Consider the following 143607-nt stretch of genomic DNA (forward strand, 5'->3'; position numbering starts at 1 on the left):
AGAGAAATGACAGTCCATCATTACTTTAAGACATGAAGGTCAGTCAACACAAAAAATGTCAAGAACTTTGAAAGTTTCTTCAAGTGCAGTCGCAAAAACCATCAAGCGCTATGATGAAACTGGCTCTCAAGAGGACCACCACAGGAAAGGAAGACCCAGAGTTATCTCTGCTGCAGAGGATAAGTTCTTTAGATTTACCATCCTCAGAAATTGCAGCACAAATAAATGGTTTATACAGTTCAAGTAACAAACACATCTCAACATCAACTGTTCAGAGGAGACTGTGAATCAGGCCTTCATGGTCGAATTGCTGCAAAGAAACCACCACTAAAGGAAACTAAGAAGAAGAAGAGACTTGCTTGGGCCAAGAAACACGAGCAATGGACGTTAGACCAGTGGAAATTTGTCCTTTGGTCTGATGAGTCCAAATTGGAGATCTTTGGTTCCAACCACTGTATCTTTGTGAGACTCAATGGGGGTGAACGGATGATCTCTGCATGTGTATTTCCCACAGTAAAGCATAGAGGAGGAGGTGTTATGGTGTGGGGGTGCTTTGCTGGTGACACTGTGTCATTTATTTAGAATTCAAGGCACACTTAACCAGCATGGCTACCACAGAATTCTGCAGCGATACGCCATCCCATCTGGTTTGGGCTTAATGGGACTATCATTTGTTTTTCGACAGAACCCAACATACCTCCAGGCTGTGTAAGGGCTATTTTACTCAGAAGGAGAATGATGAGGGCTGCATCAGATGACCTGGCCTCCACAATCCCCTGCCCTCAACCAATTGAGATTGTTTGGGATGAGTCTGACCACAGAGTGAAGGAAAAGCAGCCAACAAGTGCTCAGGATATGTGGGAACTCTTTCAAGACTGTTGTAAAAGCATTCCAGATGAATCTGGTTGAGAGAATGCTAAGAGTGTGCAAAGCTGTCATCAATACATAGGGTTGCTATTTGAAGAATCTTGATTTTGAACAAATTTTGATTTGTTTAACACTTTTTTGGTTACTACATGATTCCATATGTGTTATTTCATAGTTCTGATGCCTTCACTATTATTCTACAATGTAGAAAATAGTAAAAATAAAGAAAAACCCTTGAATAAGTAGGTGTTCTAAAACTTTTGACCGGTAGTGTACATAGTGCCATAAAAAAAACAATCCAGTAAAATAATACCTCACAATAAAATAATGCTACAATGTACATTGAATTCCATCTCAGTTCCATCTCAATTGATCTGGAATATTTGATCAAATACTAATATACTACTTTAGCTAGTATTAGGGTAGCTAGGGTTAGCTGGAAACAAACATGATCCTCTATTTTACCCCCAGTGACATAGTTATAAACGTGGCATTCAGTACGTGACACTATAGGACTGGCTTGCACAACAATATAGAATGATGACTCATGGAGTTCTAGAACAATAAATATGGAGATGTGAATGCGGTCCAAGGTATAAAAGGGACAGGAGGTTGATGGTCCAGCATTCCATCTGAAATTGGATAAGAGATTGGATCACCATCACCATGACCATGGGCAAGGTAAGTGCCACTGCAAGTCTTCCTCCATGCCCATCTCTCTGGGTCTATCCAAGCAGCCATGCATCCAAAGAAGACTGTCGGATCGGAAACACAAGGCGTTGCTAATCAAATGAGCATCAGTGCACTAATGTCAACATATCGAGCACTAACTGTGTGATTGTCTGTGTAGATCATCTTCTACGAGGACAAGAACTTCCAGGGTCGTTCCTATGAGACCAGCAACGACTGCGCTGAGGTCACCTCCTACCTGAGCAGGTGCAACTCCTGCCGGGTGGAGAGCGGCTGCTTCATGGTCTATGAGCGCCCCAACTTCATGGGTCACCAGATGATGGTTAGGAGAGGAGAGTACCCCGACAACCAGCGCCTGATGGGTATGACCATGAGCGACTGCATCAGGTCCTGTCGTAACATCCCCAGTGTAAGTAATGGAGTGTGTAGCTGCTTCTTAGCTGATGCAGATAGTTTCAACAGCAAGGGTCGTGAACTCATATCATCAACAAGATTTGACATTTAAATGTATGAGTCCACCGGTTGGATCTACAGTAGTTCCATATCTGTCTGACCTGTTGCTTTTATCAACAGTATAGGGGCCAGTTCAGAATGAGGATGTATGAGAGAGAGAACTTCGGAGGCCAGATGCACGAGCTGATGGACGACTGTGACTCCATCCAGGATCGTTACCGCATGTCCGACTGCCAGTCCTGCAACGTGATGGAGGGCCACTGGCTCATGTATGAGCAGCCCCACTTCAGAGGCAGGCAGATGTACGTGAGGCCTGGAGAGTACAGGAACCTCAGAGAGATGGGAAACAGCTCCATGAATAGATTCATGTCGGTTAGACGTATCACTGATTCCTGTTAAAATCACAACTTTTTAGTTTAACTTAATAAAGTGTTAAATTTCTAATTATTCCTGATGTGTCCTAGTTCATTAAAACAGAGCATAACAACCATCTCATCAATCAAAAGGAACCAATTAGTAAGACAAGTGCATAAGGTCTGGTGTCTGCCATGAGCCAATAGGCTTGGAAAGTGGACATGTCACAGAGGGAAATGGAACCATTAGTGAATACCCCTTATCAGTTCTGGGGGTAACATTACACTTGACAGCAAAGAACGGGAGACAGCTAACTAGCTGTAAATAAGTGAATTGTTTTGGCCTGCAGATTAGCGATGTTAGTTAGCCAGCTAGGCCAAGTTATTTACAGATCGTTAACAGAAACTCCTAAACTCTTTTACTAGCTACTGTACGACTGTTGTGTCAAGAACATGCCTCCAAAAATGACAAGGAGTTGTGTTTGTGTTTACATTTCAGGAGTTAAGGAGTTGTGTTTACATTTGACAGACTGTGATATAATCCACTTTCTAAGTGAATGGTGCTGGTTATAGTTTTAGAAGGCCACAGCACTAACCTGTAAACATGTACTGTACATGCTAAACCCCTCCATTTTAATCAGGCATGCTAACTTGACAAAGGGACACGGTGTCACCGCCATTCAAAATGTTAAGAATCTGTCATTAGATTCAATGACAAAGAATTGAAGCTGAATCCATAAATAAGTTCAGTAAATATAATGCAATATGTTTAGAAAGGGGATAGATCACAAATATAAGCATTATTGCAGCCACCTTCTGTGAGTTCTATGAGTTTTGGATGCAGCGTTATGTTAGCTAGCAAAGAGCGATGCAGGAGCTACCTAACTAAAAAAGCTTAATTGTTTCACCCCAGGTACCAAAGTTAGTGAGCTGGCTAGCAAAAGTTACATACACTTAGTTAGTACCCTCTCCTTCACTCTCTTGCTTCAGTAGCTATCCTAGGAAAAATGGTAGGCTGGCCTGATTTATTAAATTCAACAAAGTTTCAACTTAGATTCCTTTGTTTGTGTAACTCATAATAATCAAGTAAATTCAAAATAAGTTAAAGGCTTAGACAACATGATGGCCAAATTATATTTTGTTAGTTATTTTTTACAGTAGGTTGCATACTCTACCCCTCAAATGGTACTTTCAGTAGTTTGACCAGCAGATTCCACGTTGGAAGAGCTGACTTTGCCGGTTATTAGAATTACTGACCATTTGCTACTGTAAGAACGAAGGGCATTAAGTTCAATAACCCAAGATGTACGAAATTCACGATGAGCCAAATTACCCACAATCCCCAAAACATAGAGCAACACCGCAAGTGAATATTGTGGCCCTGTACATAATGAAGTTGTCTGTACAATGTACCTTTTTTATTTTCAAATGTTCCTTTTTAGATCAATTTACTCAATTGCATTACCTAAGTTCAACTCAAGATGATGTCACGGACACATACCGTATATGAGTTTCTATCATTCATATGGCCTATCCATTATTCTGGTGCCTGGTGGGCTTCAGAATAATGTCTAGATGTAAACATGGTTATAATCATCAGAGCTGTGTTTGAATCTGTATCGGGGTAGTAAGGTGGCAGCGTGCACCTAAGTTGGCTCTGATATAAACATATACAGTATATGCAATATTAGTTGTTTCAGAAATAAGCATGGTGTATATTTTAGGACTACAATATAAACAAGTCTCCTAAACCAAAAGCATTTTTCATTAATTGACACTAAAGGAAATATAGTGCCTTCAGAAAGTATTCACACCCCTTCCCTTCTCCACGTTTTGTCGTGTTACAGATTCAATTTCAAATTGATTAAATTGAGATTTTTTTTGATCACTGGCCTACACATAATACCCCATAATGTCAACGTGGAATTATGTTTTTCTAAATTGTTAGAGATTTATTAAAAATTAAAAGCTGAAATGTCTTGAGTCAATAAGTATTCAACCCCTTTGTTATGGAAAGCCTAAATAAGTTCAGGAGTAAAACATGTTGCTTAACAAGTCACACAATAAGTTGCAAGGACTCACTGTATCCAATAATAGTGTTTAACATGATTTTTCAATGACTACCTCATCTCTGTATCTTGTAGGAGAGGAAGGAAACCACTCAAGGATATCTGCATGAGGCCAATGATGACTTTAAAACAGTTAGAGTTTCATGGCTGTGATTGGATAAAACTGAGGATGGATCAACAACATTGTACTTACTCCACAATACTAACTAATTAACAGCCTTTACAGAATAAAAAATATACCAAAATATGCATCCTGTTTGCAACAAAGCACTAAAGTAATACAAAATTAACTTTATATCCTGAATACAAAGTGGTATGTTTGGGGCAAATCCAATACAACACATTACTGAGTACCACACTCCATATTTTCAAGCATAGTGGTCCCTGCATCATGTTATGGGTATGCTTGTCATCGTTAAGGACTGGGGAGTTTTTCAGGATAAAAAAAAAACAGAATGGAGCTAAGCACAGTCAAAATCCTAGAAGAAAACCTGGTTCAGTCTACTTTCCACCAGACACTGGGAGATTAATTCCCCTTTCAGCAGGACAATAACCTCAAACACAAGGCCAAATCTACACTGGAGTTGCTTACCAAGAAGACAATGAATGTTCCTGAGTGGTCGAGTTACAGTATTGACTTAAATCTACTTGGAAATATATGGCAAGACCTGAAAATGGTTGTCTAGCAGTAATAAACAACCAATTTCACAGAGCTTGAAGAATTTTGAAAAAAATAATGTTGCACAATCCACTTTTGGAAAGCTCTTAGAGACTTACCCAGAAGGACACACAGCTGTAATCGCTGCCAAAGGTGTTTATACAAAGTATTGAATACTTATATAAATGGGACATTTCTGTATTTAATTTGCAATAAATGTGCAAAAATATCTAAAAACATATTTTCGCTTTGTTGTTACAGGGTATTGTTTGTAGATGGGGGAGATTTTTATAATTTTTTATTATTCAGCCTGTGACACAACAAAGTGTGGAATAAGTTAAGGGGTACGAATACTTTCTGAAGGCACTAGAGACAAAATATTATCATTCACTTGTACTAGAATGATCATTAAAGTTTAGGTAAGTAATACATAGACAATGAAACATGCATTTCAATTATCCAATATTTATTTTGAATGCCAGAAAAATAAGAATCTCAGACTTCAATGATGCTGGCTCTCGCAGGAATCCAGGACACGTTTCATGGAGGTGTATCTGTTCACGGAGCTGTTGCCCATCTCTCTGAGGTTCCTGTACTCTCCAGGCCTCACGTACATCTGCCTGCCTCTGAAGTGGGGCTGCTCGTACATGAGCCAGTGGCCCTCCATCACGTTGCAGGACTGGCAGTCGGACATGCGGTAACGCTCCTGGATGGAGTCACAGTCGTCCATCATCTCGTGCATCTGACCCCCAAAGTTCTCTCTCTCATAGACCTGCATCCTGAACTGTCCTTTGTGCTGTAAAGTTAATAAGGACACATATTTAAAGTAAGAACATGATCAAAGTAATTAAATAGGAATCTGATCAGTTTACAATCAAAAACTTACATTTTTTGATACATTGTATTAAGCTATATATACACTATACATATGACACTATAAATGCATCATATATAAGTTGTTTTCCAATAGAGCCATCTTACCATGGGGATGTTACGGCAGGAGCGAACGGAGTCAGACATGCCCATACGCTGGTAGTCACCATACTCTCCTCTCCTCACAAAGTACTGGTTTCCCTGGAAGTTGGAGCGGTCGTACACCATGAAGCAGCCGCTCTCCACCCTGCAGGAGTTGCACCTGCTCAGGTAGGAGGTCAACTCAGGGCAGTCTGAGCTGGTCTCATAGGAACGACCCTGGAAGTTCCTGTCCTCGTAGAAGATGATCTGGAGCAACCAACGAAAAAGGCATCAATCACAACACAGAGAGGAAAAGGATATGCCTCAAATCAAAAGTAATTTTTATCAACTAAATAATTAAATATTGAAATGTAAACAATTTGTTCTGTAAGAAGAACGACTGGTAATGAATTTAGTAAATCAACAATGAAATGGTCAAGATGTAGAAATGAGGCCCACAAACTCAGCCATGAAGAACAGCTCTTCAAATGTAATTGAACATTACTGAACATAAAAAAAGCTTTTAACATCAAAACTGTAACTTAACAATTCTAAAATAAATAAATAAAATAAAGTAAATTGCTAATGTATCAGGCAGGAAATCCAGCTATACAGCACTGTACCTTGGCCATGGTGTTTGTTTGCTGCGGCTCTGGGATGTTGTCCAATAGGCCATGTTCACTCAAGCTTTTATACCTTATACCATTTCAAATGGCTTTTTGTTATTCAAATTCCCCATCCTGATGAATAAGCAGGATGCTTCTTGCTGTTGATTTTGTGCAGCTGTGTCCTTGGCTGGCACAAGCAGAGAGACAGTGGGCACGAATACTGTATTAGAATTATCATGTGATCATAGGTATTTAAAACATGTAGCTGGTTTTATCATATTTTACCAAGAGTATTTACAAACACTTTTTACATGTATTGGATTGTGTTTTACAAAAGACCAACACTTTTCACCATCATTATAATTGGTTTGGAGTATGAAATATATGGTGCAATAATTGTTTACTTCATTTTTTTAGGCTGTGAAGATGGATCTTAATGATTTGTGTATTGTATTTAACATACACATTTTAGAGGGGGGGGGGGGGGTGAGAATGTGTCTATCACCATGACAACTGTTTTGAGAGGTGGATGTCAACAGTCCTGGGAGCAGATGGGGTCACGAGGTCATGCTCGGTTAATCCTGCAGTGACTCAGCCTATAGGGGGACAGAGGCTAGGGGAACTGAGAGTAAGGAGACCAACCCAGCAGTTTACTTATCATTATTTAACGCCCACACCATTAGAAATTCACTTTTTACAGCTAAAAGATGATGGCCACAGCTTACCTACGACGTTTCACAACAATGTAAGTCACTATGTCATCATTTTAGTCAAAGTATGATATATTTGGCCTTGAAGTGCCAAATCCGAATGTGTGACTTCGGATGTTTCCGTGAGTCTTCCGTATCTTTTCCTATTAGATGATGTGCAAATTATTTTCAGCCTACGATTAGTTTCAGGGCTGGGTTTTCTCTAAACGTTACCACTCACCAGCATGGCAATGTTTTTTTTATTCCGCTGCAAAGTTCTTCCTATTCGCAAATCGACTGAGAGCCAAACAGCTTTTCTCAATAGTCTACATGTGGGTTTCTACTAGATAAAAACAGCCAAAGTCAGACGTGGCTATATCATACAAATTCATGAAAACAAAAATGTGCTTTTTGGTCTTAATTTAAGGTTAGGCTAAGGTTAGCGGTGTTGTTAAGGTTAGGGTTAAAGTGAGAGTTAGGCTTAAAATCCTGTTTTATGACTTTGTGGCTGTGTTAACTAGTGACGAATCTACACTTCACAGCTAATTATCATAATCCATTTGATCATGTCAGATTTCACTTATTTTTAAATAGTCTACATAGATGATTTTATAAATGGTCAAATTGTGTGATATGATTGTATTTTAGAACACCACTACACTGATTGAGGTGGATTAAAAAATAAATAATTGTACCTTTAACTAGGCAAGTCAGTTAAGAACAAAATCTTATTTACAATGACGGATTTAACAAGTGACATCAATAAGGGGTCATAGCTTTTACCTGGATTCACCTGGTCAGTCTGTGTCATGGAAAGAGCAGGTGTTCTTAATGATATGTATACTCATTGTATAGCTAGCTAGCTTGCTGAAAGAACAAAGAATATAGCTATTTGATTATGTTCTTGTGCACGTCTAAATATTAATGACGTCTGGAAGCCGACAGTTTCACTGGAATGATCAAAAACTGAAAGAGTCAGACAAATGTCAGCCCTCAACATCTCAACAACTGGTATTGGCACAGTTTAGCTGAGGCTCATCTCTTGACAGGTAGGCTGGTAGTTAGTTTCTGAAATAATTATTTTCACCTGACCTAAAGTACGCCTGTCTTAGTTTAAATTGTACTCATATAACGTTCATTAGCTAGCTAAGGTTAGCATGCTAGCTAGTTACAGTGACCGCTGTCAATCAGGGTTGTTATTTCTCTGCTACGCGTGGGAATCACCACAACGTTCCCATCCCCAATTCCATAATATGTTTTAGGAGTCTTAAGTCAGTCTGAGGTGGAATCTAAACAAGAACAACAGTTTCTGCTCTACGACATGAATTACTCTAAATACTTCCTCGGAGGTGGGCCTTTATAAGCATACAAGTAATGCAACCAATTATGAAACGATGAATGCTTGACTTTACTGATGGATGATAGAGGGCCATTAAGAGTTTCTTTACATTCAAAGATGTTGGCTCTGATGACTAAATATGGAAAAGCTGCATGCAGTACTTGCGGTAATGATAGGCCTACATAATTATATAGAAATGCAGCCTGGTCTCAGACTAGACCTAACATAGAAAATGTATGATAACTATTTGTTCAGTATGGTTACATAAGACAGTTTGAAATCTAAGGCAACCCAAAGGATGAAAGTTCAAACCTCATCACGGACAACTTTAGCATTTTAGCTACTTACTACTTTTTAGCTACTTTGCAACTACTTAGCTAAACCATTCCCTTAACCTTAATCCTTTTAGCTAACCCACATTCCCAAACCATAACACTTCCCCTAACCTTAATCCTTTTAGCTAACCCTACCCATTTAACCTAACTTTTACACTTAAACCTAACCTTAAACCTAACCTTAAACCTAACCTTAAACCTAACCTTAAACCTAACCTTAAACCTAACCTTAAACTTAACCTTAAACCTAACCTTAAACCTAACCTTAAACCTAACCTTAAACCTAAACTTAAACCTAACCTTAAACCTAATCTTAAACCTAACCTTAAACCTAACCTTAAACCTAACCTTAAACTTAACCTTAAACCTAACCTTAAACCTAACCTTAAACCTAACCTTAAACCTAACCTTAAACTTAACCTTAAACCTAACCTTAAACCTAACCTTAAACCTAATCTTAAACCTAACCTTAAACCTAAACTTAAACCTAACCTTAAACCTAACCTTAAACCTAACCTTAAACCTAACCTTAAACCTAACCTAGAGTTTTTAAATGTATTTGTACATTTTTTATTGAACCTGTATTTAACTAGGCAAGTCAGTTAAGAACAATTTCTTATTTACAATGACGGCCCACCCCACCTAGCTAATGTTAGCCACCTAGCTAGAATTTGTAACATATCATACGTTTTGTCAATTCATAACATACTGTATGTTTTGCAAATTCGTAACATATAATAGGAATTGTAATTCGTAACTTATCATACTAAAATTGGTGATGGAGATCCACAAATGAATACATACCATACGAAACATTAGATATCATACTAAATGAAGTGTCTCGAATTTACGTACAGAATAATACAAAATGCTCCGAGACCAGTTTGAGAAAGGATCCAAGATTGAGAAATATGCTAAGTTTAGCTGAAAGGTTGTTTTTCCAGTATTTTCATTATCAAGGTTAGCAGTTAAATTAGCTCTCATTGACATTTCATTGAGTATCCATAGTTGCTTTCAGTATACATCCACTTCAATTTCTACAATGGAATGATTTGACCTCAAATCAGTATCAAGTAACTGTCAGAAAATCTGTTCACAGAGAGTGGTAGCGAGGCAAATATCTTGCCAATATCAACACCTGCTTATCAACACCCTGCTTATCAATTAAAAATAGGCTATGTGTTTGTAATTTCAAAAATCACAACTAAAGTAATTATTGAAAAACATAAGATACTGTATTTCAAGGCCAAGTAGCAATTTAAATGTTCGTATCATTTGAAAATGTAGTACAATACAGCAGTTAGATGGTTTTTTTAAAACAAGTACAAATCTCACATAAACATGCAGATCATCTTTGATATCAGATGAAGAAGAAACTTGATCCAAGTCCATTTTCCTCAACAAGAGTAGTGGAATAGGAAACACACTCAGTATATCCTAGATGTAAACCCCAACAGAAAAATAAATGATCATAAAGTAGTCAGAGCAGAATTTTGTGACTTAGGCCTTTATAACATTCATTTCACTGTTCCAGCAATCGTTTGTTACAGAATCATTAGACTGGAACAAAGAGAAATGAAACATGACCAAATCATTTTTGCTGATATGCAAATCGGCCTCATTTGGATATCAAAGGCTTTCCACACTCTGCACATTTTGTTTATACATAAATACTTTGACGGTGCGGCAGCTAAGAAAGTAGTAGACTGTGCTGCAAAATGGTGAAGGTAAGGTGACGCATTAAAAAACAAATCTGTATTTATCAGTGATGATAGTAACTTCAATGCATATACCTTGCATTTGGGTTCATATGTTTATTCATTCATGTGCAGCCAACACTCTTCATACTCTTCATATTCCTGCAAACACAAAAAGTTAACTTGATAATAGTTTGAAGATATGGCTTTGCCATTTTTATATGACTTTATGTCTGAATAAAGTGTTAATGTAATATGTGATCCTGTAGTAATATGATATTTGTTTTCCTCCGTAACTCACCGCAGAGTATTCTCTGCTTCCCATCCTTCCTTAGATCACATTCTACGAGGAAAATCATTTCCAGGGCCGCTGCTATGAGTGCAGCACCGACTGTGCCGACCTGCACTCCTACTTCAGCCGCTGCAACTCGGCGAGGGTGGAGAGCGGGGCCTGGGTGCTTTATGAGAAACCCAACTACAAGGGCTACCAATACATCCTGAGCCCAGGGGAGTACACAGACAACCAGCAATGGATGGGATTCAACGATAGTGTCAAGTCCTGCCGCGCCATCAAAAACGTAAGATGATTCCTTGCATATCCATATTTCATATCATAATTCTCTCCTCCCTCCCTCCATACTCTCTCTCCCTCTTCTGTATGCCTTTAAAAAAAAATCTTAGTCCCATAGTTCCCAGCAGTTAATGTGTCTCTTTCATCGCAGAAACTTGTAACACAAACCATATGCATTTCAAATTTGCTCTGAAAAATGTGTAAAAAAAAACAACTAGGAGGTAAGCTAATCCTCCCTCTTGACTAATATTGTATAAAAGTGTATAAAAGTCTGTTACAGAATGGGACTGAGATAGTGTTTCATACAGGGTTAAGTGGACCTCAGGCCCAGAATGCATCAGGGAATAACACACTGCTCTATAATCCAGCAGACAATACAAGCAGACAAAAGCAGACATTTTTGGCAGCATTTTACCCCCACGCCCATCACTTTAAGAGGAAATATGCCAAGAAACCTTTAAAGGGGCATTTTCCGTTAATAGTTCATGCCCTTCGAACACGAAAAGAGACTAACAAATCCACGTTAAACATGCTACAACGGCATTTAAATTTGAATGAGTTGTTCTATATTTAAATAATTTATTGACCAACATAAGTGAAGATGATATCTTACATGTAGTTTATTATATTTAACATGAATGTACGGCAGCTATAGCTAATATGATATCCAACTGAATTTCAGAAGCCTCTGAAACACCCAATAAATTATATTACAGTAGATTTGGTACAAAACAAAATCCTAACTAACCCTTCACAATGTTTGTCTTTCTCTCCCTCTGTTCCTGCCAGGTGTATGGCAACGTGTGGAAGCTGAGGCTGTACGAGAGGCCAGACTTCGGCGGTCAGATGGTGGAGTGGGCCGAGGACTGCCCCTCGGTCTACGAGGCCTTTAAGTTCCGCGAGGTGTACTCGTGCATGGTGACCCACGGCGCCTGGGCCTTCTACGAGCTGCCGAACTACAGGGGACACCAGTACTTCCTGGAACGCCGGGAGTACCCCCGCCACACAGACTGGAGCGCCGCCACTGCCGCTGTGGGCTCCTTCCGCAGGATCACTGAGTTCTAAGGCTCTGTGACCTTTGAGCGTGGGATCGAGTTGTTCTCTGGTCTTATTGAGTCTGTGTGACATGATCCAATAAAAAATGAACTATTTGCAAATGTCTGAAACTCGTTTTGTGATCTGTTGAGGTGAGATACAAACATGTGCAAAAGATAAAAGGTTCCATGAGTTTGGTGGTAGGACACTATGATCCTACCACAATGCTAAACTTTTCTGACAAGTCAATTTCATAAGCGACCTTCTGAGTATTCTGAATGTCAATTAACAAACTGCCAAGCAAACTGAGAACATTCCCAGAGCATTAGGTAACCGTCCCAAGTTCTAGTTAGGGTTTGAGCTAACTTTAGGATGATAACGTCCCACAAACATTCAAAGAATATAACATTATTATCATGGGCAAACTTAAAGATAATGGACATAATTAAACTTTATTAGGGTATTGTCCAAACATACACTACATGACCAAAAGTATCTGCTCATCGAACATCTCGTTTCAAAATCATGGGCATTAATATGGAGTTTGTTCCCCTCCTTTGCTGCTATAACAACCTCCACTCTTCTGGGAAGGCTTTCGACTAGATGTTGGAACATTGCTGCGGGGACTTGCTTCCATTCAGCCACAAGAACATTAGTGAGTTTGGACACTGATGTTGGCCAATTAGGCCTGGCTCGCAGTCGGCATTCCAATGAATCCCAAAGGGGTTCAGGTCAGGGCTCTGTGCAGGTCAGTCAAGTTCTTCCACACCGATCTCAACAAACCATTTCTGTATGGACCTCAGTTTGTGCACAGGGGCATTGTCATGCTGAAACAGGAAAGAGCCTTCCCCAAACTGTTAACACAAAGTTGGAAGCACAGAATCATCTAGAATGTCATTGTATGCTGTAGCGTTAAGATTTCCCTTCACTGGAACTAAGGGGTCTAGACTGAACCATGAAAAACAGCCCCAGACCATTATTCCTCCTCCACCAAACTTTACAGTTGACACTATGCATTCGGGCAGGTAGCGTTCTCCTGGCATCTGCCAAACTCAGATTCGTCCGTCAGTCTGTAAGATAGTGAAATGTGATTCATCACTCCAGAGAACACATTTTCCAGTGTCCGATGGCGGTGAGCTTTTCATCACTCCAGCCGACGCTTGGCATTGCGCATTGTGATTTTAGGCTTGCTTCCAGAAGCAGTTTTGAACTCAGTGGTGAATGTTGCAACCAAGGACAGATGATTTTGACGCGCTTCAGCACTCGGCGGTCCCGTTCTGTGGTCTACCACTGTGTGGCTGAGCCATTGTTGCTCCCAGATGTTTCCACTTCACAATAACAGCACTTACAGTTGACTACAGCAGCTCTAGCAGGGCAGACATTTGACAAACTGACTTGTTGGAAAGGTGGCATCCTATGACCGTGTCACATTGAAAGTAACTGAGCTCTTCAGTAAGGCCATTCTACTGCCAATGTTTGTCTAAGGAGATTGCATGGCTGTGTGCTCGATTTTATACGCCTGTCAGCAACGGGTGTGGCTGAAATAGCTGATTCCACTCATTTGAAGGGGTGTCCACATACTTTTGTATATATAGTGTATGTATAGCTTTTTTAAAGGATTTAAACCTGCGATCTTCAAGCTCTGTACACTACTTAGTCTGCTGCACCACCAGGATCCTAATGTTTCTATTGGATTTCCCTTTGTACCTCAATCCTTAAATTATGATCCATAATATGTCTTAGTAGATACGCACACCTATGTACAACCCACCGCAATCTGCCAACCAATAATAAAACATCATTTCATCATGTATGTGTATATGTATGCAAGAGTGTATGGATATATATATTTACCCATAAAATATGGGGGATTGGAAATGATGCAGACAATTACATTGGAAGCAACATCCTCTCTGCAATATTAAGCTGATCCACCCCTTAATTTAAAAAATAAATAAAAAATAAAAATTCTGAAATCAAGTTTGTAGGGAAAGTAAGTCAAAACATCCCAACCTTACAGTATATAAAGATGTAGAATAGGAAATAATAGAGGATCCTTACTTTCTAGATGTAGTTATCCTCTCTTTACAAAGACCCCAGCCTTGAAGTCAGAGTAAAGCTGTACACAGGCTAGTCATTACACTCAATAATATATCTATGGTTACATGCCCCCTCCCTGCATACACACAACTTAAAACAACTTGTAATAAGTGTCATTTAATGACATGTATTCAAATCATTTGACAATGTGTGTTTACAGGCAGTAGGATCTGTCATCATTCACTATGAACTGGACTGTGTGTTTACAGGCAGTAGGACCTGTCATCATTCACTATGAACTGGACTCTGTTTACAGGCAGTAGGATCTGTCATCATTCACTATGAACTGGACTGTGTGTTTACAGGCAGTAGGACCTGTCATCATTCACTATGAACTGGACTGTGTTTACAGGCAGTAGGACCTGTCATCATTCACTATGAACTGGACTGTGTGTTTACAGGCAGTAGGACCTGTCATCATTCACTATGAACTGGACTGTGTGTTTACAGGCAGTAGGACCTGTCATCATTCACTATGAACTGGACTCTGTTTACAGGCAGTAGGACCTGTCATCATTCACTATGAACTGGACTGTGTGTTTACAGGCAGTAGGACCTGTCATCATTCACTATGAACTGGACTGTGTTTACAGGCAGTAGGACCTGTCATCATTCACTATGAACTGGACTGTGTGTTTACAGGCAGTAGGACCTGTCATCATTCACTATGAACTGGACTGTGTTTACAGGCAGTAGGACCTGTCATCATTCACTATGAACTGGACTGTGTGTTTACAGGCAGTAGGACCTGTCATCATTCACTATGAACTGGACTGTGTGTTTACAGGCAGTAGGGCCTGTCATCATTCACTATGAACTGGACTGTGTGTTTACAGGCAGTAGGACCTGTCATCATTCACTATGAACTGGACTGTGTGTTTACAGGCAGTAGGACCTGTCATCATTCACTATGAACTGGACTGTGTGTTTACAGGCAGTAGGACCTGTCATCATTCACTATGAACTGGACTGTGTTTACAGGCAGTAGGGCCTGTCATCATTCACTATGAACTGGACTGTGTGTTTACAGGCAGTAGGACCTGTCATCATTCACTATGAACTGGACTGTGTGTTTACAGGCAGTAGGACCTGTCATCATTCACTATGAACTGGACTGTGTGTTTACAGGCAGTAGGGCCTGTCATCATTCACTATGAACTGGACTGTGTGTTTACAGGCAGTAGGACCTGTCATCATTCACTATGAACTGGACTGTGTTTACAGGCAGTAGGACCTGTCATCATTCACTATGAACTGGACTGTGTGTTTACAGGCAGTAGGACCTGTCATCCTTCACTATGAACTGGACTGTGTGTTTACAGGCAGTAGGACCTGTCATCATTCACTATGAACTGGACTGTGTGTTTACAGGCAGTAGGACCTGTCATCATTCACTATGAACTGGACTGTGTGTTTACAGGCAGTAGGACCTGTCATCATTCACTATGAACTGGACTGTGTGTTTACAGGCAGTAGGACCTGTCATCATTCACTATGAACTGGACTGTGTGTTTACAGGCAGTAGGACCTGTCATCATTCACTATGAACTGGACTGTGTGTTTACAGGCAGTAGGACCTGTCATCATTCACTATGAACTGGACTGTGTGTTTACAGGCAGTAGGACCTGTCATCATTCACTATGAACTGGACTGTGTTTACAGGCAGTAGGACCTGTCATCATTCACTATGAACTGGACTGTGTTTACAGGCAGTAGGACCTGTCATCATTCACTATGAACTGGACTGTGTGTTTACAGGCAGTAGGACCTGTCATCATTCACTATGAACTGGACTGTGTGTTTACAGGCAGTAGGGCCTGTCATCATTCACTATGAACTGGACTGTGTGTTTACAGGCAGTAGGACCTGTCATCATTCACTATGAACTGGACTGTGTTTACAGGCAGTAGGACCTGTCATCATTCACTATGAACTGGACTGTGTGTTTACAGGCAGTAGGACCTGTCATCATTCACTATGAACTGGACTATGTGTTTACAGGCAGTAGGACCTGTCATCATTCACTATGAACTGGACTGTGTGTTTACAGGCAGTAGGACCTGTCATCATTCACTATGAACTGGACTGTGTGTTTACAGGCAGTAGGACCTGTCATCATTCACTATGAACTGGACTGTGTGTTTACAGGCAGTAGGACCTGTCATCATTCACTATGAACTGGACTGTGTGTTTACAGGCAGTAGGACCTGTCATCATTCACTATGAACTGGACTGTGTGTTTACAGGCAGTAGGGCCTGTCATCATTCACTATGAACTGGACTGTGTTTACAGGCAGTAGGACCGGTCATCAGTTGCACAGCGCAACTTCAGACCATTAGAAAGCATTTGCCAAAAGCCACAAAATACACCTGAATGGATTCCTGCAAATATGTAAACACCACAGGAGTCCTCTTACATTTAGGAACTTTACAGTCCTATTGATCAAACAACTATGAAAATGTAGGCTCTCTCTCCCTCAGTTATGCACATCAACAACAACGTCAACAACTAATGTTAGCCAGAGCAAGATTAACAAAAATCTAACAAAGGAACATTAGATAAACCCTCTCAAACGTTTTCAGATAGTTGGCAGTTAAAGTTCCACTGATAAACGATGGGGAATTGTAGCCTCCTAGTCCTTCTGCTGCTTGCCTGCCAATGCATGTTTGTCCCAACCAAGCACCCAAGCAAACTAGCTCAAATTGGATAGCTACTTCCAAACACGAATTACCAGTTTACTTGCCGTAGCAGAGCTGGTTAGGCTGTTTACATATTATCTTGAGCGTTCTTGACTAACTATTACTTTTTTTTGCCCCTACGTTTACTGACACCAGTCATATTCAGCAGTTCAGCAATTCATCAGTTATTCTGCGCTCTGACACACTCAGACGGAGAGTGCTCTGAAATCGGAGTAGTTAGCCAGAGGGAATTTGCGAACGTAAGATCTATGCTAACTGTATAACAGTCGTTAAAGTTTTTGTTAGCTAACCAAATGACTGCATCTTTAGCTGTGTATAGCCACTGAAAAACGATGAGGGGAAATACACAGTCACTCACCCACTCCTCCAATGACATGACATCCTCCTAGCAGCTAGCTAGCTAAAGTTAGGCTCTGTGTTTTTAGCTTGCAACATAAATAGATGTGCTAGCCTATTAGCCAGGTTATGACTGACTTGTGATCACTTCCCTTGCTAGTTTAATTGCATTGACATTCCCATTATATTAATCATGCATTGAACTGCATCCATCTATTCTGCCAACAATGCCTTAGTGTACATTATGGAACCTATATAACCTATTTTTTAAACCTCTTGCTGCCTGTAGATGATCATCTGGTGAAACTAGCATGTGAATATATTTCACATGTTTTGCACATGATTTCTCTATTGTACTACTAGTAGTGTAGTGGAGGAGTACACTACTTTGATACGCATCAGTAGGGATTAAGAAGTGAGTATAAATAATGCCCAATAAAAGAAAAGTGGGTATACGGTTTATACCTGTGTGTATCCTCCACTACCACCACTGGCTCTTTGTGTTTTACAAAAATGACACTCTCCTACATCAGTGTGATAGTATTACGGTTGTGGTCCTTCCAGAATCACCAACCTGTCACATACTGAAGGCCTATAGCGGTTTAATGTGCTGACTGAATGGAAGCTGATAATTAGGAGTTTTATGTGCTGACTGAATGGAAGCTGATAATTAGGAGTTTTATGTGCTGACTGAATGGAAGCTGATAATTAGGAGTTTTATGTGCTGACTGAATGGAAGCTGATAATTAGGAGTTTTATGTGCTGACTGTATCCCCGACACTGAGACAAGACTGAGACACTCAACATGTGGTCTTAAGCCCTCTCGAGTACTACAAGACTGATATCTGGTGTGTTACATTGTCTCACATTAGTTTGGGGCGAGACTTTTTTTTTAACAGGTAGTGACAGTGGCTGGGTAAACAACCCAAAGCATGTACTGCAGTCTCTCCTTCTCCTTGTTCATAACCTGATTTCAGGGTACCACAACACATTTGTAATTTTGAAATGTGTTGGTGAACTATCCCTTTAAGAGGGGTTATAGACATCATAAGCACCATCAGCAGTGTCAAAAAGATGCACATGAATAGTCCTGTTGTGCAGACCAGACCTGTTGTCCTGTTATGGAGACTAGACCTCTTGTCCTGTTGTGGAGACTAGACCTCTTGTCCTGTTGTGGAGACCAGACCTCTTGTCCTGTTGTGGAGACCAGACCTCTTGCAGGTTCTTTGACAAATGAAAAAGGATGGGCCCTGACCCAAAACATTTGATATCAAACCAATGTCCTCTAGTGCCCTTGTTTTGGTCAGCATGGTGTACGGTATAAAGAAACCAATGTCCTCTAGTGCCCTTGTTTTGGTCAGCATGGTGTACGGTATAAAGAAACCAATGTCCTCTAGTGCCCTTGTTTTGGTCAGCATGGTGTACGGTATAAAGAAACCAATGTCCTCTAGTGCCCTTGTTTTGGTCAGCATGGTGTACGGTATAAAGAAACCAATGTCCTCTAGTGCCCTTGTTTTGGTCAGCATGGTGTACGGTATAAAGTGCATTTGGGATGGTTTGCACTTTCCATTTGTCTTTGTTTGTAGATCGGGGCATCAGTGCTTCTGAACAATGTGATGAGTCTGGATTTGAATTACTGATTGAATTATATCCAATTCAAACAGTGCTAAGTAACCATGTGCTTGCGTTTGTTGTCCTGGCTGCATATAAAGAGAATATTGGTGGAGCTTGGTGGTTTAATGTATCACGCCTGGCCTACTGATAATTAACCATGGAAAAGGTTGATTAATTATTAATATTGATTAAGCGATCACATGAAGTTATTGATGAAGCTATCACATGAAGTTATTTATTAAGCGATCACATGAAGTTATTGATTAAGCTATCACATGAAGTTATTGATAAGGCTATCACATTAAATTATTGATAAAGTTACCACATTCAGTTATTGATAAAGCTGTCACAAAGTTATCCAAGTTATCATACAGTATAACTCTATAGTAAGTTATATACAAACTGCATATGTCATTGAAGTTGCAGAGAAACTCATAATATGTATTATACAACGGGTGGGTCTAATCCTGAATGCTGATTGGTTAAAACCGCATACCAGCTGGTGTCTATTCTACAAGTTACCACAGGCTTCTCAGGAATTATCACTTAATTATATGATGTTTGGTGTCAGATCACCTTCTACGAGGACCGGAACTACCAGGGACGGTACTATGAGTGTGACAGTGACTCCAGCGACCTGCACACCTTCTTCAGCCGCTGTAACTCAGTCAGGGTGGAGGGGGGATTCTGGGTGGTGTACGAGAGGCCCAACTACATGGGCTTCCAGTACGTGCTGACCCCTGGAGAGTACCCTGACTACCAGCGCTGGATGGGATTTAATGACACCGTCAGGTCCTGTCGCATCATTAGGAATGTGAGTAGAGTGGATGGATGGACAATATGAGACTTTTTGAAAGAGTTCATACGGAATAGAGAAGTATAACCAACCTGTAATCATTATACCCAGGTTAGCACCACACTTACAGAGCTTGTTCCTAACAAGACCTTACCACCCTACTGTAAATGTATTTTACATGTCTGACTGTGCAGCAGTTATTGTTCAGCCATAAAGGGGCAGGTCAAGATATCATTTTTTTTATTTAGATGGTCATATCTTCCCTAAAAAAACAAATGCTTTAACATTTAGTTCTTGTTGTGATTCTGTTTCCTGACTCCAGGTGGGCAACTCGTGGAGAATGAAGCTGTGGGAGAAACCTAACTTTGAGGGCCAGAGCATGGAGGTGGCAGACAACATGCCCTCCTTCCAGGAGCGCTGGCACAGCCGCGAGGTGAACTCCTGCAAGGTGTTCGAAGGTGCCTGGGTTTTCTTTGAGCATCCCAACTACAGGGGGCGCCAGTACCTGCTGGAGAGGGGAGAGTACAGACGCCACACCGAGTGGGGGGGCATGCAGGCCAACGTGGGCTCCATCCGCTGTGTCAAGTAGTACGGCACGTCACCACCAAGGGTTGAGGATGTGCATCATTGTGTGTAAGAAGTACAAATAAAGTTGTGTTGAAAATCTAAAAAAACTTCTTCTTCACAATATGAGCACAATATTCAGGCTTGAGTGATAGATATGGGCTGAATCTCATTCCTTTATTTTGGTCCTGACCATAGATTTTCGTGACAGTTGTAGTCCGAATTCAAAACCTGGGCTGCATGAGGTAACACTTTACTTAACAGCGATAGGTGTAATGCTTTGTGATGCAGTTCCAATGCATAGTAAGATGTGTCATAGGCTCATTATGACACCCGTGGGTCTTCATATAACGATCCTGTGAAAATAACAGCTATTATCAGCTCAAAATCTCGCGGAGAAACAACATGTAGATGCTACTTAAAAAGCATTGGTTGTTAGTTGTCACCCAAATTGGTTGTCACCCAGAAGGGTTAAAGACATTTTTAAAAGTTTTAACCAAAACAATGGTCAGAGGTTACCAAGCATTACAGTTGAGCTAGGTCCCTGTTCCAGGATCATGGGACTGTAGATGCACCACCACTAAAGAAAGAATATGTAAATACAGGGCCTTCGGAAAGTATTCAGACCCCTTGACTTTTTACAGTCTATTATGTTACAGTCTTATTCTAAAATTGATTACATTTATTATTATTTTTCAATCTACAACCAATACCCCATAATAACAAAGCGAAAACAGTTATTTTTTGTTTACATTTTTGCAGATGTACCTTTTTACATAAGTATTCAGACCCTTTGCTATGAGACTCGAAATTGAGCTCAGGTGCATCCTGTTTCCATTGATCATCCTTGAGATGTTTCTACAACTTGATTGGAATCCACCTGTGGTAAATTCAATTGATTGGACATGATTTAGGAAAGGCACACACCTGTCTATATAAGGTCCCACTGTTGACAGTGCATGTCAGAGCAAAAACCAAGCCATGAATGAATTGTCCGTAGAGCTCGGAAGCAGGATTGTGTCGAGGCACAGATCTGGGGAAGGGTACCAAAAAATGTCTGCAGCATTGAAGGTCCTCAAGAACACAGTGGCCTCCATCATTCTTAAATAGGAGAAGTTTGGAATCACCAAGACGCCAAAGGTGCTTTAACAACGTACTGAGTAAAGGGTCTGAATACTTATGAATAAGAATTAGCAAACATTTCTAAAAACATGTTTTTGCTTTGTCATTATGGGGTATTGTGTGTGGATTGATTAGGAAAGCATTTTTTAAAATACATTTTAGAATAAGTGTCACGGATTCCCCCCGTACTGCTGCTCATTCCGTTCACCAGTTCCAGAGGTCTATGTCACCGGCCTTCTAGGCGTCACTGAACTGTCTGTGATTTATTTAGAATTGAAGGCATACTTAACCAGCATGGCTACCACAGCATTCTGCAGTGCTATGCAATCCCATCTGGTTTGGGCTTAGTGGGACTATCATTTGGGACATTGACCCAACACACCTCCAGGCTGTGTAAGCGCTAGAGGAGAGAGAGAGATGGAGTGCTGCATCAGATGACCTGGCCTCCACAATTACCCGACCTCATCCCAATTGAGATGGTTTGGGATGAGTTGGACCCCAGAGTAAAGGAAAAGCAGCCAACAAGTGTTCAGTATATGTGGGAACTCCTTCAAGTCTTTTGAAAAAGCATTCCTGGTGAAGCTGGATGAGGGAATGGCAAGAGTGTGTAAAGATGTCTTCAAGGCAAAGGGTGGCTACTTTGACGAGTCTAAAATCGAAAATATACTTTTTTTGGTTACTACATGATTCCATATGTGTTCTTTTATAGTTTTAATGTCTTCACTATTATTCTACAATGTAGAAAATAGTAAAAATAAAGAAAAACCCTTGAATGAGCAGGTGTGTCCAAACTAATGACTGGTACTATATATAATATATTATATACAGTACCAATAATATATATATTATATATAGTACCAATAATATATATATTATATATAGTACCAATAATATATATATTATATATAGTACCAATAATATATATATTATATATAGTACCAATAATATATATATTATATATAGTACCAATAATATATATATTATATATAGTACCAATAATATATATATTATATATAGTACCAATAATATATATATTATATATAGTACCAATAATATATATATTATATATAGTACCAATAATATATATATTATATATAGTACCAATAATATATATATTATATATAGTACCAATAATATATATATTATATAGTACCAATAATATATATATTATATATAGTACCAATAATATATATATTATATATAGTACCAATAATATATATATTATATATAGTACCAATAATATATATTATATATAGTACCAATAATATATATATTATATATAGTACCAATAATATATATATTATATATAGTACCAATAATATATATATTATATATAGTACCAATAATATATATATTATATATAGTACCAATAATATATATATATATATAGTACCAATAATATATATATTATATATAGTACCAATAATATATATATTATATATAGTACCAATAATATATATATTATATATAGTACCAATAATATATATATTATATATAGTACCAATAATATATATATTATATATAGTACCAATAATATATATATTATATATAGTACCAATAATATATATATTATATATAGTACCAATAATATATATATTATATATAGTACCAATAATATATATATTATATATAGTACCAATAATATATATATTATATATAGTACCAATAATATATATATTATATATAGTACCAATAATATATATATTATATATAGTACCAATAATATATATATTATATATAGTACCAATAATATATATATTATATATAGTACCAATAATATATATATTATATATAGTACCAATAATATATATATTATATATAGTACCAATAATATATATATTATATACAGTACCAATAATATATATATTATATATAGTACCAATAATATATATATTATATATAGTACCAATAATATATATATTATATATAGTACCAATAATATATATATTATATATAGTACCAATAATATATATATTATATATATATATATATATATACAGGACATTTATAAAAACATATATGGAGTGAATTTCACAACACACAATCCTACGGTTTTACCTCACCGACCTAAAGACGTGCAGAAATAAAACTGCAATTTGTGGTTGTATAAGTCAATATAAACATAAGGCTATGCACTTTTATACCTATCTAGGATTTGTAATGCTTCTACACCTGCATTGCCTGCTGTTTGGGGTTTTAGGCTGGGTTTCTGTACAGCACTTTGAGATATCAGCTGATGTACGAAGGGCTATATAAATACATTTGATTTGATGATCTGTAGAAAGACTGTATGCTGGTTGTTGGTCAGAGTGCACCTACCGATTCAACAGAAAGGTAAAGCATGGCGGTGTATGCTTTATAACTTGTCATAAGCATGTACTGGATATGAGCTGTTATAATATCTTTGACAAGGCTTATAATATGTTGTGTTTCTCTATGTATCAACATTTTAGCTGACTCAAAATTACTGGTATTTGGTGAGGGTCATAATGAGATGATTATTAAGGGATCATACATGCTCAGACAAGTCTTACAATGCATTATAACTACATCATAAGGCATTATAGCAGCTGGCTTTAGGTAAAGTGTTACAGACAGGAATTAGCAAACTGGACCTATCAGAGACTACAGTGTATTCAGACTAATACCTTTGTTCTAGGAACTGCTGCTCACCGCTGGCAACAATTTGATTGGATAAATTAAAAAGGTTCTGGAATCAGACGCCGTGGGATCAAAAGGTCAGCGTCGACACAACAGATCATTAAACTTGGCATGAAGCCGTGGTGTTGTAAAACAAACACAGCATCAGCTGTTGTGCCCTAGTTAATAGTGGTGCGCATTTGAATGACAATGATTCCACCGGCCATGCATTTCCATGTCATACATATATAAAACTCCCCCAGGGCAGTGTCCTTACATTACCGTATATGTCTAGGGGGATATTTTGGATTGTGTGTAGAACAGTATTAAAAAGAATCATCCAAACATGGACCGCATGCAGGGGAAGGTACTGTAGGTGGCTGTGTATGTGTGTGTGTGTGTGTGTGTGTGTGTGTGTGTGTGTGTGTGTGTGTGTGTGTGTGTGTGTGTGTGTGTGTGTGTGTGTGTGTGTGTGTGTGTGTGTGTGTGTGTGCATGCGTGCGTGTGTGTGTGTTCCTTCCTCTTTTTTTTTTAAGTAACAGTTTTTAAAAGACAACCATCCTTTGTGCAGATCTTCTTCTACGAGGACCGGAACTTCCAGGGCCTCCACTATGAGTGCAGCGGCGACTGCCCCGAACTGAGCTCTCATTTCAGCCGCTGCAACTCCATCAGGGTGGAGAGTGGTGCCTGGGTGGTCTATGAGAGACCCAACTACATGGGCTCTCAGTACATCCTGACCAGGGGAGAGTACCCCGACTACCAGCGCTGGATGGGCTACAACGACACTATCAGGTCCTGCCGGACTATCAGACATGTAAGTCAAGCCACTGTGAGATGATTTGTGCGGGGTAATAGTACATGTTGATTACTCATTCAGGGATCTACACAGACATGCAGGAACACACGCAAACACGCATCCGTGCACACATGCAAAACACACACACACACACACACACACACACACACACACACACACACCAAATGTAATTAGTGCATCCATTTCCATTCTAACACCACAGTGGTCTTTTGATCTGTTGAAACCTGATGTTGGTGTCCCGTATGAGGACACTGATATCCCAGGTATAATGACACAGCTGATTGATCCCTAGGGGTATTGTTCAGATGAAGTTTGGAACTGTGCTCCACTGTGTTGTAGACCACTGGCATGCACAGGATCCGCGTGTACGAGCGCCCTGACTTTGCCGGTCAGATGATTGAGTTCAGTGAGGACAGCCCCAACCTGTCTGAGCGTTTCCGCCACCGCGAGGTGCACTCTGCCAATGTGCTGGACGGCGCCTGGGTCTTCTACGAGCACCCCAACTACAGGGGGCGCCAGCACCTGCTGGAGAGGGGCGAGTACAGACGCCACACCGAGTGGGGGGGCATGCAGGCCAACGTGGGCTCCCTCCGCCGCGTCCAGGACTTTTAGACCATCCTTGTCATACAGATGTAGGATCTTAATTTGAGCCAGCTTGCTACAGCAGGAAAATGATCCTGCAGCAACAGGAAATGTTCATTATTATGTGGATTATAATTTTTGTAAGGGAAAATCAAGTGGAAATTACAAACTTCAGAAGCCTTTTTTAAAACTCAAATACACTACAGGTTTTTAATTTCCTGCAACAGGGTGATCAAATAAAGACATTGTTATGCTCAACAGCCAATCAGAGGCATCTGACTTTTTACTTCCTCTCTTTTCCTCTCTACTTCCTTTTCTCTTGATATGTCTTGATTGCATGTGGGGCTCTGTAGGGCCATCAATGGTACCGGTCCATATAAATGGTACCATATAGCACACTGTAGATGGTATCATATAACACACTGTAGATGGTACCATATAACACACTGTAGATGGATGGTACCATATAACACACTATAGATGGTACCATATAGCACACTGTAGATGGATGGTACCATATAACACACTGTAGATGGATGGTACCATATAACACACTATAGATGGTATCATATAACACACTGTAGATGGTACCATATAACACACTGTAGATGGATGGTACCATATAACACACTGTAGATGGTACCATATAGCACACTGTAGATGGTACCATATAACACACTGTAGATGGTATCATATAACACACTGTAGATGGTACCATATAACACACTGTAGATGGATGGTACCATATAACACACTATAGATGGTACCATATAGCACACTGTAGATGGATGGTACCATATAACACACTGTAGATGGATGGTACCATATAACACACTATAGATGGTATCATATAACACACTGTAGATGGTACCATATAACACACTGTAGATGGATGGTACCATATAACACACTGTAGATGGTACCATATAACACACTGTAGATGGTACCATATAACACACTGTAGATGGTATCATATAACACACTGTAGATGGTACCATATAACACACTGTAGATGGTATCATATAACACACTGTAGATGGTACCATATAACACACTGTAGATGGAACCATATAACACACTGTAGATGGATGGTACCATATAACACACTATAGATGGTACCATATAGCACACTGTAGATGGATGGTACCATATAACACACTGTAGATGGATGGTACCATATAACACACTATAGATGGTACCATATAGCACACTGTAGATGGATGGTACCATATAACACACTGTAGATGGATGGTACCATATAACACACTGTAGATGGTACCATATAGCACACTGTAGATGGATGGTACCATATAACACACTGTAGATGGTACCATATAGCACACTGTAGATGGATGGTACCATATAGCACACTGTAGATGGTACCATATAGCACACTGTAGATGGATGGTACCATATAGCACACTGTAGATGGTACCATATAGCACACTGTAGATGGTACCATATAGCACACTGTAGATGGATGGTACCATATAACACACTGTAGATGGTACCATATAGCACACTGTAGATGGTACCATATAACACACTGTAGATGGTACCATATAGCACACTGTAGATGGATGGTACCATATAACACACTGTAGATGGTACCATATAGCACACTGTAGATGGTTGGTACCATATAGCACACTGTAGATGGTACCATATAACACACTGTAGATACATTTTCCCCATTGTGTGACATCATCATAGCGCTTGAGGTAAGTTCCCACAGTAGAAGAGTGTTCCAGCAAGCCTTTTGGGGACACATTGCCTGTCCCATCGTATCTACTCAATAGAGTCTCAACACTTACAAATCCAGCATGGATTATAATTTGGTAAGCTGCATTGTTTAGACTAGAAGGAGTGTACCCCCCCCCAAATTAGACTAGAAGGAGTGTACCCCCCCCCCCCCCCCCCCCCCCCCCAAATTAGACTAGAAGGAGTGCACCCCCCCCCCCCCCCCCCCACAAAAAAAAAACTTGAATAGAATATAAATTAAAGAAATTGATCAGGACCTCATTAGAAAATAACAATGTCAAATAATAGATTATTGGGGAAAATATTATAAAGTCAAATACAAACACGGTATTTGCAACCTGGTCTCAGAGCATTTTATATTATGCTGTATGTAAATCTGAGACATCTGATATGTTATGTTTCGTATGGTATGTATTAATTTGTGGATGTCCATCAGTAATAAGTATGATATGTTACATATTAAAATTTGTATTATATGCAACAAATTTGCTAAACATACAATAGGTTACAAATTTGCAAAATGTACAATATGTTGTGAGTTTTCAAAGCGTATTATATATTACAACTTCTAGCTAAGTAGCTAGGTGGCTAATATTAGGTATGCTAGGGGTTAGGGTTAAGGATAAGAGTTAGGTTAAATGTGTTTATTTAACTGGGCAAATCAGTTAAGAACAAATTCTTATTTTCAATGACAGCTAGGAACAGTGGGTTAATTGCCTTGTTCAGGGGGAGAATGACAGATTTTTACCTTGTCAGCTCAGAGATTCGATCTTGCAGCCTTTCGGTTGCTAGTCCAATGCTCTAACCACTAGGCTACCTTCAAGCCTTCAAACTGCATACTGGACCCTATTCCAACTAAACTACTGAAAGAGCTGCTTCCTGTGCTTGGCCCTCCTATGTTGAACATAATAAACGGCTCTCTATCCACTGGATGTGTACCAAACTCACTAAAAGTGGCAGTAATAAAGCCTCTCTTGAAAAAGCCAAACCTTGACCCAGAAAATATAAAAAACTATCGGCCTATATCGAATCTTCCATTCCTCTCAAAAATTTTAGAGAAGGCTGTTGCGCAGCAACTCACTGCCTTCCTGAAGACAAACAATGTATACGAAATGCTTCAGTCTGGTTTTAGACCCCATCATAGCACTGAGACGGCACTTGTGAAGGTGGTAAATGACATTTTAATGGCATCGGACCGAGGCTCTGCATCTGTCCTCGTGCTCCTAGACCTTAGTGCTGCTTTTGATACCATCGATCACCACATTCTTTTGGAGAGATTGGAAACCCAAATTGGTCTACACGGACATGTTCTGGCCTGGTTTAGATCTTATCTGTCGGAAAGATATCAGTTTGTCTCTGTGAATGGTTTGTCCTCTGACAAATCAACTGTAAATTTCGGTGTTCCTCAAGGTTCCGTTTTAGGACCACTATTGTTTTCACTATATATTTTACCTCTTGGGGATGTTATTCGAAAACATAATGTAAACTTTCACTGCTATGCGGATGACACACAGCTGTACATTTCAATGAAACATGGTGAAGCCCCAAAATTGCCCTCGCTAGAAGCATGTGTTTCAGACATAAGGAAGTGGATGGCTGCAAACTTTCTACTATTAAACTCGGACAAAACAGAGATGCTTGTTCTAGGTCCCAAGAAACAAAGAGATCTTCTGTTGAATCTGACAATTAATCTTAATGGTTGTACAGTCGTCTCAAATAAAACTGTGAAGGACCTCGGCGTTACTCTGGACCCTGATCTCTCTTTTGAAGAACATATCAAGACCATTTCGAGGACAGCTTTTTTCCATCTACGTAACATTGCAAAAATCAGAAACTTTCTGTCCAAAAATGATGCAGAAAAATTAATCCATGCTTTTGTCACTTCTAGGTTAGACTACTGCAATGCTCTATTTTCCGGCTACCCGGATAAAGCACTAAATAAACTTCAGTTAGTGCTAAATACGGCTGCTAGAATCCTGACTAGAACCAAAAAATTGGATCATATTACTCCAGTGCTAGCCTCTCTACACTGGCTTCCTGTCAAAGCAAGGGCTGATTGCAAGGTTTTACTGCTAACCTACAAAGCATTACATGGGCTTGCTCCTACCTATCTCTCTGATTTGGTCCTGCCGTACATACCTACACGTACACAAGACGCAGGCCTCCTAATTGTCCCTAGAATTTCTAAGCAAACAGCTGGAGGCAGGGCTTTCTCCTATAGAGCTCCATTTTTATGGAAAGGTCTGCCTACCCATGTCAGAGACGCAAACTCGGTCTCAACCTTTAAGTCTTTACTGAAGACTCATCTCTTCAGTGGGTCATATGATTGAGTGTAGTCTGGCCCAGGAGTGGGAAGGTGAACGGAAAGGCTCTGGAGCAACGAACCGCCCTTGCTGTCTCTGCCTGGCCGGGTCCCCTCTTTCCACTGGGATTCTCTGCCTCTAACCCTATTACAGGGGCTGAGTCACTGGCTTGCTGGGGCTCTCTCATGCCGTCCCTGGAGGGGGTGCGTCACCTGAGTGGGTTGATTCACTGTTGTGGTCATCCTGTCTGGGTTGGCGCCCCCCCCCTTGGGTTGTGCCGTGGCGGAGATCTTTGTGGGCTATACTCAGCCTTGTCTCAGGATGGTAAGTTGGTGGTTGAAGATATCCCTCTAGTGGTGTGGGGGCTGTGCTTTGGCAAAGTGGGTGGGGTTATATCCTTCCTGTTTGGCCCTGTCCGGGGGTGTCCTCGGATGGGGCCACAGTGTCTCCTGACCCCTCCTGTCTCAGCCTCCAGTATTTATGCTGCAGTAGTTTGTGTCGGGGGGCTGGGATCAGTTTGTTATATCTGGAGTACTTCTCCTGTCCTATTCGGTGTCCTGTGTGAATCTAAGTGTGCGTTCTCTAATTCTCTCCTTCTCTCTTTCTTTCTCTCTCTCGGAGGACCTGAGCCCTAGGACCATGCCCCAGGACTACCTGACATGATGACTCCTTGCTGTCCCCAGTCCACCTGGCCATGCTGCTGTTCCAGTTTCAACTGACCTGAGCCCTAGGACCATGCCCCAGGACTACCTGACATGATGACTCCTTGCTGTCCCCAGTCCACCTGGCCATGCTGCTGCTCCAGTTTCAACTTCCACCTGACTGTGCTGCTGCTCCAGTTTAAACTGTTCTGCCTTATTATTATTCGACCATGCTGGTCATTTATGAACATTTGAACATCTTGGCCATGTTCTGTTATAATCTCCACCCGGCACAGCCAGAAGAGGACTGGCCACCCCACATAGCCTGGTTCCTCTCTAGGTTTCTTCCTAGGTATTGGCCTTTCTAGGGAGTTTTTCCTAGCCACCGTGCTTCTACACCTGCATTGCTTGCTGTTTGGGGTTTTAGGCTGGGTTTCTGTACAGCACTTTGAGATATCAGCTGATGTACGAAGGGCTATATAAATAAATTTGATTTGATTTGATTTACCTGCCGCCCCAGGTTAGGGTTAGGGGAAGGGTTAGCTAAAAGTATTAAGGTAAAGTTCCAATGTAGTTGCAATGTGAGTTATACACCGATCCAACCACTCTACTTTTGTTTTTGCCTTAACTAACCATGTCTTAAGTCACCATACCAAACTTAACATATCATTCATTATAGTGTCCTGGATTTGCATTTACTATCTTACGTCTAGTCTATGAGACCAGGCTGGTATTTGGTGAGATGTTTTTGAGAACAACCAGACTGTGTAATACAGTAAGTGTGTAGCCATGGTGACATCCCTCGGTCATATGAGGTCAACTGCATCTTGTGTACAGTGTTTGTGTCCTGATGTGCCCTCGTGTGACCACACGCGACCAATTGAAATTCGACCCTGCCGCTGTTCGCCCACCAGCCAACTCTTACGAGGAACATTCAGGAAGAGATACAACAATAATACCGTTTCACTCTTTTGTATTTTGTCATGAAGCCACCCGATGATTCCTAACATCAATACACAGAGGTTATTTGGATTGGGAGGCAGGGGGGAGCTGGGGAGTCTGTTTGGGGTGGGGTAAGAGGTGGGTGCAGGTGGTGGTCAATGGGCATGTGGGCTGAAAAGTCTGAACAATGGGTCAGTAAACCCCAGTGATGATTCAGGGGGATTTGCCAATAAGGATCCACAGCAATGTCAGTGGAGGGTATTGTGCTGAGGTGGCAGCCTGATGAGCCTGTGCCAGCAGCCTGGTCTCATAGACTAGACGTAACATAGTAAATGTAAATCTGGACCGTTAGTATGATATGTTACGTTTGGTATGGTTACATAATACAGATGGTTACTTAATTTAATGCCGTGGGCGACATCTGGGTCATACAGACTGTTTCTTGGTCGTCTTAAACAAATCGACTTTGAAGCAAAAGTATCCACTTCACACACATGGTTATGGACTTAAAAAAAGAAGACACCTGTACCATGTCACATATAGAGTTGAAATGTATTACATTTTAGGTTTAAGTTCCAATATTACACTTTATATACACCACAGAAGACTGAAATAATAATAATAATGTTTGACATAGAAACATAGAAACACAGGATCTTTGTCTATTCATTAATTATGAAAAATGTTAATAACATTCCACCCCTGAGACAACTGGGTCATTTGACTGCAGGAAAGGGCTACGGCAAAAACGAAAGTAGCATGCGTGGTTGGTTGGGGTGTACAGATAGGCGTATAACATGAACATCTAGCAACCCAAAGGTTGTGAGTTCAAATCTCCTCATGGATAGCTAACCTGAACTCTAACCCTTAAACCTAACATTAACCCTTAACCCTGACCACTAACCTAGCTAATGTTAGCCACCTTGCTAGAATTCGTAACATATTATACATTTAGCAAATTTGTAACATATTGTACATTTTGAGAATTCGTAACATATTCTACGTTCTGCACATTTGTAACATCTAATACGAATTGTAATTCATAACACATCACACGAAATGAATGATGGACATCCATAAATGAATACATACCATACAAAACATAACATATCACACTAAATGGAGCGTCTCGGATTTACATACAGAATAATACAAAATGCTCTGAGACCAGGTTGGTGCCAGGGATGGCTGAAATCACACAGTGTTTTATACACAGAGGTGGCTGACAATGCAAAAACCAGGCATGGGTCTGGTGGGCCTGGGCCTGCACAGCCCAATGTATTGTACCACATCCCAGCTCTGACACTACTACCACTACCCAGCCTGCATAGGGCCTGCTACCCAGCATGCAATGCACAGTACCGTATCCAGCATCATAATATGACAGGAATGGTACAATGGATTCCTGCAAGTAGCTACTTTATAGAAGTGTTTTTAGACATCTATAAATAGTATATAGAAGCATTGATTCTCACCCCATCTTCTAGTCCACACCAACATACCAATGGTGAGTCACTGTTATTTAGGGGACCTGTAGGTCATGGATAGATGATTGTCTGTGATGTGTAAGTGTTGATCATGTCTGGGATTTTCTGCGTTGTTTCATATCCCTACGTGCACCATAAATGCATTTGTAGCTATTTATTTGTTTTCTGTAGTCTTTGTGTATTCAGAGTGACAATAACAACAACAACAGTTTCATGAAAGGATTCCCTACATCTTACTTCAGTCTAATTGACCTGTATTATAAACCTATAGGTGTTCATTTCATTGTTTTCCTTGTAAGTGCATCCTCTCACTCAATCCCTTTAAAACTCTTTCATAAATCTCTTTGTATACTTGTACAGTATGGGTACCCTCCAGCAGAGGGAATCATTCTCAAGTGTCATAGGGTCGGATTCATGCACACCTGCCATAGCAAAGTCTTTGCAATGTCTTTGCACATAACTAATACCTTGTGCCGTGCTAAAAGCATTCGTCTGTGATCCTTGCTATTTTTACTCTACCCAAAGCCATTCAATTGTATCTAACTTGATGGAAAAGGTATATGCAACAGAAATGGACAAATACCAATATTTATGAAATCAAAAAAGATTAGGTACTTGTATTATTATTATTATTGTTGTTGAAATCAAATGTGCTGAATTGACCATTAAATCTGATAAGGACTGCAGTTACCGACATCGACCAGCAGAGGGGAGTGTCACTTTCATGTCTGTCTAGCAGTCAGACATGGACCACGGTGTGGGTGTTACATTTGGCAGCTGCAGAGAGAGGATAAAAGAGTTAGTGCCACCATGAATCCTCTCTGTGAGTCACAAACTGTTGCCCTATTCCATACATAGTGCACTACTTTTGACCAGAGCTCTATGGGCCCTGGTTAAAAGTAGTGCACCACATAGGAAAAAGGGTGGCATTTGGGAAGCACACTCTCTGTTCTTTGCTGTCTCCTCTCAGATTAAAGGCCCTTTGAGTCTTGCTCTGAAGTACCTGTACCTGGCCCTGTGAACCCACTGCAGTACAGCTTCAAAAGCATATTCATCACTCTTTTCTAGCTACACTGAGTGTACAACATTAGGAACACCTTCCTAATATTGAGTTGCACCCCCTTTTGCCCTCAGAAGAAGCCTCAATTCATCAGGGCATGGAGTCTACAATGTGTCAAAAGCATTCCACAGTGATGCTGGCCCATGTTAAATCCAACGCTTCCCACAGTTGTGCCAAGTTGGCTGGATGTCCTTAGGGTGGTGGACCATTCTTGATACACACGGGAAACAGTTGAGCATGAAAAACCCAGAAGCGTTGCAATTCTTGACACATTCAAACCGGAGAGCCTTGCACCTACTACCATACCCAAAGGCACCTACTACCATACCCAAAGGCACCTACTACCGTACCCAAAGGCACCTACTACCATACCCAAAGGCACCTACTACCGTACCCAAAGGCACCTACTACCATACCCAAAGGCACCTACTACCATACCCAAAGGCACCTACTACCATACCCAAAGGCACCTACTACCATACCCAAAGGCACCTACTACCGTACCCAAAGGCACCTACTACCGTACCCAAAGGCACCTACTACCATACCCAAAGGCACCTACTACCATACCCAAAGGCACCTACTACCGTACCCAAAGGCACCTACTACCGTACCCAAAGGCACCTACTACCGTACCCAAAGGCACCTACTACCATACCCAAAGGCACCTACTACCATACCCAAAGGCACCTACTACCATACCCAAAGGCACCTACTACCGTACCCAAAGGCACCTACTACCGTACCCAAAGGCACCTACTACCATACCCAAAGGCACCTACTACCATACCCAAAGGCACCTACCACCATACCCAAAGGCACCTACTACCATACCCAAAGGCACCTACTACCATTCAAAGGCACTTAAATCCTCTGTCATACACATGTCTCAATTGTCTCAAGGCTTAAAAATCTTTCTTTAACCTGTCTCCTCCACTTCATCTACACTGAGAGAGATTTAACAAGTGACATCAAAAGGATCATAGCTTTCACCTGGATTCACCTGATCAGTCTATGTCATGGAAAGAGTAGGTTTTCCTAATGTTTTGTACACTTAGTGTATGTGGGTTCTATGACGAATTCTCTAAACCAATATGTAAAGTCTCAGTACCATTTCAGGCACAATATCTGGTACAAAATGTAGAGGGAATGGTACGATGTTAGGGTAAAATCATTAGGACACATGGAGGTTTACAATGCTGTAATGACCTCTGACAGATTACAGTGAAAAGATCAATTATTATTTTGTCCCGGGAAGACATGAGAAGTGCGTTGAGTAGTAGAAGTGTGTTGAGTAGTAGTAGAAGTGTGTTGAGTAGTAGAAGTGTGTTGAGTAGTAGAAGTGTGCTGAGTAGTAGTAGAAGTGTGTTGAGTAGTAGAAGTGTGTTGAGTAGTAGTAGAAGTGTGTTGAGTAGTAGAAGTGTGTTGAGTAGTAGAAGTGTGTTGAGTAGAAGTGTGTTGAGTAGTAGTAGAAGTGTGTTGAGTAGGAGAAGTGTGTTGAGTAGTAGAAGTATGTTGAGTAGTAGTAGAAGTGTGTTGAGTAGTAGTAGAAGTGTGTTGAGTAGAAGAAGTGTGTTGAGTAGAAGAAGTGTGTTGAGTAGTAGAAGTGTGTTGAGTAGAAGAAGTGTGTTGAGTAGTAGTAGAAGTGTGTTGAGTAGAAGAAGTGTGTTGAGTAGAAGAAGTGTGTTGAGTAGAAGAAGTGTGTTGAGTAGAAGAAGTGTGTTGAGTAGTAGAAGTGTGTTGAGTAGAAGAAGTGTGTTGAGTAGAAGAAGTGTGTTGAGTAGTAGAAGTGTGTTGAGTAGTAGAAGTGTGTTGAGTAGAAGAAGTGTGTTGAGTAGAAGAAGTGTGTTGAGTAGTAGAAGTGTGTTGAGTAGAAGAAGTGTGTTGAGTAGAAGAAGTGTGTTGAGTAGTAGAAGTATGTTGAGTAGAAGAAGTGTGTTGAGTAGTAGTAGAAGTGTGTTGAGTAGGAGAAGTGTGTTGAGTAGTAGAAGTATGTTGAGTAGTAGTAGAAGTGTGTTGAGTAGTAGTAGAAGTATGTTGAGTAGAAGAAGTGTGTTGAGTAGTAGTAGAAGTGTGTTGAGTAGTAGTAGAAGTGTGTTGAGTAGAAGAAGTATGTTGAGTAGTAGAAGTGTGTTGAGTAGTAGTAGAAGTGTGTTGAGTAGTAGTAGAAGTGTGTTGAGTAGTAGTAGAAGTGTGTTGAGTAGTAGTAGAAGTGTGTTGAGTAGTAGTAGAAGTGTGTTGAGTAGAAGAAGTATGTTGAGTAGTAGAAGTGTGTTAAGTAGTGGAAGTGTGTTGAGTAGTAGTAGAAGTGTGTTGAGTAGGAGAAGAAGTGTGAGTAGGAGAAGAAGTGTGTTGAGTAGTAGAAGTGTGTTGAGTCGTAGAAGAGGTGTGTTGAGTAGTAGTAGAAATGTGTTGAGTCATAGAAGAAGTGTGTTGAGTAGTAGAAGAAGTGTGTTGAGTCGTAGAGGCATGGATATTGGCTACAATTGGGTTTTCTAACATCATACTCGTCTCATCTTAAATAGGCAGTCAGCAGTTGAACCAATAACAAAGCATTCAGTAAACAACTAAAGGGACGGGGCTGGAGAAATGGAACCACTCTCAAATTCATAGACAGAGTTATGGATGCAGAGACTGACTATCCATCATATCAAAATGCTAGTTTTAACCATGTTGAGGCTATATAGTGTTTGTTTACATTTACTTTGCTTCCAAACGTTGGAGTAAAATAAGCTTCTATTCTGGGTTCTGATGGGGTACGACTATTGAGCTGAGCTCATGAGGCATTTCTAAGTTATATTCATCAAGAATCAATGGGTACATATCATTCATTTATGATTCCAAGAATGGATGTAGCAACTGCAAATCAAATCAAATCAAAGTTTATTTATCACGTGCACCGAATATAACAGGTGTAGACCTTACAGTGAAATGTTTACTTACAGGCTCTAACCAATAGTGCTAAAAAGGTGTTAGGTGAACAATAGGTAAGTAAAGAAATAAAACAACAGTAAAAATACAGGCTATATACAGTAGAGAGGCTATAAAAGTAGTGAGGCTACATACAGACACCGGTTAGTCAGGCTGATTGCGGTAGTATGTACATGTAGATATGGTTAAAGTGACTATGCATATATGATAAACAGAGGGTTTGTGGGGGGGCTCACAATGCAAATAGTCCGGGTAGCCATTTGGTTACCTGTTCAGGAGTCTTATGGCTTGGAGCACAATTGGTTGTGCGCCCGTAAAACTGCTGCCATTTCTTCCCGGCGCCACTTTATACCCCAGATTTCCCCGTTAATGTTTATTATCACCGAAGACGTGTAAGATGTTCAGAAGTCTGACTCTGGTCTGAGCTCATTTCAAGCTTTAATGAAAATAGGTGATTACGAGACAGAGCAGCGTATGGGGTTTCTCTTTTCTTTCAACTTATCTCTTCACTGGTGAAAATAACGTGGTCTTTTGGGTCTCAGTGCTCATATTCACCGACAGGCATTGTAGGAAGGCCCAAAATACATCTGATGTTTTATATAAGTAGGACAGTATGATTGGAGCTTGTCCTGAGGGAGGCAGAAACAGAGAAGCTTTAGCAGCATGGATCCTCATACATGAAGCCTAGTGACGACTCTGTTATATAAAACCTTCCTCCCACTCCATCTGAGACTGGACTGACACACACTCCAGTGCTGCTGCTGTTAATGTTGTGTAATCCTGTGAGAAACATAGAGCAGGCAAACTATATGTTGTGTATTATGTCATAGCTATAGTGTTGTTAGCCTGGTTACCTCACGTTTTGTCATCTTGCACTTTTGGCGTCATTTTACACAACAGGGTTTGGGTCAATTATGTTCCCAATTCACGAAGTGGATTGAAATCCAATGCATGAATTGAAAAATCCCCATAGAAAACAACGGTAAATGTTCAATTCACCCGACTGAAGCCATGTTGCGCAATATCACTTCATGTCCTCATGTTATGTTTGTGGTGTGGGAATGCTACTTTGTTGTGATACTGTTAGCTAATTAGACTAGTGGCAGAGAGAGAGAGGGGCAGAGGGAGAGAGAGAGGGGCAGAGGGAGAGAGAGAGGGGCAGAGGGAGAGAGAGGGGGGGAAGAGGGGGTAGAGACAGAAGGAGGGAGAGAGACAGAGGAGGGGGGCAGAGGGAGAGAGAGGGGGGGACAGAGGGGGTAGAGACAGAAGGAGGGAGAGACAGAGGAGGGGGGCAGAGGGAGAGAGAGAGACAGAGGGAGAGAGGGGCAGAGGGAGAGAGGGGCAGAGGGAGAGAGAGGGGGGGACAGAGGGGGTAGAGACAGAAGGAGGGAGAGACAGAGGAGGGGGGCAGAGGGAGAGAGAGAGACAGAGGGAGAGAGGGGCAGAGGGAGAGAGAGGGGGGGAAGAGGGGGTAGAGACAGAAGGAGGGAGAGAGACAGAGGGAGAGAGGGGCAGAGGGAGAGAGAGGGGGGGAAGAGGGGGTAGAGACAGAAGGAGGGAGAGACAGAGGAGGGGGGCAGAGGGAGAGAGAGAGACAGAGGGAGAGAGAGGGGGGAAGAGGGGGTAGAGACAGAAGGAGGGAGAGACAGAGGAGGGGGGCAGAGGGAGAGAGAGGGGGGGAAGAGGGGGTAGAGACAGAAGGAGGGAGAGACAGAGGAGGGGGCAGAGGGAGAGAGAGAGACAGAGGGAGAGAGAGGGGGGGAAGAGGGGGTAGAGACAGAAGGAGGGAGAGACAGAGGAGGGGGGCAGAGGGAGAGAGAGGGGGGGAAGAGGGGGTAGAGACAGAGGAGGGGGGCAGAGGGAGAGAGAGAGACAGAGGGAGAGAGAGGAGGGGAAGAGGGGGTAGAGACAGAAGGAGGGAGAGAGACAGAGGAGGGGGGCAGAGGGAGAGAGAGAGACAGAGGGAGAGAGAGGGGGGGAGATGGAGGGAGGGAGAGAGAGAGAGAGAAACAGAGAGAGCGAGAGAGGTGGGGGCAGAGGGAGAGAGAGAAAGAAAGAGGGTGTAGAGACAGGGAGAGAGAGGGGGGAGAGAGAGAGAGAGGGGGGGGGGGGGGGGGAGAGAGAGAGAGAGAGGGGGGGGGGGAGAGAGAGAGAGAGAGAGCGAGAGAGAGAGAGGGGGGAGGGAGGGGGGGACAGAGTGAGTGAGTGAGTGAGTGAGTGAGTGAGTGAGTGAGTGAGTGAGTGAGTGAGTGAGTGAGTGAGTGAGTGAGTGAGTGAGTGAGTGGAGTAAGGGAGGGCTGCATGGGGAGGCATCTGAGGAACAATGATCCTCTGTACTGTAGCCACTACAGCAGTGTTACAGAGAGAGTCAATGTCATAAGACAAGTTCTGTTGTTGTTCTACTGGACGTTTTTCGTCCACTTCTGCCCCTGTGGCACTCTGCCAGTCCTCTGTTCATCTGTCTGTTACACCATGTTGTTCCTTGATAGAGAGGAACACTCTGCCAAACACACTTTAATCAGTCCTCTGTTCATCTATCTTTTACACCATGTTTTTCATTGATAGAGAGTTAGAGATTCATCAGAGAAGATAAAAAACATTGATATTTCTAGTCCTCCTTGACAATGTCACTCCAATGAGCTGGACTCACATAGTATTTGTTTTCTTTAAAGTGTTTGGTTGAACGTTTGATTGAGCCTGCCCTGGGTGCCAGAGGAGTGGGTTTTGCACTTTGGGGATTATTCTATTATTCTGTTGTGCTTTGTGTGAGTGTGTGTTTGTGTGTGTGTGTGTGTGTGTTCAAGCGCTTGCGTATGTGCATCCGTTCTCGTGCATGTGTGTGTGTGTGTAGCCCAGATGTAAACAAGAGCATTGGGTAATCAATGACAGAGAGATCTAACAATGCTGAGCTCAGCGGACAGTACGGAAATATTCCGTTAGTTTTATCTCTGTTATCTCACAGACCTAAGCTAATCAAGCACGTACTGCATGCTCTGCCTATAAACTGCAGTCTATAACTCAGTGATACAGTACCTGAATGAATGGTCCTTGTGCAGAGCAGAACATGCTAGTTAGCAACATGCTGGATCAGGAAACATACCAGCAAGGACTTGTCTTTTGGACTGGATTTCTTCAGCTATAACCAACAGTGTGATCTATCCCTCAATCAAGGCTAAGGGGATGCATTGAGGCTTAGTCTGATTCTGTATCTATGCTGGCACTTTTGGTTACCGATATAGCTCGTAAATTACTTCCAGGTGTCTTGGGGCGGCAGCGTAGTCTAGTGGTTAGAGCGTTGGACTAGTAACCGGAAGGTTGCGAGTTCAAACCCCCGAGCTGACAAGGTACAAATCTGTTGTTCTGCCCCTGAACAGGCAGTTAACCCACTGTTCCCAGGCCGTCATTGAAAATAAGAATTTGTTCTTAACTGACTTGCCTGGTTAAATAAAGGTAAAATAAAAAAATTAAAGAGGTGATCACATTATTCTGACTGAGGACAAAGCAGCTAGGGCACCACACACCGTTCTCCATGGCCAATACGATTTCTGAGCTCCTTTCCTTGACCAATCAGAAGTCCTGTGAGGGTAGTGAGAGAGGCCAGAGGGAGTAATGATCTGGAGATGAGACTCAAGGTCACAGGGAGGTCACAGGGAGGATACTGGGAGGTGTCTGTGATAGAGCTACTGAGACAGCTCAGACATGTTAGTCTCAATAGCAACTAACTGGGGAGCTACACTGGGGCGTGGAGAAAACAGTAGCTGTTATAGTGGGGTGTGGAGAAAACAGTAGCTGTTACAATGGGGTGTGGAGAAAACAGTAGCTGTTACACTGGGGTGTGGAGAAAACAGTAGCTGTTACACTGGGGCGTGGAGAAAACAGTAGCTGTTACACTGGGGCGTGGAGAACACAGTAGCTGTTACAATGGGCGTGGAGAAAACAGTAGCTGTTACAATGGGGCGTGGAGAAAACAGTAGGTTTTTAGCTGTTACAGTGGGGTGTGGAGAAAACAGTAGCTGTTACAATGGGGAGTGGAGAAAACAGAAGGTTTTTAGCTGTTACAGTGGGGCGTGGAGAAAACAGCAGCTGTTACAATGGGGAGTGGAGAAAACAGTAGCTGTTACAATGGGGCGTGGAGAAAACAGTAGCTGTTACAATGGGGCGTGGAGAAAACAGTAGGTTTTTAGCTGTTACAGTGGGGAATGGAGAAAACAGTAGCTGTTACAGTGGGGAGTGGAGAAAACAGTAGGTTTTAGCTGTTACAGTGGGGAATGGAGAAAACAGAAGGTTTTTAGCTGTTACAGTGGGGCGTGGAGAAAACAGTAGGGTTTTAGCTGTTACAGTGGGGCGTGGAGAAAACAGTAGCTGTTACAGTGGGGCGTGGAGAAAACAGTAGGTTTTTAGCTGTTACAGTGGGGCATGGAGAAAACAGTAGGTTTTTAGCTGTTACAGTGGATGAGTAACTTTTGCCTGCATGATCCAGTTGTGAGACACTTTATGAAATGTTCTTGGGTGTGAGTCGCAATTTTAAGTTGAGCAGCGACAGACTCTCACTGAGCAGCACTGCTTGAGCCCAGGTTTCATTGGAATTAATAGGAAAGTCTGACGCACGGCAAAGGTCACTATAGTGACTCACACCTGGATAGTCTTATCGACAGAACATAACATAGAAAACGTGGCTTTATACAGTTTGTGGTCATTTACATGAAGTACTATATGAGTGAAATACGACTCTGTTTATTAGTTATTCGATACACAAACTCCACCTGAACACTGCTTTCAGTGTGGCACAACAGTTCTAAAAGAGGTCTGCAATCCACCGCCATTCCCAGATGGGTCCTAATGCATTATGAGTTTGGTTGTGATGTTCTCCCATCGTTACAGTGCACTCTCCATTGGTGGTGTCTAACTTCTGTAGGAAGAAGAGGACAATGGGTTCAGTCATACAAAAGAATAAGAACAACTTTTTTGACATTTTCCAGTCAACATATTTATAACAAAATCGTTGCATAGAACTGCGAGTGGATCACATACCCCCCCCCCCCCCCTCTATGATGGAGTTGTTGTACTCATTGGAACTTTTAACATGTGCGAGAGAAATAAACAATTGACCTCCAAATGTTACCTCCCCACCAGGTGAACCTGAGTGAGAGGGCCAAAGAGGAGGAAAAGGCTTTTTGAGTGGTGGTGACAAACTCTTCTATAAAGTTCTTCTCTCTTCAACCTGGTCTCAGAGCATTTTGTATTCTTCTGCACATAAATCCGAAACACTCCTTTTAGTATGATATGTTACGTTTCGTATGGTATGTATTAATTTGTGGATGTCCATTTCTTATGAGATGTTATGAATTACAATGTGTGATATGTAAAACATTTGCTAATCGTATAACATGTTACGAATTTGAAAAAACATACAATATGTTACGTTTTTCAAAATGTACGATATGTTACGAATTCTAGCTAGGTGGCTAACATTAGCTAGCTCGCTATTGTTAGCTAGGCTAGGGGTTAGGGTTAAATTTAAAGGGTTAAGGTTAGGGTTAAGGGAAGGGTTAGCTAAAAGGATTAAGGGTAGGGTTAGCTAAAAGTGTTAAGATTAGGGGAAGAGTTAGTTAACATGCTAAGCATTTGCAAAGTACCTAAAAAGTAGTAAGTACTTGAAAAGTTGCAAATTAACTCAAATGCTAAAGTTGTCTGTGATTAGATTCGAATTCGCAACCTTTGGGTTGCTAGACATTTGTGTTATATACCCACCCATCCACCTCCCTTTTGTTTTTCATTAAGTAGCCATCTGTCTTACAATGTATGTAACCGTACCAAACGTAACATATCATTCTAAATGGAGAGGCTCTGATTTACGTACAGAATAATATGAAATGCTCAGAGACAAGGTTGCTCTGTTGCAATGTCAGTGCCTTATCTTTGCAGCTACAATGAGGTCTGCGACAAGAGTCACATTTCACAGGTCAAAAGTTATGCAAAGGGTCATGAAGCCATCATACAGAGTACAAAGCAACCCCTTGAGCTAAACTGTAGATATCCAAAGTAATCCATTTAAAATAAATCTATTATTAAGGTCATTATCCACAGTGGTTTTTCTCTACTGGCCCATCCATCCTCTAAAACAGGCCTGCTGTATGTGTAGTGGTGTGTCTGTGTATTATGTATGCAGTGCAATGAATGGCCTCATCGAGAACTTGAAAGATTTTCTGATCTAATCTATTTGAATCTCCATTGATTTCTTCACTGTGTTGCGGGAGGGATAGGAGACAAGTGCAGGGGAGAGGAGGGGGTTGAGCTCTGTGCAGTGGGCACCATCACGCCCCAGTTAGCGCCACTCTCACCATGCATGCGGGAAGAGCGATCGCTGGGCACATCTCTCTGGCAGCTGGCCTATTTTAAGAGCAGCGTCTCGCCCCATCGACCAGCGTTAAGGCTGGGACACTGAACACGGGAGCCGGGGTGCGAATCCCAGATACCACCACAAAAACATGTCCGTAACAGTTAGCTAACAGTAGTAGTAGTAGGACACATTCTTAAAGTGAAAACACTCCAAAGTTGATCCACTCCTGAGTAGATCCAATCCAGAGTAGATCCACTCCTGAGTAGATCCAATCCAGAGTAGATCCACTCCTGAGTAGATCCAATCCAGAGTAGATCCACTCCAGAGTAGATCCAATCCAGAGTAGATCCACTCCAGAGTAGATCCACTCCTGAGTAGATCCACTAAAGAGTAGATCCACTCCAGAGTAGATCCACTCCAGAGTAGATCCAATCCACAGTACATCCACTCCTGAGTAGATCCACTCCTGAGTAGATCCACTAAAGAGTAGATCCACTAAAGAGTAGATCCACTCCAGAGTAGATCCACTCCAGAGTAGATCCACTCCAGAGTAGATCCAATCCACAGTAAATCCACTCCAGAGTAAATCCACTCCAGAGTAGATCCAATCCACAGTAGATCCACTCCTGAATAGATCCAATCTTGAGTAGATCCAATCCACAGTAGATCCAGAGTTAGATATGATTCTCATACTATCAGCCAGGTCACCTGTGATACAAGTCAGTATTGGACGTCCATCCATGTCTGAGGACGTTGGGAGATGACGTGGAAACCGGCCACTAGGGGCAACAGTGAGCCTGTTACTTTGAAGTAGATTTCGGTTTTGCCAGGACATGTGGACGGGGATGGGTGTAAGCATCTGACTCTATTTCCAAAGGTTGCAAGTTTGAATCCAGCGATAGAAAGTTGTTTTTGATATTTTGGTTTTAAGCCTATCCCAGACCTTAACCATTACCTTAACCATTCAGAGTTAATGTCTAAGCTTCACCATTCAGAGTTAATGCCTTACCTTAACCATTCAGAGTTAATGCCTCACCGTAACCATTCAGAGTTAATGTCTAACCCTCACCATTCAGAGTTAATGGCTTACCTTAACCATTCAGAGTTAATGGCTTACCTTAACCATTCAGAGTTAATGGCTTACCTTAACCATTCAGAGTTAATGCCTAACCTTAACCATTCAGAGTTAATGCCTAACCTTAATCATTCAGAGTTATGCCTAACCTTAACCATTCAGAGTTAATGCCTTACCTTAACCATTCAGAGTTAATGCCTAACCTTAACCATTCAGAGTTATGCCTAACCTTAACCATTCAGAGTTAATGCCTAACCTTAACCATTCAGAGTTCATGCCTGAACTTAATCTTAAACAGTTCGACATTTGATGATTGGAACAACTTATAAATTTGACATTAAAGAAACATGGATGAACATCTAATTGTAACGTGAGATTCTGAGAGTGGGTAGCATACCATAGCCCATATTCCAGTCCATCACGTGGATCATCACAGAAGAGTGAAGTTCTCAATAGTTTTCCCAGGCCCCACTTTTTGAGCCTTCTAGCTCTTCTAGAATCCTGTCCAGATTCTAGAACTACAAATGGCAGCAACCTCCTCTCTTTGCAAAGAGGACAGTGAGATCTTACTATTATGCATAGTTGTTGCCTTTTGCTGAAATGACTGTTGAAAACATGTGCCTTAGCTTTTAGAACGTTCTCACATGGAACGTACGTATTGTATAGAGTCCAAGTAGGTCATCAAAGGAGTGCCTACGCACACACACACACACACACACACACACAATAGGCATGGGCATGTGACAGGGTCGCTATAGTCTACACACACACACACACACACAATAGGCATGGGCATGTGACAGGGTCGCTATAGTCTACACACACACACATACACACACACATTCTTATGAGTACTACATGTACTAACCTGTCTAACTCGGCGGCTCAGCAGCTATGACTGAAAATAGAAATATATACAACTGTGAACAGCGAGCAGAAAACGATAAGCCTAGAAGCCTGAAGGCCTATAAATACAGGGACGCTAATTGAGTACAGTTTGATCCCTGACTCCAACTGAGGAAGATCAGTCAGAGTGTGAGTCAGGCTGAAACACAGTGCACGGTACTGTAACGCTTTCATTATATGACCTGAAGACATGCTCACAGAGTTCAGGCTTTCATTATATGACCTGAAGACATGCTCACAGAGTTCAGGCTTTCATTATATGACCTGAAGACATGCTCACAGAGTTCAGGCTTTCATTATATGACCTGAAGACATGCTCACAGAGTTCAGGCTTTCATTATATGACCTGAAGACATGCTCACAGAGTTCAGGCTTTCATTATATGACCTGAAGACATGCTCACAGAGTTCAGGCTTTCATTATATAACCTGAAGACATGCTCACAGAGTTCAGGCTTTCATTATATGACCTGAAGACATGCTCACAGAGTTCAGGCTTTCATTATATGACCTGAAGACATGCTCACAGAGTTCAGGCTTTCATTATATGACCTGAAGACATGCTCACAGAGTTCAGGCTTTCATTATATGACCTGAAGACATGCTCACAGAGTTCAGGCTTTCATTATATGACCTGAAGACATGCTCACAGAGTTCAGGCTTTCATTATATGACCTGAAGACATGCTCACAGAGTTCAGGCTTTCATTATATGACCTGAAGACATGCTCACAGAGTTCAGGCTTTCATTATATGACCTGAAGACATGCTCACAGAGTTCAGGCTTTCATTATATGACCTGAAGACATGCTCACAGAGTTCAGGTTTTCATTAAATATCCTGAAGACATGCTCACAGAGTTCAGGCTTTCATTATATAACCTGAAGACATGCTCACAGAGTTCAGGCTTTCATTATATGACCTGAAGACATGCTCACAGAGTTCAGGCTTTCATTATATGACCTGAAGACATGCTCACAGAGTTCAGGCTTTCATTATATGACCTGAAGACATGCTCACAGAGTTCAGGCTTTCATTATATGACCTGAAAACATGCTCACAGAGTTCAGGCTTTCATTATATGACCTGAAGACATGCTCACAGAGTTCAGGCTTTCATTATATGACCTGAAGACATGCTCACAGAGTTCAGGCTTTCATTATATGACCTGAAGACATGCTCACAGAGTTCAGGCTTTCATTATATGACCTGAAGACATGCTCACAGAGTTCAGGCTTTCATTATATGACCTGAAGACATGCTCACAGAGTTCAGGCTTTCATTATATGACCTGAAGACATGCTCACAGAGTTCAGGCTTTCATTATATAACCTGAAGACATGCTCACAGAGTTCAGGCTTTCATTATATGACCTGAAGACATGCTCACAGAGTTCAGGCTTTCATTATATGACCTGAAGACATGCTCACAGAGTTCAGGCTTTCATTATATGACCTGAAGACATGCTCACAGAGTTCAGGCTTTCATTATATGACCTGAAGACATGCTCACAGAGTTCAGGCTTTCATTATATGACCTGAAGACATGCTCACAGAGTTCAGGCTTTCATTATATGACCTGAAGACATGCTCACAGAGTTCAGGCTTTCATTATATGACCTGAAGACATGCTCACAGAGTTCAGGCTTTCATTATATGACCTGAAGACATGCTCACAGAGTTCAGGCTTTCATTATATGACCTGAAGACATGCTCACAGAGTTCAGGTTTTCATTAAATATCCTGAAGACATGCTCACAGAGTTCAGGCTTTCATTATATAACCTGAAGACATGCTCACAGAGTTCAGGCTTTCATTATATGACCTGAAGACATGCTCACAGAGTTCAGGCTTTCATTATATGACCTGAAGACATGCTCACAGAGTTCAGGCTTTCATTATATGACCTGAAGACATGCTCACAGAGTTCAGGCTTTCATTATATGACCTGAAAACATGCTCACAGAGTTCAGGCTTTCATTATATGACCTGAAGACATGCTCACAGAGTTCAGGCTTTCATTATATGACCTGAAGACATGCTCACAGAGTTCAGGCTTTCATTATATAACCTGAAGACATGCTCACAGAGTTCAGGTTTTTATTATATGACCTGAAGACATGCTCACAGAGTTCAGGTTTTCATTATATGACCTGAAGACATGCTCACAGAGTTCAGGTTTTCATTATATGACCTGAAGACATGCTCACAGAGTTCAGGCTTTCATTATATGACCTGAAGACATGCTCACAGAGTTCAGGCTTTCATTATATGACCTGAAGACATGCTCACAGAGTACAGGCTTTCATTATATAACCTGAAGACATGCTCACAGAGTTCAGGCTTTCATTATATGACCTGAAGACATGCTCACAGAGTTCAGGCTTTCATTATATGACCTGAAGACATGTTCACAGAGTACAGGCTTTAATTTTCACTGTAAGGTGAGTCATACATTGTTAGTCCTCAGAGATTCCACACACTGGGAGAATGAACGTCAATGGCCTGTTGTTGAAGGTTTCATTTACTTTACCTATATGACCTGAAGACATGCTGTTGTTGAAGGTTTCATTTACTTTACCTATATGACCTGAAGACATGCTGTTGTTGAAGGTTTCATTTACTTTACCTATATGACCTGAAGACATGCTGTTGTTGAAGGTTTCATTTACTTTACCTATATGACCTGAAGACATGCTGTTGTTGAAGGTTTCATTTACTTTACCTATATGACCTGAAGACATGCTGTTGTTGAAGGTTTCATTTACTTTACCTATATGACCTGAAGACATGCTGTTGTTGAAGGTTTCATTTACTTTACCTGAGTCACCAGGGTTTCTTTGTTTGTGTGTACCTTCCTCCTCCTTCACCCTCCTCTCTTTCTACATCTCTCTCCCTTATCCGTCTGTTGCAACAGTATTTCATTTGTTTGGGATCCCCCAAGGCACAGTGCTCAGCTCCGTTTCTTCCTAAAAAGTGATTGTCATACTTGTTTCTGCCCCAATACAACAACGGAACTAATAGGAGAGTAGCTTTTACATAAAGGGGATGAGAGGAAACATCTCGGTGTTGTCCTAACAAATGCCAAGGGGAAACGGAGACAACCAAGAGAAATCCAACACCAGCTGCAGAAGAGAGCTGAACACAGATAGGTAGCTAAGGCTGCAGTGGGTTATTTTGGCTCCATGCCTGCAGCTTCATGTTTTATATAAGAGCAAATCAGACATGGTGCTGTGCATATGGAGAATGTACAATGAATCTGACTCAGAAACCTGGGTTGTATTCCCTCAGCAGGGGAGGGACTAGCTGAACTTGTCCAATAAGAAACTATTGTTTTTGTTTTCTGTTGCAAAACCTTTTTGCTTCGTTTTGCACTAACGAATATGACCCTACTGCACACTGCTCTTGAATATCATACATCATTATAACAATGTAAACGGCTCAACTCACAGTGTTCTTCAAGCATAGTGCATGATCCTCTGTTATGTCAAAAGGTAAAAGCCTATGTCTGGGGGGGCAGTTGTGGTATTACTAAAGTAGGAAACATTTGGTTTGGTTCTGGGTATGTTTTAAACAATAGACAATATTTCCTCATGGATAGAAACATATGCTTTTTCAGACTGTCTTTCCTATCTTGTTGGATATTTCTTGTTTACCTTAATTTGGCATTAGTTTTCTTTAACTTTTTATTTGATGGTTAGTGATAATCCCAACAGCCAGCCTCAAAATAGTCACTGGCCCAGGTAATAATGGTCTTCAGCTGATTGGTTCAACTGACAGGTTGTCACATGGGTTCTAGCAGTAACTGTATACTTATGGCAGGAGTTGCACTCCTTTGCATAGAGAAGGGAGAGGATCTTATAGATTTGATTCATGATGATCAACACTAATCAACAGCTATTGTACCCAAGAAACATCTCATTTTGCCTTTTGCTGAAACAACTTTTTTTGTTTTGTTAAATGAACATAATGTAGAGAGAAGTGGGTCATTGACGTTGCTGCTATAACCTAATCAGTAACCCAATTTCAGCATTTAGGAATGGATTCATTCTAATCGGCACAATCATACGTCTTCCTTTCCCTTACTCTCTAATGGACAGTTCTGTCTGTCGCTCCACCTACAATATCAGTCAGCCAGTCAGCAAGTCAGCCAGTCATTCAGTCAGTAGCCAGCCAGTCAGCAAGTCAGTCAGTCAGTCATTCAGTAAGATACTCAGTCATTCAGTCTGTCAGTCAGTCATTCAGTCACTCAGCCAGTCAGTCATTCAGCCAGTCAGTCAGTCAAACATCAGGGCCTTTGTTATACCAAAATATACCCACAATTGAAAACATACCTGAATATACAAAGCTACCTTAAACATGACAGTAAACCCACATATGATCAGTAACTCCATCCACACACAGGCTGCTTGCCTTTCTTCACTGTTGTTTATATTACAATGACAAGATGAAATGATACTGTGTATGAGTTGATGCAATCACTGTGTCACAATGGATATAGGATATAAGAGGCTGGAGGAATACAATGGATAGAGGATGAAGTAGGACAACACAGGACATTATCCCTGATAGGTTTATAAGTGGATGTGATGTGTCCCTGATAGATTTACAAGTGGATGTGTCCCTGATAGGTTTATAAGTGGATGTGATGTGTCCCTGATAAGTTAATAAGTGGATGTGATGTGTCCCTGATAGGTTAATAAGTGGATGTGATGTGTCCCTGATAGGTTAATTAGTGGATGTGATGTGTCCCTGATAGGTTAATAAGTGGATGTGATGTGTCCCTGATAGATTAATAAGTGGATGTGATGTGTCCCTGATAGGTTAATAAGTGGATGTGATGTGTCCCTGATAGACTAATAAGTGGATGTGATGTGTCCCTGATAGGTTTATAAGTGGATGTGATGTGTCCCTGATAGATTAATAAGTGGATGTGATGTGTCCCTGATAGATTAATAAGTGGATGTGATGTGTCCCTGATAGGTTTATAAGTGGATGTGATGTGTCCCTGATAGGTTAATAAGTGGATGTGATGTGTCCCTGATAGGTTAATAAGTGGATGTGATGTGTCCCTGAAAGGTTAATAAGTGGATGTGATGTGTCCCTGATAGGTTAATAAGTGGATGTGATGTGTCCCTGATAGGTTAATTAGTGGATGTGATGTGTCCCTGATAGGTTAATAAGTGGATGTGATGTGTCCCTGATAGGTTAATTAGTGGATGTGATGTGTCCCTGATAGGTTAATTAGTGGATGTAATGTGTCCCTGATAGGTTAATAAGTGGATGTGATGTGTCCCTGATAGGTTAATAAGTGGATGTGATGTGTCCCTGATAGGTTAATTAGTGGATGTGATGTGTCCCTGATAGGTTAATTAGTGGATGTGATGTGTCCCTGATAGGTTAATAAGTGGATGTGATGTGTCCCTGATAGGTTAATAAGTGGATGTGATGTGTCCCTGATAGGTTAATTAGTGGATGTGATGTGTCCCTGATAGGTTAATTAGTGGATGTGATGTGTCCCTGATAGGTTAATTAGTGGATGTGATGTGTCCCTGATAGGTTAATTAGTGGATGTAATGTGTCCCTGATAGGTTAATTAGTGGATGTAATGTGTCCCTGATAGGTTAATAAGTGGATGTGATGTGTCCCTGATAGGTTTATAAGTGCAGTGCAATTTCTGAACGTAATACAAACTTCTGTGAAAACCAACAATAAAGTACCATCTAATCCTGGGGTTTTAAACTTTTTCAGCTCGAGACCCAAATGAGAAATTGACCGTCCTCCCGTGACCCAAACCGTCCTCCAACAACCCAAATGTGAAGAAATACTGTACTATTATAGAAGTCTTCTCAAAACGTGCAACCCACCTCTCACCAGCCCAGGGCCCACTTTGGGTCCCGACCCATAGTTTAAGAAACCCTGATCTAATCTAATCTCCCCAGTCTACACATACAGTAAGTGCTTGTATCTGGCAGCGTTGTACTGTAAGTCATATGGCTCATTACATGATCAAGCTCTCGAACACACATCACTTTAATTCATTGGTTCACCCCCCCCCCCCCCCTCCCCTCCCCTATAACTATTCCCCAAGTCGTTGCTGTAACTGAGAATTTGCTTTCAGTCAAGTTACCTGATAAAATTAGGGTTAAATAAAACCGATATAGTAGTTTCCCTTCCCACAATCCTCTATTCTCTTTAATTTTGTCACAGCCACTTGTATTTCCACATTAGCTAAATCATTACACCCTGTTTTCCTGCTTTCCTCAACACACAAAAGAAGCAGTGCAAGCCCAAGCAGCTATCCACACACTGGTGGGTCATTTATCATGCAATGACTTCTACGGTATAACTTGAAGAAACAGTCCTGCAGTGAGAGAGTACATTTGTATGCAACAAGCAGCACTCACACACATACATATAGCAGCAGTGGAATACGTGTCCTCAGGGATACTTCCCAGAGCCTGGCTGAATGGAGGATGATGCTTCCGACGATGGTGACGTGGAACCCACTACAAAGCCAAGAACTACATACTGTGTTTCAGATCCTCTAATAAAAAAAACGACCCCCTGTCATTATGCAGGACAACATCCAACCACCCAGGGCTCTTCCTCTTTGACTTATGATTGGTTTAACTCATTTAAAACTCTTTCTTTCTCAGTCATCCTATCTTACCTGATGCGGTGCATTTAAAAGGGGAGGGGAGCAAGCCTGGACATGATCTGTTTGGCAGCCATCCTCCCTCACTAGAGCAAATAGCGAGAGATCATTTGTCTCGTGTGTGAGAGCAGGAGAGAGAGAGAGAGAACAAGAGAAAGAGAACAAGGGAAAGCGAGAGAAAGAGAACAAGAGAAGGTGTGGGTGAGAGAGAGAGAGAGAGAACCAGAGAAAGAGAGAGAACAAGAGAGAGTGAGAGAGAGAGAGAGAGAGAGAGAGAGAGAGAGAGAGAGAGAGAGAGAGAACAAGAGAGAGAACAAGAGAAAGAGAGAGAACAAGAGAGAGAGAGAGAGAGAGAACAAGAGAAAGAGAGAGAGAGAGAGAGTGAGAGAGAGAGAGAGAGAGAGAGAGAGAGCGCTGGAGAGAAAGGGAGAGAGATGACCAGCATCAGCATCAGCAGCAACAGGAATCTCTCTTGAAGCACTGAGCAGTCTCATGTAAGAGGCCATTTGGAGATGATTTTAGGTATATCCTCCCTGAGAAAGAAACGTGTGGCAAAGATCAAACCAGAGAAACCCTTCTCTCTGAACAACTAGCAGGCTCTGTGGTGAATATAATTAGGTTGATGGTTAAAATGCTTAGGTATAGGGATGGAATGGCCCTTTCAAATTGGCTGCTTTGCTTGTTAGTTGGAGAAAAATCTAGGCCTAGCACATGATGCAACATGAAGGAATCAGGAAGATGATAGAGACTCCATAATACATTTTTACAATGGTTGGTTGGTTGGGATTATAAAGACAACTTAATAAGATATTCAGACATGTGTATTCCATGTGTTCAGCTATAAGAGGGTAAACAAGTGGGCTAATTTGTGCATTTTCAAGTAGAGTGGAGTAGAGCAGATCACTAGTGATACAGCAGCGCACTAGTGATACAGCAGAGCACTAGTGATACAGTAGAGTAGAGCACTAGTGGTACAGTAGAGTAGAGCAATAGTGATACAGAAGAGTAGACCACTAGTGATACAGTAGAGTAGAGCACTAGTGATACAGTAGAGTAGAGCAATAGTGATACAGTAGAGTAGAGCACTAGTGATACAGTAGAGTAGATCACTAGTGATACAGTAGAGTAGATCACTAGTGGTAGAGTAGAGCAATAGTGATACAGTAGAGTAGAGCACTAGTGATACAGTAGAGTAGATCACTAGTGATACAGTAGAGTAGAGCAGTAGTGATACAGTAGAGAAGAGTCAAATCAAATCACATTTATTTATATATCCCTTTGTACATCAGCTGATTTGTCAAAGTGCTGTACAGAAACCCAGCCTAAAACCCCAAACAGCAAGCAATGCAGGTGTAGAAGCACTAGCACTAGTGATACAGCAGAGCAGAGTAGATCACTGGTGATACAGCAGAGTAGAGTAGATCACTAGTGATACAGCAGAGTAGAGGAGAGAACTACTGATACAGTAGAGTAGAGCACTAGTGATACAGTAGAGTAGAGCACTAGTGATACAGTAGAGTAGCGCACTACTGATACAGTAGAGTAGAGCACTAGTGATACAGTAGAGTGGAGCACTAGTGATACAGTAGAGTAGATCACTAGTGATAAAGTAGAGTAGAGCACTAGTGATACAGTAGAGTAGAGTAGTAGTGATACAGTAGAGTATATCAGGGAACTAGTGATACAGTAGATCACTAGTGATACAGTAGAGTAGAGCACTAGTGATACAGTAGAGTAGAGCACTAGTGATACAGTAGAGTAGAGCAGTAGTGATACAGTAGAGTAGATTAGAGCACTAGTGATACAGTAGAGTAGAGCACTAGTGATACAGTAGAGTAGAGCAGTAGTGATACAGTAGAGTAGATCACTAGTGATACAGTAGAGTAGAGCACTAGTGATACAGTAGAGTAGAGTAGTAGTGATACAGTAGAGTATATCAGAGAACTAGTGATACAGTAGAGCACTAGTGATACAGTAGAGTAGAGCACTAGTGATACAGTAGAGTAGAGCAGTAGTGATACAGTAGAGTAGATCACTAGTGATACAGTAGAGTAGAGCACTAGTGATACAGTAGAGTAGAGCAGTAGTGATACAGTAGAGTAGATCACTAGTGATACAGTAGAGTAGATCACTAGTGATACAGTAGAGTAGAGCACTAATGATACAGTAGAGTAGAGCACTAGTGATACAGTAGAGTAGAGCACTAGTGATACAGTAGAGTAGAGCATTAGTGATACAGTAGAGTAGAGCACTAGTGATACAGTAGAGTAGAGCACTAGTGATACAGTAGAGTAGAGCACTAGTGATACAGTAGAGTAGAGCATTAGTGATACAGTAGAGTAGAGCACTAGTGATACAGTAGAGTAGAGCACTAGTGATACAGTAGAGTAGATCACTAGTGATACAGTAGAGTAGAGCACTAGTGATACAGTAGAGTGGAGCACTAGTGATACAGTAGAGTAGAGCACTAGTGATACAGTAGAGTAGCGCACTACTGATACAGTAGAGTAGAGCACTAGTGATACAGTAGAGTGGAGCACTAGTGATACAGTAGAGTAGATCACTAGTGATAAAGTAGAGTAGAGCACTAGTGATACAGTAGAGTAGAGTAGTAGTGATACAGTAGAGTATATCAGAGAACTAGTGATACAGTAGATCACTAGTGATACAGTAGAGTAGAGCACTAGTGATACAGTAGAGTAGAGCACTAGTGATACAGTAGAGTAGAGCAGTAGTGATACAGTAGAGTAGATTAGAGCACTAGTGATACAGTAGAGTAGAGCACTAGTGATACAGTAGAGTAGAGCAGTAGTGATACAGTAGAGTAGATCACTAGTGATACAGTAGAGTAGAGCACTAGTGATACAGTAGAGTAGAGCACTAGTGATACAGTAGAGTAGAGTAGTAGTGATACAGTAGAGTATATCAGAGAACTAGTGATACAGTAGAACAGTAGTGATACAGTAGAGTAGAGCAGTAGTGATACAGTAGAGTAGATTAGAGCACTAGTGATACAGTAGAGTAGAGCACTAGTGATACAGTAGAGTAGAGCAGTAGTGATACAGTAGAGTAGATCACTAGTGATACAGTAGAGTAGATCACTAGTGATACAGTAGAGTAGAGCACTAATGATACAGTAGAGTAGAGCACTAGTGATACAGTAGAGTAGAGCACTAGTGATACAGTAGAGTAGAGCATTAGTGATACAGTAGAGTAGAGCACTAGTGATACAGTAGAGTAGAGCACTAGTGATACAGTAGAGTAGAGCACTAGTGATACAGTAGAGTAGAGCATTAGTGATACAGTAGAGTAGAGCACTAGTGATACAGTAGAGTAGAGCACTAGTGATACAGTAGAGTAGATCACTAGTTATACAGTAGAGTAGAGCACTAGTGATACAGTAGAGTAGAGCACTAGTGATACAGTAGAGTAGAGCACTAGTGATACAGTAGAGTAGAGCACTAGTGATACAGTAGAGTAGAGCATTAGTGATACAGTAGAGTAGAGCACTAGTGATACAGTAGAGTAGAGCAGTAGTGATACAGTAGAGTAGATCACTAGTGGTAGAGTAGAGCACTAGTGATACAGTAGAGTAGAGTACTAGTGATACAGTAGAGTAGATCACTAGTGATACAGTAGAGTAGATCACTAGTGATACAGTAGAGTAGATCACTAGTGATACAGTAGAGTAGAGCACTAGTGATACAGTAGAGTAGAGCACTAGTGATACAGTAGAGTAGAGCATTAGTGATACAGTCGAGTAGAGCACTAGTGATACAGTAGAGTAGAGCACTAGTGATACAGTAGAGTAGAGTACTAGTGATACAGTAGAGTAGATCACTAGTGATACAGTAGAGTAGATCACTAGAGATACAGTAGAGTAGAGCATTAGTGATACAGTAGAGTAGATCACTAGTGATACAGTAGAGTAGAGCACTAGTGATACAGTAGAGTAGAGCACTAGTGATACAGTAGAGTAGAGCATTAGTGATACAGTAGAGTAGAGCACTAGTGATACTGTGCAGTACAGCAGGGCCCCCTGCCAGCATTGGGGAACATCTCACACCACATGTATTTCCATGGGCACAAGCACTGTTCATGACATCAACTGTTCACACCCTTCTTGTTGGTGGAGAGAATGTTGCAGGTTTAAAGCTAATTTCCTGCAATTCTACACATTTTGTCATGGGGTGTGAAGAAAGCATTGCAGTTTTAAAGCTATTTTTTTTGCAATTCTATACATTTTGCCATGTTTAATGTGTATTCATGTGATATTTAAGTGGCAAAAAAAATACAACAATATCTATGGGCTAATAAACCTAAATAAAAACACATGATCTGACATGGGCTAGTTGATCTGGACATTTCTGACAAGTTATAAATATCTCTCTAAGGTCTGCAATGACTGACATGACAAGAGGAACTGATGATGCAATACCTAATATAGAAATGACACCTTGTTCATTCTACTATTACAACTTTCAAGAGTAAGTTTAATGCCGGACTGAGTTCCTCTAAAAAATAATAATGTATATGTAATAATAAATATATTTATTTATTTTGTTTGGGGGGGGGGCACAGTTTGGGAACCACTGCAGTACAGTAGTGAGCAGTCAATTTCCTCACGTTTTAACCAGGAGTTATAGGGTGTACATAACCAATAACATTAATATACTGTACTTCACCCTACATGAAGTGGCAGCATAATCCCACCACATAGCCTAGTAGTTCAGAGAGACAGAAAGAGAGGCATTGCGCTATGATGATGGTGGGTGAGAGAGGTGACCTATGATAATGGTGGGTGAGAGAGGTGACCTATGATAATGGTGGGTGAGAGAGGTGGGCTATGATAATGGTGGGTGAGAGAGGTGGGCTATGATAATGGTGGGTGAGAGAGGTGGGCTATGATAATGGTGGGTAAGAGAGCTGGGCTATGATAATGGTGGGTGAGAGAGCAGTGAGCTATGATAATGGTGGGTGAGAGAGGTGAGCTATGATAGTGGTGGGTGAGAGAGCGGTGAGCTTCATGGTCTAGATCCCTCTGCTTAGGAACAATGGGAAGGGTAATGAACTAGAATTAGTTCAAAGGGGAATTGGAGAGGAATCTGCTGCTCCTAGCTGGACAGACATACTGCTTGAAATGTGGGAGACGGGAGGGGGGAGAGATGAAGAGTCTTTGAAGCATACAGTCATGATACTGCATGGTAAATACTATCAAAGAGCCACGAGAACTGTTACCAAACTGTGTGCTTGTGCCAAATGGTACCCTATTCCCTATGTAGTGCACTACTTTTGACAGGGCTCTGATCAAAAGTAGTGCACTACGTAAGGAATAGGGTGCCATTTCAGACGCAACCTGTACAGATGTCTGCAGGCTTCAGAGGGAGGAGGCTAGGAGACCTGGAGGGGGATCTGGGAACACAGCCAATGAGGACAAAGGGAGCTGTATTCGATCACAGGACTGTGTGAATTTGGGGGTCTTGTGAATGTGCACTCTGGGCTGGTGTTGGTGCATACCTGTACCAAGGGTACCAACGTAGGGTGAGAAGGGGTCAGTAGGCCAGTGGGTTGGGTACAAATACTCCAAAGATAGACCGCACAGGGTGGTGGAAAGACCCTTTGAAGACCTGGGTCGTGTTCATTAGGCACTAAAAGGAAGAAACCTGACTGAAACAGGGAGTGACTACCTGGACTTGTCCAACTCATTTTGTTTTCCGTTGCAATACATTTTGCTAGGGTGTGCACTACTGAATAACGTCCCTGGTGTGAATAATAGATGTGCAGAGACACCACTAACACCAGGCCTCTGATCCAGTCCTACGGACAGAGACACCACTAACACCAGGCCTCTGATCCAGTCCTACGAACAGAGAGACACCACTAACACCAGGCCTCTGATCCAGTCCTACGAACAGAGAGACACCACTAACACCAGGCCTCTGATCCAGTCCTATGAACAGAGAGACACCACTAACACCAGGCCTCTGATCCAGTCCTATGAACAGAGAGACACCACTAACACCAGGCCTCTGATCCAGTCCTATGAACAGAGAGACACCACTAACACCAGGCCTCTGATCCAGTCCTACGAACAGAGAGACACCACTAACACCAGGCCTCTGATCCAGTCCTATGAACAGAGAGACACCACTAACACCAGGCCTCTGCAATCCACACAGCAGAGATGGAACAGAGAGACACCACTAACACCAGGCCTCTGATCCAGTCCTACTGCAATCCACACAGCAGAGATGGAACAGAGAGACACCACTAACACCAGGCCTCTGATCCAGTCCTACTGCAATCCACACAGCAGAGATGGAACAGAGAGACACCACTAACACCAGGCCTCTGATCCAGTCCTACTGCAATCCACACAGCAGAGATGGAACAGGGAGACAATGTATTATGGAAGGGGTGAGCATGGAGAAAGCCAACACAAAGGGAACTGCAATGCTCCTAGCGTGGTGATTGGTCAACAACGACAGTGTAAATTGTGGTCATTGGTAAATAACGACAGGGTAAAATGTGGTGATTTGTCAATAATGACAGTGTAAAGTGTGGTGATTGGTCAATAAGGCCTTGGTTTGCCAAGTAAGTGGATAACACCACAGGAGGTTGGTGGCACCTTAATTGGTGAGGAAGGGCTCGTAGTAATGACTGGAGTGGAATCAGTGGAATGGTATGAAATACATCAAACACATGGTTTCTATGTGCTTGATACCATTCCATTCGCTCCGTTCCAGACATTATTATGAGCCGTCCTCCTCTCAGCAGCCTCCACTGGATAACACTTTCATCGATCAAATTCATTTTTAGATACCTGTCCTGTTTGCAATTCCTTCATAACGTGTAAAGTATGAAACATCCACAACCATAAAATACATTGGAATAGACATGCCCATATATAAACAGCAAATACAAGTCCCAGGGGAATAGAACCAATGTGAAAGATAGGATGTGTTACACCGTAGAGTTACACTGACTGGACGAAACATTAAGGACAACTGCTCTTTCCATGATATAGACTGACCAGGTGAAAGCTATGATCCCTTATTGATGTCACTTGTTAAATCCACTTCAATCAGTGTAGATGAAGGGTAAAAGAAGGATGTTTAAGCCTTGAGACAATTGAGACATGGATTGTTTATGTGCCATTCAGAGGGGTGAATGGGCCAGACAACATATTGAAGTGCCTTTGAACGGGGTCTGGTAGTGCAGTGCACTCGGGAAGTATTCAGACCCTTTGACTTCTTCCACATGTTATTACGTTACAGCCTTATTCTAAAAATGGAATCAATCTTTTTTCCCTCATCGATCTACACACAATACCCCCATAATGACAAAGCAAAAATAGGTTTTAGACATTTCTGCTCATTTATTTTAAATAAAAAACTGAAATATCACATTTTCAGACACTTTACTTAGTATTTTGTTGAAGCACCTTTGGCAGCGATTGCAGCCTTGAGTCTTCTTGGGTATGATGCTGCAAGCTTGGCACACCTACTATATTTGGGGAGTTTCTCCCATTCTTCTCTGCAGATCTTCTCAAGCTCTGTCAGGTTGGATGGGGAGTGTTGCTGCACAGCTATTTTCAGGTCTCTCCAGAGATGCTGTATCGGGTTCAAGTCCGGGCTCTGGCTGGGCCACTCAAGGACATTCAGAGACTTGTCCCAAAGCCACTCTTGCGTTGTCTTAGCTGTGTGCTTCCACTGAAAAACACCCCCACAGCATGATGCTGCCACACCGTGCTTCACTGTAGGGATAGTGCCAGACATGAAGCTTGGCATTCAGGCCAAGCTTGGCATTCAGGCCAAGAGTTCAATCTTGGTTTCATTAGACCAGATAATCTTGTTTCTCATAGTCTGAGTCCTTTAGGTGTCTTTGGCAAATCATATGCTTTTTACTGAGGAGTGGCTTCCGTCTGGCCACTCTACCGTAAAGGTCTGATTAGTGGAGTGCAGCAGAGATGGTTGTCCTTCTGGAAGGTTCTCCCATCTTCACAGAGGAACTCTGGAGCTCTGTCGGAGTGACCATCGGGCCTTGGTCACCTCCCTGACCAAGGCCCTTCTCCACCGATTGCTCAATTTGGCTGGGCAGCCAGCTCTAGGAAGAGTCTAGGTGGTTCCAAACTTCTTCCATTTAAGAATGATGGAGGCGACTGAGTTCTTGGGGACCTTCAATGCTGTGTAAATGTTTTGGTACCCTTCCCCAGATTTGTGCCTCGACACAATCCTGTCTCGGAGCTCTACGGACAATTCGTTCGACCTCATGGCTTGGTTTTTGATCTGACATGCACTGTCAACTGTGGGACCTTATATAGACAGGTGTGTGATTGATTATTTAAATAAGGTATTTCAGTTTAGCATTTTTTTTATAAATTAGTAAAAAATTCTAAAATTCACTTTGTCATTATGGAGTATTAGAATTATTATGTGTAAAAATGTCCACTAGTGATCTAAAATGATTTAATCCATTTTAGAATAAGGCTGTAACGTAACAAAATTTGGAAAAAGTCAAGGGGTCTTAATACTTTCCGAATGCACTGTAGGAGCCGGGTTCATCTGTTTGTGCCAAGAACTGCAACACTACTGGGTTTTTCACGCTCAGAAGTTTCTCCTGTGTTCAACTCAATATTAGGTCTCTCCCGAGCCCGTACGGGAGTTGTAGCGATGAGACAAGATAGTAGCTACTAAACAATTGGAAACCATGAAATTGGGGAGAAAAAGGGGTAAAACTATATTTTAAAGGAAGGTGTTTCCTAATGTTTGGTATACTCAGAGTATATCTCTGTAATACCATAGTTCCATCTGTTTAATACGATAGAGTCTGTGCAGACAATGGAGCATTCCTCTGTATCACCATAACAAGGTAGTATGAGGTCATAATGGGAGCTATAATTACCCTGCAAGTCAGATCATGTTTGGCATTTAATCGACTGTAACAATTTTAGCCCTTTCTTATCTGACTGCAGTTCAAGCCTGGGCAGAATAGTGTGTGTGTGGCGTGTATGCGTGCGTGTGTGTGAGCTTGCGTGCATGTAGCGTGCATGTGTGTCTGTCTGTGTGTGCATACATACAGTACATGCGTGTGTGTTTGTGTGATGACTTGTGTCCAGACTCCCTACAGCCAGCTCTGTCCTGAGAATATCACAACAACTTACCCAACTCCAAGCAGTTAATCAATGCCAGAAGAAAAAACTAAAAAACATGTGAAAATGGAAACTGCATATCCTGCTGTTTTCCTACACAAGGCAGCTTTTCTAAACTGAAAATGGAAAATATGTAGCAAGATTTTGTAATAGCAATGTAGCATGATGCTATAATAACTATGTAACAACTTTGTAGCAAAACATTGTATCTGGTTGTTGTATGAATGTACTCGAGTTATCAAGATGTCAGTATCTGTTTCTACTGTACATTTTTCGTTTCCACCCGGTGTCTGGCCGTCAGACGTGAATGAAAAGCAGTCATTCATAAAAACAAGACAATCTCGCTTACCATTGGTCACTGGGGTCCAAAGAGCTCTCTGAACGTCAATTGGCCAGTCACTTGAATGGCATTGTGTAATAACCAATTGGCGTGTATTATGGAGTCCTCTATTTTGGCTTCAGGGAAAACCAGACGATTCCATTCAGAAATCCACAGTCAAGCTTTGTGTGAGAAGAGCATAGACGACAACCCTGAAAGAACGTTTGCAACAGCGTGGAGTGAAACAGAACTTATTTTCAACATTGCAAAGGAATTAAATCTTCGCAAATGTGAGTTTAACATCAAACTATCAACCGCAACAAAAAAGATGCGTATAAGGTGTTTGCGTTAGTTTATTTCTAGCGCCTGTAATAATGCATTTACTTTGACCGACTAGTATCCGTAGAATGCGAGCTCTCTGCCAAGCATTTTCTAGCTGTCTGGTGAGGGGGGGGGGGGGGGGGGTAGAAATGTGAACGCCATTTTATATGTATCTTAATTTGGGAACCATTTTCTTATTTGTAGTCAAATGTTTTTACAGTACTTTGACGTGAGAATGTTTATGTTGCAGTATTTTGACTTGCTACGGCGCATGCAGCATCTTCATAGACGGTTCTAACATTTATGAATGGAAGGTTCGAACCCCCCCTTAGCTCAGGGATCAAATTTCACTTCATTGAGAAAAACAAGCTGAGGCCATGAGAGGGGGAATAGGAAACGGTAGAGGGAGGAGGGTCTGGGGGGGGGGAGTTTAGCTACTTCTTGAACTGGCTCAGATTTTCTTTGCTGAGATTAACCCTCTGCTGCCCTGAATAAATAACTTTATCCAATACTTGTCAAATAATGCTGAAATTTGATCTCTAAATGTTTTATTCAGATTCTTGCATGTATACGTGTTATATGTTCCATTATGAAGATAGTTTATCCAATGTTTAGATATCAAGGACTACTTAACTCAATACCCTGATTTGCATCCTATTTTTGAACACTTATTCAAAACAGCTCCCTCCTAGTCCTTCTACTTATTGTAATGTCAACAGTCTCATCTCCAAATAGCTTACTGTGCCTTGCTGCCTTGCTTATGTAAGAACTTAGTCCCCAGCGTATTGAGAACATGCTCACTGGCATAGTGTACAGCCCGCCAGCACTACGATGCAGGGAGGATTACGCAAACAAACAACACAAAACAAACACCCAAGACAGAGGAAAGGAACAACTGTCTTATCCTGAAGGCCGGCTGGCACTATGCCCTAGTGACTACTTTAGACCAGGAAACATAGGGCACTACTTTAGACCAGGACCCATAGTGCACTACTTTAGACCAGGACCCATAGTGCACTACTTTAAACCAGGACCCATAGGGAATAGGGCACTACTTTAAATCAGGACCCATAGTGCACTACTTTAGACCGGGGCCCATAGGACATAGTACACTACTTTAGACCAGGACCCATAGGACATAGTGCACTACTTTAGACCAGGACCCATAGGACATAGTGCACTACTTTAGACCAGGACCCATAGGGCATAGTGCACTACTTTAGACCAGGACCCATAGGGCATAGTGCACTACTTTAGACCAGGACCCATAGGGCATAGTGCACTACTTTAGACCAGGACTCGTAGGGCATAGTGCACTACTTTAGACCAAGGCCCATAGGATATAGTGCACTATACAGGGAATAGGTTAGGTTGCCATTTGGGAAACGTCCTATGTCTGTGTTGACGTTATATGACAGGTGATTTGGGTATAAGCTACTGACCAGGGGGCACACTTTTCTCTGCTCTCCACAGAAAGAACAGACAGACGAACGAGCGTCTCCTGCTGCTACCGTCAGCCCCTCCTCCCCCTCCACCCCTCCAACACCAACTTCAGTCCCGAGGGCGTGAAGATTTTCAGGCAACATGGATGGATTTTATGACCAGCAAGTCCCTTTCATGGCCCCCTCCAGGGTGAGTGTTTGGATGACTCTCTGGATGTTTTCTCTGATAGTTTTTCAAGATAGGATTTTGATCAAAGCACTAATCTGAAACTTTTCATAGTGGATTAAGATAACAATGACTTTTTAGCATACATGGATGCTTAGGGATTTGTTCACACCAATGCAATCACTAATGTTGTAGGTGTTTTAAACATTGTACTAGCAGAATTGTCACGTGGAAGAACCAGCGAACACGCCATTTAACGACCGGAAGAGAAAGTTTGTTGACACTGAGCTCGCCCAGGACACAGAAGATCTCTTTCAGGACCTCATGCAACTTCAAGAGACATGGATTGCAGAAGGTGAGTTCTGATCTTGTATTTAAGAAGGTTTTCAATCTTGCATCATACTCATTGTTTTTAGTAACATCAGGGGTTTACGCGAGGCTATTGAATCAGGAAAAACTGGAAAATAGGTTGTTATAAGAACTTTATACGACTTCCTCTTTTTGACAAGTGTATCATAAATATTTACTGTATTTTTGACTGTCCTGCATCATAAATATTTACTGTATTTTTGACTACTGTATCATAAATATTACTGTATTTTTAACTACTGTATCATAAATATTACTGTATTTTTAACTGTACTGTATCAAGTGCATTATATTTGTTCTATGAAGCATATTAAAGTGACTCAGCCACGTGGCATTGCCTTCCACAAGTTAGTCGTTTAACTCTCTCTGTCCCCTCTTTCAGCTCAGGTGCCTGATGACGAACAGTTTGTTAGTCATTTAACTCTCTCTGTCCCCTCTTTCAGCTCAGGTGCCTGATGACGAACAGTTTGTCCCAGATTTCCAGTCGGATAACCGTAAGTACCAACCAATGAAATATGTCCGTACGTGTATGTGTGTTACAGAGGGGAATCAACAGCGTCTGCTCCTGCATTTCCTAATGTATCCTTTAATTCCCAGACATGGTCTTTGACACAACATACAAGCACAACAAGGAGATGTACTGGTTTTCCAATACCAGTCTTATCCAGTTGGCATATTAACTCAGTGCGTCACAGTGAGTGTGTTTTTATGGGTATGTGGTTAGGGCTTTCGGGTTGCCTGTGTAGGCTGAGGGCTAACATTATCGACAGATTTGCCTCGTCGAAAGCAGAAATCCAATTGATGTCATTGAGCCCTGATTTAACCAACCTCCACTCACCCTGCAGTGGACCTACTTCTGCCCTGTTGCCAATCAGTGTCCTTAATGCACACCTTGCCTTTTTGTTACTTAAAAAAAAAAGAAGTGTGTATTTTATAACAACCTGCATTGTTGGTTAAGGACTTGTAAGTAAGCATTTCACTGTAAGGTCTACAGCTGTTGTATTCGGCGCATGTGACAAATACAATTTGATTTGATTATTGGATTGTAGGGATTTGTGTTCCAACGAAGGCGCAGGAATAATAGGGCTACCTCCAGAATAAGACGTTACTCACTTGGTGAAAATCAAGAATCTTGTGGTTTTATACCAGAAATCCCTCAGCTCTCCTCTTTGATCGTCAACCCGGATGAGAACAATCCTATTCTCTGATCTCTGCCCAAATCTACCACATTAACATCAGAGGAAATAAAGAGAGAACGGTTTGAAACGGGGAGATTTTCTGTTGCATTAGTTTTGCTACGGTGGGCCTTACTTAACATGACCCAGGTGCACCATAGCAGCCTGGGATGGCCTTCCATGGAGTCCCAACCTACTAACCACAGCTCTTGGCTGCTAGGATGGGCTACGTTCCAATCCAAGCCCACAGAACCCTCATGCTGTTTGCTTTATACTCATCTCCTCTCTCCTTTCTCTGTCTAGAATAATATATGCATGAGGTTTGAATGGAAGCCTTTGATTGTGGGCTCCAGACGGAGCTGTAAGCCTGGTGTAGTTGCAGGCCTGGGTTTCAAGATGTGAATGATCCTGTGGAGGAAGAAAGAGTGTTTTTAGAGGCCCGGTATCGCCTTGTTTCCCTGTAACGTTGTATTTCATTGTTGCGGATGCAGCTAGTGACATGTTTAATGCAGTGTATACACACTGAGTGAATTGTGCCGTGGCACAGCCGGGCGATTGTTGTGTTTGCTGAAGAGTCTGAGTGTGTGTGTGCGGCGACGGGGTTGGCATGACGCTCCCTAGTTTGGCACGCTGCAAGTTGGTCTCACAGACCCTGCATTCAGCAGTCCTCTCTCTCTCGTGTGTGTGTGTGTGTGCGTGGACTCTGCAGCTGGGCAAAGGGGCAGTGTCCATAGCGATCAAATGGCATTATGCCATCATCTCCTTACTCCTTAATTTAGCAATGAACTTGGCTGAGAAGTGAGAACACACTCTTATTAACTACCAGTTAGTGATTTAAAGAAACGCTGCAAGATTTGCCATGGCAAATGATTTGAAACCTGAGATTTAAATGTCTTCTGGCCGCGCTTGAGAGTTGCACTGTGTTTCATTCATAGATGCTAGGTGTTCAAAACTTAATCTTATAATGGAGGTCACTATGGACACTGAGAGGCCTAACCCCATAACGTGAATGTGTTTTGACTGCTGGCCCGTGGCTGCGGAAGCTGAATGATGGCCGTTCTGTGGCACAACAGGAAATGGAGAGTTGATGTAGGCACAGACCCAGCCTCTGACAGACCCAGCCTCTGCACAGACCCAGCCTCTGCACAGACCCAGCCTCTGACAGACCCAGCCTCTGCACAGACCCAGCCTCTGCACAGACCCAGCCTCTGCACAGACCCAGCCTCTGCACAGACCCAGCCTCTGACAGACCCAGCCTCTGACAGACCCAGCCTCTGACAGACCCAGCCTCTGCACAGACCCAGCCTCTGCACAGACCCAGCCTCTGACAGACCCAGCCTCTGCACAGACCCAGCCTCTGCACAGACCCAGCCTCTGCACAGACCCAGCCTCTGACAGACCCAGCCTCTGACAGACCCAGCCTCTGACAGACCCAGCCTCTGCACAGACCCGGCCTCTGCACAGACCCGGCCTCTGCACAGACCCGGCCTCTGCACAGACCCGGCCTCTGCACAGACCCGGCCTCTGACAGACCCGGCCTCTGCACAGACCCGGCCTCTGCACAGACCCGGCCTCTGCACAGACCCGGCCTCTGGACAGACCCGGCCTCTGGACAGACCCGGCCTCTGCACAGACCCGGCCTCTGCACAGACCCGGCCTCTGCACAGACCCGGCCTCTGCACAGACCCGGCCTCTGCACAGACCCGGCCTCTGACAGACCCGGCCTCTGCACAGACCCGGCCTCTGCACAGACCCGGCCTCTGCACAGACCCGGCCTCTGGACAGACCCGGCCTCTGACAGACCCGGCCTCTGACAGACCCGGCCTCTGACAGACCCGGCCTCTGATGCCAACACAGCACCCAGTTAAAGTCCTACTGTATGTACAGACACACAATGGTTGCCTAAGTTACTAACTGGTGGTGGAAGTCGGAGCAGACTGTTCTGGTCTGTGTAATTTAATACAAAGGCATCTTTGTTACTGGTCTGATTGTTGCCTTGGAAACAATACAAAAAAAATAGTGAAAGTACACTGTTTGTCTTTCAGTGCTGGGTTTATAGTTTTCCCTCCCAAATGGAAGGACAGATTTACAACCTCACCAATTCACTAAACAACAAACATTTGGGAAGTTGGAATTAAAGACAAATCCCAGCATAGGAGACACATTTGATCCTTTGATAGAAAACTATTTAGCTTGTTATTCCTTAGTGAAGCACACAAAACAAGAATACTGAGTAAATATATTCAAACGTAGTGATTATTTTGTGAATCTTTGGCATATATTATATATTTCAGTTTTTTAAATGTTTTCTCCTTTCTTCAAAGTAATGTTCCATGGACCTCCAGCCAATAAAGTGAAGCGAGAGTCCAGCGCCTCCAGAGATCTGTCCCCCTGCAGTCAGGAACAACAGAGACTCTACACAGACAAGTGCCTTTACAGCTACAGGTACGTTACAGTACACACTGAGACGGACCAGGTTTTGACACCCCACACAAATTGTACTCTCAGTAGCAAGATGTATTTTCAGTTACAACCAATAAAAGATCATAAAAGAGGGTAAGGCATAATAAAGTTCACTACTAAGACAATGCTTAATTAGATATACCTACATCAAGTTGATAAGGCCTGGGGGGGTGTGTCATATGGCCCATATACCCCGACTAAGGGCTGTTCTTACGAGTGCCCAGATACAGCCCTTAGCTGTGGTATATTGGCCATATACCACAAACCCCCAAGGTGCCTTAGTGCTATTATAAATCTAATTTTATTTGTCACATGCGCCGAATACAACAGGTGTACAGCCATGCTCTACAGGCCCAAGTTAACCCCTTCCATCCCCCTCCTCCCTCCACAGTGCCTACAACAGGAAGCCACTTGGCATCAATACTTTAACCCCACCCTCCACACCCGCCTCACCCTGCAGCCCCGCCCCCACCCCGGGGACACACCCCCTACAGAGGCAGATCACGTCCCCTGTCCAGGCAACACACCCCGGCCACAGTCGTCTAACTCACGGGCACAGCCCCTCCCACCACCGGACACTCCCGCCACACCCGAGCCAAAGCCAGCCTTTCGCTGTGCCCCGCCTACCTGTCAATCACTCCGATGCCTCCTACAGCTCAGAACACAGGTGAGTTGGCACCATGTGTTGGCTCAGGTTGGCACCATGTGTTGACACCATGCACTGTTTGACCCCATAGCTTGTATATCTTGGTTGTAAAGCCATGATTGGAACTACTGTAGGCTGGGACTCAGCATGCATGTTCAGTGCTACAGTTGAAATCCCATTGTTGTATGATTCTCTGGTTTAAGACCCTAATTGACTCTCTCTGTCTCTCTCTCTGTCTCTCTCTCTCTCTGTCTCTCTGCAGGTTCCAGCGGCAGCTCTCTGAGCCATGTCTGCCTTTCCCTCCGCCTGACGGTGCCGCCTGTACCCCTTACCCCCCTCAGCCCAATCACCCCCACCGGGCCCCCCTGTCCCGGGATGGCCGCCCCATCTACCAGCGGCACCTGTCAGAGCCCTTGGTCCTCCTCCCTGCTCAGGGCTTCAAGCAGGAGCTGGTGGACCTCCGTTACACCGAGCAGGGGGTCCCCACCATGGGCCCTCCCCGCACCCCGTTCCAGGGCCTCTCTATAAAGCAGGAGCCCCGGGATTTCTGCTTTGACCAAGGTGAGCCCTGGGGAATCGCTGGATGGCAACAGTCTTTGAGGCTCAGTTTCACACTCATAGATTAGACCCAGTCCTGGAGTTTAAAAAAAACATGTTGGAGGGAGAATCTCAATAGGAAGTGTTTCTCCTTCCATGCCTAGGCTTAATCTGAGTCCAGACTGGAAGGCCCTAAGGGTTTGGAGGTAGTCCAGCTTCCTTTGAGAGTCTACTGTACACGGCTAATAGTGCAGCGATGGGGATAAAACAGTAAGCATGTTTCAGACTGATGTGGACACTAGTATTAGCAGTAGTGGTTGGGTATGTAGCAGTGTAGCATTCTAAGACTCTACTAAGCTAAGATGACCTCATTTCACTCTCCATGTCTGGGCCACTTTCTGTCAGTGATGTAACAGTCAAATCCTCTTAATAAAGTCCCAGCTAAGAAACCCCAGGGGATTGTTAAGAGACCGCTGGCTTGTGTGAGAATGTATGTCCGTCTTCTACTGGGTATTATGTCATTAGGCTAATGGCTACTTTAAAAATATAGGGTTGGGAAATTAAGTTAGTAGTAAGAATCTATTCAAAGAAACACCTATTAGTGTTTGTATCTTTCTGGTTTGAAGAGCATGTTAAGGAAAAATATGTCTATTTTCTCTTTTCCCTTGTGTCTTACAGAAATGCAGAACTGCCAGTCTTCTTTCAGGAAGTCCGGTAACTTCTACCAAAACAATGATGGGTTGATCTACGACGGAGAGCCTCATCTGTACAACGACGACACATGTGTGGTTCCAGAGAGACTAGAAGGTGAGACATTCTTCCATAAATTGCTATGAAAAACAAGGGCTTGCCCGGCACAATGGAACCCCTGGAATTGTCCCAAAAGTGCAAACCCCATCCATCCAGAATCAAACACTGAAAGTATTTAAAAAGACACAGATACTATTTGAACCTCTGACTGGTTTGACACAGGGCTTTAGGTTAAAATGGCAGCAGGTAGTGAATCCTGGTATCTGACATCTTCTCGTTATGTCATGGCAGTGTGGATGCCAGAGTAGACCCACAGGGCCTTGGACAGAGAGCCTGTGTGACATGAGCAGAGCCTCTTATTGTATCCCCACGCTCAGACTGCCAATCACTGGAGTCTTTCACCTGACTGTGACCACGTCACTCACTCCCTCTTTCCCTCTCTCCTTCTGTCCATCCAGGTAAGATCAAGCAGGAGGCCGGAGTGTTCCGTGACGGACCGCCCTACCAGCGCCGAGGTTCTCTGCAGCTCTGGCAGTTCCTGGTCACTCTGCTGGACGACCCGGCCAATGGTCACTTCATCTCCTGGACCGGCCGCGGCATGGAGTTCAAACTCATCGAGCCCGAAGAGGTCAGTTGGTCAGCAGGCAGAGCTGTGGTCCTAGTGAGTTTAGAGACTTCAGGGCTTCTTGGAGTTTTTCATCATTATGTCTCTGAGTTTAAAGTAGAAGAGTGTTTCAACAAGTCATGATAATAGTTGTTACGCTGTGCTTCCAGGAATAACCACACTGTATTACTACGGCACTAGAAGTGACACACCAGAAACTAACCCCAGAAGAGCTTGGTGTATGTATCTACAGGTTGATCAGAAGAGCTTGGTGTGTGTATCTACAGGTTGATCAGAAGCGCTTGGTGTATGTATCTACAGGTTGATCAGAAGAGCTTGGTGTGTGTATCTACAGGTTGATCAGAAGAGCTTGGTGTGTGTATCTACAGGTTGATCAGAAGAGCTTGGTGTGTGTATCTACAGGTTGATCAGAAGAGCTTGGTGTGTGTATCTACAGGTTGATCAGAAGAGCTTGGTGTGTGTATCTACAGGTTGATCAGAAGAGCTTGGTGTGTGTATCTACAGGTTGATCAGAAGAGCTTGGTGTGTGTATCTACAGGTTGATCAGAAGAGCTTGGTGTGTGCATCTACAGGTTGATCAGAAGAGCTTGGTGTGTGTATCTACAGGTTGATCAGAAGAGCTTGGTGTGTGTATCAACAGGTTGATTTGAACCGTTTCTCTCTCCTGTGGCAGGTGGCTCGGCGCTGGGGCCTCCAGAAGAACCGGCCTGCCATGAACTACGACAAGCTGAGCCGCTCTCTACGCTACTACTACGAGAAGGGCATCATGCAGAAGGTAAAGGTAAATTTTAATTTCATTCAAGTCCATTTGCAATTTTCTGTTTTGGGTCAAATTCAATGGAGGCTTTGTGAATTGATGGAAAACATCACAGTACAATGGAGGGCTACATTGCACCAATAAATAGTACATTGGTTGTATTGTATATAAGGCAGGTCAGATGCATTGAGAGTTTCAGAAGGTTGGGTATAAAGTCGAACGTTATTTTCAAACTACAAGCGGTTGTGCGCTGAACGACTGTTTTAACTCCCTCTTCCTCTTCGGGTTGGATCAGGTGGCTGGAGAGAGGTACGTGTACAAGTTTACGTGTGACCCCGAGGCGCTCTTCTCCATGGCCTTCCCTGACAACCAGAGGCCCAGCCTGAAGCAGGACCCGGACTGCCTGCCGCCGTCTGTGGGGGAGGACGACACCACCGTGCCCCTGGCCCACTACGAGGATGGCTGTGGCCCCTACCTGGCCGACGGAGGGGAGCGGTGCGTCTCGTTACTGGGCTTCCCCGATAACTATTCATTTTGAATGTTCTGACCAATGACAGAATTAAGACCGCTGTCATCTGGTACCCTGCCACACCCCCCACCCTACCCCAAACTCTGGTACCCTAGCTACACACCACTACCCTACCCCTTGTCCCCTAACTGTACACTCCTACCCTACCCCACATCCCATAACTACACACCACTACCCTACCCCACATCCCATAACTACACACCACTACCCTACCCCACATCCCATAACTACACACCCAGAGCCCAAACCCTAGTCCCCTAACTACACACCCAGAGCCCAAACCCTAGTCCTCTAACTACACACCCAGAGCCCAAACTGCTGAGCGGATTTGGAGCTCTGTAACCCCCCTCCCCTACTCCTATCCCAAATTCAGCTCCTCTTGCCAGTCTTGAGATTATCCTCCAAGTCCCAAGGAAAAAACAGTCAAACCTGAGACGGCCATCTTGCTTATTCTTTGCCCTCTGTTATCAAACTGAATTGTGGCAAAAGGTGTGCGGTCCTCATCAACATAAACTGAACTGAGTGATCTCCCTTACGGGGGTTGAGCGAGGACACTGTTCACGTGATTATAATGGGACTCAAGTAATGGGCACGAGTGTGCCAGGATTATAGCCAATAGCCATGTAGTTTCCACAATCTGCTCGGTACGAGTATGACAAATAATGGCAAGGATATAAAACATTGCCCTTTTGATATAGCAATTGTTTTATGGCTTTGATCCCAAACAAAAAGAGTAGTACACTTGACACGCGCACAGAGGCTTCACCTTGGAGAGAATCTACGACTCCAATGAACCTTAGTACCGCAGGTGGTGATGTAATGTAGCTCTGTATGCAATGAATGGGCCAAACACACAGGCAACCGACTGTTCTTATTAATCCATAATACATCGTACGACTATAAAGAAGCTGGGACACGAGTACCCCTGAGCAAGTTGCTTTGGCCAATCATTAAAAACAACAACACACTGAAATCCAATCTGAAATGGGAGAGGTGGACTCCGGACTCGCTAGCTCAGCATTCTCTTCAGACTCTGGGGAATTGTTTTTTTTTCTCTCACCCCAAAATGTAAAACCTTCCCGGTGCTGTTTTACTCCTGATGTTGGCGTGTCCTACCAGATGTATCTTTCCAAGACGTTTTCTTTTTTTAGCTCTTTCATTTGACTCATTTTGTCGTAACATGTAAAAGGGACACGCATACAAAACAGTATTTTTCCTGAAGTGTTGACTTCCTATTAAGAAGTGTGTATTGAAAAATACATGTTTATGTACTATGACGATGACAAAAGTACTGCAACTGTCACGCAGTGACTTCTCCAAAAACTATAACTGCCAATAGTAAGCTAAACAGGGGGGACTCTACTCTTCGCATTTTCTCACAGACAGCTGTACCAACCTATTGCTGTACCATTCCAGTTTTCTGCTTTTCGTATAGTTTATCGGGGAGTATATGAAACAAACATCTAAAATGTAAATGTATATATGAATATATTTTTGCAGTCATATGTTTTGACATTGTACACGCTGGAATGTTTGTCCTGGTAACGGGTTTGCATCCTTTAATTCTTGTCATGAAGTTATGGCGTCCATATTAGGACACATCCCCAGTCTCTGCAGGAGTTGTCTGTCAAGTCCTGCAAAGACTGAGACTGTCCTAATATGGACACTGTATTAAGGCAGTGGGTTGGAGCCTAGAAAGACCTCCCCGTTGACTGTGTGGTGGGCTGTGTTGGCGTTACACGTGTGTAACAGTATATTTTGATATGATTCTGTCTATGTGGGTTGCGGGGTGTCTTGTCCACGACGTTGAAGTTTGCTGGCACTTATACAAGTGACAACCCCCCCCCCCCTCCCCTTCCCCACAAAAACAATGTGTGCCTTCCACTGCTTTTGGTTGATTTTCTATACTGGATACAATAAACTATACTTTCTGCTTCAAACTGTTGTATTGAGTCTCTTCCTATTCTGACCAACCAATCTAGCTTTCAGTGATGTATTACTGTGGTTCAAGTTGAGTTGGGTCTTTTTTAGTGAATTCCACTTCTTATGAATGTATAACATCTGACACATTCCTGATTTCAGGACACAGTATCACAATAGTCCTATGAAGAACAGGCAATAAGATGTGGCCTTTAGAATGACACCTGTACTTAAGCCTTGTTCACCCTGCATATTTTAATGGTCAGAATAGTTTGGTTCTTCTATTCTGTTTTGGAATACTGACTGTCCAAACAGAAAGTTACAAGTGATCAAATCGGATTTGTGTGTGTTCAGACAGCCGTTATTTGCTGACATGGTCACGCTAGTTGTGATACTGTTGTAACAACGTCATAGTACTGACGGGTGTGTGAACAGTGGTGTAGGCTGATTGGTGGTGCTCGTGCTTCCTATCACTCAGAAGTTATGTAACAAGCTAAGGTGACAACTATGGCTGCCATAAACGTTTCCCAGTTGCTGTGAATGTTAAAATTCAAAGAGGAAGAACAGCTCAGATCTCTGGATATCATTGGCAGCTCAGATCTCTGGATATCATTGGCAGCTCAGATCTCTGGATTTCATTGACAGCTCAGATCTCTGGATATCATTGACAGCTCAGATCTCTGGATATCATTGACAGCTCAGATCTCTGGATATCATTGGCAGCTCAGATCTCTGGATATCATTGACAGCTCAGATCTCTGGATATCATTGGCAGCTCAGATCTCTGGATATCATTGGCAGCTCAGATCTCTGGATATCATTGGCAGCTCAGATCTCTGGATATCATTGGCAGCTCAGATCTCTGGATATCATTGGCAGCTCAGATCTCTGGATATCATTGACAGCTCAGATCTCTGGATATCATTGACAGCTCAGATCTCTGGATATCATTGACAGCTCAGATCTCTGGATATCATTGACAGCTCAGATCTCTGGATATCATTGACAGCTCAGATCTCTGGATATCATTGGCAGCTCAGATCTCTGGATATCATTGGCAGCTCAGATCTCTGGATATCATTGGCAGCTCAGATCTCTGGATATCATTGGCAGCTCAGATCTCTGGATATCATTGGCAGCTCAGATCTCTGGATATCATTGGCAGCTCAGATCTCTGGATATCATTGACAGCTCAGATCTCTGGATATCATTGACAGCTCAGATCTCTGGATATCATTGGCAGCTCAGATCTCTGGATATCATTGACGGCTCAGATCTCTGGATATCATTGGCGGCTCAGATCTCTGGATATCATTGGCGGCTCAGATCTCTGGATATCATTGGCGGCTCAGATCTCTGGATATCATTGACAGCTCAGATCTCTGGATATCATTGGCAGCTCAGATCTCTGGATATCATTGACAGCTCAGATCTCTGGATATCATTGACAGCTCAGATCTCTGGATATCATTGACAGCTCAGATCTCTGGATATCATTGACAGCTCAGATCTCTGGATATCATTGACAGCTCAGATCTCTGGATATCATTGACAGCTCAGATCTCTGGATATCATTGACAGCTCAGATCTCTGGATATCATTGACAGCTCAGATCTCTGCATATCATTGACAGCTCAGATCTCTGGATATCATTGGCAGCTCAGATCTCTGGATATCATTGACAGCTCAGATCTCTGGATATCATTGGCAGCTCAGATCTCTGGATTTCATTGACAGCTCAGTCCAAAATAAATCAGATTAAAATCTAATGTTGTCCTGTACTATATTTACTGGATCTTGAGTTGGATCAGCTCTGGATCAGACCTTTTCTTCTGTGAAGATAACACATGGATTTACTGGAGCGGTAGCCTATGACCGGGTTAGCCTGGTGGAACCACCCTGATCACGCCGTTCACCTTTCTATTTCACTTCATATATCAATCATCTTTTAATTAGTGATAATACGTGAAGTGAATGAGAATGGTGAGTGCAGCGATCGGTCTGTTTCCACCAGGCTATCCCAGGGCAAGAGACTGAAATGAGACTTGATATACTCTCTTGTTACGAGACAGTGCCACTGTGTGGTTGATTTGTGTACTGCACAACATTATCATAAACAGGGGCCTTTTAAGTGTGGCATTCCTCATTGTAGGTACCACAGAACCAGAATGAGATTCTATTTGGTAGGTACATGTTGCTACATAAAATATTGATAAAAAATAAAATAAAAGCCTATATAAATACAGGATAAAAAAGTTACCTGAGACAGTTGTTGTAGAATGACTCTTTATTTTGTAAAAGAAAACTTTTAAAGTTACTTCTAGCTTTGCCTTTGACACAATCATCTCGCGTTTCACATTATTTTATTTTCATTCGTTTTAATAAATTAAATTGGTACATTATGCATGCAATACCGCATTAGCCGTTGAGTTGTTCGTCTTCCACAAAAAGTATCAACACAAAATGTCCTTAAGGAGTTCTGATGAAGCTGCTTGGAAAAGGACAGTTGGAGAATTAGTCACAGCATGAAGCGATGTACATGGTTGCGGTTGCATAGTACATGGAATTTCCTCATTTTAAAACAGCATGCTTTTTGTATTGCACATTACTGAAACTTTAGTATACTGACATTTTTGTATACCGAAACGTTTGTTGTTCCAAGTTGTCCCGTCGAGGATCGTAGTTTTTTAATGAGAATGCAAGTATACAGCAAATAGCATCTCTCAAAGACATTATGTACATGTATGTATTTATTATAAAAATAATCACCAGCAAAGATGCATCTTTTACTTTTTCCTATATTGAGATACATTTTTGATTTTTGTTCTTATTTTTTGTACATTTTTACCAAAGAAAAAAACATTTAACTGTTTTAAATGGTCTGGTTGAGTTTAAACCCATGTTATTTAATCAAATAATGAGAATTGTAATTCAACTTAATTTAGAGGCAAAAATGTAGCCTCTTAATTTCTTACAAGAAGACAAAAGAAGAGTACAGGACACGTGCTTTTTTTTCAGATCAGTAAGAGACCTTTAGAAATTATATCTACACCATTCAAAGAACAAATGTTTTCTTTCCAGGGCATTCATAGGAAAAAGAGAGAGGTACATTTTCATTTCCAGTCAATTCAGAAAATCTATTGGAATTCAGTTAATTAACTGTAAATAGAAAAGGAGATCCCCAATGTTTCAAAAAGGGCTAAGACATGCTACACCCAGTAGCAGTAACCCAACCGTAAGTTACCAAACCCTCACAGACTGGTCTGGGACTCTGGTGGGACAGAAGTCAATGGGCTAGAAAATCCCTCTGATTGTCTCAAGCAACAGAGCTGAATCTTAGTTCTGGTTCTTGGTTCTGGTTTTTAATGAACAGTGAGTAACTCCCCATTCAATCAGCCAACACTCACTTTGGCCTGAATCACAATATGACAGAGAAGCATGCTCATAAACAACAGCAGATGTACTTGTATTCTTTTTTCTTCTTCGTTTTGCAGTCTATTGTTTTCAGTCAGTGAACAAACTAGCATAAGAGACATAGATATGAGCAAGGAAATCAACTGGCTCTAGAATGTTAAGGCACCACCTGCTGCGGGTGCTACAAATGTCACTACAGGACCTTCGACTCTATTGGAGGGAATTACACTAAAAGACAGCTATAACAAGTTAACTCTGCACATCTCTCTAACAATGTCTCAGAATACGCTGCCCCAAGAACTCACTCTCCCAGGATGCACAGGGAGGGACCACCATCTCCATCATGGTCAAAGCTCCAGTTTAGATGACCTATCCACCGCAGGGAAAACCCTGGTCCTGGAGGGTGGTTGTGTCTCTGTGACTGACCGGGTTCGAACCCGGGCCTCCTGCACGCCAGAAGTGTCTATTAGCCCACTAAACTAAAGCCTAGGCATTGGATCGTTGAGCCAATGCAACTAGTCACCGAACCCCCTTGGGTACAACTGCATGCTTCTCATCTCAACAAAAACTCAAAAAACCCACAATTACTAAAGAAAAATTGTTGCTAGAAATAAACTAACCAAATTAATTTCTTCCATTTCCATGTTCATGTATTTAAATACCCCCAATAAGTTCAGATAACCAACTCTCAAGTAATTAGACTGCACCTATTTTGCACCAATGTGTGCTCTCCCTCCTTACACACCCTCTATTTTACACAGGGATATTACTACCAAAGGGAGCATTACTTTTTCAAGTCAGGGAAAACATGCCAGCTACACAGAGAATCAATGATCATGATGCAAAGGACCCTGGGAAGACACAATCCAACGTTAGTGGAGCAGCATGGACGGTCATCCAATCACGAGGCTGGCCAGAGAGAAACACAGGAAGTAGCATGGACGGTCAACCAATCACGAGGCTGGCCAGAGAGAAACACAGGAAGCAGCATGGACGGTCAACCAATCACGAGGCTGGCCAGAGATGAGGCGAACTCTGATTGTTTGACACCCCTGCTTCTTGTTATAATACCGCTATGAGTCTCTGACACAACAGAATCAGAGTAGCGAAAAATACTGAGATATGCAAAGTATCGACTGTTGCCGAAGAAAGGCCAAGCTAGACAGGTGTTCAAATGGCACATACAGTATCTGACATGTGAAAGCACTTGTTAACAAAACAACCAAATACTCCACATGCTCCTCTCAGGAATCAGTAAAGGTCTGGAAAAATACCACTGCCAGTCATGGTGGGGCAGGTCTACGTATACAACTCCCCATGACAACAGACATGTACTGTAAGTGAATATATTGACGATACTAGCGAAACTCTCTCAGTCAGCATGCAAACAACTGAACGTTCTGGGGACTCTTGGTAAGACTACCAGCTTTCAGCAGTGACTCCACCACTTGCTATGGCGACTCATGGGATGGGGGGGGGGGGGTTGCGGGTACCAACAATCTAACCATGCTAGCTAAAATAGCTTAGCTTGTTGTTAGCTTAGCAAAGTCCAAATCTCAATCTCATACTGCTTTCCTCTTCCACCCATCTCTTTGTGTGGGGAACACAGGAACTAGGAAAGTCCCCTTGTGAGGAAAAGCAACTCAGTCATATGAGTTGTATTAACTCAGTTATGTAGCATTAGCATCATGTCCTTCTTCCTCATCCTGACCACATTGCTTAACAGGGGTCCCTGCCAGTGCCAAAGCAAGACTGAGAGACAGAATGGGAATGAGAGGTGATTGGAGGTTTTGTTCAGGAGGGCGGGACTACTCCTCATCTAACGCCTGAAGTAAAACAAATAATCGAAAACAACAGAATTGGACACAATATTTTGAACGGGAACCATTTTGACTCTGTTGCCACCAGAGAGTTGACTTGAGGCCTATAAGGGTTGTGAAGCTGGGACGTCATTCGGGCTCAAAGCCTGTGCCGGGAGTCGTGGCTGTAGCTGCCCGGGGAGGAGCGGTTGCGGTGGGGCTTGTAGGAGTCTTGGTAGGGGTCCTGGTAGTCCTGGTGGTACGGGTCTTGGTCTCGGCTGTGCTGTGAGCCCGAGGACATGCGGTTGCGTCCCTTGTGCGCCCGCTCGTTGTGGTAGTTCTCGTCGGCGGTCATTAGGTTGCGACGCTCGTTGGGCGTGGAGTGGTCTCCCGTGTGGTTGCTGTGTTGTCTTATTCTTTGAGTCTGCTGGTTCACCTCATACACACACAAACAACCCCTTTTTGTTACATTTCTGTATGTTACACTGGGCACTAATCAACTCATCTAACTGAGGACAATTAACTGTCTCCCCTTAAAGGGACATCACACTCCAAACTCAACATTTTTGGGCAAACTTTGATTTTGGAGTGTAATGACGCTTTAACCCCAAAGCTCTGTAGCTATCTGTTGATGACCAAACTTTGATTTTGGAGTGTAATGTCACTTTAACCCCATAGCGCTGTAGCTATCTGTTTATGACCAACCTGCAGTCCAGAGATGGTGGTGGGGTAAGGAGTGAGGGCGGTGGGGCCCAGGTTGCGTCCCAGCAGGGGGTTGAGCGGCGTGGCCATGGAGGTGTGTGTGGCCTTCCAGTAGGCCTCCAGATACTCAGCCAAGTGTTCACACGCATCCTCCAACTGGTTCTCATCCAGGATGATGTCAAACATCTCCTGTTAGAGGGGGTGAAGAGAGGGAGAGAGTGAGAGAGGGCGAGTGAGTGAGAGAGAGGGACAGAGAGAGAGAGGGAGGGAGAGAGGGAGATGGAGAGTGAGTGAGGGCGAGTGAGTGAGAGAGAGGGAGTGAAAGAGGGAGATGGACAGGGAGTGAGGTGGGAGAGAGAGTGAGAGTGGGAGATGGAGAGGGAGTGAGAGAGGGAGATGGAGAGGGAGTGAGAGAGGGAGTTGGAGAGAGTGAGGGGGGAGATGGAGTGAGAGAGGGAGTGAAAGATGGAGTGAGAGAGAGAGGGTTTGGTGAAACAGGCTCGCATGATGAGTAACGTGGCATTAGAGCTGAGCTGACTTGTTAGCTCCCTAAACTAATGCCTAGGCTGTTTTGTACTTCACAGAAAACCTGGGTTCAAACCCCGGTCAGTCACACAAACTGAATATTGTCATTTTGTCACTTGATTGTTAATAGACCTTTTCAATGGCCCTGTCTTGAATCAACCTCAAGCAATCCCAGGGAGACATTGTTGGAGGTTCATGTAGAAAGAAGACACCTTGAAAAGGAGCAATGGTTGGTGTAGATTAAAGAGACAGTATGCTGGGTGGTGTAGATTAAAGAGACAGTATGCTGGGTGGTGTAGATTAAAGAGACAGTATGCTGGGTGGTGTAGATTAAAGAGACATTATGCTGGGTGGTGTAGATTAAAGAGACCGTAAGCTGGGTGGTGTAGATTAAAGATACAATATGCTGGGTGGTGTAGATTAAAGAGACTGTATGCTGGGTGGTGTAGATTAAAGATACAATATGCTGGGTGGTGTATATTATCTATACTCTCGCATCTTGACACACAGGCTGGCGCAGGCGTGTCCCATTAACCCGCGCCAGAGAGGATTTATTTCCTCACCTGGGTGTTCAGAAAACTTGATGATCTTGGGTTGTCTAATCAAGCAGAGTTGGGCGAAAGGCGAGATGTTGGCCGTGGTGTTGATCATTAAAGAAACAGTATGCTGGGTGGTGTAGATTAAAGAGACAGTATTCTGGGTGGTGTAGATTAAAGAGACAGTATGCTGGGTGGTGTAGATTAAAGATACAATATGCTGGGTGGTGTAGATCAAAAAGACAGTATGCTGGGTGGTGTAGACTAAAGAGACAATATGCTGGGTGGTGTAGATCAAAAAGACAGTATGCTGGGTGGTGTAGACTAAAGAGACAATATGCTGGGTGGTGTAGATCAAAAAGACAGTATGCTGGGTGGTGTAGACTAAAGAGACAATATGCTGGGTGGTGTAGATTAAAGAGACAATATGCTTGGTGGTGTAAATTAAAGAGACAATATGCTGGGTGGTGTAAATTAAAGAGACAATATGCTGGGTGGTATAAATTAAAGAAACAATATGCTGGGTGGTGTAAATTAAAGAGACAATATGCTGGGTGGTGTAAATTAAAGAGACAATATGCTGGGTGGTGTAAATTAAAGAGACAGTATGCTGGGTGGTGTTGATTAAAGAGACAGTATGCTGGGTGGTATAAATTAAAGAGACAGTATGCTGGGTGGTGTAAATTAAAGAGACAGTATGCTGGGTGGTGTAAATTAAAGAGACAGTATGCTGGGTGGTGTTGATTAAAGAGACAGTATGCTGGGTGGTGTTGATTAAAGATACAACATGCTGTTAGAGAGTCACTCACCGGAGGACACTGGGCCAGTTTGTCAGCTGCCACCAGCTGTACGTTCAGATGCTTGCTCTGGGACTTCCCTCTGGACTTGACCAGCCTCTGCAGAACCTAGACGGTGGGAAGACATTTAAATATGTGTTAGATAGTGTCAGACCTCTGTTCAAATGGTCCTGCTCTTTTTCTAACGGAATGTTATATCTACACACGTTTTTTACGGGAACACTGCTTTTCACATCTTTAACCAGGCAAACCGGTCAAATAGAATCATTTCAAATAAATTACTAATCCGTTAGATAGATTAAAGTGTATTTGTCTGATAACAATACACATGTATAACTATAAAAGCCCTCCACTGATAAACCAATCAGAGTCTAAGCATGTTGACATTCATTTTCAAAAGGTCCCAGTGGCTCAGTAGGTCATAGCGTACTGTATAATTGACAATGTTGACAGTTCTGTGAGTTGTTTTAGATGATGTGTCTGCTTCCTGGTCATATAATAGTATCATTACCTATAGTAGACATGGATGTGTTTCAAATCACATGACCCTCCAGTCCCTACCTTGGGCGAGGAGACCTTGACATGGACGATGATGGGAGCCAACGAGGTCTTGAGCAGCTGGGCTGGGTGATTGATGGTGTCTGCATCCAGGATCACCAGCTGTAGGGACCGGGCCAGCTCAAAGATCCTCTCTATCTCACTCTGCACCTCCGCTTGGGGAACAGGATGGAAACAACACAAGACTTTAGAATACAACTTTATTGTCCATTCAGCATGGACATTTTACTTCGGCATCACCGTACAAGAATCCTACACACTGAAAACAGTCAGCCTAGTACACTATATATACGTAAACAAACGGTACACACTGACTCCCATTCCTTCATTGCATTCCCAATACATTGATTCATTCAAGGGGTGTCTAGTATGTCTAGTATGGACACTGGAACGTAAGCCAATGAATACGTTGAGCCTGTCTGGAGAGCCAGATGGGCGGAGTTTGCACTTTTGGGACTATTCCATTGATTCCATTGTGGGAAGTAAGCTCAATCAAGCTAAATCATTCTTCTTTAGCCGGGTCTCATAGAGATGCTAGCTACAGAGTAGAGTAGGCAACCGTCTTCGATACACAAGGAAAACTCAAAAGACTCCTACAGTAAAATAGATATATTATGGAGGTACATACCTAAACTGGACCTGGTGTTTGATCTCTCGATGATGGCCCGCTTGCTGGGGTTATTCAGAACAGACCTCTTGGCTAATGATATATCTGCTGTGACTCGTGTGATAGATATCCTGAAATGGTCAAACAAAGACACCAATTTAGGCATATTTTTTATATATATTTTTTAACCTTTATTTAACCAGGCAAGTCAGTTAAGAACAAATTCTTATTTTCAATGACAGCCTAGGAACAGTGGGTTAACTGCCTGTTCAGGGGCAGAACAACAGATATGTACCTTGTCAGCTCGGGGATTCGAACTTGCAACCTTTCGGTTACTAGTCCAACGCTCTAACCACTAGGCTACCCTGCCGCATTCAGTGGATAAATACTGTAAACCTTATTTTGCAGACAGACACTCCTTTACTGAAGATCTATTCCATGTGAATTTCGAGGCCAATCTATCTCCAAGGGCTTCATAAGTCCTCTCATTTGAGTGGAACCGAGTTTAAAAATAAACAGACAAAATAAAAAAATAAAAAAGAAAGGAAGAGCTTTCATTTTACCTGCCGTCAAATCTATGCTTGAGGAAGTCAAAGAGTGCTTTCTGCATCATATCCGTCACCTGTGGAGAAAGAGAAGCCAAAAGAGGAGAAATAGGGAAGAGAGAGAGAGATTGGGAGAGAGTGAGAACGAGAGTGAGAAAGAGAGACAGAGAGAGTGAGAGAGACACAGAGAGAGTGAGAGAGACAGAGAGAGAAAGAGGGAGACAAAGAGAGACAGAGAGAGAGTGAGAGAGACAGAGAGAGACAGAGAAAGAGGGAGACAAAGAGACAGAGAGAGAGTAAGAGAGAGAGAGAGACAGAGAAAGAGGGAGACAAAGAGAGACAGAGAGAGAGAGTAAGAGAGACAGAGAGAGACAGAGAAAGAGGGAGACAAAGAGAGACAGAGAGAGAGCCAGAGAGAGAAAGAGAGAGAGAGAGAGAGAGGGAGAGAGACAGAGAGAGAAATAGAGAGAGAGGGATGGAGAGAGACAGAGAGAGAGAGGGATGGAGAGAGACAGAGAGAGAAAGAGAGAGGAAGAAAGAGGGAGAAAGAGACAGAGAGAGAGGGAGACAAAGAGAGACAGAGAGAGAAAGAGAGGGAGAAAGAGAGACAGAGAGAGAAAGAGAGAGAGAGAGGGAGAAAGAGAGAGAGACAGAGAGAGAGGGAGACAAAGAGAGAAAGAGAGGGAGAAAGAGAGAGAGAGAGACAGAGAGAGAAAGAGAGTATGGTTAAAAAAGACAACATTTAACTCTAACAGCCATGACATCAAGCAAACTTCCTGGGAAATAATTTATCAACTGGGTGTTCCTCATGGCCAGAGCACATGGTGCTAAGATGTCCCATGACGACAGCCTACGTGCAACGGACCATTTATCATTCTAACAATTCTATTGTAGTAGTTCTGATATTCAGTAATTTGACAGGGGGATACTGAAAATCATATCAAACATGCTATTTCATTTAATAAGAGTTCTACCCTGATACTAAACAACTACAACGTCTACTGGATGAGTGCAATAGTGAAGCAGGATTTGGGGTCAATTCCACGATATTACATTTTTTATTTAACTAGGCAAGTCACTATCAGTCAACTCACTAGATAGATTCATATTTTGTTCCTGAAATGCAATGGAAAATCCTCATAGACAACAATAGACTAATTTCAGTCTAAAATGGATCTCCTGAAATGACTGAAGTTAGATGGTATCATGCAACTGGTCAGAGGCCTGCCAGTAAGGATGGTGGCCTATACAAAGATCCTTTAGTGGCTGGTTTAACAGCAGTCTAGTCTAGACACACAGTGATGCTGCTTCCAGGGGTTCTCCTCTCTACTCTCTCTTCTCTATCTCTCCTCTCTATTCTTTATCTCTCCTCTCGCCTCTCTTCTCTCTTATCTCCTCTCTCTTATCTCTCTCTTCTTTCCTTTCTCTACCCCTCCTCTCTCTTCTTCTCTCTCTTCTCCTCTCTTTCTAATTTCAAACGTTACTCTACTTCGGATGCTGAGCGTTTGCACCCAGAAGGTTGTTACCGTGGCAACAGAGCACACTGTGGGATGAGGCGACTGATTGTGTACCCTCCATGCAAGGAGGGAGAGAAAGAGAGAGAGCGAGAGGAAGAGGGGAGGAGAGGAAAGAAACTCCCTGTACTATGGTGTTCTGAGAATGACTAGAAAAAAACATAAACAAAGCACCTCACTCAGCAGTCTAAATATAGACTCTAGTAGAGCTCTAACAGGCCTGTGTCAACACAACATTAGAAAAACATTGCCTGCGTATAAACATGAATGATTATAAACATGAAGTCAATAGAAACATCATCCAGCCATGAGGAGATCTTCTCTCAATGAGATGTGATCATGACAGCCGCAACAACAATCATTTAACATGATACACTGTTAATGTCATTCCACCAATGGGAGCTCTAGGATGGGCCCTGTGGGAGGAGTCAGAGGATGATCATGTGACTCGATGGCCGCCGCTGCTGCTTACCTCATAGCCCTTGAGGGAGGGCCCCACTAGCACCACAGGCCTCATGGATGGCACCACGTCGTAAGGGGGGACGTGTTCAGTCTGTAACAAAGTAACAAAGGAATCAGTGGAGCAGGGAGGAGGGGGCCTCTACTCAAAACCCATTGGATGAGAAGTCAGAGGGGAGGGACCTTTTACCTTCTCATCCAATGGGTTTTGAGAATGAGATGAGGAGAGAGGACAAGGAGTCAAGGAAATGCAATTGAGATTTTCCCACAGTAATAAAATGGGATCGATGCAAACCACAGTATGGGATGTATGGATCATTGTGACAGCACAATCTGACTCAAATCTATTTCAAATGTTGTTTTTTTCTTTACCATTATTTAACTAGGCAAGTCAGTGAGTGGGATGTTAGATGGGAAGGGATGTTAGAAGGGATGTTAGATGGGACGTTAGATGGGATGTTAGATGGGATGTTAAATGGGATGTTAGAAGGGATGTTAAAATGGATGTTAAAATGGATGTTAAAGGGGATGTTAGATGGGATGTTAGATGGGCTGTTAGATGGGAAGGGCGGTTAGATGGGATGTTAGATGGGATGTTAGAAGGGATGTTAAATGGGATGTTAGAAGGGTTGTTAGAAGGGATGTTAAAATGGATGTTAAAATGGATGTTAAAGGGGATGTTAGATGGGCTGTTAGATGGGAAGGGATGTTAGATGGGATGTTAGATTGAATGTTAAATGGGATGTTAGAAGGGATGTTAGATGGGAAGGGATGTTAGATGGGGTGTCAGTTTGGATGTTAGCAGGGATGTTAGCAGGGATGTTAGCAGGGATGTTAGAAGGGATGTAGGGTGTGCACTGTACTATTGTAATGTAGACATCTATAGTTGATGGAGACAGTTTGGTTTTACCATCACCCACTTACCACTTTTTGTTTCTGCTTTCCTGTGAAGTAAAACAAAACAGAATTGTCAATGTCTTGTAGTATTGTACTGTATCAGAATGTGATTTACAGGAAATACATTTTCAACCGAGGATTATAACTGACACACGAAATAAACATATACCCTTTAGATTCATCATCAAACATATAAACATGATCCTAATATCCTATGAGGCATATTCACAAAGTCACATGACTGAAGTTCAGGGGGGGTCAAAGTCTTGTCGATGGGTTCACCCTGTGGTAAGCCAAGTCTCAGAGCGCCTGCAGTCCTCAACTGGAGGAAGAGGATGGGAGAATACACTATATATATATACACTCTATGGATCCACAACCCAGCAGGCAAAAATTGGTATGGGATGTTATAATGGCATCATATTCTGGTTGTAAACTGGTTTTCTGATAACTGGATTTCTGTAAACTTTCATACTTTGGTTGGTATCTGTTCAGATTATAACCAGTTAAAGACGTCTTTCTCTGATTGCTAAAAAGTCGTCCAAAAAAACGTCCTTTTACAACCATAATACAACTTGACCATGATGTCACAAAAAGACGTCACAATGACGTTGTTGCAACCAGTTTTGCCCGCTGGGAATCATTTATCTTAGGTTCTATGGAGGCTCTACGTCTCATGTTGCCTTGACAAAGTTGTCTAGTTCTTCTCTAATCTAGCGGAGGGCCAGTAGGGGCGGACAACGTCCCCCCATCATGTCTAAGAGGCTCTCACCTGCAGAGGAGATAAGGGGTCTGATCGAGGCGGACACCTCATCCTCTACACTTGAGGAAGAATTGCCTCCAGACTTACTGGAAAAGACAAGAGGGAGATAAAAAGAAACACAAGAATCACAGAATTAATGTGGCGAACGGCGACGGGGTTCTAAATGCAGAATCCAGGCCTTATAGGGTGAATGAAAGACTTGAGGTGAGCCTCTCAACTCATCCCAAGTCTAGTCCTCTCATTACGCTGAATTAGTGTTAAAACTGAACAGGCCTAGTGCAGCGAATGGCTCTGAAGGCTAGTACGCACACAAGACAAACCACTGGTGACGGGAGCGTCCAGAGCGATTAAACAGACAGAGCAGCTAGGTCGCTAGAAGAACCAAAGCATTACTGATTATTAAGGTCAGAGACCTTATAAATATTTAGGTTGTTCTATTCTGGATATGGATGGAGAGAAATGTAATTATTCTAAATGATCTGTAACACTTCCTATGAGTACCCTCTTTATAACACATCATAAGCACATTTATAACCAAATGAGTTGTACTAATTTGACTAATTTGTCATAACCGAATCAGTTTTACTAAACTAAACATAGCACTGCTGGCCCCTTCCTAACCCCCTTCCCTGGGTAACAAGGTCTCTGACTGAGCGAGAGAGGACTGGTGATGGGCTGCCTTACCCTTGGACTCGCCCTCTCTTCTGTTCCTGCTGGATGCGGATGTTCTCTAGCTTTAGGGGACTGGGGATGAAGCCGATCTCACAGCCCTCCTTGACCAGCCGGCCGATCCACCAGTCGTTGTTGAACTTCTGGATGGGTTGGGGATGTGGTTGAAAAATCAGTTTCAGTGCGTTTAAACAGGCAGCCCAATTCTGTTTTTTCCCCACTAATTTGTCTTTTGAGCAATCAGATCAGTTTGAAAAAGATCTGATGTGAAAGATCTGATGTGATTGGTCAAAAGACCAATTAGTGGAAGAAAATATCAGAATTGGGCTGCCTATCTAAATGCAGCCAAAATGACATGAACATAAGGAAATAAGCAGTTTTATCTAGTTTGAACAGACAGTGAGTGTGTTTCAGAACACAGGTACTAAATTCAGTATATATGCCTTGCTGTTGTCATGACTGTCCACGAGAATCCAAATAGGTCAGACCCCCTCTCATCCGCAGTGGGCAGGAGGAAAGAACTAGACGGGATTAACAACTCAAGTCCTATTGTAAAGATTTAGGTCTCCCTCTCCAAATTCACCATAGGGATGTGCTTTGTCTCAACAGACCTTTTTCCAACTGAAACTCTAACATGTTCAAAAGCAACTACTTGAACAATATTTCTAAAATAGAACATGGGGAATGGTCAGAGGTGATCTATAGAACACTAATGTCATTTTGTTTGTTATTTTGTGATTTCATAAAAAATGTTATAAAGGAAATACTGTAACTTGGAAAGTAAACCCACTACATGTATGAAGTTTCCATAATATGCATTGTGTATGTAATATAAAAATGGATAAGTGTTTTTGTTAAGAGAGGGATGTGATTCGAGAAGCTATATGAGATCATTGTTTTACACAACTTTGTACAAGTGACAAGTAATGCTTCAGAGGTCAGAGAGCGGGTCAGCATGACGGAACCACCCCTTTCGCAACAAACTATATAAATGAACATAATAGACCAGAAAAGCATCAAGCTGCAGATTTACGTTTAAAGTGGTTTGAACTGTGACTCTCAACATGAGGTAGAGACGATAGTCACCTCCTGGACAATCCCTGGTACGGCTGATTAGCTGTCCTAAGTAAAGTATCTTCGAAAGCGAATTTAAGTAGGACCATTATACTACTCTGCTCAAACCATCGTATTATGCTACTCTCATCACCCCAATGGGAACCATCGACATGGCTGGCTAGCCTATCTTCAAAGAAGCATCTTCAATATCGAATGTAAGGAAAATAAACTGTGTAGTTCTGTGCAGGACTGCACGAAAAGTCACCGGATACGTGACAACTACAAAGAAGAACAACAGTAGAAGACTTGTTGGAACCCTTTCGGAAAATCAGAGCATTAAAAGCATGTCACAAAAAGGCCCAACTCCTTTTGCAAGTCGACCATGTCCACCGAGAGATCTGGCAAACCAAGCAGGCGGTGGATCATGTGCAAAGTATATGGTTACTGTAAGTGAGAGAAGTTTCTGAAAGTACCAATGTTAAGTGTCTCTCTCCCCTCCTCTCCCTCTATCTCTTTTGTAACAAGCAGCCACGTTGTTGTCATTCCGCTAGGGACCTGTTTTGAGTGTTTCCAGTCAATAACCGATGCAAAGTGTGTATGTTTATCCTGTGTTCTCATTTAATTAGCTAGTAAATAAATAATTTAACCAATTTGTGTAGTACTGAATCATAAGTTAGGCTGGAGTTTTTGCAGATGCATGGAGGTTACGACTGTTCAGAATGATGATATGATACGAGGTTATGATTAATAAGTTGATTGTTTATAGATGTGATAGGTAAAGACCTTCAGTGTTTAATCCGGGAGATGGTAACTCTTTAAAGAACTGCTCTCGTGGTGCCCCAGATCCTAATGAGTTAATTGTTACATGACTAATTTCATCGGAAAACAATTAAACATAGTTAGGTAATTAGATAAATGTCTTCAGATTAATGTTAAAGTCAAGTCACGACACTGTTGTAATAGTGGTTGATAACGGCCCTGGGTCAAATACATATCAAATTCAGGAGGCTGGTGGCACCTTAATTGGGGAGGACAGGCTCGTGATAATGGCTGGAGTGAAATGAGAGGTATGGTATCAAATACATCAATCACATGGTTTCCAGGTGTTTTATGCCATTCCATTTGCTTCATTCCGACAATTGTTATGAGCCGTCCTCCCCTCAGCAGCCTCCGTTGATTCTGATTGCTATGCTTAATCTAGTTTGTCTGGTACAATGGTATAGTCCGAAAACTGCACACTCTGACCTACATCATTTGACATTGAAAAGTACTTCACAAATGTATTTTATCAAAATCTGGTTGATTGTGTGCCACAGTTAAACCTTGCCTCTTGTGACAAAAAAACATTACCTCCTTTATGTGAAGGAAGTCCTTAGCATCGAATGAGATGGCGGTTGCTGGCACCGGCACGTCCTCGTCCAATGCTCCACAGTAGCTGACGTTGGTCTTCACAGCAAAGGCCACGGCTTTAGCCTTTGGGAGAGAGAGAGGGACAAGGGTCAGTCAGAGAGCCGCAAAGTATGAACTTCAGTTCACATGAATGAACTGTGGCTTACAAGGCTTAATAAAGCCTTCATAAACCCTTTATAATGCCTACATGGATGCTTCACAAATCATTTATAAGCAAATGTCATACAATATAAGGGTGCTATAACAGATCCTTACGTCTGCTTCTTTGCCAATTGTGGCATAACCCTTTTTCCATCCTTTACATAGTACAGTCTTCTTGCTGCACAAGTCCAGGTACTACCCTCATATTTCACATAAAACTTTAAAAAAATGTTTTATCCTTACTGAACACAACCTAGTGAGGTATCTCTCTCTCTGGGTCTCACCTTGGCTCTCTCCAGCTGCACGGTGGCCTGCTGCTCCTTCTGCTCTCGGGTCTGGGCCGGGGCCTGGGTCCCCGGGCCCCCTTGGCTCGGGCTCTGGCCCTGGACCTGCCCCGGCACCTCCCGCTCCTCCTCCAGAGAGACATCCGAGTCCGATGGTCTGCTTGTGTAGGAATCAGCTGAGCCCTGCAATACAACAGGACAGGGACAGACAGGAAGACAGCAGCTGTCACTATGATCACTCAGCCAGCGTCACCGTCACCAGGACGTCACCAGGTGGAGGAGGTTGTAGCATGACGTTCTACTACAGTACCCATAATGCTCTGTAACTGTATCCAGTTTATCTTACTAAACAGAGGTGAGGTGATTTGGAATTGGGGGGGGGCATTTTCTACTCTTCTCATCCACGTACTAAAGTCTTACCGCTCACTTTTGAGACTTTTTTCAGTGAGAACTTGAAACTGCCCATGGAGGTTATAGTTTCAAATGATTTGGAAGACTATTTCAAAGAATGGCAGCTGAGTACAAATACCACTATTTAATACCACTATTTAATACCACTATTTAATACCACTATTTAATACCACTATTTAATACCACTATTTAATACCACTATTTAATACCACTATTTAATACCACTATTTAATACCACTATTTAATACCACTATTACATCTAAAAAAAGAACAACGTCAGTTTCACTCCTTCTAGTAGAATAGTTACGGTTATCCCGGACTAAGTTAAAGTAGTTAAATAGGTATCTGGGGACAATACTGTTGGGTCTGTGGACAAGCTGATGTACGAGACTCACTTTAATCTGAGAGACTCTCTCCTCCACTTTGACCTATCGGAGGCCTTCAAAGTGGGAATGGTCAAGATGAGTACGTGCTGGAAGTTTCAGAATAATCCTGACTAATATATTCTGAGATGACTACAGTTTATTTTTTTATTATCTTGGGGGCACTATTGTACCAGGAAGAGCAGTTACACATGACCACCGGCTGGTTACACATGACCACTGGTTGGTTACACATGACCACTGGTTGGTTACACATGACCACTGGTTGGTTACACATGACCACCGGTTGGTTACACATGACCGCCGGTTGGTTACACATGACCACTGGTTGGTTACACATGACCACCGGTTGGTTACACATGACCACTGGTTGGTTACACATGACCACTGGTTGGTTACACATGACCGCCGGTTGGTTACACATGACCGCCGGTTGGTTACACATGACCGCCGGTTGGTTACACTTGACCGCCGGTTGGTTACACATGACCGCCGGTTGGTTACACATGACCGCCGGTTGTTTACACATGACCGCCGGTTGTTTACACATGACCGCCGGTTGGTTACACATGACCGCCGGTTGGTTACACATGACCGCCGGTTGGTTACACATGACCACTGGTTGGTTACACATGACCACCGGTTGGTTACACATGACCACCGGTTGGTTACACATGACCACCGGTTGGTTACACATGACCACCGGTTGGTTACACATGACCGCCGGTTGGTTACACATGACCGCCGGTTGGTTACACATGACCGCCGGTTGGTTACACATGACCGCCGGTTGTTTACACATGACCGCCGGTTGGTTACACATGACCGCCGGTTGGTTACACATGACCGCCGGTTGGTTACACATGACCACCGGTTGGTTACACATGACCACCGGTTGGTTACACATGACCACCGGTTGGTTACACATGACCACCGGTTGGTTACACATGACCACCGGTTGGTTACACATGACCACCGGTTGGTTACACATGACCACCGGTTGGTTACACATGACCACCGGTTGGTTACACATGACCACCGGTTGGTTACACATGACCACCGGTTGGTTACACATGACCACCGGTTGGATACACATGACCACCGGTTGGTTACACATGACCACTGGTTGGTTACACATGACCACTGGTTGGTTAGGTTACACATGACCACTGGTTGGTTACACATGACCACCGGTTGGTTACACATGACCACCGGTTGGTTACACATGACCACTGGTTGGTTACACATGACCACCGGTTGGTTACACATGACCACCGGTTGGTTACACATGACCACCGGTTGGTTACACATGACCACTGGTTGGTTACACATGACCACCGGTTGGTTACACATGACCACTGGTTGCACATGACCACCAGTTGGTTACACATGACCACTGGTTACACATGACCACTGGTTACACATGACCACTGGTTACACATGACCACTGGTTACACATTACCACTGGTTACACATGACCACCGGTTGGTTACACATGACCACCGGTTGGTTACACATGACCCCCGGTTGGTTACACATGACCACCGGTTGGTTACACATGACCACTGGTTGGTTACACATGACCACCGGTTACGCTCATATGTGAGCCTAGTCAGTTGTTCAACTGAATGCATTCAATTGAAATGTGTCTTCTGCATTTAACCCAACCCCTCTGAATCAGAGAGGTGTGGGGAGCTGCCATAATCGACAGCCACATCTTCAGCGCCAAGGGAACAGTGGGTTAACTGCCTTGTTCAAGGGCAGAACGACAGATTTTTACCTTGTCAGCTCGGGGATTCGATCCAGCAACCTTTCGGTTACTGGCCCAACGCTCTAACCACTAGGCAAACTGTCCCCGAAGGTTGGCTGTGACTGGAGCGTGAGTTAAAGTATTGACCCAAGCCTTGGCCTTAGAAGAACAGAGAGTGAATCTACTAAAGATAATCCAATTGGGGAACAACATTAACTCAAGTGTGTGTGTGTGTGTGTGTGTGTGTGTGTGTGTGTGTGTGTGTGTGTGTGTGTGTGTGTGTGTGTGTGTGTGTGTGTGTGTGTGTGTGTGTGTGTGTGTGTGTGTGTGTGTGTGTGTGTGTGTGTACCTGAGTGCCTGTGTATGTGTGTCAATATCGCTTTAGGAACGTAGAAAGTCTTGCAGTCTGCTAAAATCCACAGATGCTAGTCATAGTACAGCACTTTTTACAACAGACAAGCTATTTCTTGGGCTTACTTCAGCACGGGCTCTATTGACTTGTGTGGGCCAATCACTAAATGCCAGGTCTGGGAAACAAAAAACGAGGAGGTTTGCTTATTTAGAAAAATAAGTGATTGCTCTGAAAAAAAAATCTTGAGTCAACGCTATTAACGCTATTAAGAAACAGATGTTGATATAAATTCATAATCACATTAAGGTTCTGTGATAAAAGTACTATGAGCCTAATTATTAATCACAATCATTAAATGTTTTTTACCGGGTGTAAACTTTATGGCACAAACACACGACACAAATCAACCTGCACGGCTCTTGTTCAAAGTATTTCTGTTAGTAATAGTAAAAGCTCCCTTCACACTCTGTCTTATAACGGTGTGCTATTTGTGAAGCACTCACAAGCACCCAACTGACATACAGTATATTATAAGAACACCCTGTTAGAACAATCCCCCCCCACACACACACACACACCACACACACACCACACACATACTACCACCCAGCACTTCTAGTGTTTTTGTAAACATTTATTCTCACGCCCCCCTCAACAAATACTATGTTCCTTTATATATATATATATTCATTATATATCTTAATAAATAATTATAGCCGGTTGCTGATCAGCCGATATATACAAAATGGATAACGGGGTATATGGGTAGTTAGATGTGTGCATTTTGGGGTACAGAATCTCTTCACGGCCATATTGTATGACTGCCGGGCTTCCAACGGAGCACTGACGTGACTCATGTCTATCTGACTCCAGTATATGACATCACAACGCACGCTCCTCTCTGTCCTCTCTGTCCTCAGCAGCAGAAATACAACACACTGCTGTTGCCGGGTGTAAAAATAGAAGCTTTGGCCCTTTAAACAAAGGCAGTAAATGCAGCAGGGCTATACCCTACATTTGGAGAGGCTGTGATATGAGGATACATTATACAATCATAACCTCACGCAGGGAGCGAAACGGCCCTCTGGGGGATAGGAATTAGCATTTACACACTGCTCTTCTCTCGCTATATAATGCTATCTCCATCTTTGTGCTCCTACGTGTGCTGTGCATTAAATGGATGGCTACAGTGTACATTGTATAGCTATCATCAGCCATTGAAATGTGCTGATGATATGATGCAGCTATTCAGATGCATTGGGCTGATGCTGACAGACACATATTGCTACTTATTCTTATACACATCATCACTAATTACACTCTCACGACTGTGTGCGCGCACACACACACACACACGTCTGACTCTGTCTTCTCCTTACATTGAACCCCCCCCCCCCAGTCACCCCCCCCCCCAGCGGAGACCGTGATCCTTCCATCTACAGCATGAGACCGTCAGCTTACCTACAGTAAGCCCTGTGTTTGTGTGTGCACCACAGCTGAGCCACCTCCATCGACAAACACAAACACACACGCTCAAACACACACACACACACGATCTGAAGCTAAACCCCCCCACCACTCACCGCCTCCGAGTCTTCAAATCCATGCAGGTACAAATTGTCATACATGGAGGTCTGCTATTTCCAAAAGCACCTCTAGAAGAATAAAAGGAAGAGGGGGAAAAAAACGAGAGAGCGGAGGAGGAGGCTGTAGTGGAGGAGGGGGAACAGGAGGAGGAGGAGGGAGCCACCACAGAACACAGGATGGATGGAGGGATGACGGTAAAAAATAAATCCCTCCTTTTTCGGCTGGAAGAGGAGAAGGGGTAATAGCAGTAGCAGAGCCAGCCTGTTTGGTTTCCCCTAGGCCTGCTTGGTTTCCCCTAGGCCTGCTTGGTCGATGGTTGTGCGTTAGCCCGAGCCTGGATGCTACTGGCTCACATTATAAAGCAGAGAGGCTCTCCCTAGAGGCAGCCCAATCCTGGCATTTCATCAGCCCTTCTAAACACACCGAACGGAGCAGCATAGAGAATCCTTCCTCAATATCAGCACCCGATGACAAAGCCAATGTGCAGCAAGTCGATTGGCTGTGCAGCAAGCCGATTGGCTGTGCTGCCCTCCACTCAGCTTGGACGCACACGCACTCTCTCCTTGACTGAGGGAGTATAGGAAGAGGGGGATGACAGCAGCATCATTCTCTCTCTATCTCCCTCCCCTCTTTCTCTCTATCCATCTATCTCATTCTGTCCATCTCTCTGTCCCCTCCTCTCTTTCTCTCTATCCATCTATTTCTCTCTCTCTATCCATCCATCTCTCTCTGTCCCCTTCTCTTTCTCCCTATCCATCTATCTTTCTCTCTCCCCTCCTGTTTCTCTCTCTATCCATCTCTCTCCCCTCTTTCTCTCTATCATCCATCTTTCTCTCTCTCCCCTTATCTCTCTCTTTCTCCCCTCTTCTCTCTATCCATCTATGTCTTTCTTTCTATCCATCTCTCTCCCTCTCTCTTCCAGTGTATAGGCTAAGCACCACAGATATAACCAGAATATAAAACAAAAGGAGCTGTATAGAGTATAGTGGGCAACCAGAATATAATTGACTTAGTCCAAAATGTTTCGCTGTACCACAATGTATTGCATGTTATAATTGTAAGCTTTCATTCTGATAGTCACGTTATCATTTTGATGCTTATTTAAGTGTATCCGTTTCTAAAATAAACAAGGGACAAAAGACAAATAAGAAAATAGCAGGTTCATAAAATCTACTGGACCTTCTTATGGCAAGACACACTAGTAGAAATAGTTTAAATAAAGATATTGGCCTGTAGATATATTTTGCACAGTATTTATATTATAAAAATATATGTAAGTGTATCTGCATAATAAGTTCATGAAATAATAACAAAATGATGAGTGCTGGCCAACCCTCCTCCTAGAGAGATAGGTACAGTAAGCTTTTGCTCCAGCCTTGATGAAACATCATTGTACTAATCAGCAGCTCATCAGCTCCTTGATTAGCTGAATCAGATGTGTTAGAGTGGGGTTGGAGAAACAACCTGCATACTCTGTTGCTCTCTATCTCTCTAGAACAGGGGTGGGCAACTCCAGTCCTCGGGGGCCTGATTGGTGTCACAGTTTTGCCCCAGCTAACACACCTGACTCTAATAATCACCTAATCGTGATCTTCAGTTTAGAATGACATTTGATTAATCAGCTGTGTTTGCTAGGGAAGGAGAAAAAGTGTGACACCAATCAGGCCCTGGAGGACTGGAGTTGCCCACCCCTGCTCTAGAAGGATCTGTCCTGGGGCTGCACAATGAAGGTGATTTGGTTGGTTTCCCCAGGTCAGCGGTTGACTGGTTTTCCAGTGACTGTTCTCTGGCTGATCCCTCATCCTGGTTAGATGTTAACTGCCTGCTGTAGTATGTCTCAAGGACCAATTCATGGTTCAATTAAACTGGGCTATGTAAAAGCACTACTCAGATGCTTCCAAGAAGTGTGTCCTTGTGTGTGCGTGTTTGTTTGTGACTGAATCTGTCTCATTGTCAGTGTGGGTTCTCATCCCAGAAAGTTGTGTTTCATTCCAGAAAGTTGTGTTTCATCCCAGAAAGTTGTGTTTCATCCCAGAACGTTGTCCACTCCCCTATGCCCTTGGTCACTCCCCATCACAGATCCAAGAAGACATGGCTATGTGTAAGCTAGCAACAGCTCCAGCTAGTTTCCGCCATATTGCTTTCACCTATCCAGTCCTATCAGATCTGTGAAGAGGTAGAGAACGAGGACATTGGGAAGCTATCATCTTTCTGGAATTTAACCCATCCCAGCCTAAAGTGAAGTTGCCCCTTTACGCTGATCTTCAGTCAGTTTTCCATTTCCCCCACTAATGGTTAAGGATTGGGGGAGGGGATCCTAGATCTGTACCTAGGGGAAACCCCAGGGGCCCTACCTGTCTGAGGATGAAGCTTGTGGAGGTGGTGCTGCCATCAGACCTCTTCAATCGGCTTCGCCTGGAGTAGGTCCCTCGGTTCACCTGTGTGGGATCAGATAAACAGCACAACCAACCAAGTCCTTCTCAAGGGGAATCAAGCTAAAGAACAACAACAGAAATAAACAACAATACATATTGGTACAGTAGACAGCAGTTGCTGATGGAATTGCTTTCCGTGTTACATCTTACCTATATTCCATAGTTCTATTCTATTTTATTATATTCTGTTCTATAACTTGGTATGTGTACTCCGAGTCGGTATTCATGTCATAAGAATGAACTCCCCTCAAACATGACCACAAATTGGGGAAAACAGTATTTCCCATTGACCCCCAATGTAAAAGAGTCAACTTAGTCATAATTTTTTTGTTATACAGAAATAACAAAACAATCTGAAGAGCTGCTGTGTTGTTCAATGTACAAGTAACCAGGTCAAAAATCCTGGCCTATGGTTTGTAATGCTCCCATGTATGGAAAACGAGCCTGCGAGAAGACCTCTGTGGCTTCAGGCTATTCACTGTGGAAGAGTGGGAAATTGTGGAGACCCAGTGTCCATGTAGACAGCACGTGTGTGTGGATAACATTTCATCACAGGTAAGACATTTAACTTGTTTAGTAGTCCGTTTTTATCTCCACTCACTACTTGTATATTTATAGTCCATTTCTTTGTGTTGTTGGTCTTGGATAGCTTAATTTTTAATTTTTTTATTTTATCTTTATTTAACCAGGCAAGTCAGTTAAGAACACATTCTTATTTTCAATGACGGCCTGGGAACAGTGGGTTAACTGCCTGTTCAGGGGCAGAACGACAGATTTGTACCTTGTCAGCTCGGGGGTTTGAACTCACAACCTTCCGGTTACTAGTCCAACGCTCTAACCACTAGGCTACCCTGCCGCGCCAATGTTCTGGTTGGTAGCTAGCTGGAACTCAGTCACATGGCTAACGTTAGCGACATAGGACTATGCCTCAGGAGTACCTGGCCTGATGACTCCTTGCTGTCCCCAGTCCACCTGGTCATGCTGCTGCTCCAGTTTCAACTGTTCTGCCTGTGGCTATGAAACCCTGACCTGTTCACTGAACGTGCTACATTGTCCCAGACCTGTTGTTTTCAACTCTCTCGCTCTACCGCACCTGCTGTTTCAACCTCTGAATGCCCGGCTATGAAAAGCCAAGTGACATTTACTCCTGATTTACTGACCTGTTGCACCCTCTACAACCACTGTGATTATTATTTGACCCTGCTAGTCATCTATGAACGTTTGAACATCTTGGAGAACAATCTTGCCTTAATGGTCATGTACCGTTATAATCGCTACCCGGCACAACCAGAAGAGGACTGGCCACCCCTCAGAGCCTGGTTCCTCTCTAGGTTTCTTCCTAGGTTCCTTCCTTTCTAGGGAGTTTTTCCTAACCACCGTGCTTCTACATCTGCATTGCTTGCTGTTTGGGGTTTTAGGCTCGGTTTCTATATGTATCTGCTGATGTAAAAAGGGCTTTATAAATACATTTGATTGATGGATGAGGGAAGTTCTACAATATTAGGTTTTTCTAAGTAGTGAGAATGCTTCGGAGCAGGCAATGTTGAAAAGTTATCATTAGACATGTTGTACTTTTTTTAAATGTAGTTTTGTAATTGTTTAAAACAAGCCGACAACAAGATAATTTTGTTTGAATAAGTCTAGTTTTTCCTGTGAACCAATGGGGTAACCAAGGTAACCATGGGTTGTTTTCCCCACTGGTGGGCGGGGCTGCAACATTCTATTTAATAGCAACTGGGAGTATCAATTAGTCTATCTATTCTATATATTGATGTCAGGAGATTCCTGTCGCATTTGTCCTCTGTGATCCTGTCAGGCTATGGAAGACTATGTGTGTGTGTGTGTGTGTGTGTGTGTGTGTGTGTGTGTGTGTGTGTGTGTGTGTGTGTGTGTGTGTGTGTGTGTGTGTGTGTGTGTGTGTGTGTGCGCGCATGGGGCAGGGGGGTCTCAGTGTGAGAACTGTCAGAGCAGCCCGGTGACATCGCCCCCCATAGGGCAGACATGACACTGGCGGCGATATGACACCTACAGGCCAATCACAACTCCCCAATCACAACCCCCCACTCTGTCTCTAGCCAGCCAATGTCATCCCAACATAGGAGAGATGTAATTTACTGTAGATCTGTAGTAGTACTAGTAATGTTATGTAGGCTAGTAATATGTCCACGATAACATTGAAATTCAAGGAAACATAATGATCTATAAGGGTTGCAAAATTCTGGTAACTTTCCCAAAATCCCCAGGTTTTACCCAAAATCCTGGTTGGAACATTCCTGGAATCAGGAGGGAATATGCAGGAAATCCAAAAACCTCCAACCCGGATTTATGAAAAACCTGAGGATTTTGGGAAGATTTACGGAAATGTTCAACCCTATCTATAATGAAGACTTTCACTGTTTCCGACTTTCATTAGCAAGTCTCTAAACGGGTCAAATATAGGCCCATCCTGAACCTCTAAGGGGCAGGTTAATTATCTAGCAGTGATTTGCTCCACTTATGGCTAAGTCTCCAGAGATAGTAGCAATGTCACTATTAAAATATCAGAACCTACTTTTCCCATGAATCTACACCAAATAGGGCCATCTTAACTGGGTCACGTTAGTCACTGGGTGTCCCTTTGTCTTGTATTGCATCTTGCTGCGGTGTGGCCATAATTAGGTGAAAACACTTGGTTAGAAATCACATAGGGGAGGAAATAACACGTCACATGTTTCATAAAACCAGCAAATAAAATAGGGCATGTTGTCTGTTCAACATCATCTACCAAATGTGACTTCGAGCACATGTATTACTTAGTCTAGTAATTACTAGGTGAAGCTAGGATATTTTGGATACTCTTCTTTGATTTAAAACAACATTCAGTAGCCTAGACACTAAATATTGAGATTGTATGATAAAACATTCCAAAACAGCATGAGGCACGGTGTGTAGTAAAACAAGGAATTCAAAAAGTGCCAAAGTTGTTTTGCTTGAAAACAAAACTGTTTGAGGAGAATAGTTACAGTAACTGTCTATCTTCTCCCGTTGGTGTGACCTACCTGAAAGCTGGTCGCTTGGATGCCCTCGCCGATCTTATTCCGAATGTAGATGTGTCGAGACTGCATTTCGGCCAGAACATCGGTCCAAATGGGTGGTTGCTGCCTCTCTGGCCCAGCCCAGTGGAAGTGTGGTGGAGTGTGGTGTACTTGCTCCAGCTTCAAGCCCCTGCAATATCCTATTGTACTAGTCGAACAACTCGTCTTGCTCTTCACCTTGTGACAGGTGCTCACGGCGCGCGCGCACTGGCTGCAGCTGCTGCTTCGCGCCACTGCAACTCGCTCGAGCCTCAACAGCGGAAGTGAGAGGAGATTACTTTTCTTTACATCTTCACTGGAGAAAATATGGCTAGCAGCGTCTTTTGGGATTTAATCCCATTGTGCGCGTCAGTGGGTTTATTCTTGTGAAAAAAGTTGTACATTTTGTCACTAGGCTAATTATTATCGGTTTGCCGAAGGCATCTTCCTAAACAATTGACAATCCCTTGTCTGTTTCAGCCCCAAAGCGGCACTGCCACTTGCTATAAAGCTGAGAGATGGAGCTGTGGAATTGTATCCTAACCATGCTCAAAGTCACAGACAGCTTGTATGGATACAAGGACTGACAGTCCATCCATGAGATCAACATGATTGTTTTAAACATAGGCTATAAGTAGCCTAAACTGTTCCCCTGGCTAATTGCGCATCTATAGATGGGAGTGCCCTTAGTGCCAACGAGATTAACCTGAGTAGACATTGTTTACAAATGTCTGAGGATGACAAACAAACAATAGGCATAAAGACTCACAATACAACAATATATATTGTTTATGATAGTGTAGGTGCAGGCCTACTTAGCTTACTTGTACTAAAATCATTAGCCATGTAATTCTTAATCAATGTCAATATCAATAGAACATCGTTCAGATTGTGCATTTAAATATCTATTTTTATTTAATGTAGGTCTATAATGGTATTGTAGAAATGTAATGCCTGAATAATCTTTCCTGTTACAAAATCATATCCTTGAATCCAATGTATTTCACTCCTATGTTGATCCATCTATTGACTCAGATAGAGCACTGGATCTGGGCCTAGTCTGGTGTTTGCCCTGGGAGACGTTGCCCTGGGAGACATTGCCCTGGGAGACATTGCCCTGGGAGACGTTGCCCTGGGAGATATTGCCCTGGGAGACGTTGCCCTGGGAGACATCGCCCTGGGAGACGTTGCCCTGGGAGATATTGCCCTGGGAGACATTGCCCTGGGAGACATTGCCCTGGGAGACATTGCCCTGGGAGACGTTGCCCTGGGAGACGGTGCCCTGGGAGACGTTGCCCTGGGAGACGTTGCCCTGGGAGACGTTGCCCTGGGAGACGTTGCCCTGGGAGACATTGCCCTGGGAGACGTTGCCCTGGGAGACGTTGCCCTGGGAGATATTGCCCTGGGAGACGTTGCCCTGGGAGACGTTGCCCTGGGAGACATTGCCCTGGGAGACATTGCCCTGGGAGACATTGCCCTGGGAGACATTGCCCTGGGAGATATTGCCCTGGGAGACGTTGCCCTGGGAGACGTTGCCCTGGGAGACATTGCCCTGGGAGACGTTGCCCTGGGAGACGTTGCCCTGGGAGACGTTGCCCTGGGAGACGTTGCCCTGGGAGACGTTGCCCTGGGAGACATTGCCCTGGGAGACGTTGCCCTGGGTGACGTTGCCCTGGGAGATGTTGCCCTGGGAGACGTTGCCCTGGGAGAAGTCGCCCTGGGAGATGTTGCCCTGGGAGACGTTCCCCTGGGAGATGTTGCCCTGGGAGATGTTGCCCTGGGAGATGTTGCCCTGGGAGACGTTGCCCTGGGAGATGTTGCCCTGGGAGATGTTGCCCTGGGAGACGTTGCCCTGGGAGACGTTGCCCTGGGAGACGTTGCCCTGGGAGATGTTGCCCTGGGAGACGTTGCCCTGGGAGATGTTGCCCTGGGATATTTTGCCCTGGGAGACATTGCCCTGGGAGACGTTGCCCTGGGAGATGTTGCCCTGGGAGATGTTGTCCTGGGAGATGTTGCCCTGGGAGACATTGCCCTGGGAGACGTTGCCCTGGGAGATGTTGCCCTGGGAGATTTCCTTTTTTAGTCTGTTAGCTTATTTCTTATTTGGCAGTTGCTGTGAAGGTTTGGAGAGAAGGTTTTCTTTCTTAAATTTTCCCCCAATATTGGCGATTTATGCCAAACCTTTTTGCCAGAAGAGGGCAGTATTACAAAAGCTCTTAAATGACATGCTAAATGTATTGTTTGACGACTGTGACAATGGGAACCATACTCAGTAGATGGCAGTAGAGTATCTAATAATGGTTTTGGTTTATTGCAAGGCTGAAAATGACTGTTTGTTATAAACACTAAGATCTGAGGGAAATGGGTTTATCTTTGTTTTGTCCAGTAATGGAGTAATTAATGGAGTGGTGGAGTAAGATGGAGTAAAATTGAGCCGACAGGTAGGGCAGCCGTGATTTTAATTCCTAGGCAACTTTGCAGTTGATGAAACAGCCTACAGGGAGAAGAGAGTGCCCTGGAAGTGTGGTGCCAGGAAAATAACCTCTCACCCGACGTCAACAAAACAAAGGAGCTGATCGTGGACTTCAGGAAACAGCAGAGGGAGCACCCCCCTATCTACATCAACGGGACAGTAGTGGAGAAGGTGGAAAGCTTCAAGTTCCTCTGCGTACACATCACTGACAAACTGAAATGGTCCACCCACACAAACAGTGTGGGGAAGAAAGCGCAACAGCACCTCTTCAACCTCAGGAGGCTCAGCCTCTTCAACCTCAGTTTGGCTTGACACCTAAAACCCTAACGAACTTTGACAGCTGCACAATTGAGAGCATCCTGTCAGGCTGTATCACAGCCTGGTACGGCAACTGCACTGCCCGCAACCGCAGGGCTCTCCAGAGGGTGGTGCGGTCTGTCCAACGCATCACCGGGGGGGCAATCTACCTGCCCTCCAGGACACCTACAGCTCTCAATGTCACAGTAAGGCCAAAACAATAATGAAGGACAACAACTACCCGAGCCACTGCCTGTTTACCCCGCTATCATCCAGAAGGTGAGGTCAGTACAGGTGCATCAAAGCTAGGGCCGAGAGACTGAAAAATGTCTTCTATCTGAAGGCCATCAGACTGTTAAATAGCCATCACTAGCACATTAGAGGCTGCTGCCCTATATACATAGACTTGAACTCACTGGCCACTTTAATAATGCAACACTAGTCACTTAATGTTTACATATTTTGCATGACTCATCTCATATGTATATACTGTATTGTATCCTATTCTACTGTATCTTAGTCTATGTATTACTCATCTCATATGTATATACTGTATTGTATTCTATTCTACTGTATCTTAGTCTATGTATTACTCATCTCATATGTATATACTGTATTGTATTCTATTCTACTGTATCTTAGTCTATGTATTACTCATCTCATATGTATATACTGTATTGTATTCTATTCTACTGTATCTTAGTCTATGTATTACTCATCTCATATGTATATACTGTATTGTATTCTATTCTACTGTATCTTAGTCTATGTATTACTCATCTCATATGTATATACTGTATTGTATTCTATTCTACTGTATCTTAGTCTATGTATTACTCATCTCATATGTATATACTGTATTGTATTCTATCCTACTGTATCTTAGTCTATGTATTACTCATCTCATATGTATATACTGAATTGTATTCTATTCTACTGTATCTTAGTCTATGTATTACTCATCTCATATGTATATACTGAATTGTATTCTATTCTACTGTATCTTAGTCTATGTATTACTCATCTCATATGTATATACTGTATTGTATCCTATTCTACTGTATCTTAGTCTATGTATTACTCATCTCATATGTATATACTGTATTGTATCCTATTCTACTGTATCTTAGTCTATGTATTACTCATCTCATATGTATATACTGTATTGTATCCTATTCTACTGTATCTTAGTCTATGTATTACTCATCTCATATGTATATACTGTATTATATTCTACTGTATCTTAGTCTATGTATTACTCATCTCATATGTATATACTGTATTCTATCCTATTCTACTGTATCTTAGTCTATGTATTACTCATCTCATATGTATATACTGTATTCTATCCTATTCTACTGTATCTTAGTCTATGTATTACTCATCTCATATGTGTATACTGTATTCTATTCTACTGTATCTTAGTCTATGTATTACTCATCTCATATGTATATACTGTATTGTATCCTATTCTACTGTATCTTAGTCTATGTATTACTCATCTCATATGTATATACTGTATTATATTCTACTGTATCTTAGTCTATGTATTACTCATCTCATATGTATATACTGTATTCTATCCTATTCTACTGTATCTTAGTCTATGTATTACTCATCTCATATGTATATACTGTATTCTATCCTATTCTACTGTATCTTAGTCTATGTATTACTCATCTCATATGTGTATACTGTATTCTATTCTACTGTATCTTAGTCTATGTATTACTCATCTCATATGTATATACTGTATTGTATCCTATTCTACTGTATCTTAGTCTATGTATTACTCATCTCATATGTATATACTGTATTGTATCCTATTCTACTGTATCTTAGTCTATGTATTACTCATCTCATATGTATATACTGTATTGTATCCTATTCTACTGTATCTTAGTCTATGTATTACTCATCTCATATGTGTATACTGTATTCTATTCTACTGTATCTTAGTCTATGTATTACTCATCTCATATGTATATACTGTATTGTATCCTATTCTACTGTATCTTAGTCTATGTATTACTCATCTCATATGTATATACTGTATTGTATCCTATTCTACTGTATCTTAGTCTATGTATTACTCATCTCATATGTATATACTGTATCCTATTCTACTGTATCTTAGTCTATGTATTACTCATCTCATATGTATATACTGTATTCTATCCTATTCTACTGTATCTTAGTCTATGTATTACTCATCTCATATGTATATACTGTATTGTATCCTATTCTACTGTATCTTAGTCTATGTATTACTCATCTCATATGTATATACTGTATTGTATCCTATTCTACTGTATCTTAGTCTATGTATTACTCATCTCATATGTATATACTGTATCCTATTCTACTGTATCTTAGTCTATGTATTACTCATCTCATATGTATATACTGTATTCTATCCTATTCTACTGTATCTTAGTCTATGTATTACTCATCTCATATGTATATACTGTATTGTATCCTATTCTACTGTATCTTAGTCTATGTATTACTCATCTCATATGTATATACTGTATTGTATCCTATTCTACTGTATCTTAGTCTATGTATTACTCATCTCATATGTATATACTGTATTCTATTCTATTCTACTGTATCTTAGTCTATGTATTACTCATCTCATATGTATATACTGTATTGTATCCTATTCTACTGTATCTTAGTCTATGTATTACTCATCTCATATGTATATACTGTATTGTATCCTATTCTACTGTATCTTAGTCTATGTATTACTCATCTCATATGTATATACTGTATTGTATCCTATTCTACTGTATCTTAGTCTATGTATTACTCATCTCATATGTATATACTGTATTGTATCCTATTCTACTGTATCTTAGTCTATGTATTACTCACCTCATATGTATATACTGTATTGTATCCTATTCTACTGTATCTTAGTCTATGTATTACTCATCTCATATGTATATACTGTATTGTATACTATTCTACTGTATCTTAGTCTATGTATTACTCATCTCATATGTATATACTGTATTGTATCCTATTCTACTGTATCTTAGTCTATGTATTACTCATCTCATATGTATATACTGTATTATATTCTACTGTATCTTAGTCTATGTATTACTCATCTCATATGTATATACTGTATTCTATCCTATTCTACTGTATCTTAGTCTATGTATTACTCATCTCATATGTATATACTGTATTCTATCCTATTCTACTGTATCTTAGTCTATGTATTACTCATCTCATATGTGTATACTGTATTCTATTCTACTGTATCTTAGTCTATGTATTACTCATCTCATATGTATATACTGTATTGTATCCTATTCTACTGTATCTTAGTCTATGTATTACTCATCTCATATGTATATACTGTATTATATTCTACTGTATCTTAGTCTATGTATTACTCATCTCATATGTATATACTGTATTCTATCCTATTCTACTGTATCTTAGTCTATGTATTACTCATCTCATATGTATATACTGTATTCTATCCTATTCTACTGTATCTTAGTCTATGTATTACTCATCTCATATGTGTATACTGTATTCTATTCTACTGTATCTTAGTCTATGTATTACTCATCTCATATGTGTATACTGTATTCTATTCTACTGTATCTTAGTCTATGTATTACTCATCTCATATGTATATACTGTATTGTATCCTATTCTACTGTATCTTAGTCTATGTATTACTCATCTCATATGTATATACTGTATTGTATCCTATTCTACTGTATCTTAGTCTATGTATTACTCATCTCATATGTATATACTGTATTGTATTCTATTCTACTGTATCTTAGTCTATGTATTACTCATCTCATATGTATATACTGTATTGTATCCTATTCTACTGTATCTTAGTCTATGTATTACTCATCTCATATGTGTATACTGTATTGTATCCTATTCTACTGTATCTTAGTCTATGTATTACTCATCTCATATGTATATACTGTATTGTATCCTATTCTACTGTATCTTAGTCTATGTATTACTCATCTCATATGTATATACTGTATTATATTCTACTGTATCTTAGTCTATGTATTACTCATCTCATATGTATATACTGTATTCTATCCTATTCTACTGTATCTTAGTCTATGTATTACTCATCTCATATGTATATACTGTATTCTATCCTATTCTACTGTATCTTAGTCTATGTATTACTCATCTCATATGTGTATACTGTATTCTATTCTACTGTATCTTAGTCTATGTATTACTCATCTCATATGTATATACTGTATTGTATCCTATTCTACTGTATCTTAGTCTATGTATTACTCATCTCATATGTATATACTGTATTATATTCTACTGTATCTTAGTCTATGTATTACTCATCTCATATGTATATACTGTATTCTATCCTATTCTACTGTATCTTAGTCTATGTATTACTCATCTCATATGTATATACTGTATTCTATCCTATTCTACTGTATCTTAGTCTATGTATTACTCATCTCATATGTGTATACTGTATTCTATTCTACTGTATCTTAGTCTATGTATTACTCATCTCATATGTATATACTGTATTGTATCCTATTCTACTGTATCTTAGTCTATGTATTACTCATCTCATATGTATATACTGTATTGTATCCTATTCTACTGTATCTTAGTCTATGTATTACTCATCTCATATGTATATACTGTATTGTATCCTATTCTACTGTATCTTAGTCTATGTATTACTCATCTCATATGTGTATACTGTATTCTATTCTACTGTATCTTAGTCTATGTATTACTCATCTCATATGTATATACTGTATTGTATCCTATTCTACTGTATCTTAGTCTATGTATTACTCATCTCATATGTATATACTGTATTGTATCCTATTCTACTGTATCTTAGTCTATGTATTACTCATCTCATATGTATATACTGTATCCTATTCTACTGTATCTTAGTCTATGTATTACTCATCTCATATGTATATACTGTATTCTATCCTATTCTACTGTATCTTAGTCTATGTATTACTCATCTCATATGTATATACTGTATTGTATCCTATTCTACTGTATCTTAGTCTATGTATTACTCATCTCATATGTATATACTGTATTGTATCCTATTCTACTGTATCTTAGTCTATGTATTACTCATCTCATATGTATATACTGTATCCTATTCTACTGTATCTTAGTCTATGTATTACTCATCTCATATGTATATACTGTATTCTATCCTATTCTACTGTATCTTAGTCTATGTATTACTCATCTCATATGTATATACTGTATTGTATCCTATTCTACTGTATCTTAGTCTATGTATTACTCATCTCATATGTATATACTGTATTGTATCCTATTCTACTGTATCTTAGTCTATGTATTACTCATCTCATATGTATATACTGTATTCTATTCTATTCTACTGTATCTTAGTCTATGTATTACTCATCTCATATGTATATACTGTATTGTATCCTATTCTACTGTATCTTAGTCTATGTATTACTCATCTCATATGTATATACTGTATTGTATCCTATTCTACTGTATCTTAGTCTATGTATTACTCATCTCATATGTATATACTGTATTGTATCCTATTCTACTGTATCTTAGTCTATGTATTACTCATCTCATATGTATATACTGTATTGTATCCTATTCTACTGTATCTTAGTCTATGTATTACTCACCTCATATGTATATACTGTATTGTATCCTATTCTACTGTATCTTAGTCTATGTATTACTCATCTCATATGTATATACTGTATTGTATACTATTCTACTGTATCTTAGTCTATGTATTACTCATCTCATATGTATATACTGTATTGTATCCTATTCTACTGTATCTTAGTCTATGTATTACTCATCTCATATGTATATACTGTATTATATTCTACTGTATCTTAGTCTATGTATTACTCATCTCATATGTATATACTGTATTCTATCCTATTCTACTGTATCTTAGTCTATGTATTACTCATCTCATATGTATATACTGTATTCTATCCTATTCTACTGTATCTTAGTCTATGTATTACTCATCTCATATGTGTATACTGTATTCTATTCTACTGTATCTTAGTCTATGTATTACTCATCTCATATGTATATACTGTATTGTATCCTATTCTACTGTATCTTAGTCTATGTATTACTCATCTCATATGTATATACTGTATTATATTCTACTGTATCTTAGTCTATGTATTACTCATCTCATATGTATATACTGTATTCTATCCTATTCTACTGTATCTTAGTCTATGTATTACTCATCTCATATGTATATACTGTATTCTATCCTATTCTACTGTATCTTAGTCTATGTATTACTCATCTCATATGTATATACTGTATTCTATCCTATTCTACTGTATCTTAGTCTATGTATTACTCATCTCATATGTATATACTGTATTCTATCCTATTCTACTGTATCTTAGTCTATGTATTACTCATCTCATATGTGTATACTGTATTCTATTCTACTGTATCTTAGTCTATGTATTACTCATCTCATATGTATATACTGTATTGTATCCTATTCTACTGTATCTTAGTCTATGTATTACTCATCTCATATGTATATACTGTATTGTATCCTATTCTACTGTATCTTAGTCTATGTATTACTCATCTCATATGTATATACTGTATTGTATCCTATTCTACTGTATCTTAGTCTATGTATTACTCATCTCATATGTGTATACTGTATTCTATTCTACTGTATCTTAGTCTATGTATTACTCATCTCATATGTATATACTGTATTGTATCCTATTCTACTGTATCTTAGTCTATGTATTACTCATCTCATATGTATATACTGTATTGTATCCTATTCTACTGTATCTTAGTCTATGTATTACTCATCTCATATGTATATACTGTATCCTATTCTACTGTATCTTAGTCTATGTATTACTCATCTCATATGTATATACTGTATTCTATCCTATTCTACTGTATCTTAGTCTATGTATTACTCATCTCATATGTATATACTGTATTGTATCCTATTCTACTGTATCTTAGTCTATGTATTACTCATCTCATATGTATATACTGTATTGTATCCTATTCTACTGTATCTTAGTCTATGTATTACTCATCTCATATGTATATACTGTATCCTATTCTACTGTATCTTAGTCTATGTATTACTCATCTCATATGTATATACTGTATTCTATCCTATTCTACTGTATCTTAGTCTATGTATTACTCATCTCATATGTATATACTGTATTGTATCCTATTCTACTGTATCTTAGTCTATGTATTACTCATCTCATATGTATATACTGTATTGTATCCTATTCTACTGTATCTTAGTCTATGTATTACTCATCTCATATGTATATACTGTATTCTATTCTATTCTACTGTATCTTAGTCTATGTATTACTCATCTCATATGTATATACTGTATTGTATCCTATTCTACTGTATCTTAGTCTATGTATTACTCATCTCATATGTATATACTGTATTGTATCCTATTCTACTGTATCTTAGTCTATGTATTACTCATCTCATATGTATATACTGTATTGTATCCTATTCTACTGTATCTTAGTCTATGTATTACTCATCTCATATGTATATACTGTATTGTATCCTATTCTACTGTATCTTAGTCTATGTATTACTCACCTCATATGTATATACTGTATTGTATCCTATTCTACTGTATCTTAGTCTATGTATTACTCATCTCATATGTATATACTGTATTGTATACTATTCTACTGTATCTTAGTCTATGTATTACTCATCTCATATGTATATACTGTATTGTATCCTATTCTACTGTATCTTAGTCTATGTATTACTCATCTCATATGTATATACTGTATTATATTCTACTGTATCTTAGTCTATGTATTACTCATCTCATATGTATATACTGTATTCTATCCTATTCTACTGTATCTTAGTCTATGTATTACTCATCTCATATGTATATACTGTATTCTATCCTATTCTACTGTATCTTAGTCTATGTATTACTCATCTCATATGTGTATACTGTATTCTATTCTACTGTATCTTAGTCTATGTATTACTCATCTCATATGTATATACTGTATTGTATCCTATTCTACTGTATCTTAGTCTATGTATTACTCATCTCATATGTATATACTGTATTATATTCTACTGTATCTTAGTCTATGTATTACTCATCTCATATGTATATACTGTATTCTATCCTATTCTACTGTATCTTAGTCTATGTATTACTCATCTCATATGTATATACTGTATTCTATCCTATTCTACTGTATCTTAGTCTATGTATTACTCATCTCATATGTGTATACTGTATTCTATTCTACTGTATCTTAGTCTATGTATTACTCATCTCATATGTGTATACTGTATTCTATTCTACTGTATCTTAGTCTATGTATTACTCATCTCATATGTATATACTGTATTGTATCCTATTCTACTGTATCTTAGTCTATGTATTACTCATCTCATATGTATATACTGTATTGTATCCTATTCTACTGTATCTTAGTCTATGTATTACTCATCTCATATGTATATACTGTATCCTATTCTACTGTATCTTAGTCTATGTATTACTCATCTCATATGTATATACTGTATTCTATCCTATTCTACTGTATCTTAGTCTATGTATTACTCATCTCATATGTATATACTGTATTGTATCCTATTCTACTGTATCTTAGTCTATGTATTACTCATCTCATATGTATATACTGTATTGTATCCTATTCTACTGTATCTTAGTCTATGTATTACTCATCTCATATGTATATACTGTATCCTATTCTACTGTATCTTAGTCTATGTATTACTCATCTCATATGTATATACTGTATTCTATCCTATTCTACTGTATCTTAGTCTATGTATTACTCATCTCATATGTATATACTGTATTGTATCCTATTCTACTGTATCTTAGTCTATGTATTACTCATCTCATATGTATATACTGTATTGTATCCTATTCTACTGTATCTTAGTCTATGTATTACTCATCTCATATGTATATACTGTATTCTATTCTATTCTACTGTATCTTAGTCTATGTATTACTCATCTCATATGTATATACTGTATTGTATCCTATTCTACTGTATCTTAGTCTATGTATTACTCATCTCATATGTATATACTGTATTGTATCCTATTCTACTGTATCTTAGTCTATGTATTACTCATCTCATATGTATATACTGTATTGTATCCTATTCTACTGTATCTTAGTCTATGTATTACTCACCTCATATGTATATACTGTATTGTATCCTATTCTACTGTATCTTAGTCTATGTATTACTCATCTCATATGTATATACTGTATTGTATACTATTCTACTGTATCTTAGTCTATGTATTACTCATCTCATATGTATATACTGTATTGTATCCTATTCTACTGTATCTTAGTCTATGTATTACTCATCTCATATGTATATACTGTATTGTATCCTATTCTACTGTATCTTAGTCTATGTATTACTCATCTCATATGTATATACTGTATTGTATACTATTCTACTGTATCTTAGTCTATGTATTACTCATCTCATATGTATATACTGTATTGTATCCTATTCTACTGTATCTTAGTCTATGTATTACTCATCTCATATGTATATACTGTATTGTATCCTATTCTACTGTATCTTAGTCTATGTATTACTCATCTCATATGTATATACTGTATTGTATCCTATTCTACTGTATCTTAGTCTATGTATTACTCATCTCATATGTATATACTGTATCCTATTCTACTGTATCTTAGTCTATGTATTACTCATCTCATATGTATATACTGTATTGTATTCTATTCTACTGTATCTTAGTCTATGTATTACTCATCTCATATGTATATACTGTATTGTATCCTATTCTACTGTATCTTAGTCTATGTATTACTCATCTCATATGTATATACTGTATCCTATTCTACTGTATCTTAGTCTATGCCGCTCGTCTAAATATTTATATATTCTTAATTCCATTCCTTTACTTTAGATTTGTGCGTATTGTGTGTATTGTGTGTATTGTGTGTATTGTTGTGAAATGGTTAGATATTACTTGCTAGTTATTACTGCACTGTGGAGCTAGAAATACAAGCATTTTGATATACCTGCAATAACATTTGCTAAACACATGCAACACATGCATCTTGCCATCTTTATGTAATACATGTATCACTAGCCACCAATAACATTTGATTTGATTTGAGATGAATTCACTTTTTTCAGGTAAACTGGCAAAGTAGGCCAATGTATCACAGTGTAATATGACTGGCTGAACTTCCAGCCTATGGCTTAAGTCTGCCACCATAGAAATAGGATCAATGCACTCCCCTTTGACAGGGTGACTCTTTTCTTTCTCTGTAGAAGAACACAATTAAATCATTTATCAGAGGAGGTGTGATAACCAAGATCTTCAATTTCAACAGCCTTACCCCACCCCTTTGCTTGGTAAGATGAGCGATGGGCTAGAGAATCTGATTGTCCCTTCAAAGGGGCAATCTCCAGTTCAAACAATAACAAAGCGCCACCCTGCCACTATTTTGGGGGAAAAAAGCATAGGGATGGAGCTGGATAAATGTAACCACTCTCAAATTCATAGACAGAGCTACTTAATATAATGTTTACATAGCCTACATTACTCATCTCATATGTATATGTATATACTGTACTCTATATCATCTACTGCATCTTGCCATCTTTATGTAATACATGTATCACTAGCCACTTTATGTTTATATACCCTACATTACTCATCTCATATGTATATACTGTACTCTATACCATCTACTGCATCTTGCCTATGCCGTTCTGTACCATCACTCATTCATATATCTTTATGTACATATTCTTTATCCCTTTACACTTGTGTGTATAAGGTAGTAGTTGTGGAATTGTTAGGTTAGATTACTCGTTGGTTATTACTGCATTGTCGGAACTAGAAGCACAAGCATTTCGCTACACTCGCATTAACATCCGCTAACCATGTGTATGTGACAAATACATTTGATTTGATTTGATTTGAGCTATGAATGCAAGGACTGACTACATAATATCAAAGTTATAGTAAAAAAACAATTAAATTGTTTACAAACAAAGGAGTAAAACATGTTTATATTTTTGGTTCTGGGGGGGTTAGACAGTTGAACAAAGCTCATGAGACGTTTGTTTATAGGTTATATTCCTGAAGAATCATGGCTAATATATAAATAATTTACAAGTCTAAAAATGGATGTAGCATTCATAGATTGCTCCTTTAACAGAGTGTGTCAGGGTGAGTAGAGATGACAGGTCTAGTCCATGTCTTATTTAGTGTGATGGTGACTGGGTGTGTATTTATATTCACACAGTTGGGTGTTTGTCAGAGGGGGACGGTAGCTGAACTTGGTCTGCCTTTCACTGACTGGGGAGAGGGGTTTCGCTATGGACTGCTGGTGTAATGTGATTGGCCTGACTGAAACATGGCTTAAGCCTGATGAATTTACTGTTTTAAATGAGGCCTCACCTCCTGGCTACACTAGTGACCATATCCCCCGTGCATCCCGCAAAGGCGGAGGTGTTGCTAACATTTACGATAGCAAATTTCAATTTACAAAAAAAAAAATGACATTTTCGTCTTTTGAGCTTCTAGTCATGAAATCTATGCAGCCTACTCAATCACTTTTTATAGCTACTGTTTACAGGCCTCCTGGGCCATATACAGCGTTTCTCACTGAGTTCCCTGAATTCCTATCGGACCTTGTAGTCATAGCAGATAATATTCTAATCTTTGGTGACTTTAATATTCACATGGAAAAGTCCACAGACCCACTCCAAAAGGCTTTCGGAGCCATCATCGACTCAGTGGGTTTTGTCCAACATGTCTCTGGACCCACTCACTGTCACAGTCATACGCTGGACCTAGTTTTGTCCCATGGAATAAATGTGGTGGATCTTAATGTTTTTCCTCATAATCCTGGACTATCGGACCACCATTTTATTACGTTTGCAATTGCAACAAATAATCTGCTTAGACCCCAACCAAGGAACATCAAAAGTCGTGCTATAAATTCACAGACAACACAAAGATTCCTTGATGCCCTTCCAGACTCCCTCTGCCTACCCAAGGACGCCAGAGGACAAAAATCAGTTAACCACCTAACTGAGGATCTCAATCTAACCTTGCGCAATACCCTAGATGCAGTTGCACCCCTAAAAACTAAAAAAATGTCTCATAAGAAACTAGCTCCCTGGTACACAGAAAATACCCGAGCTCTGAAGCAAGCTTCCAGAAAATTGGAACGGAAATGGCGCCACACCAAACTGGAAGTCTTCCGACTAGCTTGGAAGGACGGTACCGTGCAGTACCGTAGAGCCCTTACTGCTGCTCGATCATCCTATTTTTCTAACTTAATTGAGGAAAATAAGAACAATCCGAAATTCCTTTTTAATACTGTCGCAAAGCTAACTAAAAAGCAGCATTCCCCAAGAGAGGATGACTTTCACTTTAGCAGTGATAAATTCATGAACTTCTTTGAGGAAAAGATTATGATTATTAGAAAGCAAATTACGGACTCCTCTTTAAACCTGCGTATTCCTCCAAACCTCAGTTGTCCTGAGTCTGCACAACTCTGCCAGGACCTAGGATCAAGAGAGACGCTCAAGTGTTTTAGTACTATATCTCTTGACACAATGATGAAAATAATCATGGCCTCTAAACCTTCAAGCTGCATACTGGACCCTATTCCAACTAAACTACTGAAAGAGCTGCTTCCTGTGCTTGGCCCTCCTATGTTGAACATAATAAACGGCTCTCTATCCACTGGATGTGTACCAAACTCACTAAAAGTGGCAGTAATAAAGCCTCTCTTGAAAAAGCCAAACCTTGACCCAGAAAATATAAAAAACTATCGGCCTATATCGAATCTTCCATTCCTCTCAAAAATTTTAGAGAAGGCTGTTGCGCAGCAACTCACTGCCTTCCTGAAGACAAACAATGTATACGAAATGCTTCAGTCTGGTTTTAGACCCCATCATAGCACTGAGACGGCACTTGTGAAGGTGGTAAATGACATTTTAATGGCATCGGACCGAGGCTCTGCATCTGTCCTCGTGCTCCTAGACCTTAGTGCTGCTTTTGATACCATCGATCACCACATTCTTTTGGAGAGATTGGAAACCCAAATTGGTCTACACGGACATGTTCTGGCCTGGTTTAGATCTTATCTGTCGGAAAGATATCAGTTTGTCTCTGTGAATGGTTTGTCCTCTGACAAATCAACTGTAAATTTCGGTGTTCCTCAAGGTTCCGTTTTAGGACCACTATTGTTTTCACTATATAGTTTACCTCTTGGGGATGTTATTCGAAAACATAATGTAAACTTTCACTGCTATGCGGATGACACACAGCTGTACATTTCAATGAAACATGGTGAAGCCCCAAAATTGCCCTCGCTAGAAGCATGTGTTTCAGACATAAGGAAGTGGATGGCTGCAAACTTTCTACTATTAAACTCGGACAAAACAGAGATGCTTGTTCTAGGTCCCAAGAAACAAAGAGATCTTCTGTTGAATCTGACAATTAATCTTAATGGTTGTACAGTCGTCTCAAATAAAACTGTGAAGGACCTCGGCGTTACTCTGGACCCTGATCTCTCTTTTGAAGAACATATCAAGACCATTTCGAGGACAGCTTTTTTCCATCTACGTAACATTGCAAAAATCAGAAACTTTCTGTCCAAAAATGATGCAGAAAAATTAATCCATGCTTTTGTCACTTCTAGGTTAGACTACTGCAATGCTCTATTTTCCGGCTACCCGGATAAAGCACTAAATAAACTTCAGTTAGTGCTAAATACGGCTGCTAGAATCCTGACTAGAACCAAAAAATTTGATCATATTACTCCAGTGCTAGCCTCTCTACACTGGCTTCCTGTCAAAGCAAGGGCTGATTTCAAGGTTTTACTGCTAACCTACAAAGCATTACATGGGCTTGCTCCTACCTATCTCTCTGATTTGGTCCTGCCGTACATACCTATACGTACGCTACGGTCACAAGACGCAGGCCTCCTAATTGTCCCTAGAATTTCTAAGCAAACAGCTGGAGGCAGGGCTTTCTCCTATAGAGCTCCATTTTTATGGAACGGTCTGCCTACCCATGTCAGAGACGCAAACTCGGTCTCAACCTTTAAGTCTTTACTGAAGACTCATCTCTTCAGTGGGTCATATGATTGAGTGTAGTCTGGCCCAGGAGTGGGAAGGTGAACGGAAAGGCTCTGGAGCAACGAACCGACCTTGCTGTCTCTGCCTGGCCGGTTCCCCTCTTTCCACTGGGATTCTCTGCCTCTAACCCTATTACAGGGGCTGAGTCACTGGCTTGCTGGGGCTCTCTCATGCCGTCCCTGGAGGGGGTGCGTCACCTGAGTGGGTTGATTCACTGTTGTGGTCATCCTGTCTGGGTTGGCGCCCCCCCCCCCCTTGGGTTGTGCCGTGGCGGAGATCTTTGTGGGCTATACTCAGCCTTGTCTCAGGATGGTAAGTTGGTGGTTGAAGATATCCCTCTAGTGGTGTGGGGGCTGTGCTTTGGCAAAGTGGGTGGGGTTATATCCTTCCTGTTTGGCCCTGTCCGGGGGTGTCCTCGGCTGGGGCCACAGTGTCTCCTGACCCCTCCTGTCTCAGCCTCCAGTATTTATGCTGCAGTAGTTTATGTGTCGGGGGGCTGGGGTCAGTTTGTTATATCTGGAGTACTTCTCCTGTCCTATTCGGTGTCCTGTGTGAATCTAAGTGTGCGTTCTCTAATTCTCTCCTTCTCTCTTTCTTTTTCTCTCTCGGAGGACCTGAGCCCTAGGACCATGCCCCAGGACTACCTGACATGATGACTCCTTGCTGTCCCCAGTCCACCTGGCCATGCTGCTGTTCCAGTTTCAACTGACCTGAGCCCTAGGACCATGCCCCAGGACTACCTGACATGATGACTCCTTGCTGTCCCCAGTCTACCTGGCCATGCTGCTGCTCCAGTTTCAACTTCCACCTGACTGTGCTGCTGCTCTAGTTTCAACTGTTCTGCCTTACTATTATTCGACCATGCTGGTCATTTATGAACATTGAACATCTTGGCCATGTTCTGTTATAATCTCCACCCGGCACAGCCAGAAGAGGACTGGCCACCCCACATAGCCTGGTTCCTCTCTAGGTTTCTTCCTAGGTATTGGCCTTTCTAGGGAGTTTTTCCTAGCCACCGTGCTTCTACACCTGCATTGCTTGCTGTTTGGGGTTTTAGGCTGGGTTTCTGTACAGCACTTTGAGATATCAGCTGATGTACGAAGGGCTATATAAATAAATTTGATTTGATTTTATTTAATGTCTGCACTCCATAGAGTGACTCTCTTACTCTAAAAGGCCCAACAAAGACTGACTTTATTATAAAATTCCTGCTTGTTTCAGAGGGGCCATTTTTGTCTTGACAGTATTATTCACATGAATTCTGAGAAGAAGCTACGTTTGATCCTGCTCTCACTGTCTGGGACAGTTGAAAATAGTCAAAGAAAGAGGAATTGGAAGAGAATTGTGTTATGTGTAGGCTATAAAGTTGTGTTGTTATGTATAGGCTATAAAGTTGTGTTGTTATGTGTAGGCTATAAAGTTGTGTTGTTATGTGTAGGCTATAAGGTTGTTTTGTTATGTGTAGGCTATAAGGTTGTGTTGTTATGTGTAGGCTATAAGGTTGTGTTGTTATGTATAGGCTATAAAGTTGTGTTGTTATGTGTAGGCTATAAAGTTGTGTTGTTATGTGTAGGCTATAAAGTTGTGTTGTTATGTGTATGCTATAAAGTTGTGTTGTCATGTGTAGGCTATAAAGTTGTGTTGTTATGTGTAGGCTATAAGATTGTGTTGTTATGTGTAGGCTATAAAGTTGTGTTGTTATGTGTAGGCTATAAGGTTGTGTTGTTATGTGTAGGCTATAAGGTTGTGTTGTTATGTGTAGGCTATAAGGTTGTGTTGTTATGTGTAGGCTATAAAGTTGTGTTAGGTGTAGGCTATAATGTTGTGTTGTTATGTATAGGCTATAAAGTTGTTATGTGTAGGCTATAAGGTTGTGTTGTTATGTATAGGCTATAAAGTTGTGTTGTTATGTATAGACTATAAAGTTGTGTTGTTATGTATAGACTATAAAGTTGTGTTGTTATGTGTAGGCTATAAAGTTGTGTTGCTATGTGTAGGCTATAAGGTTGTGTTGTTATGTGTAGGCTATAAGGTTGTGTTGTTATGTGTAGGCTATAAGGTTGTGTTGTTATGTATAGACTATAAAGTTGTGTTGTTATGTGTAGGCTATAAAGTTGTGTTGTTATGTGTAGGCTATAAGGTTGTGTTGTTATGTGTAGGCTATAAGGTTGTGTTGTTATGTGTAGGCTATAAGGTTGTGTTGTTATGTATAGGCTATAAAGTTGTTATGTGTAGGCTATACGGTTGTGTTGTTATGTATAGGCTATAAAGTTGTGTTGTTATGTATAGACTATAAAGTTGTGTTGTTATGTATAGACTATAAAGTTGTGTTGTTATGTGTAGGCTATAAAGTTGTGTTGCTATGTGTAGGCTATAAGGTTGTGTTGTTATGTGTAGGCTATAAGGTTGTGTTGTTATGTGTAGGCTATAAGGTTGTGTTGTTATGTGTAGGCTATAAGGTTGTGTTGTTATGTATAGACTATAAAGTTGTGTTGTTATGTGTAGGCTATAAAGTTGTGTTGTTATGTGTAGGCTATAAGGTTGTGTTGTTATGTGTAGGCTATAAGGTTGTGTTGTTATGTGTAGGCTATAAGGTTGTGTTGTTATGTATAGGCTATAAAGTTGTGTTGATATGTATAGACTATAAAGTTGTGTTGTTATGTATAGACTATAAAGTTGTGTTGTTATGTGTAGGCTATAAAGTTGTGTTGCTATGTGTAGGCTATAAAGTTGTGTTGTTATGTATAGACTATAAAGTTGTGTTGTTATGTGTAGGCTATAAAGTTGTGTTGTTATGTGTAGGCTATAAAGTTGTGTTGTTATGTGTAGGCTATAAGGTTGTGTTGTTATGTATAGGCTATAAAGTTGTGTTGTTATGTGTAGGCTATAAAGTTGTGTTGTTATGTATAGACTATAAAGTTGTGTTGTTATGTGTAGGCTATAAAGTTGTGTTGCTATGTGTAGGCTATAAAGCCTGGCATGGCTTCACATACTGTATATACTGTAGAAAATGCATGTTGTGTTTTACCAAGCAACCATTTTGTGCTCTAGATTAAACCCAAAAACTGGAGTTTTCATGACGACATCAAGACATCCGTTGAAAGACATCATTTTCTGTCTTTTGTCAGAAGGAAACAAACAGCCAGATTTGAGTCCCTTTACACCTTTAGGGTATCAAACTCATTCCACGCGAGTGTGTGCGGGTTCTCACTCTTTCCTTGTACTTAATTGGTCAATGTGTTGGACACTGTGCTATCTAACCTCCAAACAAGCTTCAATGCCATACAGCACTCCTTCCGTGGCCTCCAACTGCTCTTAAACGCTAGTAAAACCAAATGCATGCTTTTCAACCGGTCGCTGCCTGCACCCGCATGCCCGACTAGCATCACCACCCTGGATGGTTCCGACCTAGAATATGTGGACGTCTATAAGTACCTAGGTGTCTGGCTAGACTGCAAACTCTCCTTCCAGACTCATATCAAACATCTCCAATCGAAAATCAAATCAAGAGTCGGCTTTCTATTCCGCAACAAAGCCTCCTTCACTCACGCCGCCAAGCTTACCCTAGTAAAACTGACTATCCTACCGATCCTCGACTTCGGCGATGTCATCTACAAAATGGCTTCCAACACTCTACTCAGCAAACTGGATGCAGTTTATCACAGTGCCATCCGTTTTGTCACTAAAGCACCTTATACCACCCACCACTGCGACTTGTATGCTCTAGTCGGCTGGCCCTCGCTACATATTCGTCGCCAGACCCACTGGCTCCAGGTCATCTACAAGTCCATGCTAGGTAAAGCTCTGCCTTATCTCAGCTCACTGGTCACGATGGCAACACCCATCCGTAGCACGCGCTCCAGCAGGTGTATCTCACTGATCATCCCTAAAGCCAACACCTCATTTGGCCGCCTTTCGTTCCTTTCGTTCCAGTACGCTGCCTGTGACTGGAACGAATTGCAAAAATCGCTGAAGTTGGAGACTTTTATCTCCCTCACCAACTTCAAACATCAGCTATCTGAGCAGCTAACCGATCGCTGCAGCTGTACATAGTCTATTGGTAAATAGCCCACCCTTTTTCACCTACCTCATCCCCATACTGTTTTTATTTATTTACTTTTCTGCTCTTTTGCACACCAATATCTCTACCTGTACATGACCATCTGATCATTCATCACTCCAGTGTTCATCTGCAAAATTGTAATTATTTGCCTACCTCCTCATGCCTTTTGCACACATTGTATATAGACTCCCCCTTTGTTTTCTACTGTGTTATTGACTTGTTAATTGTTTACTCCATGTGTAACTCTTTGTTGTCTGCTCACACTGCTATGCTTTATCTTGGCCAGGTCGCAGTTGCAAATGAGAACTTGTTCTCAACTAGCCTACCTGGTTAAATAAAGGTGTTCTCAACTAGCCTCCCTGGTTAAATAAAGGTGTTCTCAACTAGCCTACCTGGTTAAATAAAGGTGTTCTCAACTAGCCTACCTGGTTAAATAAAGGTGTTCTCAACTAGCCTACCTGGTTAAATAAAGGTGTTCTCAACTAGCCTACCTGGTTAAATAAAGGTGTTCTCAACTAGCCTACCTGGTTAAATAAAGGTGTTCTCAACTAGCCTACCTGGTTAAATAAAGGTGTTCTCAACTAGCCTCCCTGGTTAAATAAAGGTGTTCTCAACTAGCCTACCTGGTTAAATAAAGGTGTTCTCAACTAGCCTACCTGGTTAAATAAAGGTGTTCTCAACTAGCCTACCTGGTTAAATAAAGGTGTTCTCAACTAGCCTACCTGGTTAAATAAAGGTGTTCTCAACTAGCCTACCTGGTTAAATAAAGGTGTTCTCAACTAGCCTACCTGGTTAAATAAAGGTGTTCTCAACTAGCCTACCTGGTTAAATAAAGGTGTTCTCAACTAGCCTACCTGGTTAAATAAAGGTGTTCTCAACTAGCCTACCTGGTTAAATAAAGGTGTTCTCAACTAGCCTACCTGGTTAAATAAAGGTGAAATAAAATTTTTTTAAATAAATAAAAATGAAGGTCACTGATTGGTTAGGAACTCCCCTCACCTGGTTGTCTAGGTTTTAATTGGACACAGATTGAACGTGACCAGCAGACACTCGGCCTTCCATGGGATGAGTTTGACACCCCTGAGTCTACACTTTTAGGGTGCCATTTCTATTAGGCTGTGTGAGCCCTCCGTTCTCCTCAACACTGAACCTCACACCCTGACCAGATAAGTAAAGGGCCAAAACCAATCTGTCTTAGACTGGAGGTCTGCCTGTGGATGGTCTGATCTAATCATCTCAGTGAGAGAAAAAAGTTCCGTTGGCTTCAGTCCCTGCATCAGTCACAGTGTGCTGCTGTGACAATGTGAGGAGGAACACAAAAGCAGTGCTTTGTCCAGTCTATTAGGAGCTCAGACTGTATCCCTCCACCTCTCAAGAGCACTATGCAGGGACTTTGCCAGATAAATTGGCCTACTTTGCCAGATGATGATAAGAGGTGTGATTGGTGTGTTACTATACAAGCTAGTCATATCCACTGACCCCAGGAAGAGTAGCTGCTGCTTTTGCAACAGCTAATGGGGATCCTAATAAAATACCAAATACCAAAGGTTCTAGGAATGACAGAGTGATCCAGAGGTGAAAGGAGTTGGGTTATTAGTAGAGTTGGTGAAGTATGAGAGACTTGAGTAGTGTGTGTGTGTGTGTGTGTGTGTGTGTGTGTGTGTGTGTGTGTGTGTGTGTGTGTGTGTGTGTGTGTGTGTGTGTGTGTGTGTGTGTGTGTGTGTGTGTGTGTGTGTGTGTGTGTGTGTGTGTGTGTATCTGGAGCCATGATCTTTGTTGTAAGAGGATGTCTTAGATTCAGGAGAGAATAGAGACAAAGGTCTGATTGAAAGAGCCCTTCTTCATTTCTTAAGTAGAAAAATGTAATTAACTACTGCCTACGTCTCTCTCCCTGACAATGAGGCTTCTGTCCCATCCAGACACATATCCGTCTGAAATATAAATAGTCAAATGAAGTCTTCTCTCTGAACCTCTGCTGTAAATAGTCAAATGAAGTCTTCTCTCTGAACCTCTGCTGTAAATAGTCAAATGAAGTCTTCTCTCTGAACCTCTGCTGTAAATAGTCAAATGAAGTCTTCTCTCTGAACCTCTGCTGTAAATAGTCAAATGAAGTCTTCTCTCTGAACCTCTGCTGTAAATAGTCAAATGAAGTCTTCTCTCTGAACCTCTGCTGTAAATAGTCAAATGAAGTCTTCTCTCTGAACCTCTGCTGTAAATAGTCAAATGAAGTCTTCTCTCTGAACCTCTGCTGTAAATAGTCAAATGAAGTCTTCTCTCTGAACCTCTGCTGTTTCTGTCTTTTTGCTCACCTTTTGATTTCATAACTTTTTAGGTTTATGATCCAATCCAACATGACAGCTGCCCAAGATCACATCAAACCCCCCCTTTCTCTTTTCCCCAGATACTGATAAGAGTGAGACAGCTAGTCTGGCCTCAGTTTCCTTAAACAGATACAAATTCACATTCAATTAAATGAAATCCACATATCGGTAAGCTGCTGGAAAGCAAACCCACATTAGAGGTCAGCCTCGCCATTCTCAATTTTTTAAGCCTTTTAAAGTCATTAACTGAATTTGATCTCAAATCATACGTTAGTGCCTAATAAAATGTCATGGAATATGTGATTAGCTGAGAAATCCCCTAGAACACAAAGAAACCTTCAAGTGATTTAACATGGTCGTTGTTATTGTGCGAGGGGGGATAGCACCCTCTCTCCACTATTCACATAATTGTCTGGGAGCCACAGGAGGTTGGTGGCACCATAATTGGGGAGGATGGGCTCGTGGTAATGACTGGAGCGGAATCAGTGGAATGGTATCAAATACATCAAACACATGGTTTCCATGGTTTCCATGTGTTTGACCATTCCATTTGTTCCCTTCCTGTCTTTATTGTGAGCCATTCTACCCTCAGCAGCCTCCTGTGCTGGGAGCATTATGTCTTCCCATGTTAAGAGAACGTTTGATCAGACACATTCGCTAATAAGCGGATGCTGAGTCGTAGATTACTCAACTTTCAAGTGAAGGATTAATCTGTTTTTGTTCTCCTTTTTAGAGTCTTTCGGTGGGGTTATTGGAGTCATGGTGCCAACATGTTAACACATGCAATAGCCAAAGTGTCAGCTGTTTTGTAAATTGTAACTAGTCTGTACAATTGAGAGCACAGATCAAAGCACAGGAGGAAATCTGTGCCACGACATAAATGAAACATTTGTTCTGTTCACTCAGCCATGATAGACTAGGCAACACCTCTCTGATTCAGAGGGTTAAATGCGGAAGACACATTTCGGTTGAATGCATTCAATTGTGCAACTGACTAGGTATCTCCTTTCTCGTTCCCTGGCAGTGTGGTGTACTCTCAGTCAGGTGAGTGGGTCAACCTTGACATAGAATAGAACAGAATAGAATATTACTTTATTGTCCACTGGTTAGAACGGCAGTTCATCTTCTGCCTTTCTCAATAAACCCAGGATTCACACACGTTGAGAGGCACGTTGAGAGGCACGTTGAGAGGTACGTTGAGAAGCACGTTGAGAAGCACGTTGAGAAGCACGTTGAGAGGTACGTTGAGAGGCACGTTGAGAAGCACGTTGAGAAGCACGTTGAGAGGCACATTGAGAGGCACGTTGAGAAGCACGTTGAGAAGCACGTTGAGAGGCACGTTGAGAGGCACGTTGAGAGGCACGTTGAGAGGCACGTTGAGAGGCACGTTGAAAAGCACTTTGAGAAGCACGTTGAGAAGCATGTTGAGGAGCACGTTGAGAGGCACGTTGAGAGGCACGTTGAGAGGCACGTTGAGGAGCACGTTGAGAGGCACGTTGAGAGGCACGTTGAGAGGCACGTTGAGAGGCTTGTTGAGAAGCACGTTGAGAAGCACGTTGAGAAGCACGTTGAGAGGCACGTTGAGAGGCACGTTGAGAAGCACGTTGAGAGGCACGTTGAGAGACACGTTGAGAGGCACGTTGAGAGGCACGTTGAGAAGCACGTTGAGAGGCACGTTGAGGAGCATGTTGAGAGGCGCGTTGAGAGGCACGTTGAGAGGCACGTTGAGGAGCACGTTGAGAGGCACGTTGAGAGGCACGTTGAGAAGCACGTTGAGAGGCACGTTGAGAGGCACGTTGAGAGGCACGTTGAGAGGCACGTTGAGAAGCACGTTGAGAGGCACGTTGAGAAGCATGTTGAGAGGCACGTTGAGAAGCACGTTGAGAGGCACAGGGTCAGCAGCAATGCAGCGCCCTTGGATGCAGAGCAATTGTGGGGGGGTTAAGTGCCTTGCTCAAGGGCATAACGGCAGGAGATGGTGCATAGGCCAAAGGAAGGTTGTTGTACCTGCAGTACCTCAGCCATTATGTAAACAACAACAGGTTAGGTTTCTAATGGCTCTGCAGTAAAAAGCTCCTCTCTGCTTTTGACCGTGTGCGTGTGTGCGTGTATGCGCGTGTGTGCGTGTATGCGCGTGTGTGCGTGTATGCGCGTGTGTGCGTGTGTGTGTGTGTGCGTGTATGCGCTTGTATGCACGTGTGTGTGTGTGTGTGCGTGTATGCGCGTGTGTGCGTGTGTGTGTGTGTGTGTGTGTGTGTGTGTGTGTGTGTGTGTGTGTGTGTGTGTGTGTGTGTGTGTGTGTGTGTGCGTGTGTGTGTGTGTGTGTGTGTGTGTGTGTGTGTGTGTGTGTGTGTGTGTGTGTGTGTGTGTGTGTGTGTGTGTGTGTGTGTGTGTGTGTGTGTGTGTGTGTGTGTGTGTGTGTGCGTACTTGTCAAGGAAGTGCTGACACGAGTTTCAAGGAGGACAAGCGCTAAACTAACATTTAAACGCAGGAGAATGACACAGTGAAACTCTGAGTGATGACAGTGGTGCTTCCAGCTTTATAGACTGATATACAATCCTGTCCAAGGGCAACGTGTAGTATGGCCATCCATCTCAATGAAGTTACTCAGAGTAACGGGAGGGAGAGTGAAGACAAAACAGCTGAATGAAACACTCAGCGAACGTCCTACAACACCTGTTCAATATTTATATGGCGGTGATCTACTTTTATACAAGGTGAGTGAGTGAGTGAGTGAGTGAGTGAGTGAGTGAGTGAGTGAGTGAGTGAGTGAGTGAGTGAGTGAGTGAGTGAGTGAGTGAGTGAGTGGAAAAGATGAGGGGACAGGAGGAAGAGGGAGAAGTGGAGGGTTAAAGTTGTAAATGTGTACAGTACTTTACAGGAGGGTTAAAGTTGTAAATGTGTACTGTACTTTACAGTAGGGCTAATCTGACTTTGAACTAGCCATCTGTGTCCTTGTCCACAGTATATTACCTCACATACTACCAATGTACTGGTGATGTACTGGTCATATAATACCAATGTACTGGTCACATACTACCAATGTACTGGTGATGTACTGGTCACATACTACCAATGTACTGGTGATGTACTGGTCACAAACTACCAATGTACTGGTAATGTACTGGTCACATACTAACAATGTATTGGTGATGTCTCAGTTGGAAAGGACTGGGTTGTGGTGATGTACTGGTGATGAGAGGGTTGAAAAGGACTGGGTTGTGATGATGTACTGGTGATGAGACAGTTGAAAAGGACTGGGTTGTGGTGATGTACTGGTGATGAGACAGTTGTAAAGGACTGGGTTGTGGTGATGTACTGGTGATGAGACAGTTGTAAAGGACTGGGTTGTGGTGATGTACTGGTGATGAGAAAGTTGTAAAGGACTGGGTTGTGGTGATGTACTGGTGATGAGACAGTTGTAAAGGACTGGGTTGTGGTGATGTACTGGTGATGAGACAGTTGTAAAGGACTGGGTTGTGATGATGTATTGGTGATGAGACAGTTGTAAAGGACTGGGTTGTGGTGATGTACTGGTCACATACTACCAATGTATTGGTGATGTCTCAGTTGTAAAGGACTGGGTTGTGGTGATGTACTGGTGATGAGACAGTTGTAAAGGACTGGGTTGTGGTGATGTATTGGTGATGAGAGGGTTGTAAAGGACTGGGTTCTGGTGATATTTAATCTTGATCTGCTGATTGTATTGGTCTTCTCTTCCAGAGGCATATCATATCAGCGCACGCTTAATCACAACCACATTCTGATAGCATCCTGTTATTACACACACACGCGCGCGCGCACGCACGGACAGACGGACAGACAGACAGACAGACACGCAAGCACACACACACATGCAAGCACAGACACACACACACCTCTTCTGCAAAGAGTAAACCTTATCTCCATATCAAACACCACCCAATCACCTAATCCATTTTCTCCAATTAGCTGTGTTTATTTGACTAATTCCTCAAATAATTGGATATGTGTTTATCCTAGGAGTGTGTAAACATTGTCAGAGAGACTTGTTAATGAATGGTCAGGTGAGGCACTCAGCCCTACCTGTGTCCTTCACAAAGTCCCTAGACCCCACTAATGTGACTCAGACACTGGGGCCATCAGCCCTCTCTCTCTCTCTCTCTCTCTCTCTCTCTCTCTCTCTCTCTCTCTCTCTCTCTCTCCCCCTCTCTCACTTTCCTCCTCCTCTCCCTCCCTCTTTCTCCCCCCCGCTCTCTCTCTCCTCCTCCTCTCCCCTCTCTCCTCCTCCTCTTCCTCCTCCACTCCCCCTCTCTCTTTCTCTCCCCTGCTCCACCCTCTCCTCCTCCTCCTCCCTCTCTCTCTCTCTCTCTCCTCCTCCCCCTCTCTCTCTCCTCCTCCTCTACCCCCTCCCCCCTCTCTGTTTCTCTCTCTCTCTTCCCCCTCTCTCTCTCTTTCAGCCCCATCTCTCCATCTCCACTCCATTAAGTTGGTAATTAGAGGGTCATTACAGCATCACCGTAAATAGAAAGTCCATTATGGCTCTAACACACTACTGCAGGGTGATTGCATCGTAGGTCGACCCATTGTTTACTTACGATATCGAGCACCATCCTCATCCAATAGAACAAATAATCTAACTCACTGACCTTCCTCTGGTGCCATTTCAAAAGTTCTGAGAAGTTTGGAGTTCGTTTTTTCGATCGAGCATTTGATTGAGCCAGACTGTAGTGCTAGATGAGGGGGAGTTGCAGTTTGTACCTTTGGGACTATTCTATTGGTTATATTGCTGCCAGGCCAGCTCTGTCAAATGCAGCTAAATTATCTGATAGAAGGTAAAGAACTTTATTCTGAGTTCTTATTGCTCATCCATGAGAGCTTCGCCTGGAGGGCACACACACACACACACACACACACAAAACCACACACACACACACACACAAAACCACACACACACAAAACCACACACACACAAAACCACACACACACACACAAAACCACACACACACACACAAAACCACACACACACACACAAAACCACACACACACACACACACACGAAACCACACACACACACACACAAAACCACACACACACAAAACCACACACACACACACACACACAAAACCACACACAAAACCACACACACACACACACACTAATCTCCTTTATAAAAGTGAACTCTGTCTCACTGGTGGATCGATGATTCAGACCAGGTTTGGTTGTTGCTGTTTTTTTGAGTCCCTCTCCTCTGATGATGTCATACTTCAGGACCAAAGCCCAGCACAGAGATAGGGTCTGCGTCCTAAATAGCATCCTATTTCCTATATAGTGCACTACTTTTGACCAGGACCCATAGCGCTCTCGTCATAAGTAGTGCACTATGTAGGGATTAGGGTGCCATTTGTGACAAATCCTGGGAGTCCTTAGGGAATGAGGACTGGGAATAGTGCCATAACAACCCCAAAATCAGCCTCACCGTTTCATGGGGATAGAGGAATGTACTGTAGTTAAGGCCGGTCAGCACCGGTGCCATGGAGTTCTCTACCATCCCCGCAGGTGATAGCGTCACTAAACACTGCTGAACAAATTAGTGATGGTGTGGTGTTGAGACAAACTGTAAGTGGTTCCAGGGTACCGATAATGACTTCCAGTCATGTTTTATTGTTTTCATTGCAAACAAAAGGGAGCATTTCTATGGTATTTTCCCTGCAAGAGTAAGGCTGAAAGAATAGTCTTTGTGCCCTGTATAATCCTACATGGTAGGGATGTACTGGGTAGGACTGTGTGTGTGTGTGTGGTAAGTTATATTAGGCAGCAGTATGTGTGGTAGGTTTATACTGTTCTGGAGTGTGTATGTACCCGGTAGGATTATACTAGTTAGGAGAGTTTACCAGGTTAAGTTATACTAGGTAGGAGAGTTTACCCGGTAGGATTATACTAGGTAGGAGAGTTTACCAGGTTAAGTTATACTAGGTAGGAGAGTTTACCAGGTTAAGTTATACTAGGTAGGAGAGTTTACCAGGTAGTTATACTAGGTAGGAGAGTTTACCAGGTAAAGTTATACTAGGTAGGATAGTTTACCAGGTAAAGTTATACTAGGTAGGAGAGTTTACCAGGTTAAGTTATACTAAGTAGGAGAGTTTACCAGGTAAAGTTATACTAGGTAGGAGAGTTTACCAGGTAGTTATACTCGGTAGGAGAGTTTACCAGGTAAAGTTATACTAGGTAGGAGAGTTTACCAGGTTAAGTTATACTAGTTAGGAGAGTGTGTGTGAGTCAGTACTTTATGCCAGTCTCCAAGTGAAAGCCAGTCCATCTGAATGGCCACGGCTGAGCCTCTCCTCTAAGCCACCTGTCCAGTGTCTATAGGAAACACAAACCGTGGATTAAGGCCTTGTCCAGGGAAAGCTGGATTTCCTAGAACTTTCCCAGACGTTCCCGACGTTCCCTTTTATCCCACAGGAGTGTTAATCCCGCCGGGGATGAACTTAATCAAGGCACTGTAATTCTATTATTACTGATGTAGGAGCTTTCCTTTAAACCAAAGGAAAAAATGAATGGAGGAAATAGGAATCTTTAACGTGACCTCAATGACATGCATGTCTATGCACTGTTATGTAATGAACAGAAGGTCATGCATGTCTATGCACTGTTATGTAATGAACAGAAGGTCATGCATGTCTATGCACTGTTATGTAATGAACAGAAGGTCATGCATGTCTATGCACTGTTATGTAATGAACAGAAGGTCATGCATGTCTATGCACTGTTATGTAATGAACAGAAGGTCATGCATGTCTATGCACTGTTATGTAATGAACAGAAGGTCATGCATGTCTATGCACTGTTATGTAATGAACAGAAGGTCATGCATGTCTATGCACTGTTATGTAATGAACAGAAGGTCATGCATGTCTATGCACTGTTATGTAATGAACAGAAGGTCATGCATGTCTATGCACTGTTATGTAATGAACAGAAGGTCATGCATGTCTATGCACTGTTATGTAATGAACAGAAGGTCATGGGAAATAAGAATGGATTTTGATCGTCTACATTCAATTTCATTAATCTAAAATGATTGTTTGCTGGTAATTATGAAAACATTTTGGGGTTAGAGCATGTTTGGGGGTTAGAGCATGTTTGGGGGTTAGAGCATGTTGGGGGTTAGAGCATGTTGGGGGTTAGAGCATGTTTGGGGTTAGAGCATGTTTGGGGGTTAGAGCATGTTTTGGGTTAGAGCATGTTTGGGGTTAGAGCATGTTGGGGGTTAGAGCATGTTGGGGGTTAGAGCATGTTTGGGGGTTAGAGCATGTTGGGGGTTAGAGCATGTTGGGGGTTAGAGCATGTTTGGGGGTTAGAGCATGTTGGGGGTTAGAGCATGTTTGGGGGTTAGAGCATGTTTGGGGTTAGAGCATGTTTGGGGTTAGAGCATGTTTGTGGGTTAGAGCATGATTGGGGTTAGAGCATGTTTGGGGTTAGAGCATGTTTGGGGTTAGAGCATGTTTGGGGTTAGAGCATGTTTGGGGGTTAGAGCATGTTTGGGGTTAGAGCATGTTTGGGGTTAGAGCATGTTTGAGGTTAGAGCATGTTTGGGGGTTAGAGCATGTTTGGGGGTTAGAGCATGTTTGGGGTTAGAGCATGTTTGGGGGTTAGAGCATGTTTGGGGTTAGAGGATGTTTGGGGGTTAGAGCATGTTTGGGGGTTAGAGCATGTTGGGGGTTAGAGCATGTTGGGGGTTAGAGCATGTTTGAATCATCATACAGTCAAGGTTATTTTTGTTTCACACATTAAACATTGTTTTATCAATTACATGAATCCAAACATTCTCACAGTAGCCTACATGAACAAGACCCGGCGGTTTCCAAAACGTTACGTAAAACATAGTACCAAAACACATGACACTGTGTGGACAGAGGACACAGCCCATGTTGAGAGGGAGAACTTCAATCATTCATGAGTCCACATCCCTGGAACCGTCTTCATAAAATATGAATACAAACATTTTTTTAACTTGTGCAAGCGTTGAAACAGTGGACCCATGCCCGTCCATTCAGCTACCCCTCTTTGTCTCGCCTCAGTACCTTCCCCCTGTCTTTTAGTGTGAATTATTAAGAGCCATAGGGGTTGGGGGAGAGGTAAAACACTCAAAGTAGAGAAATGTTGACCTTTGACCTCCTGCTCATTCCTCTGTGAATCCCATTCAGATGAGCGAACACCATCACCATCACAATATAAGGCAGAGAGTCAAATTTGAATGAGGATGAGAGAGAGAGAGCGACAGAAGCACGTGAGCACACACACACAAACACAAATGTGTACACACGCATACACACACACACACTGCAGGACTGTTTTGCCAGCACAGACTGGAATATGCTCTGGGATTCATCCAATGGCATTGAGGAGTATACCACCTCAGTCACCGGCTTCATCAATAAGTGTATCGAAGACATCGTCCCCACAGTGATTGTTCGTACATATCCCTACCGGAAGCCATGGATTACAGGCAACATCCACACCGAGCATTACCAGGACGTGTACTCGGAGCAGTACTCGGAGCATGCGAAGGACCAACTGGCAAGTGTCTTCAGTGACATTTTCAACCTCTCCCTGACCGAGTCTGTAATACCTACATGTTTCGAGCAGGCCACCATAGCCCCTGTGCCCAAGAAAGCAAAGGTAACCTACCTAAATGATTACCACCTTGTAGCACTCACGTCGGTAGCCATGAAGTGCTTTGAAAGGTCATGGCTCACATCAACACCATCATCCGGTAAACCCTAGACCCACTCCAATTCTCATACCGCCAGTGGTTTAAAGTACTTAAGTGAAAATACTTTAAAGTACTACTTAAGTAGTTTTTTGAGGTATCTGTACTTTACTTGACTATTTTTGGCAACTTTTACTTTTACTTCACTACATTCTTAAAGAAAGTATGTACTTTTTACTCCATACATTTTCCCTGACACCCAAAAGTACTAATTTTGACAGGAAAATGGTCCAATTTACACACTTATCAAGAGAACATCTCTGTTCATCTCTACTGCCTCTGATCTGGGGGACTCACTAAACAGAGAACATCCCTGGTCATCTCTACTGCCTCTGATCTGGGGGACTCACTAAACAGAGAACATCCCTGGTCATCTCTACTGCCTCTGATCTGGGGGACTCACTAAACAGAGAACATCCCTGGTCATCTCTACTGCCTCTGATCTGGGGGACTCACTAAACAGAGAACATCCCTGGTCATCTCTACTGCCTCTGATCTGTCGGACTCACTAAACACTAATGCTTTGTTCGTAAATTATGTCTGAGTGTTGGAGTGTGTCCCTGGCTATCCGCCAATAACAAAAAACAAGAAAATTGTGCCGTCTGGTTCGCTTAATATGAGGAACTTGAAATAATATATACTTTTACTTTTGATACTTAAGTACATTTTAGCAATGCCATTTACTTTTGATACTTAAGTACATTTTAGCAATGCCATTTACTTTTGATACTTAAGTATATTTAAAACCAAATACTTTTTTACTTTTACTCAAGTAGTATTTTACTGGGTGACTCACTTTTACTTGAGTCATTTTATATCAAGGTATCTTTACTTCTACTCAAGTATGACAATTGAGTTATTTTTCCACCACTGCATACCGCCCCAACAGATCTACAGATGACACAATCTCTATTGCACTCCACACTGCCCTTTCCCACCTGGACAAAAGGAACACATATGCGAGAATGCTGTTCATTGACTACAGCTCAGCGTTCAACACCATAGTGCCCACAAAGCTCATCACTAACCATGTTCCAAACACATCAAGACAGTCATGAAGAGGGCACGACAACACCTTTTCCCCATCAGGAGACTGAAAAGATTTGGCATTGGTCTCCAGATCCTCAAAAGGTTCTACAGCTGCACCATCGAGAGCATTCTGACCGGTTGCATCACCTCCTGGTATGGCAACTGCTCGGAATCCGACTGTAAGGCACTACAGAGGGTATTTCGTATGGCCCAGTACATCACTGGGACCAAGCTTCCTGCCATCCAGGACATACAGTATATACTAGGCAGTGTCAGAGGTAGGTCCCAAAAATTGTCAAAGACTCCAGTCCCCCTAGTCATAGACTTCCCCCCCCTTTACACTGCTACTTCTCGCTGTTTATTATCAATGCATAGTCACTTCACCCCTACCTATATGTACAAATTACCTCGACTAACCTATACCCATTGTATTTAATTTTTTATTTTATTTAGTAAATATTTTATTAACTCTATTTCTAGAACTGCATTGTTGGTTAAGGGCTTATAAGTAAGCATTTCACGGTAAGGTCGGCGCATGTGACAAATAACATTTGATTTCATTTGATTTTACACACATGGAACTCACGTGAACCCCTCATGAACCCCACATACAGATGTGAAAACTGTATACACACTCACACGCATGCACACAGACACACACACACCACCACACACTGATGATGAGTCGATATGGCAGTCCCCATCCTAACCCTGAGCAGACACATCTGGGAATCAACTGTCTGCCGATTTAGTCTGTAAGCTCGTCATCCTCCTATGTGTCAGCATAATCGCTCAGTGGACCCTGATAGACCACTTTAATTGCATTTATATCATCGGATACTACCTAAAAATGTCTCATGAGAATTCCAAACTGGAGGAAAGGTGGTGCAGCCTACTTCAAGTTTATGTGTATACTGTAATAGCAACAATGCAGTCCAGAACTGGACAGCATTATGGGCCCTTAGTCGAGATCAAAAGTGTTTTAAGGCCTTTCTGAGTGACTAAATATTGTCCTGAGTGACTAAGTATTGTCCTGAGTGACTAAGTATTGTCCTGAGTGACTAAGTATTGTCCTGTGTGACTAAGTATTTTCTTAAGTGACTAAGTATTGTCCTAAGTGACAAAGTATACCCTAAGTGACTAAGTATTATCCTGAGTGACTAAATAGTGCCATGAGGGACTAAGTATTTTCCCAAGTGACTACGTATTGTCCTAAGTGACTAAGTATTGTCCTGACTAAGAATTGTCCAGAGTGACTAAGTATTGTCCTGAGTGACTAAGTATTGTTCTGAGTGACAAAATATTGTCCTGAGTGACTAAGTATTGTCCTAAGTGACTAAGTATTGTCCTGAGTGACTAAGTATTGTCCTGACTAAGAAGTGTCCTGAGTGACTAAGTATTTTCCTACGTGACTAAGAATTGTCCTGAGTGACTAAGAATTGTCCTGAGTGACTAAGTATTGTCCTGAGTGACTAAGTATTGTTCTGAGTGACTAAGTATTGAATTGAGTATTGTCCTGAGTGACTAAGTATTGTCCTGAGTGACTAAGTATTGTTCTGAGTGACTAAATATTGTCCCGAGTGACTAAGTATTGTCCTAAGTGACTAAGTATTTTCCTAAGTGACTAAGTATTGTCCTGAGTGACTAAGTATTGTCCTGACTAAGAAGTGTCCTGAGTGACTAAGTATTGTCCTGAGTGACTAAGTATTGTCCTGACTAAGAATTGTCCCGAGTGACTAAGTATTGTCCTGAGTGACTAAGTATTGTTCTGAGTGACTAAATATTGTCCTGAGTGACTAAGTATTGTCCTAAGTGACTAAGTATTGTCCTGAGTGACTAAGTATTGTCCTGAGTGACTAAGTATTTTCCTACGTGACTAAGAATTGTCCTGAGTGACTAAGAATTGTCCTGAGTGACTAAGTATTGTCCTGAGTGACTAAGTATTGTTCTGAGTGACTAAGTATTGAATTGAGTATTGTCCTGAGTGACTAAGTATTGTCCTGAGTGACTAAGTATTGTTCTGAGTGACTAAATATTGTCCTGAGTGACTAAGTATTGTCCTAAGTGACTAAGTATTTTCCTAAGTGACTAAGTATTGTCCTGAGTGACTAAGTATTGTCCTGACTAAGAAGTGTCCTGAGTGACTAAGTATTGTCCTGAGTGACTAAGTATTGTCCTGACTAAGAATTGTCCCGAGTGACTAAGTATTGTCCTGAGTGACTAAGTATTGTCCTGAGTGACTAAGTATTGTTCTGAGTGACTAAATATTGTCCTGAGTGACTAAGTATTGTCCTACGTGACTAAGTATTGTCCTGAGTGACTAAGTATTGTCCTGAGTGACAAAGTATTGTCCTGACTAAGAAGTGTCCTGAGTGACTAAATATTGTCCTGAGTGACTAAGTATTGTCCTAAGTGACTAAGTATTGTCCTGAGTGACTAAGTATTGTCCTGACTAAGAAGTGTCCTGAGTGACTAAGTATTTTCCTACGTGACTAAGAATTGTCCTGAGTGACTAAGAATTGTCCTGAGTGACTAAGTATTGTCCTGAGTGACTAAGTATCGTTCTGAGTGGCTAAGTATTGAATTGAGTATTGTCCTGAGTGACTGAACCCCTCATGAACCCCACATACAGATGTGAAAACTGTATACACACTCACACGCATGCACACAGACACACACACACCACCACACACTGATGATGAGTCGATATGGCAGTCCCCATCCTAACCCTGAGCAGACACATCTGGGAATCAACTGTCTGCCGATTTAGTCTGTAAGCTCGTCATCCTCCTATGTGTCAGCATAATCGCTCAGTGGACCCTGATAGACCACTTTAATTGCATTTATATCATCGGATACTACCTAAAAATGTCTCATGAGAATTCCAAACTGGAGGAAAGGTGGTGCAGCCTACTTCAAGTTTATGTGTATACTGTAATAGCAACAATGCAGTCCAGAACTGGACAGCATTATGGGCCCTTAGTCGAGATCAAAAGTGTTTTAAGGCCTTTCTGAGTGACTAAATATTGTCCTGAGTGACTAAGTATTGTCCTGAGTGACTAAGTATTGTCCTGAGTGACTAAGTATTGTCCTGTGTGACTAAGTATTTTCTTAAGTGACTAAGTATTGTCCTAAGTGACAAAGTATACCCTAAGTGACTAAGTATTATCCTGAGTGACTAAATATTGTCTCGAGTATTGTCCTGAGTGACTAAATAGTGCCATGAGGGACTAAGTATTTTCCCAAGTGACTACGTATTGTCCTAAGTGACTAAGTATTGTCCTGACTAAGAATTGTCCAGAGTGACTAAGTATTGTCCTGAGTGACTAAGTATTGTTCTGAGTGACTAAATATTGTCCTGAGTGACTAAGTATTGTCCTAAGTGACTAAGTATTGTCCTGAGTGACTAAGTATTGTCCTGACTAAGAAGTGTCCTGAGTGACTAAGTATTTTCCTACGTGACTAAGAATTGTCCTGAGTGACTAAGAATTGTCCTGAGTGACTAAGTATTGTCCTGAGTGACTAAGTATTGTTCTGAGTGACTAAGTATTGAATTGAGTATTGTCCTGAGTGACTAAGTATTGTCCTGAGTGACTAAGTATTGTTCTGAGTGACTAAATATTGTCCTGAGTGACTAAGTATTGTCCTAAGTGACAAAGTATTTTCCTAAGTGACTAAGTATCGTCCTGAGTGACTAAGTATTGTCCTGACTAAGAAGTGTCCTGAGTGACTAAGTATTGTCCTGAGTGACTAAGTATTGTCCTGACTAAGAATTGTCCCGAGTGACTAAGTATTGTCCTGAGTGACTAAGTATTGTTCTGAGTGACTAAATATTGTCCTGAGTGACTAAGTATTGTCCTAAGTGACTAAGTATTGTCCTGAGTGACTAAGTATTGTCCTGAGTGACTAAGTATTTTCCTACGTGACTAAGAATTGTCCTGAGTGACTAAGAATTGTCCTGAGTGACTAAGTATTGTCCTGAGTGACTAAGTATTGTTCTGAGTGACTAAGTATTGAATTGAGTGACTAAGTATTGTCCTAAGTGACTAAGTATTTTCCTAAGTGACTAAGTATTGTCCTGAGTGACTAAGTATTGTCCTGACTAAGAAGTGTCCTGAGTGACTAAGTATTGTTCTGAGTGACTAAATATTGTCCTGAGTGACTAAGTATTGTCCTAAGTGACTAAGTATTTTCCTAAGTGACTAAGTATTGTCCTGAGTGACTAAGTATTGTCCTGACTAAGAAGTGTCCTGAGTGACTAAGTATTGTCCTGAGTGACTAAGTATTGTCCTGACTAAGAATTGTCCCGAGTGACTAAGTATTGTCCTGAGTGACTAAGTATTGTCCTGAGTGACTAAGTATTGTTCTGAGTGACTAAATATTGTCCTGAGTGACTAAGTATTGTCCTAAGTGACTAAGTATTGTCCTGAGTGACTAAGTATTGTCCTGAGTGACTAAGTATTGTCCTGACTAAGAAGTGTCCTGAGTGACTAAGTATTTTCCTACGTGACTAAGAATTGTCCTGAGTGACTAAGAATTGTCCTGAGTGACTAAGTATTGTCCTGAGTGACTAAGTATTGTTCTGAGTGACTAAGTATTGAATTGAGTATTGTCCTGAGTGACTAAGTATTGTCCTGAGTGACTAAGTATTGTTCTGAGTGACTAAATATTGTCCTGAGTGACTAAGTATTGACCTGAGTGACTAACTATTGTCCTGAGTGACAAAGTATTGTTCTGAGTGACAAAGTATTGTCCTGAGTGACTAAGTATTGTTCTGAGTGACTAAGTATTGAATTGAGTATTGTCCTGAGTGACTAAGTATTGTCCTGAGTGACTAAGTATTGTTCTGAGTGACTAAATATTGTCCTGAGTGACTAAGTATTGACCTGAGTGACTAACTATTGTCCTGAGTGACAAAGTATTGTTCTGAGTGACTAAATATTGTCCTGAGTGACTAAGTATTGTCCTAAGTGACTAAGTATTGTCCTGAGTGACTAAGTATTGTCCTGAGTGACTAAGTATTTTCCTACGTGACTAAGAATTGTCCTGAGTGACTAAGAATTGTCCTGAGTGACTAAGTATTGTCCTGAGTGACTAAGTATTGTTCTGAGTGACTAAGTATTGAATTGAGTGACTAAGTATTGTCCTAAGTGACTAAGTATTTTCCTAAGTGACTAAGTATTGTCCTGAGTGACTAAGTATTGTCCTGACTAAGAAGTGTCCTGAGTGACTAAGTATTGTTCTGAGTGACTAAATATTGTCCTGAGTGACTAAGTATTGTCCTAAGTGACTAAGTATTTTCCTAAGTGACTAAGTATTGTCCTGAGTGACTAAGTATTGTCCTGACTAAGAAGTGTCCTGAGTGACTAAGTATTGTCCTGAGTGACTAAGTATTGTCCTGACTAAGAATTGTCCCGAGTGACTAAGTATTGTCCTGAGTGACTAAGTATTGTCCTGAGTGACTAAGTATTGTTCTGAGTGACTAAATATTGTCCTGAGTGACTAAGTATTGTCCTAAGTGACTAAGTATTGTCCTGAGTGACTAAGTATTGTCCTGAGTGACTAAGTATTGTCCTGACTAAGAAGTGTCCTGAGTGACTAAGTATTTTCCTACGTGACTAAGAATTGTCCTGAGTGACTAAGAATTGTCCTGAGTGACTAAGTATTGTCCTGAGTGACTAAGTATTGTTCTGAGTGACTAAGTATTGAATTGAGTATTGTCCTGAGTGACTAAGTATTGTCCTGAGTGACTAAGTATTGTTCTGAGTGACTAAATATTGTCCTGAGTGACTAAGTATTGACCTGAGTGACTAACTATTGTCCTGAGTGACAAAGTATTGTTCTGAGTGACTAAGTATTGTCCTGAGTGACTAAGTATTGTTCTGAGTGACTAAGTATTGAATTGAGTATTGTCCTGAGTGACTAAGTATTGTCCTGAGTGACTAAGTATTGTTCTGAGTGACTAAATATTGTCCTGAGTGACTAAGTATTGACCTGAGTGACTAACTATTGTCCTGAGTGACAAAGTATTGTTCTGAGTGACTAAGTATTGTCCTGAGTGACTAAGTGTTGCCCCCTCATCAGTCCCCTACTTAGCCCAAATCTATTGCTGTCTGCAGTGGAAGAAATCAGTGCCAATGACTTAAACGGCAGATTCTGCCGACTCATCAGTCCAGGATCCGTCCCAACAGTAAATAATGTTTAGTGAGCACTTAGAGATATGGATATTAGGGATTGCCTGTGTGTTTAATAATCCATACTCAGCTGAAATAGATTTTTACTCTGATATAAATCAGCTTACTTTAGCCAACACTAATGTCTCCTGGTATCGAATCTCAGCATTTCATTTGAACTTTAAATGAGTATCAATCAGTGAGCTAAATATGGTGTGTGTGTGTGTGCGTGTGTGTGCGTGTGCAGCTATATTACCAGAGTAACAAGATAAACGTTGACACTCCCAAGAGGGGGGTCAAAGGCAGCACAGCCACGCTTGTTGAAGTCAGGTTATCCCAATGTTTGAAGTAAAAGTCAAAGACAATATTTCGGTGTGCGAGGCCCCTGGCTCACAGTGGAGTGCTATGCTGTCAGACAAGGGCCCCATTGATGCCTCTGGAGAGGAAAGTGAGGGGAGGTTTCCCAGGGGAGGTCCCTGGACTGTTGTATCTGAAGGGGTCTAGGATGCTCTGCTGGCCAAACCAACCGTACTGTGATGGCTCAGATATTTTGAGTGCGCACGCATATGTATGAGCAGGTGCCTGTGAGCAGTGGGTCTCTCTTTGGTGTTTCGAGTTGCATTTACCAAATGACTGGGATATGAGAGAGACAGACAGACGGACAGACGGGCAGACAGGAAAACAAGCAGACAGAGACACAAGAACGTGATGCAACAGGATGTAAACTATCTGATAGGAGTTATAGTGGATGGAGGACTCCCTTGACACTTCTATCACTTCTACAGGAAGAGGAAGAAAGGTTCAACTCACATCCAGCCAACCCAAGCCCCCCCCCCCCCCCCACACACACACACACACATACACATACACACAGAATGGTGAGAGGAGTGAGCGTGGTACCCTCACAAACACCCAAACTAAACTACCTCACTGTAACATCCTTCATTATGAACTAGGGCTGTCAAACGATTCAACAAATGTATCACGTTAATCACAGGATTTTCTATGATTAATCACGATTAATCGTAAATTCGGAAGTTGCTGAAGTTTAGCTGTAATTTAAGATTTTTTATAGAAGGACCATTACAAGAATATTGGTGACATGATTTTGTCCAAATTAACGGTTAGCAAAATCAGGTAAATTGATAAAGCCCACTTTCTTTAACCTCAAAGTCAACTTTGACATTGTATTGTTGTTTTTATAGATGATGTATTTTGGATGTTTTTTATTTATTTTCAACTATTTCAGACAATGCCGTTTAGTCACTGCCATAACATTAGTACAATAACATTAAACAAGTTAACTGGAGTTGACTGATGAGCTCTGACAGCCCTATTATGGACAGAGAGAATATTCATCTTTCCACTCCCTCCGTCTATTCTGAACAGTACACTGTAGCACAAGGTCCTCGGGCTCTGCCTGATTGACATGTCCAATGGTGAAAAGCATCAAGGTAGCCCACTCTATAGTCTTTAATTCAGATCTACGAATATAATAATTGATCATTGAATCTATTTTGACACAATAACTGTAAAGAACCCTAATGTAATTAGACCCATACAGCAGATACATTAGGCTAGTGCAGCAGGAAACTTCTTCTTAGTTTTAAAGGCAAAATGAAACTAATCTGGCAACACGCCATTTCTGGTCCTCATTCATTCTCAAAGTGGAGGCAAACCTGGCAACCCGCCTGTTTTTTCCTCTCCTGGTTACAGAGGAGTGGAGGGCCCAGAGCCACGGCTGTCACTGTGTTTTTATGCCCCCCTCCTAACAGTACAACCGGGGTCCTGTTCGGTCCAGCAGAATACACAATCACAACTGCTGAGTGTCAAGTCAGCAGAGAGAGGGATTTACAAACTGCCATACGCTTCATATTGATGGGCAGCCATGTCTGAGTCACACTAGAATAGGGAAGAGAATGGGGGGGGGGGGGGGGGTATCCATTTTGTGTAACGGAGACATTGGAGAATGAGTGGTGAGTAACCTTGTCTGAGACTGAAGACTTGTGGTAGCTGTAATGCCTAGGCTTCAGCTCAGAGGGCTAACAGAGTCTTGTGTTCAAACCCCATCAAGTCACATATGATTATTTCCTATACAAGACCATGAAACCTGTGGAAGGGGTCATCAAATATGAACTCTACTATGGTCAAGCACCAAAACCAGGAACTTCAATACCTGACTAACTACTCTAATTTAATTCGGTGAAGGCATTCCTCTGGATCAGAGTGGTAGCCGTGAGTGAAATTCCACTCCGAACTTTGTAGAGCTTTGTATTGGCCTCTTACTCAAGGATTCAGCTCTTTTGTGTTGATCTGCCCTTCTAGAAAGTACCAAGTCATTGAGAGAGTGAAGCACCTTTCCTTCCTGTCACAATAAGCCGCCCTGATCTAGAGAAATCAACAGACAGATGGAAAAACAAAACGCAAGTCAAACGATGCAGATTATTTCACGAGGAATAGTTCATGTGTGACAGGAAGCGTTTGACTGATGTCTCAAAACCTTGCAGACTTGGTGGCTACAGAGTTAGCACTGAGAGTTAGTTTTCATCTTATATCAGCATGCTGTGGGTGTTACACTGCTACTTTGTGATGCATCGCTGCCAAAAAGAATGGCCTTAAATCTGTCAGGCATGGTAAGGGAGTTTTGCAGTCGCTGTTACGGTCAAAACAAATATTGTGTCATGAAAGGTGTACCCAAACGTGCTTCAGCCCAGCTTGAACAGAAGTATAAAGGATGAAAAGTATTCATACAGGATGCTCGACAGGCTTTGCCCCCTCGATCCACATGGTCTGGATTTTGCCATCTCCAACCATCTTGCGGTTCAAACACACAACAGCACTGATCCTCTTCTTTCCTCGGCCGAGGAGCTGGGTTCTCACTACGACACACTCCTCTCCTCCGGCCTTGACTCTGTTGCACTTCTGATAACTCGGACTGTGTCCTTCTCCTTCTCTGCTCCCTGGTTTACCTGTGAGCTGCATTCTATGAAGTCCACTGGCCGACAACTGGAGAGGCTCTATAAAAATCTGGTCACACAGTCCACTCAGAGGCCTGGAGGACTAAACGGTGCTCTCTCCCAGGCCAAATCAATCTACTACTCCAACCTCATCAATAATGGCCAAGGCAATCCCAGAACCCTTTTCTCCACCATCAACAGACTACTCAGGCCTTTGGATTCCTCCCCCTCACTGGCTCTTTACAGCCTTGTAATACATGTCTGGACTTTTTTCAGTCCAAAATGGAATACATCTGCCTGCAGCTTCAGATGTCCCCCAGCCTGCACCCAGCCCCAGTTGTGGTGAACACGACCCACACAGCCTTCTGGAAGGCTCTTTAAATCCCACCTATTACTATTTTATTGTTATTGTTTAGGATATGAAAGTGGAAAAGTTTTCGGGCATTTTGGGGACACATTTAGATCCACATTCGGGTTCTCTTCCCGTTAATGGTTGGGGACTTGGAGGAGACCGCTCTGGGTGTTGTAGGGTAGTGTTGTAGGGCAGTGTTGTAGGGAAGTGTTGTAGGGTAGTGTTGTAGGGCAGTGTCGTAGGGCAGTGTTGTAGGGCAGTTTTGTAGGGTAGTGTTGTAGGGCAGTGTTGTAGGGCAGTGTTGTAGGGCAGTGTTGTAGGGTAGTGTTGTAGGGTAGTGTTGTAGGGCAGTGTTGTAGGGCAGTTTTGTAGGGCAGTGTTGTAGGGCAGTGTTGTAGGGCAGTTTTGTAGGGCAGTGTTGTAGGGCAGTGTTGTAGGGCAGTGTTGTAGGGCAGTGTTGTAGGGCAGTGTTGTAGGGCAGTGTTGTAGGGCAGTGTTGTAGGGTAGTGTTGTAGGGCAGTGTTGTAGGGCAGTTTTGTAGGGCAGTGTTGTAGGGCAGTGTTGTAGGGCAGTTTTGTAGGGCAGTGTTGTAGGGCAGTGTTGTAGGGCAGTTTTGTAGGGCAGTGTTGTAGGGCAGTGTTGTAGGGCAGTTTTGTAGGGTAGTGTTGTAGGGCAGTGTTGTAGGGTAGTGTTGTAGGGTAGTGTTGTAGGGCAGTGTTGTAGGGCAGTGTTGTAGGGCAGTGTTGTAGGGGAGTGTTGTAGGATAGTGTTGTAGGGCAGTGTTGTAGGGCAGTGTTATAGGGCAGTGTTGTAGGGCAGTGTTCTAGAGCAGTGTTGTAGGGTAGTGTTGTAGGGCAGCCACTGACCTAAAGAAAAGGAAGAAGGGAAAGTCAATAGAACAGGTTTCTTCTTTAAAACGCTTTAAAAAAGCATCTTTCCTCCCAGTATTATCATTAAAAGTGTATGTTTTTGTATAACAGCAACGTGTGTGACTGAATAATATCAACACTTTTAATTATGCTTTTTGCTGACATTTGCAAAATATTTTGTAACATTTCCCATTAATAAAGCATTTGTAATAATACTAATACAAAAACGTAGTTATAACTGTTAGTAGAATGTCCTATTACTACCAGAGCAAATGTATATTAGGAGACAAAGTATAAAAGCAACCATTCTGTCAAGTAGCCTTATCAATATCAATTAGAACCGTATCACGCCCTTACATCGAGAGTGACCATTCTATCCAAAGGGGGGTGCGCATCTCTCACTCTTAATAGAATGAAAACACAATTATATGACTGAAGAAATTAGTTTGAAGAAAAAGGCTCTGGGTTGTTAAAAGTTAGCCTACCTACAATTAAATTGTAACAAACATGTCCTTAATTTGAGATTTAAAACACCCTCAACCGATTCGTAGGTTCAAAACTCCCCT

General features: G+C 41.8%; 7 protein-coding genes across 16 annotated transcripts; 5 read left to right on the plus strand and 2 right to left on the minus strand.

Moving 5' to 3' along the window:
* Positions 1–1415: 1415 nt before the first annotated feature.
* On the plus strand, positions 1416–2459 carry LOC109877633 (gamma-crystallin M3-like). Its single transcript, XM_020469845.2, has 3 exons — positions 1416–1548; positions 1718–1966; positions 2131–2459. Exons 1-3 carry the CDS (start codon positions 1534–1536, stop codon positions 2407–2409), a joined length of 543 nt encoding a protein of 180 aa, XP_020325434.1. The 5' UTR covers positions 1416–1533; the 3' UTR covers positions 2410–2459.
* A 3076-nt stretch (positions 2460–5535) lies between these two features.
* On the minus strand, positions 5536–6834 carry LOC109877438 (gamma-crystallin M3-like). The gene is made up of 3 exons (XM_031813622.1): positions 6668–6834; positions 6072–6311; positions 5536–5886 (listed from the first exon to the last, which is right to left on the minus strand). The coding sequence occupies exons 1-3, from the start codon at positions 6674–6676 to the stop codon at positions 5593–5595; spliced, it is 543 nt and encodes a 180-aa protein (XP_031669482.1). The 5' UTR covers positions 6677–6834; the 3' UTR covers positions 5536–5592.
* Positions 6835–7149: 315 nt separating this feature from the next.
* LOC109877437 (gamma-crystallin M2) lies at positions 7150–12444 on the plus strand. 2 transcript variants are annotated; one of them, XM_031813616.1, is made up of 3 exons: positions 7150–7397; positions 11048–11290; positions 12073–12444. In XM_031813616.1, exons 1-3 carry the CDS (start codon positions 7182–7184, stop codon positions 12346–12348), a joined length of 735 nt encoding a protein of 244 aa, XP_031669476.1. In that variant the 5' UTR covers positions 7150–7181; the 3' UTR covers positions 12349–12444. The 2 variants fall into 2 exon arrangements, with proteins under 2 accessions (XP_031669476.1, XP_031669477.1); XM_031813617.1 differs by lacking the exon at positions 7150–7397 and adding an exon at positions 10533–10742.
* Positions 12445–18763: 6319 nt separating this feature from the next.
* LOC109877539 (gamma-crystallin S-1-like) lies at positions 18764–20454 on the plus strand. The gene is made up of 3 exons (XM_020469777.2): positions 18764–18973; positions 19641–19883; positions 20188–20454. The coding sequence occupies exons 1-3, from the start codon at positions 18764–18766 to the stop codon at positions 20452–20454; spliced, it is 720 nt and encodes a 239-aa protein (XP_020325366.2).
* Positions 20455–24433: 3979 nt separating this feature from the next.
* Positions 24434–25855, plus strand: LOC116359827 (gamma-crystallin S-1-like). The gene is made up of 3 exons (XM_031813630.1): positions 24434–24558; positions 24763–25005; positions 25348–25855. The coding sequence occupies exons 1-3, from the start codon at positions 24538–24540 to the stop codon at positions 25618–25620; spliced, it is 537 nt and encodes a 178-aa protein (XP_031669490.1). The 5' UTR covers positions 24434–24537; the 3' UTR covers positions 25621–25855.
* Positions 25856–61291: 35436 nt separating this feature from the next.
* On the plus strand, positions 61292–72881 carry LOC109877674 (ETS translocation variant 5). Of its 5 annotated transcripts, XM_031813632.1 has the most exons (12): positions 61301–61451; positions 62956–63114; positions 63307–63445; positions 63842–63864; positions 63926–63953; positions 66959–67079; positions 67489–67764; positions 68006–68304; positions 68959–69087; positions 69489–69658; positions 70329–70436; positions 70708–72881. In XM_031813632.1, exons 2-12 carry the CDS (start codon positions 63067–63069, stop codon positions 70948–70950), a joined length of 1584 nt encoding a protein of 527 aa, XP_031669492.1. In that variant the 5' UTR covers positions 61301–61451; positions 62956–63066; the 3' UTR covers positions 70951–72881. The 5 variants fall into 5 exon arrangements, with proteins under 5 accessions (XP_031669495.1, XP_031669493.1, XP_031669492.1 ...); XM_031813635.1 differs by lacking the exon at positions 63842–63864 and having other exon boundaries at positions 61292–61451; positions 63310–63445; positions 63903–63953; positions 70329–70430; XM_031813633.1 differs by lacking the exon at positions 63842–63864 and having other exon boundaries at positions 61293–61451; positions 63310–63445; positions 63903–63953.
* A 3452-nt stretch (positions 72882–76333) lies between these two features.
* Positions 76334–99737, minus strand: LOC109876649 (voltage-dependent L-type calcium channel subunit beta-4). Of its 5 annotated transcripts, none has more exons than XM_031813637.1 (14): positions 99494–99737; positions 96375–96458; positions 89538–89720; positions 89053–89175; positions 86662–86789; positions 85987–86063; positions 85242–85261; positions 84331–84411; positions 82363–82421; positions 81821–81930; positions 81196–81347; positions 80647–80742; positions 78780–78965; positions 76334–78510 (listed from the first exon to the last, which is right to left on the minus strand). In XM_031813637.1, exons 1-14 carry the CDS (start codon positions 99557–99559, stop codon positions 78235–78237), a joined length of 1641 nt encoding a protein of 546 aa, XP_031669497.1. In that variant the 5' UTR covers positions 99560–99737; the 3' UTR covers positions 76334–78234. The 5 variants fall into 5 exon arrangements, with proteins under 5 accessions (XP_031669497.1, XP_031669496.1, XP_031669498.1 ...); XM_031813636.1 differs by having other exon boundaries at positions 76334–78513; positions 99494–99736; XM_031813638.1 differs by lacking the exon at positions 85987–86063 and having other exon boundaries at positions 76334–78513; positions 85242–85260; positions 99494–99734.
* Between the last annotated feature and the right edge of the window lie 43870 nt (positions 99738–143607).

This window comes from Oncorhynchus kisutch, unplaced genomic scaffold (assembly GCF_002021735.2).
Source record: "Oncorhynchus kisutch isolate 150728-3 unplaced genomic scaffold, Okis_V2 Okis05a-Okis16b_hom, whole genome shotgun sequence".
In the NCBI taxonomy this organism is placed as follows: Eukaryota; Metazoa; Chordata; class Actinopteri; order Salmoniformes; family Salmonidae; genus Oncorhynchus; species Oncorhynchus kisutch.

Excerpts from the sequence above, each read along its gene's own strand:
- LOC109877633 (XM_020469845.2), top strand. Across the intron at positions 1,967-2,130 it reads CCTGTCGTAACATCCCCAGT|TATAGGGGCCAGTTCAGAAT; the intron begins GTAAGTAATGGA and ends TTTTATCAACAG.
- LOC109877437 (XM_031813616.1), top strand. The coding sequence starts at position 7,182 with ATGTCAACAGTCCTGGGAGCAGATGGGGTCACGAGGTCATGCTCGGTT. Across the intron at positions 7,398-11,047 it reads CTACGACGTTTCACAACAAT|ATCACATTCTACGAGGAAAA; the intron begins GTAAGTCACTAT and ends ATCCTTCCTTAG. Across the intron at positions 11,291-12,072 it reads CCTGCCGCGCCATCAAAAAC|GTGTATGGCAACGTGTGGAA; the intron begins GTAAGATGATTC and ends TGTTCCTGCCAG.
- LOC109876649 (XM_031813636.1), bottom strand. The coding sequence starts at position 99,559 with ATGCAGTCTCGACACATCTACATTCGGAATAAGATCGGCGAGGGCATC. Across the intron at positions 85,262-85,986 it reads ACCCCTTATCTCCTCTGCAG|GAAAGCAGAAACAAAAAGTG; the intron begins GTGAGAGCCTCT and ends TTTACTTCACAG. Across the intron at positions 78,966-80,646 it reads AACTGGCCCAGTGTCCTCCG|GAGATGTTTGACATCATCCT; the intron begins GTGAGTGACTCT and ends CCCCTCTAACAG.
- LOC109877674 (XM_031813632.1), top strand. The coding sequence starts at position 63,067 with ATGGATGGATTTTATGACCAGCAAGTCCCTTTCATGGCCCCCTCCAGG. Across the intron at positions 67,080-67,488 it reads AAGTGCCTTTACAGCTACAG|TGCCTACAACAGGAAGCCAC; the intron begins GTACGTTACAGT and ends CTCCCTCCACAG. Across the intron at positions 69,088-69,488 it reads GGTTCCAGAGAGACTAGAAG|GTAAGATCAAGCAGGAGGCC; the intron begins GTGAGACATTCT and ends CTGTCCATCCAG.
- LOC109877539 (XM_020469777.2), top strand. The coding sequence starts at position 18,764 with ATGGTGTACGGTATAAAGAAACCAATGTCCTCTAGTGCCCTTGTTTTG. Across the intron at positions 18,974-19,640 it reads CCTCTAGTGCCCTTGTTTTG|ATCACCTTCTACGAGGACCG; the intron begins GTCAGCATGGTG and ends GTTTGGTGTCAG. Across the intron at positions 19,884-20,187 it reads CCTGTCGCATCATTAGGAAT|GTGGGCAACTCGTGGAGAAT; the intron begins GTGAGTAGAGTG and ends TCCTGACTCCAG.
- LOC116359827 (XM_031813630.1), top strand. The coding sequence starts at position 24,538 with ATGGACCGCATGCAGGGGAAG. Across the intron at positions 24,559-24,762 it reads TGGACCGCATGCAGGGGAAG|ATCTTCTTCTACGAGGACCG; the intron begins GTACTGTAGGTG and ends TCCTTTGTGCAG. Across the intron at positions 25,006-25,347 it reads CCTGCCGGACTATCAGACAT|ACCACTGGCATGCACAGGAT; the intron begins GTAAGTCAAGCC and ends ACTGTGTTGTAG.
- LOC109877438 (XM_031813622.1), bottom strand. Across the intron at positions 5,887-6,071 it reads CCTGCCGTAACATCCCCATG|CACAAAGGACAGTTCAGGAT; the intron begins GTAAGATGGCTC and ends TTAACTTTACAG.